Source organism: Citrus clementina, unplaced genomic scaffold (assembly GCF_000493195.1).
Source record: "Citrus clementina cultivar Clemenules unplaced genomic scaffold, Citrus_clementina_v1.0 scaffold_9, whole genome shotgun sequence".
In the NCBI taxonomy this organism is placed as follows: Eukaryota; Viridiplantae; Streptophyta; class Magnoliopsida; order Sapindales; family Rutaceae; genus Citrus; species Citrus x clementina.
Window position 1 is genome coordinate 27,980,152 of NW_006261964.1, and position 140,567 is coordinate 28,120,718.

At 34.2% G+C, this 140,567-nt stretch overlaps 21 protein-coding genes across 23 annotated transcripts; 13 read left to right on the plus strand and 8 right to left on the minus strand.

Moving 5' to 3' along the window:
- Positions 1–2,476: 2,476 nt before the first annotated feature.
- On the plus strand, positions 2,477–3,940 carry LOC18033394. Its single transcript, XM_006421698.2, has one exon. The coding sequence runs from the start codon at positions 2,546–2,548 to the stop codon at positions 3,938–3,940; it is 1,395 nt and encodes a 464-aa protein (XP_006421761.1). The 5' UTR covers positions 2,477–2,545.
- A 1,863-nt stretch (positions 3,941–5,803) lies between these two features.
- On the minus strand, positions 5,804–8,388 carry LOC18033395 (zinc finger A20 and AN1 domain-containing stress-associated protein 10). The gene is made up of 2 exons (XM_006421699.2): positions 8,318–8,388; positions 5,804–6,284 (listed from the first exon to the last, which is right to left on the minus strand). Exons 1-2 carry the CDS (start codon positions 8,386–8,388, stop codon positions 5,804–5,806), a joined length of 552 nt encoding a protein of 183 aa, XP_006421762.2.
- Positions 8,389–9,357: 969 nt separating this feature from the next.
- Positions 9,358–11,094, minus strand: LOC18033083 (probable rRNA-processing protein EBP2 homolog). The gene is made up of 2 exons (XM_024182562.1): positions 11,038–11,094; positions 9,358–10,522 (listed from the first exon to the last, which is right to left on the minus strand). The coding sequence occupies exon 2, from the start codon at positions 10,165–10,167 to the stop codon at positions 9,610–9,612; it is 558 nt and encodes a 185-aa protein (XP_024038330.1). The 5' UTR covers positions 10,168–10,522; positions 11,038–11,094; the 3' UTR covers positions 9,358–9,609.
- Positions 11,095–12,702: 1,608 nt separating this feature from the next.
- Positions 12,703–13,434, minus strand: LOC18031579 (zinc finger A20 and AN1 domain-containing stress-associated protein 1). Its single transcript, XM_006421701.2, has one exon. It carries the CDS (start codon positions 13,225–13,227, stop codon positions 12,718–12,720), a length of 510 nt encoding a protein of 169 aa, XP_006421764.1. The 5' UTR covers positions 13,228–13,434; the 3' UTR covers positions 12,703–12,717.
- Positions 13,435–13,573: 139 nt separating this feature from the next.
- Positions 13,574–14,737, plus strand: LOC18033077. Its single transcript, XM_006421702.2, has one exon. It carries the CDS (start codon positions 13,861–13,863, stop codon positions 14,713–14,715), a length of 855 nt encoding a protein of 284 aa, XP_006421765.2. The 5' UTR covers positions 13,574–13,860; the 3' UTR covers positions 14,716–14,737.
- A 48-nt stretch (positions 14,738–14,785) lies between these two features.
- On the minus strand, positions 14,786–17,873 carry LOC18032498 (probable aminotransferase ACS12). The gene is made up of 4 exons (XM_006421703.2): positions 17,212–17,873; positions 16,976–17,110; positions 16,219–16,379; positions 14,786–16,135 (listed from the first exon to the last, which is right to left on the minus strand). Exons 1-4 carry the CDS (start codon positions 17,632–17,634, stop codon positions 15,289–15,291), a joined length of 1,566 nt encoding a protein of 521 aa, XP_006421766.1. The 5' UTR covers positions 17,635–17,873; the 3' UTR covers positions 14,786–15,288.
- A 4,321-nt stretch (positions 17,874–22,194) lies between these two features.
- LOC18032576 (protein TPX2) lies at positions 22,195–27,606 on the plus strand. Of its 2 annotated transcripts, XM_024184222.1 has the most exons (17): positions 22,195–22,693; positions 22,795–22,947; positions 23,289–23,451; positions 23,762–23,864; positions 24,456–24,506; positions 24,613–24,710; positions 24,822–24,906; positions 25,037–25,099; positions 25,226–25,276; positions 25,436–25,494; positions 25,890–25,968; positions 26,057–26,122; positions 26,294–26,356; positions 26,487–26,552; positions 26,650–26,694; positions 26,864–26,976; positions 27,220–27,606. In XM_024184222.1, the coding sequence occupies exons 1-17, from the start codon at positions 22,510–22,512 to the stop codon at positions 27,236–27,238; spliced, it is 1,461 nt and encodes a 486-aa protein (XP_024039990.1). In that variant the 5' UTR covers positions 22,195–22,509; the 3' UTR covers positions 27,239–27,606. The 2 variants fall into 2 exon arrangements, with proteins under 2 accessions (XP_024039990.1, XP_024040014.1); XM_024184246.1 differs by lacking the exon at positions 27,220–27,606 and having other exon boundaries at positions 26,660–26,694; positions 26,864–26,953.
- A 2,831-nt stretch (positions 27,607–30,437) lies between these two features.
- LOC18033079 (LRR receptor-like serine/threonine-protein kinase ERL1) lies at positions 30,438–36,455 on the minus strand. Its single transcript, XM_006421705.2, has 27 exons — positions 36,333–36,455; positions 36,035–36,173; positions 35,875–35,946; positions 35,708–35,779; positions 35,539–35,610; positions 35,356–35,427; positions 35,153–35,224; positions 34,880–34,951; positions 34,703–34,774; positions 34,550–34,618; positions 34,369–34,440; positions 34,200–34,271; positions 34,033–34,104; positions 33,881–33,952; positions 33,732–33,803; positions 33,553–33,624; positions 33,386–33,457; positions 33,237–33,308; positions 33,075–33,146; positions 32,916–32,987; positions 32,745–32,816; positions 32,588–32,659; positions 32,444–32,517; positions 32,181–32,315; positions 31,767–32,105; positions 31,222–31,592; positions 30,438–31,021 (listed from the first exon to the last, which is right to left on the minus strand). The coding sequence occupies exons 1-27, from the start codon at positions 36,442–36,444 to the stop codon at positions 30,674–30,676; spliced, it is 2,955 nt and encodes a 984-aa protein (XP_006421768.2). The 5' UTR covers positions 36,445–36,455; the 3' UTR covers positions 30,438–30,673.
- A 6,403-nt stretch (positions 36,456–42,858) lies between these two features.
- On the minus strand, positions 42,859–46,240 carry LOC18033080 (cysteine and histidine-rich domain-containing protein RAR1). 2 transcript variants are annotated; one of them, XM_006421707.2, is made up of 6 exons: positions 45,852–46,240; positions 45,315–45,317; positions 45,135–45,217; positions 44,168–44,334; positions 43,449–43,672; positions 42,859–43,339 (listed from the first exon to the last, which is right to left on the minus strand). In XM_006421707.2, the coding sequence occupies exons 1-6, from the start codon at positions 45,963–45,965 to the stop codon at positions 43,244–43,246; spliced, it is 687 nt and encodes a 228-aa protein (XP_006421770.1). In that variant the 5' UTR covers positions 45,966–46,240; the 3' UTR covers positions 42,859–43,243. The 2 variants fall into 2 exon arrangements, with proteins under 2 accessions (XP_006421770.1, XP_006421769.1); XM_006421706.2 differs by lacking the exon at positions 45,315–45,317.
- Positions 46,241–46,583: 343 nt separating this feature from the next.
- Positions 46,584–54,091, minus strand: LOC18033072 (K(+) efflux antiporter 5). The gene is made up of 20 exons (XM_006421708.2): positions 53,555–54,091; positions 52,141–52,184; positions 51,634–51,701; positions 51,410–51,494; positions 51,254–51,315; positions 50,997–51,072; positions 50,766–50,840; positions 50,039–50,110; positions 49,853–49,936; positions 49,683–49,751; positions 49,501–49,578; positions 49,300–49,388; positions 49,047–49,143; positions 48,899–48,952; positions 48,627–48,722; positions 48,064–48,252; positions 47,886–47,963; positions 47,694–47,738; positions 47,505–47,600; positions 46,584–46,970 (listed from the first exon to the last, which is right to left on the minus strand). The coding sequence occupies exons 1-20, from the start codon at positions 53,793–53,795 to the stop codon at positions 46,947–46,949; spliced, it is 1,722 nt and encodes a 573-aa protein (XP_006421771.1). The 5' UTR covers positions 53,796–54,091; the 3' UTR covers positions 46,584–46,946.
- Positions 54,092–55,293: 1,202 nt separating this feature from the next.
- On the plus strand, positions 55,294–56,802 carry LOC18031773 (CDGSH iron-sulfur domain-containing protein NEET). Its single transcript, XM_006421709.2, has 2 exons — positions 55,294–55,697; positions 56,411–56,802. The coding sequence occupies exons 1-2, from the start codon at positions 55,408–55,410 to the stop codon at positions 56,511–56,513; spliced, it is 393 nt and encodes a 130-aa protein (XP_006421772.2). The 5' UTR covers positions 55,294–55,407; the 3' UTR covers positions 56,514–56,802.
- A 4,997-nt stretch (positions 56,803–61,799) lies between these two features.
- On the plus strand, positions 61,800–63,727 carry LOC18033075 (xyloglucan galactosyltransferase XLT2). The gene has a single exon (XM_006421710.2). It carries the CDS (start codon positions 62,133–62,135, stop codon positions 63,603–63,605), a length of 1,473 nt encoding a protein of 490 aa, XP_006421773.1. The 5' UTR covers positions 61,800–62,132; the 3' UTR covers positions 63,606–63,727.
- Positions 63,728–74,067: 10,340 nt separating this feature from the next.
- Positions 74,068–75,839, plus strand: LOC18032744 (embryo-specific protein ATS3B). The gene is made up of 3 exons (XM_006421711.2): positions 74,068–74,360; positions 74,485–74,592; positions 75,199–75,839. The coding sequence occupies exons 1-3, from the start codon at positions 74,238–74,240 to the stop codon at positions 75,586–75,588; spliced, it is 621 nt and encodes a 206-aa protein (XP_006421774.1). The 5' UTR covers positions 74,068–74,237; the 3' UTR covers positions 75,589–75,839.
- A 5,350-nt stretch (positions 75,840–81,189) lies between these two features.
- Positions 81,190–83,261, plus strand: LOC18032740 (embryo-specific protein ATS3B). Its single transcript, XM_006421712.2, has 3 exons — positions 81,190–81,458; positions 81,558–81,665; positions 82,652–83,261. The coding sequence occupies exons 1-3, from the start codon at positions 81,336–81,338 to the stop codon at positions 82,973–82,975; spliced, it is 555 nt and encodes a 184-aa protein (XP_006421775.1). The 5' UTR covers positions 81,190–81,335; the 3' UTR covers positions 82,976–83,261.
- A 2,072-nt stretch (positions 83,262–85,333) lies between these two features.
- Positions 85,334–90,209, plus strand: LOC18032920 (DEAD-box ATP-dependent RNA helicase 7). Its single transcript, XM_006421714.2, has 14 exons — positions 85,334–85,953; positions 86,175–86,309; positions 86,396–86,536; positions 86,686–86,797; positions 86,885–86,955; positions 87,100–87,254; positions 87,368–87,479; positions 87,910–88,011; positions 88,090–88,150; positions 88,248–88,416; positions 88,498–88,594; positions 88,716–88,810; positions 89,352–89,485; positions 89,676–90,209. The coding sequence occupies exons 1-14, from the start codon at positions 85,483–85,485 to the stop codon at positions 89,906–89,908; spliced, it is 2,088 nt and encodes a 695-aa protein (XP_006421777.1). The 5' UTR covers positions 85,334–85,482; the 3' UTR covers positions 89,909–90,209.
- A 938-nt stretch (positions 90,210–91,147) lies between these two features.
- LOC18033069 lies at positions 91,148–95,243 on the plus strand. Its single transcript, XM_006421718.2, has 3 exons — positions 91,148–92,340; positions 92,415–92,563; positions 94,844–95,243. Exons 1-3 carry the CDS (start codon positions 91,420–91,422, stop codon positions 95,091–95,093), a joined length of 1,320 nt encoding a protein of 439 aa, XP_006421781.1. The 5' UTR covers positions 91,148–91,419; the 3' UTR covers positions 95,094–95,243.
- Positions 95,244–95,785: 542 nt separating this feature from the next.
- On the plus strand, positions 95,786–97,881 carry LOC18032757 (pentatricopeptide repeat-containing protein At5g66520). The gene has a single exon (XM_006421719.2). It carries the CDS (start codon positions 95,912–95,914, stop codon positions 97,619–97,621), a length of 1,710 nt encoding a protein of 569 aa, XP_006421782.1. The 5' UTR covers positions 95,786–95,911; the 3' UTR covers positions 97,622–97,881.
- Positions 97,882–98,610: 729 nt separating this feature from the next.
- Positions 98,611–101,339, plus strand: LOC18033227 (cytochrome P450 704C1). Its single transcript, XM_006421720.2, has 6 exons — positions 98,611–98,986; positions 99,092–99,307; positions 99,663–99,947; positions 100,025–100,360; positions 100,803–101,003; positions 101,088–101,339. Exons 1-6 carry the CDS (start codon positions 98,621–98,623, stop codon positions 101,265–101,267), a joined length of 1,584 nt encoding a protein of 527 aa, XP_006421783.1. The 5' UTR covers positions 98,611–98,620; the 3' UTR covers positions 101,268–101,339.
- A 275-nt stretch (positions 101,340–101,614) lies between these two features.
- LOC18031352 (alpha-L-fucosidase 1) lies at positions 101,615–104,220 on the minus strand. The gene is made up of 3 exons (XM_006421721.2): positions 103,454–104,220; positions 103,108–103,347; positions 101,615–102,459 (listed from the first exon to the last, which is right to left on the minus strand). Exons 1-3 carry the CDS (start codon positions 103,996–103,998, stop codon positions 101,766–101,768), a joined length of 1,479 nt encoding a protein of 492 aa, XP_006421784.1. The 5' UTR covers positions 103,999–104,220; the 3' UTR covers positions 101,615–101,765.
- An 8,720-nt stretch (positions 104,221–112,940) lies between these two features.
- LOC18033226 (3-ketoacyl-CoA synthase 5) lies at positions 112,941–114,382 on the plus strand. The gene has a single exon (XM_024189840.1). The coding sequence runs from the start codon at positions 112,963–112,965 to the stop codon at positions 114,361–114,363; it is 1,401 nt and encodes a 466-aa protein (XP_024045608.1). The 5' UTR covers positions 112,941–112,962; the 3' UTR covers positions 114,364–114,382.
- Positions 114,383–130,455: 16,073 nt separating this feature from the next.
- LOC18032737 (coumaroyl-CoA:anthocyanidin 3-O-glucoside-6''-O-coumaroyltransferase 1) lies at positions 130,456–132,242 on the plus strand. Its single transcript, XM_006421723.2, has one exon. It carries the CDS (start codon positions 130,577–130,579, stop codon positions 132,017–132,019), a length of 1,443 nt encoding a protein of 480 aa, XP_006421786.1. The 5' UTR covers positions 130,456–130,576; the 3' UTR covers positions 132,020–132,242.
- Positions 132,243–140,567: the final 8,325 nt, after the last annotated feature.

Below are 140,567 nucleotides of genomic sequence, written 5' to 3' on the forward strand. Positions count from 1 at the left end.
CCCCAATGACCAAAAATAATTTCACCAAACCAACAACACCATCCCCACTAACCATGTGAATGTCAATGAGTAAAGTATTGTGTCATTTTCTTTATTCTCCCACCATCTAACCAAACACGCAAAACCAATATTATCTTTATCTTTATTTAGTTTTTGAGTCTTTTTTTTTTTTTCTTCCTAATTTTGTTCCCCTCATTCTAATTGCATGATTTTATAGGCTTTGCCCACAATCATCACTCACCTAGTGTCCCATTTAGTCAACCCAATTGCATGGTCAACTTAAACCGCATTGTTCGCTTTGAATGAAGGGCCAACCCATTGATGATGGTATTGTATTGTGCATGCAGCCATTTAATCTGATTACTTTTTTTTCCATACGATATGATTTCCTTAATTTCATTTTCTTTTAAATATATTCTTTTGGCACTGTTTTAATTAAATCAATGATTTTATATATTTTCATCCTTGTTTGTTTGTTTTCTTCGGCGCATTTTCAATTTAATGTGTTCTGAATGCTGTAATGCACCACTTGCCAAAGATTGACTAAGAGCAGAGAATGCCTTTAAGAATAGCCACTAGAAAAAGTTGTGGTCTGAGTGCATTCTCGGGTACACTGCAGCGTTTAGAGTTGACAAATTGCATGAATATTTTTACGAATAAACAAATTAATTCATTTTGGTCTTAAATTAATCTGAAAAAAAAAACTGTATGATTGAATGAATATGCCTTGAGTATAGATTCAACCAAGTTAATTCTTAAAATACAGTTTGCATTCATGTAGACTTAATTTGAATGTATTCATTTTGATACCATAAATAATTAAGCTCTCAAAATATGATATTTGGGGAATTGAAGGATCTTCTATTTTGAATTTTCAAGTCACGCAAATTATATATATATATATATATATGCATGCATGCCTTGATATTTTGGGGCTCATTTTCAGTCACTGAGAGCTTGCATTGCATGTGCCAATATAAATAAGACCAAGTCCCCTTTTGAGGTTCTAAAATTTTCATTATTAATCACCTTTCTTTATGATGATCAAAATCCTAATTATCTCTCACTTTTTCTTTTTCCTATTCCCATGCAAATGCTTAAATGAAATCCCCATCTTTTCACCTTGGATGCTCATACCAAACGCATCTTTAGAAAAAAAAAAAAAAAAAAAGATTTGTATTTTTTGAAATGACATGTGTTAATAATTAGTTACATCAAATAAAAAAATTAAGAAACAGCCAAATAAATTGTTCAGTAATAAAGGATACATATAAAAAGAATTTGTAAAAGTAAGATTATTTTTAATTGAATCATGTATAATACAACATAAGAAATTCCATTAAATTAGGATTAAAGATTTTTATTTAGAATTCTACTATTAAGCTCAATCATTAAGTTCATGAACTCAACCATATATTCATCAAAAATCTACAGTAAAATTAAAAAGATCTCCTTGTCTTTTTTTTACTACATCGATCCCATACTAAAGTTCTAAAGCCAACCAATAATATACATACTAATCACAAACATGATGCTAATTGTTGAACATCAAAATTCAAAAAGAACATGCCAATAATGACAAGGCCCCTTGCCGTCACAGTTGAAAGAAACCGCATCTAAGAAAAAGCGTTTCTCGGCATCCAAACAAACAACTAGAAAAGTTTTCTTTTACCGACTGAGATAATATTGATTTATAAAAAAAGAAACAAAAGATTTTCTCCACAAATCAATAATTCCAATCGCATTTTCGGCGTCTGCATCTCCAACCAGAGAAGACAAATCAAATTTCTGCTTAAATCATTCTCCACGCTCCACCACAGCATGTGTATGTATCAAATATCAACAGATCCTTATTTTTTCTAATTTTTTCCATTTAGGCTCTTAATGTTTTTATAATACTCCATTACATCCCTGTGTTAAAACATGGGAAAAGAAATACAGTGTTTAAATTCTCCTTTATTGTGGGGACTAATTATCCAGATGTAAAGTAGAGAATAATTAACTAAACTTTAATGAGAACAAATATATATATAACTGAAATATTTCTGATAATTTTATAAATATATATATAATAGCTAATTGGGTGATTACTTCAAAATTTAGAGGCTAAAGAAACATCATTTGTCTATCAAAAGATTGCTGCGATTTTGTTTGTTATATAAGTCACATGTAATCTTTAATGACAAAGTTTGAATATTAGAGTTGCATAAAACACCAAAAACCTAATTGGGGTTAGTTTAAAAATTAGACATTTTATAGTAAAAAATAAGAAACAATAAGGAGCTAAGTGTTATTCTCCGTTTTAATAATACAATTTTTCTCTCTCTGGGTTGGAGCTTTGGTTGTGTTTTTCTCAAATGTATAATATAATGCTGAGCTCTCAACATCCCACGAGCCTCCATTATCCTTATCTCTGCAATTTCCATTCTTCAATTATTCATTATAATTTCTCTTTAGATCTTGATTCCTAATACTACCCATTTCTTCATATTTTTGCACTTTACAGTCATCAATATCATTCATCACATACTGATCCGCACTCAATATGGCTCTCGAAACTTGGTTAATAAAAGTTAAATCCGCAATATCAAGCAGCTTCGATTCTGTACCAAAACCAAAACTCTCAGTAATATCAAATAACAAGAAATCAAACGTCGGCGTTTTAGCCTTTGAAGTCGCCGGCATCATGTCCAAGTTGCTTCACCAGTGGCAAGCACTCTCCGACAAAAACATCATCCGGTTGCGCAACGACTCCATATCTCTGGAAGGCGTCAGGAAAATCGTCTCAAACGACGAGTCGTTTCTTCTCGGCCTTGCATGTGCTGAGCTCGCAGAAAATATAAGGCTCGTCGCAAAGGCTGTCTCCAGTTTAAGCAAGCGATGTGAGGATTCGAATCTGAGGTCCTTTGATCGTTCGTTCGAAGAGTTTGCCAACTCGGGACACGATTCTTTCTCTTGGGTTTTGAGCTCCAAGGACATGGAAGCCAAGAACAAGAAGATGGACAGATACGTCACCGTCACGGCAACGTTGTATAAAGAGATGGAGGAGCTATCAGTCTTAGAGAATGCCTTGAAGAAAACTTTACAGTGCAATGAATACGAAGCGTCTGTTAAGGAACAGAAGATTCTTGATCTTCAGCAGAAGGTAATCTGGCAAAGACAGGAAGTGAAGTATCTTAAAGAAAGATCCCTATGGAATCGAAGCTTCGATACCGTTGTTTCCATTCTTACAAGGCACGTCTTCACTGTGTTAGCAAGAATCAAGCTTGTGTTTGGGATTGGTCATCATGGGTATCCGGCTTATTTGCCCCGGAGCCTCTCAGCCTCGGCCACGGTTCATCCTACTGAAAACCCTAATTCTTGCAATGGCTTTGTATCTGGCCCCATCATGATCAAGAGCTCTGATGGGTTTTTCGAGTCGAACTCAAAGATTCTAAAGCCCCCCGCGACTACTCTAGGTGCCGCGGCTTTGTCTTTGCATTATTCGAATTTGATTATCATAATTGAGAAGATGATCAAGTCACCTCAATTGGTTGGTGTTGATGCTAGGGATGATTTGTATGCAATGCTACCGCGTAGCATACGATCGTCGCTTAGGGCTAGACTGAAGGGAGTTGGGTTCTCGGCGAGTGATCCGGTGCTCGCCGGAGAGTGGAGGAATGCTTTGGGGAGGATCTTGAGTTGGTTGTCACCGTTGGCGCATAATATGATAAAATGGCAAAGTGAGAGGAGCTTTGAGCAGCAAAATTTGTTACCAAAAACTAACGTGCTCCTTTTGCAGACACTATATTTTGCAAATAAAGAGAAGACTGAAGCTGCCATTACTGAGTTGTTGGTGGGGCTGAACTACATTTGGAGATTTGAAAGAGAGATGACTGCTAAGGCCTTGTTTGAATGTGCCAACTTGAATGGGTTGTTGAATTTCCAAAATTCCAGCTAAGGATATATCAAGAGATATTATGGTGATCATCGATCTTTTTTGTTTCTGAAATTAAGGGTAATTATTATTATTATCATGGTTGAGTTTAGATTGAACTGAAGTTTCAGATCTTTGAGAGAGAGGGTTGTTTATTGGTTCATCACACACCCTAAGGTGTATATGATAATAATATAGAGATGTATGTATGTACGTACGTAAATGATATGATATGAATCGGGTAATTTAAGTTTTTCTTAATATTCCAACTAATGCATTGTCTTTCAATCATTATATTACTCATCATCGTCATGTGAAAATATTCCTCTTAACTTTGGCTATTAATTAATGCAATAAATTATATAGCGGCACCATTGTTTTCCAGATTCAGTTTGGTTAGTTTCAATTGCAGCAAATCAATTGATTATGCCATCTCAAAGCCATTTGATCTATAACAAATAGGATCGAGCAGCTGAAATGAGATTGGAAGTGGGTCCTAAGTCCTAATTCCACCACCTAAGATCGATATATTTGTAATCTATCTAGCTGAAGGAATTTTGTTTCGGTAAATAATCATTGATCGCAACTAATTAAAAAGACTACGACACCCAACTCCTTTGCTAAATAAGATGCTACAAAGCTAGGAGTTGAGCTGTTATTTTCATGATATATAAATAAGCCTAATCTGGCCTTTAATTAATCATATATACATATATTTGTGTTAAATAATTATTGAGTGCCTATATGCGTACACAAGTTAATTCGATGTCGCATTAACCATCTGTTGTCTCTTTATAAGGAGATTCTGTGAGCAGAACAACGCAAGGGCTAGTAGGTTTTTAACATATCTTCAAGGAATTATTGTTATAATTCAAGTTGCGTATGATTTTTTTCTTTGGTTGATATTTTTAAATTGGGTAGTACAGCTCATGGCTTGGGTGCCTGATTAGGACACAAATTTCTCGTAAATGTTCCCATATTTCTCACATCTGTCTCCTTTTAAGGGTCCTTACAATTAGGACCATATATCCTCTCTGTAAACAAGTTGATGTCTTATAATATCTGAATATTGTTAGTTAAAGAGAAGAGAAAGATGACACCCCATCTTAGACTTATAGTAGCTGAAAAAGGCAAAGCAAACACAAGCCCTGTCCTGTCCGTACCGTTTTCAGCACATGTAAAATTCGATACGAATTGATCAAATCTACCGAAATGCAATGGATGTATGAGTTGTGGGTGGAGCCAAAGTCCCCAAAACTTTTTAATTCTAAAAATAATGCTGCCTCAATAGACAAACTATATATCTTTTTTTTTTTGCATACCCTGATAAGATTGAGTGTCGACTTTGTAATTATATTTTGCTGCTAATCAACTAATAATTATAAGATTGCGGACTTTGTTTCGGAATTTCACTCTTAAATAAGTACAAAAATCAACAAACTTAGATTATCGGACTCATAAAATTAACATCCCTTAGAGGCAGGAACCTTCAAATAATTATCACTTAAATAATTAAGTTTCAAAAGCCAAGAATCAAAAGGCGAAATCATCCTTTAGAGTCTTTTAATGCTTCAAATAGTGCCATCCACATCCAGCAGCCCGGAGACACAATTAATAATCATACAAGTGGATCCAAAAAGAACATTAATAATACATAAACTCCCGTTCTAGGGAAAATAAAAAAGGAAGGAAAATATACATTTACAAATATTAAAATTGTCATGGTGTAGCTATTGTCCAATAGATACACACACACACACACAAGGGGAAAGACCAACACAAGACACACACATTCAAGTATATGACTAATACTTGACAATGGATGAAACTGCACGTTCAAGTGTAAAGCCATCCGCATGCAAATTAAATGACTCATAATTATTGAAATCAGATTCTGCCCTCCAATTTATCAGCCCTGATGAGAGGATCATCCTCGACCAAGGTTTCACGATCAAACTTCTTGAAATCGAACGTGCATGCGTGCTCTTTAGGGTACCTATGCGTCCCACAATACAAGTGCCCGCAGCGGCACTTCAACTCTATCGAACCAACTTTCTTGTCGCAGATTTCGCATCTTTTTTCCAATGCACTTGTTGTCTTCCCTGAAGAACATTCGACAGCAGCGCTATCAATTGTTGTTCTTTCGGAGGATGAACATGAAGGTGATTGCAGTGACCGAGGATCGAAGACAAGTATTGAAGGGTTCGGTTGCATGAGCTTCAGAGGTCTTTTCACGACACCGTCTGTAACTTGTTCTTCAAGAAAATCATTGTAGCACTTTGAGCACATACTTTTGTGCTCTTTAGTTCCATAAAAGCCACAGCCTTTTGCGCAGAGAGGTGGAGTCATGTTGTTGTTGGTGTAATCACTTAATTGTCACTTGCGTGTATGATTAAGATTATTAATTAATTGATAGATGGATACGTACGTGGTATATGAGGTTTGTTGCAATATATATATAAGAGTGATTTTTTTTTTTTTGCCTGGTCTTGATTAGGATTAAAAGTGCCAGTCGCACCAGGGACAACAAGTTCTAGAACCAAAGTAAAGGATTACATAAATTATCCCTAAATGAAGAGGGAGATTTTGAAGACTTCTTATCCGAATCAAACAATGGCTGGTTTTCTCATCGGAGAGGGAAATTTTGAAGAATATTATATACTCCGAATAAGAACAATGGGCAGGACTTTTGACTGAAGGAAAACACTTAAAATTTAAGCGATGAATTAATTACTTTAATGAAGAAATTTTTTGGAAATTAATCTATTCGTTAGCATTTACCAAAGTTCAAAAAACAAAAAGCAAAAAATTATTGATTTTAGTTGCATTGTGCCTCACTCATGATCTTGGACCTAAAAGTAAATGTATCCCCTGAATCAAAATTAATGACAGGATGAGATTATTTGAATCCATAAATTTATTCATCAAACCTATTTTTTTAATAAACCCACTATTGCAATTAAAGTATTAAATTTTTACTCTATATACCCTATAAAATTTCAAAAATAATCTCAATTAAAATATTTTTCTTTATTCTTTAAAAAAAAAAAAGTAATCCTTTCTCTCACTTCATACATATCCCAATTTGTTTTGAAAAGAATTAAAAGAGTAATATTAAAGCCTAATTGGGGGTCTGCCTCTTGCTGTTTTGCTTCAAACTTCTATAGCTTTATAGAAAGTTTTTAAATATAAAAATAATGTCGATAGTAATATTTCACCGGAATGTATTGTATTGGATTTTGTTTTGATTCCGAATAATAGTGTTCTAGTTAGTAATTAACCGGCATACGAGAACCCAACTGATGCAATATTTCTTCTTTGTCCTATTTTTTGATTACCGAGATTTGAAGTTTACGTAAAGAAGAAGAGAAGCAAAGGGAGCAACATCATTAAATCGAAAACTAATTACTTTTCTTTGTTTTGGGATCTGAAAAAATTCGTCTCTGTAAGCTTTGCCACATTTGTTTTTCCCATTTTTAGTCTTAGAGTTTTTGTGTTCGGACATTTAAATGTTGACAATTGGGAAATTGTAAGATCGTAAAAGAGAAGAGATTAAGTGATAAATATATGTATGTAGGAAACAAACAGTTTATATGTTTTATCATAAAAATGGGTGCAAAATTATAATTTTTATTTGTTTATATAAATTTTTTTGTCCTTGAATGCCATTTTATTTAAAGATAAATTAGTAATTAAAAAAATTATTCACTGGTAGGTTTAGAGAGTAAACTTATGACTTCAAATAATCTTACCCTTAATAACATCTTGCTTCCATTGCAAGAGTTAAACCGATTGAGTTATCCTTTAATGATAAAAAAATTTCAAAAATTTAGATTACTTTAGCCGAGCAAAATCGTCTGTATTTTGCACGGGCAAGCCAAACACTTGTGCTAATCAAAATGGGCAAAATTCGATTAATTTCATCGCATAAAAATAAAAAAGAAAACATTTTTGCCCCATCTTTCTTTTAACATACTTCCATAAACAACAAGAGGGGTGAAGGTTTGGAGGAGATTAATTTTTTTAATATTTTATTCAATCATTGAATTTTATTTTTTCTATGAAATTACATTAATTTTATCATATGTTTTTTTTTTTAATTCAATCATTAAATTCTGTTTTTCTATGAAATTAAATCAGTGTGATTAGATTTTGATACCAATATGGCATAGTTCTCCATGACAATTAAGAGTTTTGACTTTGCAATTACATATAACAAACAATCTACTTGTGCTCTTTTTTTGTTCCTGATGTTGTCACTAGATTAATTTGACAACATTGTCACTTGTGCTCTTCAATCTACTTGTGCAGAAGCAGCAGAAGCAGAGGACTGAGCTTGCACCAATTGTCACTCCCATATCTGTTAGCGTACTCTCTGCAGAAGAAATCAAGGGGGGATACCGTGGAATAAAGCCAATTGTCACATCTTCCGCGATTTTCCCTGGAGACAATTCAGCTTCCTTGAACCCCATGCAGGGCTCAAGGACCTTGTCTTTTGACAATAAAACATCTTCCCTTGATGATGATTCGAAAGGTCCTCCCGGCCAATCGAACTGCGAAGTCTCCTGTTGATCATATTGCAAATCCGTATGCTTGCTGTGACTTCAGTGTCTTTCTGCAGACACGACTTCGTTTAGGTTCTCTCGACCTTGTCAGAAACCAAATTAAACCCCAACGGCCATCTATTAGGGGCAAATAGGGTTTAGTGTTATGCTGGTTTTAACCTAGAATTGTACCCTTCTTAGGCTTAGGTAGGACTTCTAATTAGTAGGAACATTCCGAGTCTGGTTGTTGTCATCGTGTATTTCCTAATGTTGTCTTATTGGTGTAGCATTTCAAATGCATGTAATTGGTGTGTCATTCGGCCGATTTGATAGTTTGTATTCAAATATTCAGTTTTAAGTGGATGTTTTGGTACTCTTGTGTCTGAAAAATTGATTTCATCTGGATGTTTTATTCACGAATGATTTTGAGTCTTGAAGCATTGCACTGTTTTCAAGCATCATGATAAATTGCAGCACTCTTTCCCCACAATGACCAATCAATCCAGATCGTTTTCAGAATTAACCAATTTGAGAAATTTATAAGAACTGGATTACCATTTTTCACATTTTCACTTGCAACTATAATATTTTAGTATCAAAACCGGGGGTGATATAAACAATATTGACAATTGCAAGAGGATAGAGGGTGATAATAGATGGATCAATGCAACTTGCTTTACTTAAAAAGTGGATTGAAAAGCATCAGCACGCAGCCAAGTGCAAAAGGAAAACACAGAGCTTAAGAATTGAAAAGTATATCCATCAGCATGTAGAACAGAAGAACCATATCCATTGGTTGGAAATAAAGAAAACCAAAGCAGAGATTAAAAGCATATACTGCTACTTCCAAGCATAAAAGATACTGCTACTGTTAGAGCAGCATTGCACGGCTTAATATAACAGGGGATAATTGCTAGCTCCACCTAACAATAATTCTGAAATAAAATGCACGAATAACCAGCAAGAACAATCAAATGTCAAGTTTAGACTGGCAGAATTGTGACTGGCTAAGATTAATCAAACAGAATAACATTAAGCAACTAGCAATTTTCCTTTAAGGACAAACACTGCAAGTATCTAGTGCATAAAACATTACATAGACCAAAAGAACCAAAATTTCCCAACAGGCTACAACAAGCAGAACCTGTATTACCTCTTCCTTCTCTTATTTCCAACACCATCACCTTTACTGAAGCCTCTTAAATCATCAGTGGTATCAGCTGTGTTTTGTTTCTTCATACTTTTCTTCCCTCCAAAGCCAAACTTGGAATTTCTAAAGTCTCTATTCTTCTTCGTTTTTCCCTTTCCACCATCACCACCACCACTTTTTCTTGCCTTCCCACCAGACCGATCTCCTGGAGACACCCCTGGTCTCTTCTTATTTGACCTGTCAAATGACTTCCCACCTTCAAAGGCCAAATCCAATTCACCATTGTCGACTTCCCCAGCAAACCCACTTTGTTGCCTCTGCTTCCTCCACTTCTTAACAGATTCTATTTCCTCTTTTTTCTGCTTCACTCTCTCCTTTGTCTTTTGGACCTGAATCTCTTTAGCTAGTTTCTTAGCCTCTCTAGCCTTCTTTCTCTCCTCAGCCTCCTCAATCTCTTTCAGCTCAGACAAAAGTCGGCACTTCACCTTTTCCATGTGAGCATCTGACTTAACCATCTCTGCATAATAATCAGCCGGTCTAAGAAAAGGCAGCCCCATCGATTGAAGCTTCTCAAAGGCCTGCCTTGTCCCCTCTAATGCCTGTGTATAGAAAGAAGCCTCCCTTTTCAGATCATCATTCACATACACCTCTTGCTCTTGATCAATATCAATGGTAAGCTTATGTATCCACCCAGCATTTTCCGGCCAACCAATATCTTGAAGCTTCTCCTCAAGACCATCTCTGTTGTACACGGCCTGTTTTGAAGGCTCGGCCAATTTCACATCCTCCTATCCTTCTGAATCTGATTCAGATTCAGTAACTTCCTCATTGAGGTCACTCAAATCTTCATCTTCAAATCCATCCTCATCAGAAAAGGTTGATTCTTTATGAGGAAGCCCCATTACAACAAACCTGTCAAAAAGAAAAATTAAAAAGAAACAACATCAACATCCAGACTCTCACGAGCTCAAGATAATTCAACTCTAGCATTACTTCCTTTGGGAAATTTCCAAGAAAAAAATACATCCATTTATTAGTATACAATCGATTAAACTCCTAGGATCAACAACTAAGCTAAATAGATAGCATCATGCACTCACAAATGAGTTAAATTTGTAATCCCAGAGAGAGAACCGATTAAAGGGAAGCCTACGGAGCGGTTAAAATATAGGAGAGGGGTAGGGATCAGGGACGGGAAGACTTGCTTTTGTTGTTCCTATTCCTTATCATATTACCTATTATATTATCTTTTTTAGGAGTTTGTGGATTGAGAATACTCCTGCTCACCTTCCAGCTCCTTTAATATTGAAACATAACTATCAAGAAAATCTCAAGATATTCGTTAACTGTTCCTTAAGGTCTAGACTAAATAATGAATTGAAAATAATATAAAATAAATTAAGCAGAAATTGCGAGAAAAAAAAAACCTTTTTGATGCGGCTTCTGAAGACTGCAACCCTCTGTAAAACCCTAGCTAGCTTTGCAAGATGTATCAAGATGGTTCTTCGGTGAGTAAAAACTAGACAATCGGCGGCCCGGTGCGGGTAAGACCCGTTGAGTATAGGCGAATCAGGCTTAGTCCATGGTCCAAGTAGAGCACTAAGCCCAAACTACATGGAAGCCCAACTCAATTTCAAGTTTTTTAACATATTTTCAAGGAATTATTGATATAATTCAAGTTGCTTATGATTTTAGTTTAAAAAAAAAAAATTCAATCAAAATTAATGACAGGATGAGATTATTTAAACCCATATTTTTTTTACTTATCAAACCTATTTTTTTAATAAACCCACTATTGAAATTCAAGTACTAGATTTTTACTCTATACACCCTATAAAATCTCAAAAATAATCTCAACTAAAATATTTTTCTTTATTTGTAAAAAAAAAAAAATGGTGATACTTTCTCTCACTTTATACATATTTGAAAAGAATTAAAAGTGTAATATTAAAGCCTAAATTGGGATCTGTCTTGCTGTTTTGATTCAAAATTCTATAGCTTTATAGAAAGTTTTTAAATATAAAAATAATGTCCATAGCAATATTTCACCTGAATGTATTGTATTGGATTTTCAATTTTGTTTTGATTCCATTGAATAATAGTATTATAACCGGCATACGAGAACCCAACTGATGTAATATTTCTTTTTTGCCCTATTTTTTTATTACCGAGATTTGAAGTTTATGTAAAGAAGAAGAGAAGCAAAGAGAGCAACACCAGTAAATCAAAAAGGTCCAATTACTTTTCTTTGTTTTGGGATCTAAACAAACTCGTCTCTGTAAGCTTTGCTACATTTTTTCTTTTTCTTTTTTCCCATTTTCAGTCTTAGAGTTTTTTTGTTAGGACATTTAAATGTTGACAATTGGAAAATTGTAAGATCGTAAAAGAGAAGAGATCAAGTGATAAATATGTATGTAGGAAACAAGCAGTTTATATGTTTTATTATAAAAATGGGCGCAAAATTATAGTTTTTATTTGTTTATATAAATTCTCTTGTCCTTGGATGCAATTTTATTTAAGGAGAAATTAGTAAATTAAAAATTTTGTTCACCGATGGATTTAGAGAATAAATTTGTGGGTTCAAATAATCTTACCCCTAATAATTTTATCTTTAAAATAAAAAATAAAAAAACGACAACAACATTTTTGCCCCATCTTTCTTTTACCATACTTCCATAAACAACAAGAAGGGTGGAGGTTTGGAGGAGATTTAATTTTCTTATATTTTATTCAATCATTAAATTTTATTTTTTCTATGAAATTACAGGAATTTTCTCCTTTTTTTTCTAATTCAATCATTAAATTCTGTTTTTCTATGAAATTAAATGAGTGTGATTAGATTCTGATACCAATACGTCATATTTCTCCATGACAATTATAGGTTGACTTTGCAATATATACACAACAAACAATCTACTTGTGCTCTTGAAAAAAGTATTTAGCCAATCTTAAACTAGCATGATCTGCACTTTGAAAATACAAATTTCTTTGATTTATTAGTTCATTCATACAATTTAATTAACATGGTACGTACATTTGATGCCTGAAAACCATTTACTTTAAGTATTGATTTGATTGAAAATTCATTTTCGTACGAACTATTGAGATTAGATTCTGCCCTCCAGTTTATCTGCCCTGATGAGAGGATTATCCTTGACCAACATTTCACAATCGAACTTCTTGAAATCAAACGTGCATGCGTGCTCTTTAGGGTACCTGTGCGTCCCGCAATACAAGTGCCCGCAGCGGCATTTAAACTCTATCAATCCAACTTTCTTGTTGCAGATTTCACATCTTCTTTTGACACTCGAACCTGCACCAGACTCAATAGTACTCATTGTTTGATTAGTAGCACGAGAATCAACAGCATTGCTATTATTAGTTGTCTTGGCGGCTGAAATAATCCACTGCGGCGGCCAAGATTTGTCGAGAACTGAAGGGTTTGGTGCATTTGTTGGGCCGATAGGTTTTTTCGCCGCGTCCAATAACTTGGATGACTTCGCAATGAGTTCTGCTTTCAAATACTCATCGTAGCACTTGGAGCACATGTTTTTGTTTTCTTTAGAGCCATAAAACCCACAGCCCTTCATGCACATAGTTACGTTGTTACGATCCATCGATCTTTCTTCTTCTGCTTCGTGAATTAAGGAGAGCAAAACTTTTTCTCAGCAAAGGAGTTTTTTCTGTGTTTCTGTAGATGATTTTGATGGGCGATCATCGTATGTTTACAGGTAATATATAGAGAACCCTTTTTTACCTCATCTGCATTGGATTTCAAGTCCAAGTAGGATTAAGAAGTAACGTGTCCTAAATGAAGTGGGAAATATCAGATTTTAAAACTCTTAGTTAAGTTTAGGAAATGACCTTCTAAAACTAAAGACTCGACATCCTAAATCATTTAGGAAATTGAAATTTCATCAACATAAATGAGAGAAATCAATTATGACGTTTGAGAATTGGCCATGTTATATTTTGACACTTGTAAAGATGTGGGACAACCGACTTTTGCCTTATATCCGGCTAATGCACAAGAAAAGGCTTCACCAAACCCGCTCAACAATCGCGCCCTTAAAGTGTTAACCTCTCTGTTCCTATAATAGACATTGAGAGGAGAGCAGGTAGGCCTAATTTTCTCAGACACAAAAATGATAGTCGTTAACAAACTCCTCTAACCCACTTTCTTAACCTATTATATAAATGAATGAGCAGTAATAGAACAATGCACAAGGAATTATAGCTTTAGTTCCAGAATGGCTGAGATGGACACGGAACTTCCAAAAAGAAAGCATGTCAGGCAACCGCCTGCAGTCCCTTTTCTTTGGGAGCAGAAGCCAGGAATACCTAAAAAGGACTGGAAACCAGAGGATTCTTCAGTTAGTCCAATTGTAGTAACTCCTCCAGTCAAGCTCATTGCCTCCATACCTTTTGATTGGGAGGAAAAGCCTGGAACACCATTACCCAGTTTCTCACAGCCAGCAGTACTTCCAAACCCACCAGAAAAGCTCTTAGCTTCGCCACCGCCGCCTCCAATGTACTCCCAAGGCTATTATGGCATTTTCAACAATGATGAGGCCAGTGATGATGATCATGACAAGCGAAATGATTCGTTTGATTTCGATACAGATGATTCATTCAGCTCCGCTCCCTCTCTCCTTGCAAACTGCCTTGTACCATCGGTAGCTATTTCCTCTGCTGTTCCAGTGCAGAGATCTCTCTCGAGTGACACCACAACTGATGAACTGGAGATCCCTTCATCACCAGCTTCGGAAGCAGAAAGTAGTACAAGCAGCTATGAAACTGGCACTTCAAGCCTTGTGGGGGCTTCTTTCTTGGAATGCCTCTTTCCACTACTCCCACCCAAAACCAGTTTCCTTGAAAAGGCGAGGTACACTGAGAGGGACACTGTTATTGATACTCCAGAAGTTAAAAGCAAGGATTTTGACTGTGAAAGTAATAGTACTGTCGTTATTAGGAGGCCAACAACACTTGGAGAACTGATAATGATGAGTCGCAGGAGGAGTAACCAAAGAAACGCTGTTCAAATGAGAAAACAGAACCTGTCAATGGTAAATCCCCAACTCTTGCCTCTTTTTTACCATCACTAGGACTGCATTTCCTCTTAGGCTACAGGAGAACTGGGAAGTATGTAGAAGAAAAAGCTATTCAACAAAGAAATGAGAGCGAAAATAACATATTTATTTCCTTTTGACACTATCATGGAAACAAAATTCATATTTCTAACCATATTTTGCACAATAAAACTCACAAACAACTTTATTCTTGCCTGAATGCAACTATAACAGGAATTTGAGAAGAGGCCTTTTGGATGCTGTGCCTTTGGGAGTAGCATCAAAATGTTTGAAGGATTGCAAAGGAAGAAACAACAGCTGATACTGAAATTTTTACAGGAGTAAAAGCCCAATCGCCCATGTGGTTCAAAATCACCCAGCAATCCATGCCTGCCATTAAACTCTTCCAAATCATTCTAGTTTTCTATTTCCATCATTGATGTACATGATTTAACAAATCCCATAATGTAAGCTCAATGCTAAATCCTTCAAGAGTTCCAAGAGAACTGAACTAGACCTTTGTTCAATTAAGAAGCAGTCCATGTCCCCATAATTTTCCCAAAACATTAATGAGGGCAATAATCTTACATATGAAATTCCTCTCAGCATTTATTTACAAGTTTCAGCAACTTTTTGGATCCTTTCAATGACTAAAGGGATATCCTCATGGGTTAAAGAAGTAAAACAACACCGGAACCATCCCGGTTCTATACAGTGGCAGGCCGAGCCAGGAGTAACATTGATCTTAGCAATGTTCAAGAGCTTATCCCATAATTCAAGTTCCCCTTTCTCACTGTAAGAGGGGATTAGTCCACTCATATCAGCCCAGCAATATAAGCCAGCACTGCTCTCTGAGCACCTGATTCCTAATTGTTTCAAACCTGCCACAAATGAATCATACAGTTTCTTTATCCTTCTTTTATTGGTCTCTAAATATTCCTGGATGAACTTTGTATCTGAGAGCATGGAAATTAGGAGCCTCTGAGTGGGGGCTGAAATAGAACAAAATCTTGTTAATTTTTTGGCAGCGGCCAAAACACTCTCATTATAGGAATAGATAACCCCGGTCCTAAATCCCGGAAGAGAGAGGTCTTTCGACAACCCGTATATTATATGAACTCTATCCTTGTCAACTTCTTCTGCCTCCAGAATTTCTGCCACGCTCACAAACTCTTCATTTCCAAAGATGGACCCCCCATATATTTCATCAGAAATTACATGGATGTTCTTCTCTCTCGCAAAGTCCAAAAGCTCATAGAGTGTTTCCCGTGGAATTATATTGCCAACAGGATTCGCTGGGTTGCAGATGAGAATTCCACGAACTTTCACCCCACGTTTTCTTGCCTGATTGAACGCTTGATCAAGGGCAGTTATACTAAAAGCGAAGTTATCAGTGCTGCGACAGTGTACAGGAATTAGCTCCACTCCCGTTCGAAATCTGATATCCCTATCAAAACTGGAAATTGTTTGTTATTAACTTTTGATACCCAAACAAAATGAATTTCATCAGTTCAAAGGTTTGAAATGATTGATAATCACCCAGGATAATAAGGCGAGGGAACAAGCAATGCGTTCCCATGATCTGCCAAGCAGAAGCATAGTATCTCAACCGCAGGAGTTGCACCAGCAGTTAATACTATCTGAGAGGGGTCAAATGAGACAGCTTGCCCCAAGACCTGAGACATGAAACCCGCCATAGCCTGCAGCAGTGCAGCAGAAATATATATTTAAGAAAGCACAGACAAAATGTAATCATTTTAGACAATCAGCTGTTTTTGCACTTATAATTGAATGCAACAGTCATAATAGCACAGGACATATGACATCCTTCAGAATCAGAAGCAGTTAAAGCAATTTGATTTCAATGGACTCCAATGACACAAAAACCAAGATCAGTAATTCAAAATAGCAAAAAGTTACTATATTGATAAAACTTTTCGAAGTATAATCTCAACATTTTGCATTATTTGTATGCTAAAGGCTCAAAAATGAGTTCATTATCCCATTTACTATACAGTCTTGCATGCATGGTTGTTGTCTTCTACTCTACTTCCAACAATGTGGCAAGGCTAATGCGGAGGTTCATGGGGAAGCATTACACAGTTTAGTAAGCAAACTCTAAAATTTTAATGGCGTTATTCACGTAAACTAAGCTGCCTTTAACTCAATAAACTCAACACTTTGTAAAGGCAGTACACTAGATTCTCAATTTACAATCACAAGTGTATCACAAAGTAAACGGCACTTACTAGTTACTAATTATGTAAAATAAAATAGAGAGATATAATAAAATTACCACTTTAAGCTCCATCATTCCATCAAACGGCTGGTAGGTCGTAATCCCACTGATACTCAAATCATCACCGTCCCGTCCCATTATAGAATCACTCAAGTTCTCCGACACCCATTTCTCAATCAAATCCAAACACGACTAAAACCAATAAAACAAAATTAAATAAATAAACGATTTACACGAAAAATGCAAATAAATAAATACAAAAATGAAAAGGAATAGCTTAAGTTTAAATTAACTGTGTTCTCGGCCAATCCAAGCTGAATAATCCCATTCGGATTATTGATTTTATCATAGGGATCGTCCCGAAACTTGTTCAACCCGATATAATACGGAGAATCGTCCGGCTTCGCAATCGAGATCCCCCGGGCCGATATCCGAACCGGACCGAGCGATCCACGCGACGACAAAGTAGACCGCGAGGAAGTTCTAGGGAGTCCAGCGAGGTTGGAGGATGAGGTGGAGGGGGAGGGAGGGTTTGGAGAACGGTGGCGTTTCAAGTAAAACTGGAGGAAGTAGAAGAGCGCGCAGGGGATTAGAGAGCCCAAGATAAGGCCGCCCCTGCCTTGGACTACGCCTTGTAAGGGCACTATCAGTCTCATGGCTGTGGCAGTGGTCGGCTTGCGGTGCTCGGGTTCCGTGGTCCGATGGGATTGGGTCATGTGTTGGGTTGGTCCGGCCCGATTGAACTTGACGCACCTCGGGTGATCCGCCCTCCGTGTAGAGAGAAGAATGACATGAATGAGATAGGGTGGCTGTTGGCGATTCGGATTTTTTGGTCTGGTGGTTTGGTGAGAGACAGTGGTTTAAAAACCTAATAAGAAAATATTTTATTTGGAAGAGACTTAAGAGTGTGTTTAGTTAGAACCGTTCGCGTCGCTAGAAGAAATGGAAGATTAGATAGGAGTGGGGCTCTGCGGCCGAGTTTAATACATTTGTCCTCATTAGTGATTGGGTCCATGATATCAACGCCTGTGAAGCAAAGATACAAAAAGTTTCATAAAAGTCACGATGTGTTATAATTAATAATTATCATCTTTTTTTTTCCCAAATCGAAAACCAAAGTTCTTTTTAAATTTCAAACTGTCCTTATTAAAGTTTGTATAGTTTGTTGATAAGGGAATTGTTCAGTTGGTTTTACCCTGTACATTCACTATGTGGTATCAGAATAGGTTAGAATTCGAATGGACATGAATCAGAATAGGCTGTAATGGAGATGGAGGATGTGAATCAGAATCAAAACAGACATTATTCTCATTGATAAGTTTATTATGTTTTGAAATCGGAATCGGAATAATTTACATTGTTTTAAATTACTAAAAAGTTCTAATTTAACTATTATCATAATTATTATTTTGTATTTTAATAATTATAATATTATTATTAATTATTGCTAATAATCATATTATTATTAACACTAATATATTAATTAATTATAATACTTTTTTATCATTATCGTCATCATCAATCATAATAATAATCCATTTCAAACATTATAATAATAGTATTAAAAAAAATCATGATGGTCATCAATGAAATACTCTATTTCCAATAATAATAACAACAACAACAACAACAATAATAATAATTAAAATCGAAATCATCATCAACAACAACAACAAATCATTATTGTCTGCGTCGTCATCATCATTAGATCGGAATTATGTCTATTGGAGACGAAATTAGAGACTAAACCAAGACAAAATCAAGATGCCCCAAGGGAGGCAAAACTAGCAACCAACTGCCACTCCACGGCTGTAGACCTGCAATGACGAAGATGATGGTTGATTTGGTAGTGATGACGGTGATAAAGATAGTGAGGTTTGGCTGCGATGGTACAGCTAGCCAGCTAAATGGAGTTCAATGCGAGGAGTTTATCTTAGGGATTTGCTGCCTTTTCTTTTTTATTTTTGCTATTAATATTTTTCAATTCAAATGAGAGCATTTTTGAAATATTACAATTTTAAGGGGGGAAAATGGTTAGTATTAGGAATCAGTCTTACATTCGCAAATTAGGGTGGCTCCCACGATTTTGATTATGATTCTCGCCTTTATTTTGTGAAGAAAAAATTGTCAATAATTCCGATTTCCCAACCCAAAATGTAAATGCACCATATTGTTTTGGATATTTTCTTATATCAAAACAACTACGTCCTTAATATCATAGTTAGAAAAATTTGTGTAGAGATGAACAATAATTAAAAAAAAAGAGAGAGTATAAAGCCATTTGATATTTTCTATTAAGCTCTCAATTTATGTTTCCATAAAATATTAAGCTCACATTAGATGACTTAAATATTAAACGCATATTAGATGATATTATTGCCTGGCTGCCTATAGTAGACAGCCCATCCTCTAGCGCGTAAGATTATAAACTTTGGAGCAATGAAAGTTACCTAAAATTATAAATAGCTCCCAATTTAATCATTTCTGTAAGATTGTCAATAATATAATGCGCACATCTATCTTTCAATCACTTTTTTTTTGGGGGGGGGGGGGGGGGTGGGGATAAGATTTTTGGTTCAACGTGCTGAAACCGCCGTATGCACAAAAATTCTATAATAATTAATAAGCGCCCATCCAACTGCCCATCTAGAGAACATAGAATTCTGGGTTAGGCCCAACTAATGAATACACTGGCCCATTGTGATACGCGAATTCAATTGTCGTTCAGGACGACAAGCAGTGAGTCAAGTTGTGAAGTCGCTTTCATTCGCATCATCCGTTGACTGACTCGTCACTTTCTTTATCTGGAATAATTATGTTACAAAGTTCCAACCCTAGCCTCTTAATTTAACATTTTCTTTAGTAAAGGTAGACAAAGAAAGAAACTAGAAAGTGGAGTCATACTAAGTTTAATCATAGACATTAGTTATCGCTATTTTTTGCAAAAAAAGAACAATGATGATTCTATGATTGGTAAAATATTATGAGAAAGAAGTGGGTAATAATGGCACTTTTTTTTCTTTATGGTCCCAAAGAAAGAGATGATAAATTGGTGATTCACTATTGCTTTAATGTTATAAAGTTATAATTAGGGTTTCACATAAATCGAGATCCATTCCATTTTATAAAAAAAAATTTGAGATTTATTAAGTGTTTGCCATGCAATTGTCTAACAACGATCGTTTTCTTGAAGTTATTTATACATGTTGTACGTTAAAGTGACACTGGTTCAAATAATTGGAGTATTAAATCTTTTTGAGAATAGAAGTTGTTGAAGATACATGGATAAGGCTCGCTCACTAAAAGAATTTTTCCATCCGAGAAGTTAGGGGTGGACACGATTCGGTCTGATTTAGTTCAGATCGAAATTAAGCAGAATTGATTTAAATCAGTTATTTTATAAAAAAAGATCAAATAAGAACTGAACTCAATAAAAACCGAACATAAACGGATCTTTTCGGATCGGTTCGGTTCGGTTTTTTTGGTTTTGGGCCTATTAGACGTATTTTGAATTTTTAAATTTTTAGTCCATTAGGCCTTATGAATGTAATAATTTTTTTCAACAATTAATTTATTATAATTTCATTAAAAATATTAACAATAAATACAAAGTATTCAAAACACATTTTATCACTAATTTATGAAATTATAACATATATATACTCGTAATCGTGTGTGTGCATGTCTATTTTAGTTATCTTATGCAACCAATTAAAATTTAACACGTGTCTATTTAAATAAAATTATAAGAATAATATGATTTTTCGGTTCAACTGAGTGAATCGAATACCAAACCTGCATTTTAATTTTTTTTACAAATCATATATTTCGATTGTTTTTTAAAATTAAAATCGATTCGACGATTCGAATCAATTCGATTCGATTTTTTCTAGGGCACGATTTTTTTACCCACCCCCACGAGAAGTAGTGGTTTTCACGACACAAAATCACAAATTGCAGTGAGCAGTCAGCTGTCATCACTCCACCACCTTGGCGCTTGATTTTTGAATTCGCAACGCATGCACAAGACTACAAGAGGAGCGTGCTTGCAAAAGGACAATAATGTCCTTGGCCACCAAAGCATGCATGCATTCGCTGAGGATACCACCGTAAATTCCTGCCTGCCGATTCTCGGACTTCTTATGCAGGATTTTGTTTTCCCGCTGACAAAAGTAACCCTCTGCGTTTTTTTTCGCAGTGGCGGACCAGTTTCTAGAGAAAAAGACAAATCAATACTACCAAGTGTGTGAGCCCGTAATTGCAACTCAAAGTGACTCTTTTGTCTATTTTCTTATTAGGTTTAAATTTCGAAAATATGCGTCTTGTGTAGTTTTGGCATATAGCCTCTGCTGTCATCCATGACCGTGAGGAGCCTTTGGATCAAACTTGGCTGTAAATCGTACGGATTTTATTTGGATTAGACTTCAGGGGGCCTAGCCTAGCTTATATCTCATCGAAATAACCACAAAATATTGTTTTATTCTCAGCCTGTGATTCCAAAATTCAAACGTAACTTTTCTTCAAAAATTAAAAAAATCTGAAAAAATGTTACTTTCCATAATTTTATTATAATTTAAAAGAAGTTGTTAGAGTTATTATAGAAAATTTCCACTTGTTCTACACTTAAATATCTAGAAAAAAATCAATCCAAAAATAGATAAGGAGAGAAATAGTTTTTACGATAGAGACAGATTATTGATCAATGAACAAATTGTATTGTTGTGTTCTTAAAATAGCGTACTTTTTTTTTTGGAAATACTGATATATTACAATTATAATTTTATTAATAATCAGGTAATAATTAAGATTTTATTTCATGATTCCAGTATGGTATAACCCGATCAGTTAATATTAGGGGAAAAATTATTTTACTCCTAAAGTGGAGGGTTGAATAAATCTCTATCAGAGAAAAAATTATTATTGAAATTCGAATTCATGTGTTCAAAGTTATTGGACGCATGAGTCTATTGGGTAATAGCAGACTTATTTTAACGCTTTATTATAAATTCGACTTACAAATTCATTCAAACAAACTAGCGTAACAAACTAGCGTGGCACACTATGTGTTAGAAGGATTAAAATTTTTGTTCTACCAAATAGCAATAAAACAACATTTATTTTAAATTATTAAAAAAAAATTATCCGCCGGAAATTTAAAATAGTATCAGTTGTGGGACCCACCAGTTGAAACGAGAAAAAAAATTGAGTTGCTCTCCTCAGGACTATATAAAGGACATCTTCAACGCTCTGCCTGCGTTCGTTTTCATTCTCTCCTTTTTCATTTCTTGCCACGAAAATCTCGCCGTTCTCTTCGATAATTTAAAAACAACTCTTCTGTCTCTCCTTTTCTGACTCTTTTGTCTCCAGCAATTAGCGTTCTAAAATCCAAATAATTAATTAAACAAATCTGTTGCAACCTTCGAATAGAAAAGAGAGAGAAAAAAAAAAAAAACAAGTAATGGAATTTTGAAGCGCATGCTTGCAACTTTCTCTCTCATTTTTACGATAAAATCTTCGAGCGAGAGAAAGTGCACGATACAAGGAAAAAAAAAAATGTTTTTGTGTTATGTTAGACACGTGGCGGTTTAGTAATGGATGAAGAAATGGAGGAGCTCGTGTTGACGGCGGAGCCGATCGTGGCGGAAGAATTTGAAGTTGATTTTGATTACGAGTTTGACGCACCTCAATATCACGATTTTACCCTTACGGAAACGCCGGCTAAGGCTAGAGAAGTCGAGCTCTGGTTTGATTCCGCTGCAAGCTATCCACCTTCGCGTAAGCAAAACACAGCAAAAGCATTCAAAATTTATCGTTTCATTTTTGCTGATTCGTTTGTTATTTAGATTATTTCATTTTCTGAATGGCGTTTATTTCAGCCTTTATTTTGAAGTTCAACTGGAGATATGATTTCCCTGCGGATACTGCAAGCGTTTCTTGTGATTCCAGAGGAGGAAGCACGAGTTCTATTGGTAATGTCTCATATTTTGAGACCGATTCTGAAGCTTTCGACATTTATCAAATTAATAGAGGTATTTTTTATTTTATTTTTTTTAATCAATGAGATACATTTACAAAGATGACGCTTTTTTATTGCTTATTTTTATAATGTAAAAGGATATGGTTGTGCAATTATGATATTTAAATTTCTATGTGGCAGCATGTGACTGATAATAGTTTATTAAGGATTGTCCCATCGTTTTTTTTTTAAAGCAAATTATTTAACAGCCTTATTCACATGTATATATGCATCTTCTAAACCTGAGTCACAATAAACAAAATGATCTGATTTTTACCTAATATAAGCGATAGCCAGTGTTGTAGACTTCGTAGTGTTCCTCAATATCTGTTTTCTTTGTACATTTTATTCTAGGGCCAGAATTTTGTGGTGACATGGATCAAGATGTTTCAAAATCCAAAACCAAGTCTTTTGCGAAGTCATCTATACAGAGGAGTTCGACTCTGATGAAACCCACGGCAAGTTATTTGGCCAAATACAATCAACGTCAAGAATTTCATTTCAACCATTTTTTGAGGTAGTGTTGATTATTTTTTAAGTAGTACCTTTTGTTTGATGACACTAGCAGATTTCGCATGAAGATTAAAGAAATAAAAAAAATAAAAAGCAGTTATTATTATTATTATTATTATTTTGGTACTAGTACAGAGCTGTGAAGTATTGATTGTTTTAATCTTACAAAGAAAAGTTGCTAAGTTCTCTATATGTATATGCAGTATATTCACATTTGACAGGTTTTATAGTTTTGAAAGTTTTTTGGTAATTTGATTTCTTTATTTAGTTTGGCTTTGTTTCCTTATCTCTGAGGTTATGCTTAACATCTTTAGGTCTCAAAAGATAGTCAAATCTGAAAAGAGTTCACTGAATTCGTCTACAATTGAAAACATCGCTACCAAAAGACAGAAGCTGGAAGCTGGTTTCTTACCGAAGGTGCACTAATTTAGGTCTTCAATTTATTAGTATTCTTCGGTGGATTATTGACAAAAGTTTAATATCTTGAACAATGAGTTTGAGCTTATAAAATGGTGAATTAGACTTCCTTTGAAACTGACAGATAATATGCTGAGACATCAAGTTGACTGAAACTATGATTTAGGCCTGTAATTGGTATATATTGGTTCAAATGCCTGCTTAAGATTTCATGAAAGATTCAAAAGGAGAACACTATGCCTAGTAAGATTTTAAGAGTTGGGATTTCAAGAACTTTATTTACTCTGTTATATTTCAGCAAATTAGATGTATTTAAGAAAACTAAGACCACTTCTTGTTATGGTTTTGGTTTGGCTTTAGTATGATTACATACTTGTAATACGTTGCTATACTCGTACCATTCTCTAGAGATGCTGGCTTTGTTCACTTTCTTTGTAGACTCTTGCTTTTTAAGATCTATAGGTTCATGCAAGTTCTCATATAGATTTCTGGTTCTTTTACTGCTGTTTTACTTGAAAACAATAACTTTTATGTAGTTTGTTGTCAAGTCAGACAGGAGTTTTTAAAAGTGTTTCTGCATTTGCAAAGCAGGTTTCTCATCTAAAGCATCAAACTCATTTTCTACACAAAGTTCCAGTAAAGGTAATATGTACTATTTAGGAAGTGGATGTCACATAAATATCGTAGTTAGGTGCAGAATTTTTCTTTTTGTTAAAAGTATAAATTTTTAAACTACTTGATGTTGCAGGTTGGGTTCCTTGAAATAAACTCGGTGAATTGTAGATCTAAAGTTACTATTCCTAGAGAACCTAATCTGGAAACAGCACATAGGGCTCAAAGACATAGGTAATATTCACTTCCTCTCCTTTTTATGTTGACATTTGTTGTCATACATCTGTAAGGTTACCAGGCTTTGCCTCTTGTGCAATTGTTTATGTCGTATTTTCTGGATTTCAGGGCTAAGGCTAAGGTTGATGCAGAGTCAGATGAACATGCAAAATCAAATGCATGCAACTTTAAAGCACGCCCATTGAACAGAAAAGTACATACTTTCAATAAATAAGATCCAAGTTTTATTGAATTTCATAGGAACCATGAACTTCAAAAGAAATTGCCCTTATATTTAAGTTAGTATATGTTATCTTTTTCAATAACTTTTTTGGGCTTGGCAGATTCTTGAAGCTCCTTTACCACATCCCCCCAAAAAGAGCACGCCACAGCCTACTGAGTTTCAAGTAATTCTTAACATGTTTGAATCTTCTTGTTCATCTTGTGATATGAGCATTTTCTTGGACGGATTTAGTGAGATAAGCTTGCTGCATATCTTAGGTTTAACACAAATTGCCTTCACTGCTCTGCAGGAGTTTCAACTGCGAACATCCGAGAGGGCTAGACAACACGCATGTAATAATGTAGGTTATGAAAAGTTTACTTTACAGATTGTCATATTGTTAATATCATGCATAGTTTTAGTAATAAACATTGCAATTTCTTACTTGTGCCCATGCTAATATAATAGTAGGAATAGAACGTGCCTTGATGGTGGAAAGCTAATGCTCTCCTCATTGCAGATGGCAACCATGCATAACCACAATGCTATCTCCCAAAATGAAACTAAAGACTCCAGAAGGTAATGATGTCTTGAGTTTTTCTCATACGATCGAAGTTAAACATTGAAAGATTCCTTTTTACCAATTAATATTCTCATGTTTCTAGAGCATTCTGCATTGCTCATGGTTTTTAGCTTGATCTTACTTGGTGTATTGGTCTAGGAATTTTAACTTCCTTTTGCTCATGTGATATGCAATCGCACAATTGTTTTTTAACTTCTCCATCTTTATCAGGACATTAAATTTTCATTTTATCTTTTTTCACAAATGCAAGGGGGAGCCTCAACTTTCATATATTTTAAGTAGTTTTCATCTTTACCATTTCTTGTAATCTTTGATATACTGACCTATAATTAATGAATTTACATTCTGTTGAATATGATTACTTTCTAACGTGGTTATTCTCGTTGAACAGGCCAAACTCTGTTGATGCCCTAAAGGAGGAGAAATGTGAAGGAGTTAAAAAAATTAAAGCAAACCCTCTCAATAAGAAGGTGCTGTTAATATTATGTTTGGACATTATAATTGAGATCGTTTTTGCACAGATTCTCAGTGTGTGGCCACATTATTTCCTTGACACAGATTTCTTCTGGTAAAGGAGATCCCGGCGTCTTTCGAAATATCAGACAAGATACTGCTGCCTCAATGGTAGTTTACAATGGTTCCTTTATTCTCAGTTTGGATATGTTACTCATTGCCTTGCAGGAAAATTTTTCTCTGTTAACCCATGCTCGTATTTCCTGCCAGGATAGCAATATGTTACTCATTGCCTTGCAGGAAAATTTTTCTCTGTTAACCCATGCTCGTATTTCCTGCCAGGATAGCAATTTTCCAATGAATAAGGGATCTTTGAATGAGCCACCAATTGACCTATTTAGAAAGGTAAGATGCGATCTAGTTCTTCTGTACTTGTTGGTAATGAGTCTAAAATTGGAGCTCACCGGTGATTTCTCATTTTCTTACTTAAGTTTGGATATATTTTTCACAATCCTCTTCATGACTTGGTATGCAGCTCTCCTTGGCATCTGAAGTCCATAACAACTTAAAATCTCAGTCAAAAATGCCTTTGGTTTGTAAGGTTAGTGTAAACGATAATTTTAGCTTTGAATCTTTTAATGAAAGTTTGTATCTTTTTATTTTTATTAATATACTAGTGCTTTCATTGATTGAATAAGGAATCAAAAGAGAATGCACCACAATCATTCCTTCTTGAACATGAGGTATACTACTATGTTCCATATATCTATTGATATAATATGTAAAACAATTCCTAGTCAATTACTGCAAAAACTTGCATCCTAAATAAATCTAGTATTATGGTTCAGGTTTTGATTTGTTGTTAGTCCTCTTACCACGATAATCGCAGTCTCATAACATCCAATTTTGCAGATGAAGGTGTTCAAAGAGAAATCTCAGAAGTTTGGTAGGAATCAGTATCAGTGTGGGAGTGAATCAAGTGAAAGTAGGATTACCGAAGGTGGATCACGGTTCAACATCAACAGGTATCACTATTTCTGAATTTATTTGATGCGAAATGCCAGCCGATCCTTTTCTCCAAATTCTGACTTTTCTTTTAGCTTTAGAACTTGACTAAGAAAATTATCAGGTACAACAATTTTTATATTTATACTGCAATAAGCTGCTGATTCCATCTCCACAATTTCCTGTTAAAAGTTAAAACTTCGACACAATATATTTGTATACATTTCATTGAGACACAATATTTTTGATGATTCTTGTCACAGGAATTTGGATATACGCTGAGAACAGAGCCGAAAAGCTTTCATTTTTTGAAATGAGACAATTTTTTCGAATGAAGCTAGTCTTAAATCTACAATCTAATGCGAAAAGAAAATTTTGTTTTATATCGATAATGTAAAGGAAATAAAATGTCCTTTGGACAAAAATTTTGGAGAGCAGCAATGTACATAAGTATAAATTATAGTTGGCATGTTTCTTCTGTTTCTTGTATATACCAGGGAAATTGTAATGGTGGGTTCAGGTTAAGCGAAAAGTGTTGATTCAGTTTTTACCTTCTTGTTCTTTGTTGAAGGGTTTCATTTTGTCTGATGGTTCCTGTTTCAGCGAGTTGTTCGAATTTGTTTATACAATTCTCACACGTGTTACGTCTCCATGTGAGGTTACACAATGTTGTAGGCACAATATCATTTTGCATCAAAACGTCGTATAAGTTGGTGACCGTAATAATGGAGGAAAATATAAAGGAAAGTGAAAAGCGACTGGTAAGGTAGAGATTGAGTTTTTTTTTTTTTTTTTTTTAAATATATAAGGAGGTGGAGATAAATGAATCTCATCATTTTATGGTAAAAAAAATGTAACTTTTCTCCTTAAAATTGGAGTAGTTGGCATATGCTCCACATATACTAATTGCAAAAGCATTTTCAAATTATTATTTAATAAGTTCACACCAGACATAAAACAATCCAAGAAAGCTATTTTACAATTTTGAGGGGTTTTTAGTTCGGTTCCGTACGCAAAAATAAACCAAACCAAAATCGTTTTGGTTTGCTCTCGTTTTTCATTCAATTGATTAAATAGATCGATTTTTTTTTTCTTGATTTGAAAAGCAAACTGAGCTATTAGTTCGGCTTAATTTTTGGGGGGTTCGCCGTTTTTTGGCCCAGTCCTAGCCATGAGGGTAAACAATTTTTAGGTAAAGCTTATATAAAGATTAAAAATAGGTAAAAAAAATTTAGTTAGATTATGAGGGTCCACTTAATCTGATAGTCATTTATTTAAGAATTTGCTTTCTCAAATCTAGATTTTTAAATGAAATTTTCATGTGGATTTGTTGCTGCACTATATGATGTTATAGTATTTTGGCTCAATTAACTATTATATCATACGGTGTAATAACAAATTCATATCAAATATGTATTTAAGCATCGAGACTTAAGAAATTATACGTAAATAGAGAGAGAGTCTCTAATAAAGATAATAAGATATCCTTATTTTAATTAAAAAAAATGCTACTAAAATACAAAAAACATATATGGTAAAGTAAAAAGCTATCAATATGCTAACAAAAAAATATAGTAACTAATGTATTGAAATTTAGTTTTCTTGTATTTTTGTGGTATTCTCGTTTTAATAAAAGGAGGATGTTTTCATTAAATAATAATAATAATAATAATAATAATAATAAAATAGCCATTTTTTTAGCACGAGTGCTTGTATTATTTAAGATTTGGGATTTCACAATTGCATCAAATATTTTTATACCACTGTAAAATAAATTTTGATGCTATTGTGAAATCTCAAATCCCTATTTTAAATATATTGTTGATGCTGAAATCTGGTCGCCTTTTAACCGATCAGATTGGTTCACCAACGCTTGTATTGACAAAGGAATAGAGATTGCAATCCACCAGCTTCAGCAATTTCTCGAGCTCCTAGGACCCAAATCACCCTTCTTCTTCCTTCTAAGCCTGCGTTCACAGAAACAAATCAGAGACGCCGGTGGTTTTTCCGGCGTAAATCCTCCGATACTTAAGTCAGTACAAGGTGTTTACGAGAAAACTATATGATTTTTGTTGTACAGATTAGTTGCAATATTCTCAATACGAAATGTATCAAGGATTCAGATATAAGAATTTATGATATTAATTTAGCAAAGTTTCCCCTTTTTCTCTCAATTTTTGTGTCCCTTTTTTCATCGATTTCTTGGCCTTCAATAGGCAATCATTCTACGTTTTCTGAGTATTCTTTATGCCCCTCATTTTCGGGTGATGATGGATCTTCATGGGTCTCCAACCACCGAATCGTGGGTAAACGTGGGGCGTCATGTTCTCCCCAGCGGTTTGGAGCATGGCGGAATTGTCGTGAGTTCGTGAGATCGTGTCCTATAGACTGATGAATACCTGGTCGGTATGTACATTTGATCGATAATCGTTTCTAGTCGGCATATACTTCATACATGATGTATTACCAGGAATCTGCCCGTGCCATTCAGCTGGGGAGATTTGTCCCAGGGTGAGGAACGAGGAGATAGCTGAGCTAATACTTTTCATTACTCAACATATACTACAATGCGAGCGTGTGTATTTCTTGTGTTTTAATATATCTTCTTACTATAACAACTTAAGGAATTGTGTGTGTGTGTGTGTGTGTAATTTTCTTATTGGCAATTCGAATAGCAAAACCGATCAGTTTTTGAATTAAAAAAATATAAATGCCCAAATCTCCGCCACTGTCCAAAAAAAACCCAACCTCTGTGTCACAACCCTCCCAAGCTCCTAGCTAGCCTGCCACCAATCGTCATCAGTCATCGCTCAACTCCATCGCGCGCCATTAGCATCAATAACGCCGCCCCATTTTTGCATCTTAATAACACCTGTGGTTGAATAAATTTCGAAACCGTGCATTCGAACACAACAAGCATGACTTGGACGACCAAAATAGCAATGGAGTTGCTTTCTTTAAAGTTTTAACAGAAAAACAGACGACATGTCGTATATTACACAATAACCAGATGACATTTCGTAAAAAATGCATGCGAGGCGGCACTCTGTACGACGTCGTATCTGTCTTAAAAAATAATTTTTTTACTTCGTTGAAAATTAAATTTTCAATTGAATATGCTAGAAGACAATATAATATTGGGAAAATTTCAAATCATTTCATATAAGTCCAGAAATTAAATATATATTTACACACGTTGATCAGTAGCATATGTGGTGGAACCACAAATACTACACAGAGGTAGGCTGAATAAATTAATAGCAGTGAGTTTACATATGTTTATTTGTTGCGTTTGTTAAGATCTGAGTACTTAAAATATTACCACGAAGCAAACAATACTAATATTTGAAATTACCCCTTTCATCAGTGAGATAAATGAAGAGATGATGGAAAAAATGAAATTTGTAAAGCTAACATATTCTGTCCATAAATTCATGGTAACATAATTCACCTCACTAAAAACTTAAGCGTAATATCCGAATACGAGTTAGTAATGCTAGAGAACTTGGCCTGTAACCCACTAGCATTCATAAGCAACCATTCAACAAAAGATTTTTAGTACTTCAAAACTAAATTCCTAAGCTAGTCAGTCCAGAATGTACAAAAATTAGTGATAAGCACAATTATACATCTTCTCTCTTCAAGGAACAACATCAGAGACTAATTTTATCCTTCAACTTCCTGGCTGTTAATTCAAAACAAAAGGAGACTAGCAATTTAAAGGGTGTTCTTAGATATAACTTCTCCAAACCTAACAAACCACCGAGCATCAGACGAATTGTCATCATGCTCAACACGCTGCTGCCGTTCTCTGTCGACCACAAATTTGGTGTAATAGTCGATTGGTTTTGGAGCGGCCAGAGAAAGTTTTGTGGGTGGAGCTGGAAGAAGGGAAACCAGAACTCTAGCTACTTCCTGCATGGTTGGTCTTTCTGAAGGGTAGCGCTTTGTGCAGAGCAGAGCAAGCTGGAAGGTCTTTCTCACAACGCTTAAATCCATGCATGTCACTGAAACCTCTGGGTCAACAGCCTCCATCACTGTGTTGTCATCAGCCTTGGACATTATCTGAAAACACAAAATACACACGCAGACCGTTCAACTCAAGAGTTAAGTTGCTTAATAGCATACTTAATGTAAAATGCTTAAATTTAGTGACAGTTCAATGTCCCACACAGCAACCCAGGATTTTCCACTTTGACAACATATTTTAATTCACAGGATCAATGAAAATTAGACCTTTATAATTCAGGGCATTAGATGCATACCAGTTGATGCAAGTTAGACTCGTTATCCACAGCCTTCTTCCCAGTCAGAATTTCAAGAAGTACAATACCAAAGCTATAAACATCTGATTTTTCATTGAGACGAGAGGTATGGGCATACTCAGGATCAATGTAACCAATCGTTCCTAGAACAAAAGTTAAGGCATGAGGCATTGCAGTCGGTATGCATCTTGCAATCCCAAAGTCAGAGAGATGAGCGTCGAAATTCTCATCTATCAGGATATTTGATGATTTCACATCCCTGTGAATGATCCGGGGGTTGCAATCATGATGAAGATAAGCAAGTCCTTGTGCAGCTCCAACTGCAATCTTCAGGCGAGTTTCCCAGTCAAGTTTTACTTTCTTGGATGGTCCTGTAATACAACACTTGTCTTCTTCAGAAACAAAAATAAAAATAAAAATATATAAATACATATATATAGTAAGATAAATAATTCCCCAAGTAAATATTCAATATAGGAAAAATGAGCATATCATCAACTTTCATCTAGTAATAACAACTATATGGTACAGGCAAGATAACTGACCATGAAGGAGATCCCACAGAGAACCATTCACCATGTAGTCATAGAACAGGAGATTTCCATATGGAGACAAAGCATAACCATGCAAGCTCACAATATTTCTGTGTCTAATGCTGCCAATGGTTTCAAGTTCAGTCTCAAACTCTCTCAAGTTGTGAGGATACTGATTGTAAAGTTTCTTAACTGCTATTGGTCGGGAATTCTTCAGTGCACATTTGTAAACAGTACTAGATGCACCATAGCCAACAATATACTTCTCACTCAAATTCTCAGTGCTTCTCATTATATCATCAAAGGTGTGAATAGCCATATCCATGTGCAGAATCACAAGCTTGGGTGGTCCTGGGTAGAAAGGAAACCAACCTTGAGGATTTGAAGATACAAATGTTGCAAGTAAATACTAAAGCAAAGACATACCTAGCATAGATTTTCTGGAACCAGTAATTAATTGCTGCCTTTGTTGGTTGGATTTATACACAGCAATTGCAGCCATCACTAACAATGTGATGAAGCCTACCACCATACAAACGACAGCAGTTCGGGAGAACATAACTGGAAAACAAGATAGCTCATTGGGTAAGCAAAGAGTTCTAAATTTGATCCTGCCAATGATCATATACACAAAACATGGATCTATCATAAAATAACAAAAGATTACAGAAAGATTTAAGTTAAAATACCTCTGGCCTTTGTCACCGAAGGACCACATATTGATCCTACCCAATTTCCACACAGTAGTGGATTTCCAATGAAGCTGGTGCAAATATGAATAATCAATACAAAAATCAAAATTCCAAAAGCTATGAACTAATGTTTTTGCATACCTATTTGATGAAAATCGTGAGAAGTTTCTGATTGGGGGTATAATCCCTGATAAGTTGTTGTAGGACACATTCCTGAAATTCATTAAATTTAGTAGTTTGCAAGACTTCATAACAAACAAGAATTTCTTTTAAGATCATAGAAAGGGTAATGTCTTACAAATTAGATAGACTGAAACAATTGCTAAGCTGATCTGGGATCCCACCTTGCAAATTGTTGTTGTTCAAAATCCTGACATAAATTCTCATCTCACATTTTATATCTGCTTGATAAATAAACACACAACAAAAGTACTGCTTCAACCGCATGGGAAAAAGACCATGAACTTACAGAGAAATGACATTTTGCAGTTGACCCAGTTCTGCAGGAATGCTAGCAGACAGTTGGTTGAATGACATGTCACTAAAAAACAGAGGAGAAGAAAGATTAAAAAAACAGAGGTTACTCCATTCCATACAGCTGTAGATTTATCAAAGTAAATTAGCTCACATTGTTTGTATGCTTCTAAGGTTTCCGAATTCTGCAGGCAACAGCCCATTCAGATGATTCCTGCTCAAATTTCTGGGCAAGTGGAAACTATATTAACTGATGCACTAATGTAAATCAAACAGAATGAACCCACATTGAACCATGCTTGGGTTGAAGGATTACAAAGTGAGAAGGTGCTCCAGATCACCAATTGAAGCAGGAACAGATCCAGAAAAATTATTAACTGAGAGATCCCTGAATCATAGAACAAACATAAGCACCTAAAACTGGAAAATAATAATAGACAAAACACATCATGGCATGAAACTCACAGTGTGTCAAGATTAATAATTCGTCCAAGCTCAGTGGGTACCTTGCCTTTGAAGTTGTTCCTTGAAAGGTTTCTGAACATCAACTATATTAGTATAGGAAAACAGGTTTTCATGCAATAGATATTGTAACTAAAAAGAATTCTCTAAACTGAATGATCAAAACGCACAAGTAAGTCAGACTCCCCAGATTCCGAAAACTAGATGGGATAGCCCCGCTTAAGCGATTACCATGCACATTGCTGTGAAATAAAATCAAGAATCACAATCAAATTAACTGAAATGAGACGCAACATTATTAAAAACACACACAAGGGATTCAGTTGTATTCAGAATATTGGAATCTTACAACTGATTCAATGCTGTACAGGAACTGATATTATGTGGAACGGGCCCTTCCAGATTATTATCTGCAAGATTCCTGAATCATAAAGGACAAACTGATAAGAAACATGAAATGAAAAATAAAACTACACAGACAAAACAGCAGAGACTCACAATTCAAACAACTGCTCTAGCTTCCCAAGTTCTGCAGGAATTGTTCCAACAAGTTGATTATTTTGTAATTGCCTACGTGAAAGTAATTATCTTATCAACAGCATGAACTGTACATATATATACTAAGTTTTGGGAAATGGAAAATAGCTCACAAGTAGCTCAGTTTAGACATATTGCCAAGCTCTGGGGGAATTGGTCCAGTCAGCTTATTGCCATGGAGATATCTGGCACAGAAGAAAAATTTAAAAACAATAAAGAATCAAGACATAAAACATATTAAAGAACAATAATATTAACGTTTTATGTAATCAAAACTAACAGTTTTCCAGTGTATGACAAATTGCCAAGTATGGGAGGGATTGGTCCAACAAGCTCATTCTCACTTAAATCCCTGAAAAGTAAAAGAAACATAAACACAAAAGTCAAGACACATGCTATAAATGTATCTAAAGTCTAGAGTCTGGGCAACAAAGAACGCATGTACTTACAACACGGCTAGAGCCTGCATAAGGCCAATGACCTCTGGAATTTTACCCGTTAGTTTATTTCCTTGAAGTGATCTACAAAACATCAGGTGTCAATTACAAAAAATATATGATAATTGTAAAAGTTTCATATGTAAAGCTCTATGTTTAATAAGAAAAATAAATTGAAGTGGAAAAAGCTCACAGTGTTGCCACTTGAAGGAATCCAATATTGTATGGTATCTCTCCAGTGATCTGATTGTAAGATATGTCCCTGAAGTTCCCCACGATCAGAAAGTTGATTAACACAGAAAAATGTAAGCACAAAATTCAGTGCAGTGTACAGTAGTTGACATACAATATTTCAAAGCTTGTACAGTTGCCAATGCTGTCGGGGATTGTTCCAGTTAGATTATTGCCTCTTACATCACTGAAATCAATAAAAACAACTAATATCATTCATATGTAATTATATCTGTTGATTGGAAAACCCCAATTTTTATATACATTGACTGGAAAAAAACTGACTACTCACAAATACCACAAGCCAGTTAATTGACACATGTCAGGAGACAGCATTCCAGTCAATGCATTTCCCCTTAGCCCACTGTAAACACAACACCAATCACAAAATGTGAAATCCTATGCTTCAAGAAAATGTGTAAACGTAAATGTCAGTAGGCAAAAACTTAAAAATGTATGAACTCTCAATGGCTCCGTCGAAAGTTCCATAAAACTATAGTACATTGTAACAGGAGGGAACACAATGTTCAAATGCCTAACAGACTACTATATCTTTATAACTTACAGGTATTGCAGCACTTCATTCCAGTATATTAGCCTTGGAATCTCACCAGTGAGCTGGTTTCGAGCAAGATCACTACAAACACAAACATTCAAATGCAATTGAAATTATTAAAAACGATAAATATCTCAAAAGAAGTAACATCATATCTGATATCACGACTAAATTGGTAAATCAGGCATCTCATCAGTTAAGTGCAAACTCACAGTGTCTTCAGATTAGGAATCTGAGTTAAGGTGGATGGAATTGGTCCGGTAAGCTGATTGTTTTTCAAATTCCTGCATTGCGTTAATGGATATGCACACATTAATTTACCATGTAACTCCAATATGTACATATTGAAACAAGTCAAATGATCAGAGACATTATATAACAAAAATAGCGCTTACAAGAACTCAAGTTGCTTCAGCTTTGACATAGAAAAGGGAATGTCTCCATATAGACTATTGTCAGACAATTCTCTGCATTATGCAAAAGGAGATCCCATTATGAATCAAAGTTCTCATAAACACTAATATGCACGTTAACAAGAAGGAAAAATGGATTTAAAACTTTTACATATGGACAAGAGAGCCACAGTTTCCAATTTCATCTGGGATCTGGCCAGTTAACTTATTCCCCTGAAAATCTCTGCCAACATCGCAAAGATTAAAAAAAACAAATCAATTACAACTACATTGGGAACATAATAAAAGGGTTTGGTAAGAAAATAAAAGGGCGCATACATCGACTGCAAATTTCTTAAATCTCCAATGGATGGCGAAATCTCTCCACCCAGATTCAAGCTTGACAGGTTCCTACAAGCAACCAGTACCCATTCATTGCATTGCACTTCATTGCATTTTATAAAAAAAAAAAAGTAACTTAAAACAGAACAAAACATACAAAGAAACAACGGAGAGGCTGCTGTTATCGCAAAAGACACCACGCCATGAACAGAAATCAGAGTTGTGCACATCGTCCCAGTCCAGCAACACATTCGCCAGGTTACTGAATGAAGCTTTAATCGCCATCAACGCTTTCCCTACAACAACCCCAGCATTATTTTAATATTCTCCAAACACCTAAATATCTCCTTTTATCTTATTAACACAAGAAGCACTCAAAACAACAAAAACGAACTTCAGTTCCTTTTAACAAAAGAAGCTTCATGCATTTGAATAACGCTACAAACAAACAAAACCTTCATCATCATTGAGTGGAGCGGCGGATGAACAAAGAAGCAAAAACACCGCCATTATGAAACTAAAAGAAAGCTCTCTCTTCTCTCTTTGTAAGAGAACTCCCATTTTCATTTTTTTCCCCTAAAGAAAGCTCAAAGCATAGAGACCTTTTTTTTTTTTTTTTGCACGAGTTATGAGTTACGTTCAAGTAGAAAAATAACTCTTCTTCTTAAGTTTGGTTTGCTGAGAGGGGAAGAGAGAGAGAGAAAGAAGAGAGGAGGAGAGTAAAGGAACAGGCGTTTAGCGTGAGGTGCAAGGTAGACTGAGCAATAGCTGTTATGAAGAGAGAGGGAGTGACAGTAACTGGGAGAGAGAGAAGCAAGTAAGCAAGAGACAACTGACACGAGAGTAGATATTACTCTAAACGGCGGTGAAGCGACGTTAGTAGCTGACCTTATTTTCTTAGGCTTTTTGGGGGAGTCTTTTAGGCCTTTTGACTGATTGATTGAATCATTCATTTCCTCATTTTTTTAAAGGTTTTGGGCTCAGCGGCCGTCATTCCGATCATGCATATGTAGTACCGTGTCCCAATGTTGTTTCGTTTTCGGACAGCTCTCGTTAGGCGTCTTTGTGAACCGAAGAGTTCTCATTCTCTACGACGCGCGCCAATTCGCTGCGCGTGTCTCGTGGAAGGACCATAACGGTTCGCCACTGTCGCAAATGGACAATCCATTTTTTCTAATAAAATGAATTCCATTTTATTAATAATATTGTTATATTTACGTAATTGAGATATTTAATTTATATTTTAACAGGTGTAATAAATAATGTACAATTATTTGATTAGTTTGAATAATAGATAATTATTAAATTTTATTATTTTTAATTAAATAATAATATTTATTAATAACACAATTATTATAATACTAATTAGATATCTCAACTGAGAGTTGTGTTTAATTAACGTTGCAGATGAGACGTTAGTTTTTTATGAAGATTATGATATTTTATAACATTTATACTAAAAGAATTTTAAATTTCTATAATTTAAGACTTTTATTTAGTATTTTTATATACTAATAAATATTATTTTTTAAGTATATAATTTAAATTAATTACAAAAAATTAATGTAATATAGTGCAATATCAAACATAGTATAATTAAAAATTACTATCATATAATATAATATTAAACATTATATAACTTTATTATAATATAGTGTTAATACAATATAATATAACGTGTTAAAAGCATCTTAAGGCGTCAATATTTGAGTTAATTTTTATGTGTATTTGGAATGACACACAATGCTATGTTGAATCAAATACAAACCGAATTCAATTAATGACGGCACGACAATTCCCTCTTTATTTCATCGAGGGAGGGTGTGAGTTTGGTTGCACGCGATGGACGGGCGAGTGGAGTGAGAGAGTTGTCCTTCGATTGTGAATTTGTGATCTGGGAACAACTAACGGTCTGTTTGGTTAATCCGGTGGTTGTCAAAAGACCAAAAAGCTAATTCCACGCTACTTTTTTTGCTATGGGCAAATCTTTTCTGAGAACTTTTTTTTTTTTTTCTTTAATTTTTTGTCTCCAATAACTTATGGTTTTTGTGAAGCTCTTAATATCTGTTCTATTATTGACAAAGGAACAACTGAAAGTGCAAGGACCAAACTTTTCTCACACGAAAGACCAAAACTCGGCAACCATCCGGTTAGAGTTTTAATGGAGATGGACAGTGCATTAGGTTTCCGCAATAAATCGTTACATTAAAATTTTTCAAAAAGCAAAAAAGTAAAAAGTTTTATAGCATTTAATCAAAGGTTTTAGTCGAATAATTTGTAAGTAATATTTGTATAAATTCAAGTAATTTTCTTTAATTGATGATCGAAGTTTAAATATTCAGAAATATGGGACTACATCATTAACTTAGGAAATTAGCTCGTTTAAAAAAAATTTATTACCTTAGTATTTTTACTTCATGAAAACACTCTAGTTTCGATAATTTTTGGATATAAAGTAAAGGGGCCGAGATCAATCAAAAGATAAAATAAATAAATTGTCTTTAAAAAAAAATTTAAATTGAAGGGTCCCCTCAGCATTAAGTTTGGTCAATAATTTCTCACACTAATTTTCAATAATTAAATACACCACAACAATAATACAAACTCTAAGAAGCCTCTAAAATCAGCTAAGGCACGTCACGTGATACATGCTAGCACACGACAAACATCTTAAATAGCACTGCATTTCTAAATAATAAAATAATTATTACGATAATAATAATAATAATTAATAAATAGAAAGTGTTTGGAAGAGCAGACCAGAAATCAGAAGCAGCAATTCTGCTTCTGCTTCTGCTTCCGCTGCAACAATCGTATAAAGCTGTCCGTGCATGCTCTGCTTCTATTTTTGTTCCATTTACTTGTTTTTTTCTTTACCATTTTTAATAATTATAATTAATAAAACTTGAGCTTCCTTTAAATTTTTATATTGATAATTATTTACGGGTTTATTGAATGAATTACGATAGCGAGTGATCGGGATTGGGACCCACTGAACGCTTTTTTGGTTCAAATATCGAGATAAATCCCCAGCCGTCAGATTTCTGATCTTGGATTTTGTCGGTTCCCAAAGACAAAACAACAGGCAATTGTCCGTTGAGTTGGATAAGATAACTTCTGACGAACGTGTGTGTATTTACTCAAATACCCTCACCTTTTGTGGTGGGATAAATTGGGCCGGCGACCCTAAAAAATTATCAGAGAGATTTTTATTTTATTTTATTTTATTTTATTTTTTTGAAGTCTGATATACACAGATATTACTGATATTACATCAGACATTACAATTAATATTTACAATCATACTATATAACTGGGACCACCATCATACATTGACACACTAAAGTATATGCTCAGATATTTTAAACTCTCTCTAATACTCGAGGGGTGCTTGCTCCACTCACATTTCATAAAAGAAAGACTGTCTCCATTTAATTAATTAATAATTAAAGAAGAACTAAAACTAACCTCCATAATACTCTTATGGAAGCTCGAACCCTTTCACTCAACATTGATTCAAGAATCAATCTTTCCACGCAGTAAATGTAAAGGCGGCAAATCCTAAATGGATCCTTGGGCTGATACTAACCCGACCGGATCTTTTGATTCACATATGGATTCTTTAAACTGCTTCACGTTCATCTTAATTTTGTACCACGTCTTACATTTAATTGTTTATTGCTCTTTATGAGGAAGAGGTGATGGTAAATTCAGCTTTGTGGCACTAGACGTTTAATAGGTCAAGTTGCATTTTCTTTTTTTAAGTTTATTTAGATTTTATTTAAAAGAATTTCATTAATTATTTTATAAATATTAATTACTGTAATTAAATTAATTTTATTTTATCAACACATGAAAAAATTATTATATACTATTAATTTTTATTTATAATTATTTATTTTTTTTATAGTAATCATAACGCAAGAGTATCTCTAAAAAAATTTTTAAATAAAATTTTATTATTTATTTAAAAAATCACATCAGTATTTGAAACTTCAAAAGACGTTCCAATTGAAATTTGTTCAAATAAGAAATTATTCTTTCTCTTCAATTAATGCAGTTTTCATTCTTCTTAAAAATTATTTATTTGTATAAAATAATATTAACTTATTTTTATTTGAAGAATTTTTTAAAGAATAATATATTTTTTCACTCATCTTTTTATTAAATATATAAGTAAATAGATATTTATAGAGTAAAATTAGTAGAACATTTTGAATATATTTTAAGTTACAACATCTCATTAAATCTCAATAAAATTAAATCTATACGTAACATATATAAAAAAAAAAACTTCTTTATCATGAAATCCCTATGACAAAAAGGGGAAATTATTTCACCACTAGAATCTAGGGATCGTACAAAAATTTTGAGAATTTTTTTAGATAATGACTTCTTAATTAATAGAGATGAAGACATCTTTCAAATAAGAATAACAAAAAAAAAAATAAAAATTTCCATAACACAAGCAAAACAGTTGAGATGTTAAATAGAAGGGATCCCAGATCTAAAACGGTTCGTTGGAGAGAATAAACGAAAACGATTGTAAGTAGAAACCAAACCACCGTGAGTTTTGTTTTTCACTAATAATTTTTCTATGATGAACGAAAAATTAAATTTTGACTAAATCAAGCTCCTAAAACAAATCCCTTTAAAAAAACACATTACGAAAATTAATTAAATAAATAAATAAAACACTGATGATGATAGCATGTTCCCAAAACGAAACCCACAATAAAATCCTTTCGGTGATTTAGGCAGCCGAGGCAGGAACCAGACGACCATCGCATCAAGAACCCATAACCCACGTGGCAAGATCTGACGGGGCCTATTAGTACTGGTAGCTACTACTAGGCCTCAAGACAGTGACAGGCAGACTCGTTTAGGACAGCATTGTCCAACAATAAAGCAATAGGCAGCCGGCTGTTTATCCGCCGGTTGACGCCGTCAGCATTACTACGGCGTGATCCTATACGGGTCCCATGCCCCTCTAGGACCCTACGGTGGGTCCCACCTAAGAAGACAACGCATTTAGTGTTGGGTTTTTCAAAAAGTTGGGATTGATGCGATGAGATTTTGCTTTTTAGAGAGAGAGGGAGAGGGAGAGAGTACTGGAAATAGTATTAGTAGTGCTTTTTGATTTGAAATATTAAAAAAAAAAAAAAGGACAGATATAATTTTGTAATATTTTATAATTGTATTATAAATTAAATGGGTCTGGACGCTGGTTGGTTTGTAATGATTGAGTGGGTCATGGTCTCATTTTTTTTTTTAATTTCTAAAACGTTTGCCACGTGGTGTATACGGTTTCTGTTTGAGTGTCTTCAGTCTTCTTAGTTATTTTCAGCTCAATGCCACAAACTCCCCGGGGAGATGCCATGCTGGCAATTAGAGCCGGCAAAATAGATTATCGGGCCGTATTTGTATCGTATCAGTTTTATATCGTGTCAAATTTAGGTCGATTTAAATCCGACTCATTTAATAATTATGTCAGAATATTGAGACCTAAATTCGACACAAAAAAATAATCGAGTTACCCAATAACCCGCTTAATATCTATATATTGAACAAAAGTTACATCAAATATTTACACACTATCATACATACATATATATATACATACATACATAATTTATCGACATTACAAATATACATATCTACCAATATATTACACATTTACAATTTTGAAGTTTTAATTATATATATATATATGATATTATGTATCAATATTATAAAATATACATGTCTATCAATTTTTACACATTTACACTATTGAAGCTCTAAATATATTTAAAATTTTATAAATAAAACACCAGCTGTGTTTATATTCACCTTTTAAAGAATAAAAAAAAAAGAAAATCATTTCTAATATTTGAGTTTTAATGATTAAAATATGTAAATTATTTCAAAATAAAAAATATAATCGGATCATTGATCGGGTAAATAGGTCAAGAATTTTAACCTTAACCCGATACGAAAAAAAATCGTGTTGACCCGAATCTGATCCATTTAATAATCGTGTTAAATTTGACGACCCATACCCATTTATTTATGTCGTGTTCGTGTCGGGTAATCAGGTCGTGTCAAATTTTACCAGCTGGCAATAGTATTGCTTAATGGTGCCTAAATTATCAAAAATGGTACAAACTAAAATTGCGAAATATGGTATAGCTAGGAAATTTTAAAAAATAAAAGTGAAAATCTTAATGCCCCGTGAACGAGAATATAAAATATTAAATTGCCAACCGGCTTTATATTTTTGTGTCTGTACATTCGGGTACTAATTATGCGTACCCAAAATAATCTCGAAAAATATTTTAAAAAATGCTTATGAAGTAGAATTTGCGAGTACTTAGAACAATATTAAAATCAACAACCACTCCTTGTACTGTATAAAATATTAAGAAATTATATCAGGATTTTATAATGTAAGGGGTCAACTAAACTAGTCAAATACACATGGTCAAAGAGTCAACAGAAAGAACAGAGACTTGATACGCGAGCACTGTAGGCTGGACAGAGAACATGAATGGAAAAGGGAACAGAAATCGCGAGACCCAAGAGAATTAAAGAGCAATTGATTATACACATCATAGGACCCGTGATGGCTATCCTTTTATTTTTCTTTTCACTTACAAATAAATTGGTTGGGCTTTATGTGCGACAGACAAATACTATGCATGATACATTGATATCCACGTCCTTAGTATTACACGTATGATGAGTAAAGAAAATTCCGGCTTATATCCTCACAAGCCCAGGCATTGTATCCTTGAAAACACTGTTTATATTCCTCTTTACTGTTACTAAACCCAAATTGTAATTCTCAAAAATCTGGACTGGCGAGTCCCGACCTCAATGAATTTGATCCAAAGTTCATTACAAAAAGCAACTGCCAAATTTTCTTGCATAAGATACTCCAAAGGCAAGAAAAGAGCGGCAATTTGTTGAAGTAAAAAAAAAAAAAAAAAACCATCAATCTTGAAGTAATACTTTGGACAACTTACAATGGTTGAACCATTTCCGAAAGTTGATAGTGAGAAAGGGAACCTACACTCAAGGAGCTTGAGATGGAGAGTATTAATACAATTCTCTCAGATTCTATGAAGCTATAAAGCCTAATGGCGTGCCATGAGTAAGGGAGAATGGTCGCAGTTATATAAACACAATACAAAATCCAAACTGATTCATCATGGAAGATAATTCATCCAACGGTTTTATCCATTGTAAACTGCAGACGCTATCATCAGAAAAAAGAGTTACAAAAAGTGCTATTAAACAGTTATTCAAATAAGATGATAACATATCAAACAAAAATTTAGGGTTACAAGAAAACAAACTCCTCACTGCATCTACTACTCAGGAGTCAGGATGATAGATTAGCATCATGCCATCCCTTGGTGCATGGTGGAATGCCCATGAATTCATCAAATTCCTTCACATGAATGTCACAACACTTCCACTGCAAAAATCATATATCACACACAGAGGTTGGCATCAATTCCAAAAGCAATAAAGAAGAGATTAGATAAAATGAATGGCAAAACAACACATTTAGACAAGAATCGCACCCCTCTCATCCGATCATGAAAAACAGCAGGTCCAGGATGATAACTGCATGCAGTCTCATGATTATCCTTTTCTTTGAAAGTTTTGCCACATCCCTTATTTTTGCAGATTTGAGGCTCGTTAATACCAATTTTCTTCTTCACTGGAACAGGAGGCACCTCAGCAGCTACATTACTTCCAGCAGGTACAGCTGGGGCATAATTGGTCTGTTCTTTGGCTTGTGAACCTATGTAGAACATGCAAGAATTCAGTTCAAAGACCAATGAAGATGTTAAGGGGAAAAAGGACACACTTCAAACAACAAAGTGCTTCAGCAAGATAGGAACAAAAGATAGACACAGAGAAACAATCTAGCAAAGACAAACCTGCTGGCATCTCCTAGAACAATACAAAGAGAACTAGAACATTCCAAATGCACTGTTACAAAGATGAACCTCAGAAAAGTAAAAGCCCCATGACAAAGCAAAACCTAGTACACAATACAACTAACCTTTCCCATTTCTCAAGCACTAGTAATATAAAAGGCACATGATCCACTATGGTCTTTGTATTTACAAAAACCAGAAGAGACGTGGAGGTAGAGAAATAGCTCTATTTAGCTTTTTGCTTAACCGTATACTATGATAAACAAATTGGAATTATTCCACATTCATTGAATCCAAAAAGGAAGACATGAACAATGCAGAGTCTCTATATACATAAAGCATAAAAATTTGGGTACCGTGATCAGAGCAAAAGAAACCCTGTCGACATCTTGAGCAAAGTTCTTTCGATGGAGTGCTGGACCCAAGAGTTGTTGAAGGAGCAGGAGCTGGAGCTGGAGTTTTTGAAGTAGCGACCGGCTTAGTTAACACTGGTTTCTCAGTTGTGTGTTTACCTGTCTTACATCTTCATTTATGGAACAAAATTTTGAGCAACTAATGTAAACAGAAACTTTGCAAAAAATTACTGACTAGAAGTTACTGGTCGTAATCCAAGTAGACTTACATCCAGACCACATGGGAACAATCATGGAAGTGCAATAAAATTTACATCCATATTTTGCATAGTTGGCCAAGCTTACCAAGGCCAACATGTTTTAAACTGTTTTAAGAGCAATGTACTCAATTTAGAAAAATACTGACAGATCATTGCTTCTAAATTAACAGAAAAATGATTTGGAAGCAGCTTCAGCTGAAAGGATGCAAAATTAAGAGTTAAGAGAAAATATAAACACACAATCACATCCAACTTAGCAACTTCAGAAAAAATCCCAAATTGTATTTTCATTGTGAACAACAACATAAGCAAGAAGCAGATTGCCTAAAATCTGATACACCTGAAATATCAATCCAACAGTATTAAATTTTTTAGAAATGAAATTTAACCAGTAAGGCATTTATATTTCATTCAGAGATGAGCAAAATCTGAACAGGCAATGTGATAAGTGAACATGTTCAACAACAAAATTCTGGGTCATGTACTTCAGCAATCAATGCTTAGCTGAATATGTAAGTGATAAAATTCATAACTAACATGTAGTTTTCAAGTACACTGCTATCATAGGCACCATGCGAGGTGATCATCACCAGGAGTGGACTGCTCAAATGCCTGAATTCTATGGGTTATATAGTCCACTGCTAGCATAGCCAAGAAAAGTATCAATAATAAAGGAACAAGTTCCACAAGGAAACATGATAGGCAGTTACCCTGGAATTTCCAAAAATAAGCTGAAATCATGACTCCTCCTCTTGCAACAACTCCACTCCTTCATTCCATCATGAAATATGGGCTGAAATTACAATTGAAAATTAACATGCTCAGAAAGTTTATAAAGAAAAAAATGAAAATAGAATTATTCTTTTCAAAAGAAACAAAGTCTGACTTACTCCCTGATCATTTATAATCAAATCCGATAAGGTAAAACCGAAGCCCAACGATGCAAAACAAAAACACAATCAGTACAACAAACAAAAATATAATCATATTTCACAAATTATAAAAAGATTGAAGAAAGCAACACACCACACACCAAATTGATTTCACACGATCAGCAACTTAGTTGTGCTAAACGAATTTTCAGAATTCTACTAAATAATTAGTCTTCACTTGAAGAGTATTTTTGTAACTGAATCATTTCTCAACACTGAAAGCTTTGGCAAACACCTACTTTTATAGCTGAGAGTTAGTTGATGCAATTCAAATTAGCAACAGCTGTGGATTAAATCCAAAAAAAAAAAAACATAAATATATCTAAACTGGAGGTTTAAGTTCTGTACATACATTGTTTTTATTGATCACAGCATCAATGTATCAATCACATACAAATTTCATCAGTTAATACGTTGAAGTTTGAAACTACCCGTCCTCAGCAATCTCAATTCATTAACAAATGGAAGAAAGAGAAGGAAAAGAAATTAGCATACCGAATCATGGAAAGTGCAGGAACCTTCGGGATTGTCGTCCTCGGTGAAGGTGGCGTTGCAGCCAATTCGCTGGCATCGAAGACGCTTCAAAGCGTCGTCGTTCTGACTCGCCATTCTTTTGGATTTCGCGCGTTCAAGAGGTAAGTAAGGTAGGCGTTTCGTAGAGGAAGAGTGGAAGACTTTGCAAGGACTCGATTGGTCTGCAATGTAAAGACAACGAAGATTCGTCCTTTGTCCTTGCTCTCGAGTTTTTTTCTTATACTTCAGTGCTGCGTTTTGATTCACATTGTGATGGAATAATTTTGATTCGGTCGACGTGTCCCCATCTTTGACGGTCCATTATAATCTCGGTCGCTTAAACACGATCATACCGGCTTCTGCGTCGGGTCCTCTGCGAAAATAGCAGATAGGCCCCTAAAATTTTGCTCAATCTCAGTTATACCACAATGTTTTCAAAATGAACATTCAAACCCCTCTTCATAATTTTCTTTTTAAAAAAAGATCCTTTTCATTTTGGGCTAGTATTATTGGTATTTTTTTTTTCTAAATAAATAAAGCAATAGAAAATCGGATAAAATTTCATCGATACACTTCTCAAACTTTAATAGGTTTAAGGTTTGAAAGCGTACACATCCATTTTCTTCAATTTCATGATTTTATCGAGTAAGGTATAGGGTTTACAACCAAGACTCAGAGAATTCCACAATGAACTGCTTAAAAATGAGAAGGTTCTATGCATTGTAAAATGTTACTTCAGTTGAGAACATTTCTCATCATGTTTCATAAACAAGGCTATCTCACATCCATTATCATCTACAGCTTTCTTTCCGAGGAACAAATCAATAACATTTTTATGTGCGTTTCAAAACGAGTGGTATATCGTGAGTGGCTTACAACATGCCAACCGACTAGCATGAGCAGGGTTATGGGCCGATAATTTTGTATTTACAGTATCCAAAAACATTAGAGAACGTGTGTATGTACATCTAAACTATGTGCTGAGTTACAGTGGAACTGGAGTCTTGACCTGTAATCCAAATGCTCAAAAATGGAACTGGTAATGGCACCACACCCTGATTTTAGAAATTGCTGATATCAAAATCGTAGTCCCCGATGAGCCTGCAGTAATGAATTGTCACAATATTCTGTTATGCACTCCAACCAGGGCTGCTGGCCTTCCCAATAAATTTAAATAATACAACAGATTTAGCATGTTTTCAAGACAAGAAAGTTTTTTCATAAACAAAAAGTAAAGCATCAGAACTAAAATAGTCCTGGGAAGATATTCAATGTTCCTAAAGATTTCTAGCACTTCAAAGCCTGAGAAATGTTGATCGCAGATTTCATTCTAATAGCTGTCCATTTCAAGTGAATCTTCGACAATGGGCAAAGACCTTTCTGGTCTGTAGCAATAATGTAATAAAGAATGGATACACTGTTCTTTTGGATCTATATTTATAATAATGTATCCCTGTTGATGACAGAGCATCTTATATGCCCCGTAACTTCCTAATGCTTAGAATTTGCTAAATGCTTAAATGCTTAAAAGCATGTATTCTGCCCATGCACAAGCAATATCACCCCAGCTTCGTGCTTAAATGCCTACCTCTGTGTGTGTGTGTGTGTGAGAGAGAGAGAGAGAGAGAGAGAAACCTCAGATCTCGGTGTGCCTTCTGACGGGAACCAATGCAAAAGTATACCCAAGTTCATCACATTTGGTATCAATTTGAACAGAAGAGGAGTTGTAACCTGTAGATTATCTTTCGCTAGCATCAACGGCATTCGTTTTAATTATAAAAGAACTGTAAAGCTTCCAATGCAGTTTCTATATCATAAGCTTACCAGACTGAGAGCTGTAGTTCCAAGAAGAAGAAGATACATCTTTCCCTAAATTATCAATCAAGTTCAATTCAATAGCAAGAACAAAAACATTAGTTGTGATGATGATAATATTTTTAAAAAGACATGACTTAAACAACTATTAGACAAGGGCTAAGGTATAAATCAAGCATCAGAACGAGAGACTGATGTCACCTCAACAAGATGAAGATTTGAGGCTCGACTTAGAAGAACAAAAGCAAATTCTCCAATTTGAGCAAGTGACACTCCAACCTGCATCATATATATGCACATATATATAACAGATCCAGAAGATCAGAAAACTTTATCTAAAATAAGAATTCTATTCCATAAGCTTAGGAAGCCAACTTACAAGAAATGATGTCCTCATGCTATAACCAAACAGCTTAGTAACTATAGTACCAACAGCTGTCTTAACAATGATAACCAGAATAACAGATGCAAGCAAAATGTCCACATGATTCCATAGAAAATGTACATGTATGAGCATTCCAATACTGGAGAGGAAAAGAGCCGCAAACAGGTTACGAATTGGCTCCACCTACAGCATAGAATAACCTCAACTTCAGGAGATATTGATTAGGATATTCTACAACAGTGCAAATGACTAAAATTTTCAAGTGACAACCAGAGCAATGCAAAATCTTCAATTTTCTTCAGCCACTTAATAGGAAAAAGGGGCACAAATAAAAGGAATTGTTCATTAAGATCTGGAAAGATGAAACAAATTAAGATAAAATAAAAGGAATAAAAAATTTCCAACAGATGCATTGGAACTTAAAATAGCATAACAACCCTTTTCTGGAAAGTGGAAACAACTCTGTATAAGTCAGGATTTTTAATAAAATGCATTCTTCATCCACAAAATAAAAATAAAATCTAAGTGGAGGAATTATCACTAGCACAGAAAAGTACCTGATCTAAAGTATGTTTAGCAAAGTCAGTGGTAGATATCATCACTCCAGCCATGAATGAACCCAGCTCAAGACTGAGGCCCAGCTTATCACTGCACTGAAAAGAAACTCCAAAGGTATTACATTGTCCAAGCGGATGATCACTTAACAGCATAAAAGAATATCATGCAGTGCAGAAACAGTAAATTAACAAAGCAGAAAACAGAACCCATTATCAATTGCCAGCAAGGTGTATTAACCTTGACAAAACAGGTAATTATGTATTGCACTTACCCAAGCAGATAATAAGCAAAAAGCTACAGCAGCAAGCTGATAAAGCTCATTTGTCTGGACAGGCGAAAAGAAATCAAAATGAGCTAATAAAGGACAAGAAATTTATCAAAGTCAAGGCACAAAAACAAAATATATGTACAAAACTCACTTGAGATGACAGCTGTATCATGAGCTTTAGAAAGCGGGGAACAAAAGACCAGGATAAAATAGATGTAACAGTGAGATAAATGGACAAAACCAGCAGCCTGAAGTTAATAAAAGAAAAATGTCACTAATCAACAAATAATGTTTGCACAAGGGCACTGGTCAACAACAGCAAGGAAACATTGTTGAAAAAGAAAAGGAGAACAACAAGAGCAATCACATTAAAATCTAAATTTAAAGAGCTCAAATGAACTTACAACTTCCCCATTGAAACCATTCCTTGCAGAAGGCCACTGTTACCACCCAAGACTGGGAGCAGAGCAAATAGTAACCCAACAGCACAATCCTGAAATAACACAAGGTCAAGAAACGGCTAAATATGCTTCAAAAACTGAATCCTACTAGTCCATGTCATAAATTGTAAGCGGAATATCATTAATATAGTTTTTAAACAGCACCTGTAAAATAAGTGTTCCAATTGTAACTTGACCATGAAGAGCATTATTGCTGTTCTGTTCTACCAAAAATTTCACCACCTAGCACAGGTAACAGGAAAAGTATGAACCAGATAGAAATCCACTAGCGGAAGCCAAGATGAAAAGAGGAATTCTATTGCCAAAAAAATGGTGTAGAAGAATACCACTGCAGTTGATGACATTGATAAGAAGGAACCAACAAATACTCCCTCTGACAATTTGGCTCCACATAACTGCAGCATAAGCAAATAGTCCAAGTTTAACATCAATTTTGACAAGAAACACAACATACAGAAATTGTAACAAAAACCAAATCAGAGGCTAAGCAACATACTGCAGCCGTTATGCCACACAAGAACATAAATATTGCAATTTGTAGTAGCCCTCCAAGAACAGCGACATGTCCCACTGCTTTTAACTGCATTGATGATGAATTATTGAATTGGAACAGATTTTATGAACAAAGAAGGAAAATGTTGTCAATAGTTATCATACACTTTCCAAGCACAGAATGATGTACCTTTGTCAAAGAAAACTCTAGCCCCAAAGCAAAAAGAAGGAAGACAACACCAAATTGTGCAAAAGTTTCGACCTGTGATGAATGAAACAAAAAGGAACTTGTTACCTGGAATAATGATCGCAAAATAAACAGAAGAACAAATACACCAAAAGAATCTCTACCAGATAATAACTAATAGTAGTTTACTGAATATCTACCAATTCACCTAGGCTTAATGAGCTAAATGAAAAACTTTTCATCAGAAAGTTAATATCATAATGAGGGATTGATAGTTAAAAAACTGGAAAAGTTAAAGAGGAACATACTGTTTTTCGAGGCCAGGTTTTCTTCAAAATCTCTTGATGTGAAAGTTCTCAGCTTTCACAACAAAAAACTAAATTTTGCAGTGAAGTATTGTGGGACCGATTACCATAGGTTTTATCAAACCAGAACTAAAGCAGTACCGCAACCATTCTCGAATTAGTTTATTCATTCAGCATTATATCACCTTTATGCATCCTTTTATATTCATCCGGTCTACTTCCAAGAAAATCCTGTCAAAATAGCCTATGAACTAAGTGTCCCCGTACACATTACCAACTGGCCATTATTTATTTGTTTATTTTCTTTAGCAGTAACTAGAATAACTATAGCTAGAAGAAGAAATAATCAGAGTGCCAATGCATAAACTACAGAATATACATTCTACACCAAGAATTGATTAACTGAACTATTTACAATAGCATACCTGTACCAATTCGCTAATGAATTTCAGGCCCCCTGGTCCAATAATCGAACCAGCAAGAAGGTAGCCCACAATAACCTACCATGTGAATCCATAACTATATAAGAATCCCAAAGCGTCCATCATTCAAATCACTTAATATTGCTGAGTGCGAACCACCGTAAAAAGTAAATGATCATTCAGTGCAAACAAGTATATCATATATGCAGAAAACAAACATGTAATATTACAAACCGGTTGTCCCAAACATGAAAAGATGATTCCACCAATAGCAGCAGAAACTATGACAACTACCAAATCTGAAATTAATCTGCAGCAAGAGTGGAAAAACTATTAAGCATAAATCACAGGCGGCATGCGAGTCAGTACTCAAGGAGAACTTAGAAGTATGCAAAAACTTAATTGCTTTTAAATCATAATTACACCACTGTCAAGTAGCAAGACCCTAGAGATATTGTCTAATATTAATATGAAGATAAAGAGATTCGGACCTCAAATCTACTTGAAGAACTGGATACTTGGATTTCTTGTTTGACATCACAAACACATTATCCTACGTTAAGTAGGAAAAACAGGTCAACTCTGTCTAATTAAAGAATCTGTCCAAAGTTTCCGCACAAAAAATCAATTGCAAACATTCACCACACCTTCTTGTCAATCAAGGTCATTTCATCATCAGAATCCTCTTGATCTGAGAAAAAGACATCTTGAAACTGAAATGGCCGTGTACCACTGACCAAGATATATACAAGGTTTAAAAAAATGTCAGTTTGGTAACAGAAGAAACGTAATCTCTGATTTCAATATATTTAACATATATTGTCCCAAAGAATTCATTTTGAAACACAACAGATTTTATACATTCCCATACTTCGCTTCTTGAGTATCATTTCTCTTCATCTTCTCATGAGTGATTTTTGCTACAGTCTCCAGTACTGCCTGAAAATCATAATCATGACGCAACATTGACATACATAGAAGTGAACAGTGGAGGAACAGAGTTATATAACTAGGAAAATTACTTCTAAAACAAGAAATAACCAAATTTATCATATGACAATCACTGGTAAAAAACTGCCTGTTAAAGGTACATTTTTAGTTACCAAATGTGATTAGCCAAAAACATTTAAATGACATGTAAGTAATCCCAATTCTCTTTTACTGAAAATGTAAGGTGCATCACCAGCTGTATTGTATTTCTTTACATACCAGTAACCCAGATAGAAAACAAGATTTCAGTTTCTTTAATTAACTCCTAAAAGCTTAATAACAGAAGTTATGCCAGCTCAACAAAACTCTAATCACCAATTATTCATTTAAAAAAAAAAATGATTTCGGAGGTTCAATCCAATAGCCTTAAGTGAAGAAGCAAACTGACTTGTTGATCTGCTACGCTGCTGTTGAAGCTGCTCCCGTCAGATCCTAGTGAGAGCAGAAAGTATGACTAAATATTAAGCACAAAACATTGAAGTAGCTAATGAGGCACCAATGAATACATGCAAGCATGTGGAACAGTCACAGTTTCTTATGCAATCAATAACTGAAAACATTAAAAGAAAAAGCATAGGACATGGCAAGTATCACCAGTCCAGGATTCAAATCTGAAGCATATACTATCAACCTCAAAGAGCACTTGAAAAAGAATGTTAAGCACAAGATATTCTATTTTCAATCTAATACAAAATATACTGGCATCAATAGAAGTCAAAACTACAACCACCGTCCTGAAATTTATTATGCAACTTGATATGGACTCAACAGGAATTTAAAACTTCCAAAAATCTAAGTAACCCAAAAAATAGATACATGTTTTCTTTTCACATACAATTTAACTAGCATGGTGCAATTGAATGTGACTTTAACACATATTAGGGGCTACATCCAGTAGTCAGATTAAAATTTATCCATAGCATAATAGAGCCAGAATGAACAGAATACCATAGCAAATGCCAAAACAAGAACAATGAAACAAAAGACAACTTCAGAAAAGAAATGATAAAATGTGAGAAAGTGAAACTTTAAACAAGAGAATGAATTAGGTGACAGAATCATCCATTCACTAATACAAAGTGACTCTCAGCCACGTTAAAACAATAGATCCAATTACAACGGTTCTATTCTCTAAGTAATGCTGCTATTCCACTACTCTCTAAAGTTTAACTATCCACTTCATGCTAGGGTCGACCGTATAACTAGTGATGGAAATCATAAAACAAATTTAATCTTAAAATTTTAGTTCTTGATGAAGAGCATAACAACTTGCTTCCAACTCCTCCCTTGCCTATCCCCATCCCCACTATGTATAATACCTCCTAGTAAACTTGGATCCCAATACAGATTATCAGCAGTGTCACCCCCAATAACTTACCACCAAAAATATGCAATGTATGCTGTCTTCTTTTTACTCTTCTTCACTTCAACTTCTCACCTCGAACAACTCCAAATTTTCATATATTTAACGGTTTCATAATCAACTTCAGCCCTTCCAAATTTATAATGTAGCTAACCATCATTCCAATTGGTTAAACTTGAAAGAGTCATCAATTGGTGGAAGCTTTCCTAGAACTTGAAAGAGTATCAAGAAGGTCTAAAAATTGCATTACAGTGGAGCTAATTATATAATTAAGCCTGATACCCACATTTGTTGCCTCTGCTATTGAAAAATCATTACAAAACTAATCAAAATCAAATCTTTATAAAAAAATCTACTAATATTACAGCACAAATCATAAAATTCAGCATCAAAAAAAAGAAAAGAAAAGAGAAATTAAGAAACGCAAACGAAGCCGAACCTGAAGACTGTTCGTTATCGGGAAACTCTTTCTCGAGAACCCTGTCGAACATTTTGGCTATACTGCCGTCTCCGGAATCCTCCTCCGTCGTATTAACCAAATTACCGTAAAACCTCTGGCGGGTCTCCTTATCAGATCTCGCGGACATGCATATCCGCGAATAAACCAAAACCAGGACAAGGACAAGGCAATACCCGATCCCAAACACAGCGCCACCTCCGCTACCACCACGTCTCGCCATCGGTTGCAGAAACCTCTCTCTGTCTAGAGTGCGGGGTTTCTTTGGATCGAAGACGTGTGCGTGGTTTTTGCTATTTTAACTGTCAAAGGCAGGGCGGGATCGCGCGTGATATTAAAATGAAAAATATGTTTATGATGTGATGGTGATTAGTTACGAATGAAATTGATTTATTAGCATCATTTCTTTTTTTTCCTTTTTTTTAATTAAATAAACCTTTTTTTTTGGTGAATTAAGAAACGCGTTTATTTTTGTGCTGGAGTTGTTGTTAAGTGACATCATAATTGTTCATTAGTTAGGCTGCAATAATTGTCATTCCTTCGTTGGTTAATTTCAAAAAAAAATTTCATTTGTTGGTTGTCCTCCGAGCTCGTGATAGGAAGATGCTCCCAGTATTGTAGGAACGTAACGTCTAATTTAGTACGACCAACGCGAGGAGAATTAACGAACTAGTCCCTCTCGTTCCAAAAATGACAATTAAGTCTATAGGTTTACCGATTGTCTCAAATTCATCACTACGTTTGTTTTTTATAGTCAATCGATAATGAAACATAACCAAAAGAAGGAGGTCTCTACACAACACAAAGAAGTGGGTTTTTAAAAAGAAAATACACAAATTAATGGAAAATTGTTGGAAAATAGAATCAATTGCGATCAAATATATTCAGGGATGGAGTCGAAAAATTTGTTCAAATGGACATGTTCAACATATTATACAATTTCATCTCTTAATGTAGCTCAATCGACTATGAATATGTTTTACGTCCGCAGCCATTTGAGTTCAAATAACAATAAATAGTAAAGATTGGTATTTATTAAGTGAGATTTCACATTCTCAATCCAAAACCCTTCAAAAAAAGTAAAATACAATTTCAAAAAAAAAAATCAAATAGTCAACAAGATATGGCATTTTAACTATAATATTCATTGATTTATTTCTACATCGAGAATTCAAATATTGAACTATTAGTAAGCATAATCAACTTTTGAAATAGTCAACAAGATATGTTCATGATATTTAAAACGCAGATGAAACACTTTCACAAATTCAAATAAAGTAAGGTTTGATTACAAATTATTGTTGAAAAGTTTTCCAAAACCAGCTGGAATGGTGCCTCAATTGATCTTATACCAGCTCCGCTGTGAGTATATGTATATGGGTTGATAACATACATTAGATCCCAAGTAAACAATAATTCGAAACTACACAAAATTTGTAAAAAATATATCTCCAATAATATAACATTTCATAAAATTATGATAAAATGAAGTAATATATTATTTGTGTAAAAACATTACAAGACACTTCATGGACGAGAATTTATTTTAGAATAATAATATTTTGGACGGCATTTCGCATTTCTCCAAAGTCAAAAATAGTTATTAACCCAATAATTTATCACAATTCAGTGTTTTAAAACTTCCGAACGTAACCTTAATACTATTGGGCTTTGTGTCAAGCCCAAATTTTTCTGTTTTTTCACCCCCTTCCTCCAAATGTGTTCTAATAACACGGACGACGTGTCAGAGGCGGCGTCCACCCAAGTGTGGCTATAATAAGTTCACACTGCAAGCGAGCCAACAACCAAGCGTGTGCTGGCCACAGGTTGATTCTATGCACTCAGCTTTTTCTCTCTGCCCTTATCAATCACATATTTTTTCAGAGCGTATCAATCCGTGCGTTTCAATGGCGTCGATTGTGATGAGTTGTTCGGCGACTGTGCCTGGATTCCGTTTCAACAAATCGCCAATGGCGGCGGGTGTAGTTACGGCGAGGCCGAGGCGCGTGGTGGTGGTGAGAGCGGAAGGTCAGGGGATCAATTTGGATATCAGGAAGACGGAGGAGAAGGTTGTTGACTCTGTCGTGGTAACCGAGCTCTCCAAGCCCCTCACCGCGTATTGCAGGTACTTTAATTTGGTTCTGTTTCGTAATTTAAATACCAGATTAATTTAGAGACGCCTTTTTTTTTTTCAAATTATTGTTGTTATTTGTTATTATTTACAGGATGTGTTCGGAATAGGAAATTGATTTATGAGATAATTGTTAGAGAACCACAAATAGAAATAGAAATTACTTGAGAGCGTTTGGACTTGGGGAATTTGAATAGAAAATTACAAATAGAAATAGGAAGTACTCTTCTGAAAGAGAAAAAAAAAAAAAAGTTAAACGCTAGAGCTCTTTCTGCTCCGAAGTGCTTTCTATATAAAATATACATATATAGTAGAAAATTAAATGTTATCAACTTACCTACTAGGACTAACTTACGTACCCAGAGTTTTAATCCTCACTAATATTCGAGGGATGAAAATACGAGCTTATGGGGGTGCTTGTGATAACTTACCTACTAAGATCAACTTATATCAATACTTATGGAGTTCGACTCAGATTTTTAACCATCACTAATATTCGAGAGATGAAAATACTCCACATTGCGCTTGTGGGGTTACTTGTGGGGGTTCGCTGCCCTCTAAGTAATAATCTTATTTGTAAATATCAGTTCTAATCTCATACAATATGAGTTATAGTTTAAGTAATAGTCTCGTGTAATTAAAAAAAAAAATAACTTGTGATGTCGAGGTTTTGATCATTTGGGTTTGTTTGATTGTTTTGAGTGTAGATGCTGGAGGTCAGGGACGTTCCCCCTGTGCGATGGAAGCCACGTAAAGCACAACAAAGCTACTGGGGATAATGTTGGGCCTTTGCTGTTGAAAAAGCAGTGATTATGTTATGTATTTTCATTTTCCCTTGGTGCCATTTGTTCCTGAACTTGAGAACTGAAACACTTTTGAGAGTTGATTGCATGAATAATGAGTTTTCTGTCATTAGTTGACCAAAACTTTGGTCGCAATAGAATGCTAGGAATAATAGCCTAGGCGATGTTAGATTAAAGAGAGAAACAGTATTGGGCCTTGGGTATTGTTGGGCCTTTCAACAATTAACCAAGAATGCTGGTGCTTGTTGTAAATCGCGATGGATTTCATCAAAATAATGCTCTCCCATTGTCTTCTTTATTGTTCTTCCCATTATCTTTTTTTTATAATTAATAATTGTGAATAACTCCACCTTCTAATGCCTATATATACCCTTTCTTTGCTAATGAATTAATACAATTCAATTTGTCGTTCAAGGCATTTTGTTTGTTTTCTTCGATCTTCATTTGAGTATTCTTTACTTAGATATCATCATTAAATAATTGATTACATACAATCCCTTTAAATTATAACATTCATTATCTCCAAATTTATAACAGTGCTATTATTATTAGATGCACTATAATACAGCATATACTATATGACGAACTTCATTTTTAACAAGTTTAACCGCCCACCGACTCATTACAATTCCACACGCCCTCGTTTGCTCGAATGAAAAAAAAAACTTCTCTCTTTTATGAATGAAGGGGACGTTGAAAACTTGTGAGTTTGATAAAGAACAAAATTAAGTAATGAAAATTACAACCGTGGCTTATTGGGCGTTTGACATTAATGAAAATCAAAGCTGATGCTTGGTTGACATTTGATTCGTCAACTTTTGATCGCCCCACCGTGCGGCAAGGGAAAATGATTATGCAAATCGATATCTATATATATAAGCTAATGGTAGAGCTTGTGCTTGGCCGCCAAGTGAACTGAATGAATATGACGTTTCGCGTGGTGTTCTTTTTAAATTTTAATTTTGGCATGTGCAGATGTGAATCGATAGCATATGAGTTTATACGAGTGGCATATTGTAATGGACTTACTGCTATTTTTACTGCCAAGCGATCCCAGCTTAGTAGGTCATCATTTCTTGTGTGCTTGCTGATCCCACCCCCACAATTGTTGAAGTTTTCATTTATGTCCGCTCGTCGTGATAGAATGTGTACACTGTTGTAAACGTTGAGTATCGGCAACCAAAAATTAAATAAAAACCTTGTCAGCGCACTGGAAAAATTAGTGGTGCATTTGTTTCCTATAAATCTGAACATGTAAGAATCAAACGAGTTATAATCGAAATAAGTTAAAAGAGAACCTTGTACAAACAACACTTTGTAAATATACATTTGTCCTGATCATTCAGATTCTTTATCACCCTTGATTTATTGTAGCCTGCCCTATATTACAACTATACATATACCCTCTTAGAATCTGACATTGAAATTTTGACAAGAAACCATTTTGAAGCAAGAAAAACTTGATAAAAACTTGGCTTATTACCCCGTCAAGCATCTGATAATCTTCTTAAAGCAAAGCCCCACCACCCATTTATTCCAAAGATGCATTTGTAATGGGTTGAATCAAAATAAATTGGAATTAAAATAAAGAATAAGAATTAGAAGAAATTATTTTCTTGAACTATAGGAATCAAAATCTTGAGTCTATATAGGTGGAAGTCATTTTCCCCTATAAGTTTCTCTACATCAAGCTTAGGCGTTACCATTCTTAGACCAAGAATTCATGGAATGACTCTGATACCAATTAGTTGAACCAAAAACTTATTTAAAGGCTGTCAAGAGTGATAAGTCCATCTAATCAAGATGCATGTTATTCACAGCAATAAGTGCCAATAGAATTCTTAAAGAGGAGTGTTTAACCACTGGAGAAAATACCTTAGTGAAATCAATTCTCTTATTTTAAGTAAAACCTTTGGCTACAAGCCTTGCTTTGAATCTCTGTGTCTCAACACCCAATATTCCCTCTTTAATTCTATAAATCCACTTACAGCTTATTACTTTTTTGTTTGTTGGTTTCTTAATCAGATCTCATGTATGATTCTTTATTAAAGATTATGCTTGACTTAGAATTTCTAGGTATCCAACCCAAAAAACTAGTTTATTGAGTGGAGTGACTTATTCTCCTTATAAACCAAAGTATCTCCTCTTTACTAGCTAATGTAGGACACATCTCAACAGCTAGAATGTAAAGAAACTCGTGTGATTTGTGTTCTGGTGATTTGTGATTGATCTAACTTGATTAATGTTTTCCCAAAGGTTTAGGAGTCTCGTTTCGCTGCCATAACTTTAAACTGAGTGCTTTGTTTTTGCTATTAATAATGTCTGCATTATGTTTTACATACTGAGGTTACTTGCTGTGTTTATTTAAGTTCTGTTTTACATCAGTACATGTTCTTGTGAATCTCTCTTTCATCTAGAAATTTCTACTCAGGACAATTGATGTTTGGGCATTATTATTCCATTTATCTAACCAAACTTGTTGTGTTTATTTAAAATCTGAGCAGAGCTCCATAAGCATTACTATAAGTTGGTCCCAGTAATAGTTTGATTTGTAAATATTAGTTATAATCTTATGTAATATGAGTTGTAGTTTGAGTAATAATCTCATATAATCAACAAAAAAAAAGATAATAGTTCTAGAGAACGTGTATTTTTTAATATAAATTTTGTTAAGTAAATTATTAATGTATTTCAACTGTATGAATTTATAGACTTCTCAAAATCCCGGGTTGTATTAGACCATGATACATTTTAAAGAACACGCACATGAAAAATCATGTGCATAAAGAGAGACTGATGATGAATTAATTGAAGCATAATTATCAATTTGTCAAACCTCAACAATCAACAAATGAGCTTATAAGCCATCTTTTTTTCTAGGCTGTCATTTTTGTTTTTACATCGAAATCTAATTGCTTCTGTATCCACTTACCCATTAAACTCTAGAATGTTTGATACTAGAAATAATCCAACTGTACTCCAAAGTCCAAAAATAAATGTTGTCAATTAATCCCATACTAAAAAAATTTAATAAAATAAAGTTCTAATCAATGCCCTTCGCTGTTTTAGAGCATGCTTTTTTTTTTTTATTTCTTATTTCCGTCTCGGGCGCTTGTGCTGCTGGGAAATTAAGCTACCAAGCACATGTTAAGTGTGACAGATGCTTCTAGTAGTTGAGATATGCACATCACTACATGTGATGTGTTAGTGTTGGAACTCGCAAGCTCTTATTGTGGACGTTCTCATTTTTATCAACATGATGATCATATTATGCTCATGATTTGCTTGCTATTAAAGGAGTAAAATTTTACCGTACTATTTTTTAATTAATATGTTTAAGACAGGCGAAAAAAAAAAAAACCCATCTGTAGTTCTGTACGTATTTTATGATTTTATGTTAAATTAATATTTTATTCATTTCATCCCAAATGCCATTGGATTCTTTAGTGTCGGTGTTACAGCTTTAATGCATCAAATTTAGGAACTTTAACGTAAAACAATTATGATTGCTAACGTTGGCCCAGTCCACACGTTGCGAGTAACACAAGGTCAAATCCAACCTTGGGAGTTCTCAAATCGCAATTGCCCTTTCTTTTCTTTTAATTTGGTTTGTGGGAAATGACTGTTATAGGGTAAGGTTTAGGAAAATGAATAAAAAATATCTCAACGTTTTCGAAAAAATATTTACAATTCTATTTTTTTTTAGTAGATTCTATTTGTTTTATTAAAAATACATTTTTATTTTATAATTATTATTATATCCCTCTACCAAATAAGTCAATAGGTTATTAACCTTTGATGAAATTGATGAGATTGGTGGCTAGTTGACTTTTATCATAAACATCCTCTTCAGAGCCACTTCATCGAAGCTATTGTCGGTTCGTCGAACAAGAAACCGGTTCTACCAAAGCACGCATAATTAATTAATTAATTAATTAATTAATCTCTAATAAACACTTATTAAACACGTAATTTTTGTTAAAAGAAAAAAAGTGACATAAGAAATTATTCACATATAGTCAAGTTAGTATTAATTTTTTTTAAAAAAATCCTCTCATGATCTATGTCTTCTAAGTTTTTTAAGATTTTTTTTTATGTGTATTTTAGTGATAGTGTATGGATAAGATTCAACTCTTTTTATTTATTTTTATTTATTAACTATCAATCAATAAACGAATTATTTACTTAAGATATGATCAGATTATGAAAGAATCTTAATCTAATTTTTTTAAGATTAACATATTAAATTAAATTGGTATGAGCCAAAAGTTGACAATAAAGAGTAAACCAAATTGCCGCCACACTCAAATAAATCCTCCGATCCGTTATTTGTACATAAAATTACTCGTGGGGGCGGTATGTTTCAGCAATCGGGTTTTAACCACTTCTGATGTTTTGCAAATGTGGGTCCAATAGAATCATACTCCATATGATTCCGCCAAGTGTCTAATTGTATTCCAAAATTTCAAACGTGATAATTTTTCCTTTTTGCCCTTTTTTTTCTTAACTCAAGTTTGTCGGCGGCGGGTGCCCAAAGCTTTTGTTTCCTTGGGCCTCAACTGACCCTTACGACCGGACCACGTGAGCCCGAAAGTTTATCGCTTTACTTTCCTCTTTTCATTACAGCTATTAGCTAACCGTATCGGGCGCCACTTCTCCGTCTTCACCACATTTTAATAATGAGCATGACATTCTCAAAAAAAATAATAATAATAATGAGCATGACGTCCGCTGGCATTACACGACACCGTTTCGTACCAGCAGCGACAAAATTAACAGGTGTCAATCCCACTGTCATGGGCCCACGCGTCGCGCTACACGTGGCGGCGCTACGGCACGTGGTCAACTTTTTAAATTAGACCCTTGTTTAGAAATTTGAAAAATATTCCTGAACTCCGAATCTAGTAATTGAAAAATCGATTCGCCGAAAACTGTGGCTTATTGTGATTGGTTGGTATTAATAAATTAGTACAAGAGCGTCAAGGGGTACCACGACTAGCGGCAAACTATTATTCCATTTTCTTTCTTGAATAATCCCGCTTTTAGCATTATATTAAAAAATTTAAATATATAATTAGAAATATTATTAATTATTAATGGATTTAATCACCCAATTATGGAATTGAGAATTGGACAAATTTAGATCTAAATTTATAATTGTAACCCAAAAATGAAGAGTGTTAATTCTACTTCCATAATTAGCTGAAATAATTCTTTCCATTCTCTATCACTACAAATTTAGCCTGGCGAGTGGCGAACGATATACAAAATTATAAATAGGAACGCCCCGACCAATCAGGCAATTATGCAGGGAGTCGAACTTTCAGTGGGTACCCACATCGAAGCAAAAGCACCGTTGCATTTTGAGAGTGCAACACTTTGTCGGTCGCTCAGTCCGACGGCTAAAACTCACCCACGTGTCGATCCTTCACCCCCCCGTTCCTCCTTGCTTCGCCAACAATAAAGTACGCAATCCTTAATTTCTCAAAGCCAAGCGAAAAACACTAACCGAGAAATCACTCGTCTCTTTCTCTGCGCTTCTACTTTCCTTTCACTGGAGGGAAAAAATATATTCCCATTTGTTTCCGATAAACCGGCACCGGAGTTATCAGACGGCTATTTTCTGATGCTTCCATATTCCAAGCTTCCGTCGCCGGACCCGCCTCCGAAAAAATCAAAATTTCCCGAGTTAGATCCAAAGAGCTCGTTAAATGGACTGATTTATCCAACTCTCTCGCTTCAAAGCCCACGCTCATGGCTGCTCCTCGTCATCCTCTTGCTCCAGGTAATTTTCGTCCTCGTGCTCCGCTCCGTCTCCATGTCATTCTCCACTAGCCACGTGGCGCCCCAACAGTCCCACCCCGAAATATCGGCCTCCGTCCCTCGCGTATCGGACCAATGCGAGTTGGGTAAAATCTACGTCTACGATCTCCCTAAAGCTCTCAACGAAGATTTATTACAAAATTGCCACGAGCTGAACCCGTGGGGTTCTCGCTGCGACATGCTGTTAAACGACGGGTTCGGCAGACAGGCGAGTGCGTTAAACGGCGTCGTACCGGAGAATTTACTCCCGGCTTGGCACTGGACTGATCAGTTCGTTCTGGAAATCATTTTTCACAGAAGGATTTTGAACCACAGGTGTCGGACGTTGGAGCCAGAATCTGCTGCGGCGTTCTACATACCGTTTTACGTTGGACTCGCGGTGGGGAAATACCTGTGGTCTGATTCGAGCGCCAAGGCGCGTGATATGCACTGCGATATGATGTTAAAGTGGGTCCAGGATCAACCGTATTGGAACCGATCGGACGGGTGGGATCATTTCACGGCCATGGGGAGGATCACGTGGGATTTTCGGCGGTCGAAGGACGAAGACTGGGGGTCCAGCTGCATCTACAAGAAAGCTATGAGGAACATCACCCGCCTCCTCATCGAACGAAACCCGTGGGACTACTTCGACGTCGGTGTGCCTTACCCCACTGGATTCCACCCCCGATCCGCGTCCGACGTCACCCAGTGGCAGGACTACGTCCGCAGCCGCAATCGCTCGTCCCTCTACTGCTTCGCTGGGGCCACGCGGATGGTCAAGAACGACTTCCGGTCGATGCTGCTGAGTCACTGCAAGAACGAGTCGGGCTCGTGCCGGGTCGTGGACTGCGAGGGGACCCGGTGCATGAACGGCACGTCGGCGATCCTCGAAACGTTCTTGGACTCGGTGTTTTGCTTGCAGCCGAGGGGGGACAGCTTCACGCGGAGGTCGATATTTGACTGCATGGTGGCCGGTTCGATCCCGGTTTTTTTCTGGAAGCGGTCGGCCTATTTCCAGTACGCTTGGTTTTTGCCCGATGAGCCCGGGAGTTACTCGGTTTTTATAGACCGGAACGAGGTGAGGAATGGGACCAAGTCGATAAAAGCAGTGCTGGAGAGTTACTCACAAGAGGAAGTGAAGAGAATGAGGGATAAAGTAATTGATTATATACCAAAGTTTATTTACGCCAAATCCAGAGAAGGTTTAGGGACAATCAAAGATGCATTTGATGTTGCAATTGATGGGGTGTTACGGAGAATCAAGGAGCAACAAGAGTTGGGATTTAAGTGGTAGATCATGGACCGTCGGCTTATGTGTATTCTGTACATATTTTTCACTACAGATAATTAATTTTACCAATATAGATGTAATTTTTTTGTTTTATTTTGCTTTTTGGATCGATGAGAGTTCTGCGATATACGTTTGCCTGGCAACTGGCCGGGTGGGTGGGTGGCCGGCCTTATCAGAGTGAAGGACCACTGCTCCATTATTCTTTTGGATGTCGTGTATATTATCATTTTTGTGGCGCCTTACATTACAATTTACATGGATGCGCCATGAACTGGGTTCCCTTTTGTTTCCTTGAAATTGATTTTTGTTATCAATACAATGTTCATTGCCGAATAAATTATTGATGAAGTTTTAATTTATTTCTTTTTGTTTGATGACTCGCGGACATCTTGGAAACTAAGCTTGTATGCGTTTTCTTTCATGATGATTAAGAGAGCAGATGGTGAATAGATATATATATATATGTATATTTTTTTTTTATATCACGAAGTATTATGGAAAGGGCCTCAACGGTGGTAAGGACTTTTAAGCCCGTACCATAATTCAGATTAGAAGTCTCCGCTCGAACAGAGAGCCACATATTCTCCCAACAAAGGTGAATAGATAGTTAAATGCAGAAGAAGGAAGCACACCAGAATTTGAAAGCCGTGGTCTTTTAGTTTTACCAACGTAAACCTGATTATAATACATTTAACAACGTACAGTTATATTATATTCAACAACATTCGACTAACGCATGTTGTTAAAGTTATATTGTCTTAACCTGATTGTTGTTGTTATTATTATTGTTTTTGCACAATATGACAAATATTGTAATAAATAACAGTAATTAAAATAACAAATTAAGGGTATTTTAGTAACTTAAAATAATTTATTTTAATTTCAAAATAAAATAAATACATCAACGCTAATACGACTCATTCTGATTTTGGTAAGTATTTCCTAATTCAATAAATAAATACTCCATAAAAAAGAAAAGAAAGGGGGGGTTTGTATCCTCTTTCATTTTACATTTCTAATCATTCCACCTTGTTGTTTTCCCATTGGACGATCAAGTTTGACATCATGTTTTAGTTGTTTTATACTGCAAATTGCCAGTAAATATCAAACACCAACAACCGCATCATTGTCCTCGCAACTAGGTTTAAACTGTTATCTAAACCATTTTTAAATCAAAGTTTTGTCTTAGGGGAAGAAAAAAATAGTGAAATGGGTTTGCTGGTTTGATGATCTCATTGATTAATATAGAGGAACATGGCAAAGTGACGATGGTGGGCCTTAAAAGCCGAAAGAAATCTCCATATTTTGCTACTTTCCTCTTGCAGATGGAGGCAAGAGCATGCCCAATTACAAATATACAGAGTTAATTAGGAAAGCAACAAAAACTAATCACTTCCTTGTCAATGGCACCTTATTTCTCAATTTCTTTTATGTCAGTGTCTGTAGTTTTTAGGAGAGTGACTGGGTGAGGGTGAGAGTGGTGAAGTGCAACAACATATGTAAGTAAGAGTAGGCCTTCCTCATTTGTCATTTCAAACCATGTCAAGAGTTGAATCATTCCCACCCCTTCACAAAGGGTGAGGCTATTTGAACCCACTAATTTACTTAATAAATCCACTTTTAAAAAATAATTTTTTATTATTAAAATACCCCTAAATTAAATTACAGTTATGGACACTAGAATATAATTTAAAAAAAAAACACAATTTTTACTCTTTAAACCCATTTTTATATTCAACATAGTTTTATAGAACCCTAATTAAATTTTCATTAAACCCTAATCAATCAAGCGGTGAGATTCTTCTCTCAAGCCATATATATTGTTAAATAGGCACATGTGAGTTGATTCAGAGTAACAAAATTAATTGTTATTGATTTGATGGATATTGATTTTATGGAGGATTAATTGTTTAATTGTTATGATTCGTTTGGGAATGACCCCTCACTCAAAATTGTTTAATTACTATAGATGATTAAATTTTCAGTTAATAATCAATTATTGTTTTTTCCCAAATTCTGAAAAAATTATTTTTTCTCAAATTCCTCATATTAGATTTTCATACCATCATACAAGATTTTTCTCACTACTATAATATAACTCAGAAAAATAATTTCATGATGACAACTATTTTCTCAATTTAGAATGTTTTGATTCATTTGTCCTTGAACGAGGGCCATTCACTCAAAATTGATTATTAAATTTCCAATCTAATGAGTTTATAAATGAATATTATGGGTTTAATGAGTAAAATCACTATTATTATAAAAATTGGGTTTAGAAAGGGCATATTAGGTATTTTAGTGGGTTTACTGAGTAAAATTTAAAATTTTAAAATTTAAAGATGAGTTTATTTAGTAAATAGGTTTATTGAGTAAATTGGTGAGTTCAAATAGCCTCACCCCTTCACAATCCTCTTAAAATTCTTTTAATTATTTTACGATTTTAACGTTTATTAAATTTGCATAACCGCAGACAATTGTCTTGCTCTGAAAGCTCTCCACTTCACCATCTTGATTTCTGTTAGACAAACCGCATCGTGTGATCAAGACGATGAATGCGACAATTGAAGAATGAGATGTCGATATCGAATTCGGCATGACGACATCCCATCTCCATATTAAGATGACAGTGTGCAGATAATCTTTGAGAGGGGCCACTGGCTGCGTCTTTTAGTGAAATCCCAATTGATTGTCATTAGTTTTTACTGATGAGATGTAAATCATGTCTTCACATTCATTTTCAATTGTACTGATGAGGTTGAACAATTTAATTGTGATAAATAAATAAAAAAATGAATACATATATAACATGTGTAATTGAATTTAATACTCTTCATCATTTGCATGATAATTTATAAAATAAATATATATATTTTATAATATTATTTACTTATTATATGGGTGATATGGTAAAACAAATATATTCTAAAATTTTTATAAAAAAAAAAAAAAAATTTTAAGACGCATTTAAAAGAGTGCCAATAGGTCAAGTCATTATGTCATTGACAAACAATCTAATCACTATGGGCGTGTTCGCAACCCGCGCATAACATCAGACTCATGTTTGGGCAATTGGGCTGCAGTAGCTGCCACATTGTGGTGTATATTCAAACCCGAGTAATTTTTAAAAACCTCCCCTGAGGTTTGGGCTTGTTGCAAGTAGATGGCGAGAATTGATTTATTTGTAAAAAATCCCCTACCGTCAGTTAAGTTTAACATTGACCGTTAGTTGACCATGCAAAGATAATATTACCCTTAACAATAGTTTGTAAACGAAAATAACTAAAAAAAAACCAAAATTATTGGTGCAAAAAGCACAAACCCTATTTTTTGACAATTTTATCCTTGTCAATTCTAAAAATTTACAATATCATAGGTAAAGATTATGACTATTTCATTTTTAAATTTTTAATTTTATCTTTCTTGTAGGAATTTTAAGGAAATATCAATAATTTAAAGAGGATTTTTTAATTTTTTAATTTTAACTTTTTATAGGAACTTTAAGAAAATATCAATAATTTAAAAAGTGTAAAATAGCTAATAATTTTGGTTTTTTTTTTAGTTATTTTCGTTTATAAACTATTGTTAAGGGTAATATTGTCTTTGCACGGTCAACTAACGGTCAATGTTAAACTTAACTGACGGTAGGAGGTTTTTTACAAATAAATCAATTCTCGCCATCTATTTGCAACAAGCCCAAACCTCAGGGGAGGTTTTTAAAAATTACCCTATTCAAACCCGAGTGTGGCTGTTAAATTAACTTTCTTTCTATTTTTATTTTTTATGTATTATAACAAATAAAAATAAATTTATGATTAATTTTAAATTATTCAATTATTTTATATAATTTTTTATTTTATATTATTATATAAATATATAATTAAATATTACATTATTTAATTATATTATAATAATTAATATAAAGATTAAATATTTTAGTGTAACTAATAATAAATAGTTAAATATTAATAAATTTAAATAATATAAATTTAAAATTAATACTAATATAAATAATGATATAATTACATATACTACAATACATATTGTACTAAACATGATATTGCATTATAGCTCAATACATCTAATGGTGCATTTACGAATTAGTAATTAAAATGGGCTGAAATCGAAATGGAGGAGTGAAAATCAAAATAAAATTATTTATTTTAGCTGTAGAAATTGGGATAGGAATGGGCTATATTGTGTTTGTTTTGTCTTGAAATTAGAATAAATTGTTTTAGATTACTAAAATGGTTTTAGTTTATTATTATCATTATTTTTATTATTTATTATAATGATTATCATTATTATTATTATTATTCAAGAAAATTTTTTAATACTAATAAGAATAGTTACAGTTGTTGTTGTTATTATTATTATTATGTTTATGTTCTCTCTTTTGTCCTTTTTTCCCTCTTTTTCTCCTTCTCTTTTTTCTTTCATTTTTATTTTTTATTTTTCTTTTCTTTATTATTTCTTTTCTTCTTCGTCTATTCTTCATTTTCAAACTCATTTCTCCTTTTCTCTTATTTTTTGTTACTTCTTCTTCTTCTTCTTCTTTTTTGTTTCGTTTTTATTTTTTCCTCTTCTTTATCATTTTTATTGTTCTCCATTTGGTCTTCAAATCAACAAGTGAAAGACACCGACAATGCTACATGATGATCGATGACGCAATTCCTACTTGCTGCGTGATGAGATGTTAGTTTTGGTTAATGTGATTTTCAATTTTTTTTTTGTATTTTTTTTATTATCTAAAAAGAGAATAAATTTGTAACAATGTAATTTGGGATATTTTTTAGAGTTTTGGGAATGAGAGTACTTTAAACTCTCTCTAATATTCGAGGAGTGCCTATTTCACTCACATTTCGTAAGGAAAAAGACTGTCTCCAATCAATTAGTTGATAATTGAGGGAGTACTGAAACTAACCTCCATAGTACTCTTACGGAGGCTCGAACCCTTACACTTAATATTATAAGTGAAAAATTTTTTCCATTGGACCAAAAGTCCATTGGTTAATGTAATATACCTTAATACAATACAATAGTATGTCAAACGCATTCTATAAGACAAAAATCTGACGTAAAAGGCTGATGTGGCCCAGATAAGTCTTGACTCTCGGGCAGCACAAAGGGCCCAAATAGACCCATAAAACCATAACCTCAAATAAATCAAGTTGATAATAACTCTTTACACTCACATCCCCTGAAGACAGTTTCATCTTTGTCGTCTCCTTAACGGCATCTTGGCTTCACTTCTGTAAATACAACTCGTTTGCCAACTGAATGTTGTTTCCCTTACTTCTTACCTACAGTGAAAGGGTTATTTCGATTTCAATAAATTGTTTTTGTTGCACATAATTCCTTGGTTTAAAATTTGAATGTATGTCAAGATTGGCTTCTTTCACCATAAATATATTTTCTGACAACTGCAGAGCTTGTTTAATTCAGGGCCGGATTCCCAGTCCCACTGAAAAAAAAATCTTTTAATAATTAATTTAATTATCTTATAATTTCTAATAAATTTTTCTTAAATCCCCAATAATTTATATTCACGCCCCTAATACATATCTACACTTAAATTCTCACACTCCAAAATTTTAAAACAAATCAAAAGAAATGGACTTTACAAACTAAAATCAAGCCCAAAAACATCAATATTAATTAAATTTTTAAACATAAATATTAGTATTAGTGTAGAGAGAGCATTTTCAGCCATGAACATTTTGAAGAATCGGTTACGAAACCAAATAAGAGAGCAATGGATGAATGATAGTTTGGTTGTTATATAAAAAAAAAACCTATTTAATAATATTGATAATGAAGTTGTAATGCAACATTATCAATGTATGAAAACTCGTAAAGGACAATTGTAAACATATTTTGAAGTATGAAAAATCTTTCAAATTTATATATTTATTACTTTTTAAATTTTTTAATATTATTATTGAATAAACCCCCAGTCAATCAATATACTGACTCCACCCCTGTTGTTTATTGTCTTATAATTTAGAACAAAGAAAGCATACAAGATGACATGATTTCGATGTCATTTCAGTCTTAATACCCTCTCTAAATAAAAAAGATAAAATAAAAAATCTTTCTCAGTCTCTCTACCATACCACGCCGGGTTCATTGAGAAAAAAATGGTACGGGGATATTTGTGGCATTAAAGTTGGTGTAACTGGTATGTGAGTGGCCATTCCTTCTTTTTTTTTTTTTTGGGGGATAGTAAAGCATAAATAGTACGTGAGTGGCTTTGATTTTTATTCTTTAATGCTTGTAATTAAAAAGTGGGGTTATAAGAACAGTAGTGGGGTGGTGGTAGCACACTCTATTAAATATCCACTCAGTCCTCAGCGGCGTCAGCACTACTACTTTGCCCGTGCAATATTTGCCCGAATCCTCTCCTCGGCAGGCAAACGCAAAACTCTAAACTAGCCCTTCTGAAACGAGGCGTTTTAGTGTTTTACTTGCGAAATTTGACTGGACAAAGTAGCAACCTTGAATGATCCACATATTATTTGAAGAGGTTCTGATCTAATCATCTAATGCGCGCTGTCACGCATTGTGTGCAACGATGCGTATGATGAATTTTCATTAACTAAATTATGTGTCCTCAGTACAACTCTACCGGTACAAATTTGTCACATATATCAGTTGTTCACCATAACGTGCACATATAATCAAAATTCTTTTAAGTTATATATACTGATTTCATTCCGCATTTGCTCTTATTGCATACAAATTATCATAGTTTGGGCTTTTATGAAGGATGCTGATAGGCGTGGCCAAAACTAAATTGGACCTGAAAAATTACCGGTTCGATTTGGTTTTTTAGGGTTTTCGATCGTTATTTTTTCTTAGAAAAAAGTGAATATTTTGGTTTGTTATAAAATCAAATACTTTAGTTCGGTTTGCATGTTAAAGTTTCAAATCTGAAAATCAAACCAAAAAATTGAAAAAATAATTTTTAAATAAAAAAATATCATATCATTTAGGGGTGGCCCAAACTAAATTGGACTTGAAAAACTTCGATTTAGTTCGGTTTTCAAAGCTTCAATTCATTATTTTATAACTAAAAACACTGAATGAATTAACGTCAAAATCGAACCGAATGAAAATTTCCAAATTGATTTTTTGAAATTCCCAAATTACAAGCAAATTTTGCAAAAAAACATATTTGGCATCGGTGTGAGCGAATTTAAATCTCTAAAACAAAGCAAAACAAAATCCGTATGAATCTTTTGACTAATTGAACGACCGATCAATAGTCCTACTTAACCACCGTTCTTCACTTTTTTTATTTTTAAAAAGAAGAAAAGGAAATATAGTATTTTCATTTTTTTTTTAATGTAAGGATAAATAATGGAATCCTTACTATGGCTCAATCCACTTCCCTGCACGCGGAGGGAAGTGGTGTGTAACACCTGATGAAAGATTTTCTGGTAAGAGAGAGAAGAAGACGATAAGAAAAAAAAATATTTTATTTAATTTTATAGTTTGTTTTGTAGTTTAGAGAAAAATGTGTATAAATTTTAACTTCTATTAGTGCAAAGTAGATTTTGTTTTGTGTATTTTTTAATTTGATTTTAGGTTTAGGCTTAACAAACATGTATTACACATTTAGTATTAAAATGAAAATGAAAACATGGGCTAAAAAATGACCTTAGGGCATGTTTGGCGCGCGGGTTTCAGGGGGTATGGATTGTACAAAATTTTCAGCACCGTGTTTGGTGCAGATAATGAAGGTGAGGGTATGTAAAAATAAATCAAGTTTGGGTGGCTCATAAAGACCCGCCCATTCCCCGAGTTTACGCGGGTCTTGCCACATTTACCTTTTTTTTTTTAATTTTTAACTCAATTCTTTAATTTATTTTAATTATGTATTAAATATAAATATAAAAATTTGCCGACGACTTGACCACCGTCGGGCGCCAGCTGTTGTTATTTTCCGGCATCTTTTGACATTATTATTAGTATCAATACAATTATTGTCCTGAGCTCTACACGACTGTATCAAGATCTTCGACAATGGAGCTACCGTTTGATGTAGATCTACAATTAAAGTTTTGAAATTCAAAATTTTAATTGTCGATCTACGGCGAAGGGGAGCTTCATTTTCGGTGATTTTAGTACCATTGTGTAGAGCTCGATAAGAGAATTACAATGATATTAATCATAACCTAAACAAACAATGTTAAAAATTTTCCAGTGGTGGTCAATGGTGGCTGCCGGTGATTAATTTATTTTCTATTAATAAAATTATAGTTTAATATAATATAATCATATTAAAAATTAAAATACACAATACATTCCATACTTACACAAGGTTAATGTATTATTTAATACCTTCAAATACAATATAATCCATTACAAACCAATACAGACTACTACAATCCCATCTACCACACACCACCTTAGTGTTTTACTTGCCAAATTTTGCTGGATAACGCGTATAGTCATGCACTATGTGCGATGATACATATGATGAATATTTACTAATACAATTATGTGTTCACGATTCAACTCTACCAATAAAAATTTATCACATGCATTGTCGTTCACCATAACGTGCGCGCTTAGTTAAAATTCTTTAGTTATATATACTGATTTCATTCCACATTTACTCTTATTACATACAAATTATTTACTCTTATTACATACAAATTATCATATATTACACTTTTGTGAAGGATGGTAATGAATCGATCAATGCTAGTCTATTGATGAATAGTAATCATGAGATAAGAGTATTCAATTGATTCTACTAAAGCAAGGGTACTTGCACTTGGATTATGAAATTAGATCCTTAAGAGTCTTTCCAGTCATACTAATGTACCGACATTCTGAAAATCTTTTTGCTTTTTGTAAAAAAGAAAACAGATGCTCATATGGCAGTGGCTAGAGCTGAAGCAACAGTGGCGTCGTCCCCCTGAAAATTAAGATAATCCAAAGTAAGTGTCTTCTTCTCAGCCACGTTGGAAACCCCCTCCTGAAGGTTGGTTTAAAATGAATGTGGATGCAGCAATCAAGTCAAAAAAGATCAATATGGTTGGTTGGAATCGCCATCACGAACCACAATGGAGAGTTCGTAGCTGCTGCTGTAGCATCTGCGGAAGCTAGAGCAGCAAATTGGCGACTAGAAATTGCAGGAGATGCTGCATGTATTCCACTGATTGGTGAATCAGATTGCCAAGAAGTGATGAACCTAATCACGGGAAAGAAGAGCAGCAAGATGGAGATTGTTTGGACCATTTCTGAGGCCTTCAAATTAAGAATATATAATGCTATATATATTTCGACATAAGCCTAGAAGTTGTAGCTCATGCTTCAGTTCAGTTAGTCTAGCTTCAAAGGTTGTTGAACCCGTTGTTTGGCTGGGGACTTGCTCGCCCTATCTTTTGTACTCAACCACCAGTCTTCACATTTTTATTACTAAAAAAGAAGGAAAATAAATATAGTATTATTTATTTATTTATTTTTAATGCAAGGATAGAAAATGGAATCATAACTAGGGCTCAAACCACTTCCTTCCACGTGGAGGGACGTGGTGTGTGACACGTGACGGAATTGCCGCGGCTCAAATATTTGGATTTCGAAAAGATGGCGCAGAGATCCCCGCTCCCCACCCACCTCAAATCAATCGTCTCTTTATTTCATAAGCTTTTATTTATGTTGAAAGACGTGAAATGCATTTACTCTTTCTCTGTTGATTTCCTGACTAGAAATAAACAAAATATGTATTTAATAAAGGGAGCCCTTAAAGTTATATGTAATGTAATTTACACCCATAAATAATAGGTGACGTGAGGTTCATCTATTATTTGTGAGTGGTACATGTAACTTAGTATTTATTTTTGATAATAAAATATTACATGAAAAAATCGCTTTAGTTATTTTATACATGATTCTTTCATTAAAAAAAAATTAATGGTTATGAAAATAATATAATTTTATTATTTTATATATTCACAATCATTGAATTTTCATCAAATCAACTGTGAAAGAATTATATATCTTGCGTAATTACGTAAGATAACAACCTCGAAAAATCTATTATCATATGTTCATGTCCATTTCTCGATGACTCAACATGGGCGTTCGTAGGAGCAACGTAAAAGATTAGTTGATAGGGAATCAAGAGAAAATTTGGAAGGATAAGATTAAGAACATAGAAGCGGTTGTCATGGCTGAAAAGGCAGAAAATTAGAGATTTTTCATGTCCTTTTTTGCAATTAAAGTTAATTAAATCTGATGCGTTTGGGTTTGGAGTTCTCGCCAAATGGGCTCAACTCGTTGGCGCCTTTTCTTTTCACTTTCGGCAAAGGTTTCGTGAGAGAGCTCCACGTGTGTGGAAATTGGAATGCAAACATTGAAAGCTCTCAAACTTATAAAGAAGAAGACCGTCGAAGAGTTGAAAACCTTAGAAGACGGATCTGCCCCTAGACCGACCTCAGAGTTAACTACCATTTTCCTTTTGTTGTTTTTATTCAACACAGTATTTTTTACACCGCACGATTCACCTACTCGGCATATCACAGTCCTTCACTCCCATTGAGGAGCCTATATTTAACAAGCCTCCTGGAGGAGGAAAAAAGAAAAATCCATCGAACGAAGTAACCAAAACAGGAACTGAAAATGAAAATAAAATTGGCAGCTCACTTTCTGCTGCTGTTGGCCTTCAGTGCGTTCATGCTCTCGGAGGCCGAAACGCAGCTGAAACCTCACGCTATTGAATCGTTTACCGTCAATTATATTCAGGTACGAGTATGGTTCTTTTTATTATTATTATTATTATTATTATTAGTATTTGTGAACTTGGTATATTCCGTTGTATGGATTATGTTTGATAATTGTTTTATTTTTATTTTTGAACCAAAAATAGAAGTTCGGGAACTGCACGTACCTGGTGGTTATAAAAACTAGCTGCGACTCAAAAAACTTTACTCGTGATAGGATCAGCATCGCTTTTGGTGATGCTTATGGCAATCAGGTTTGCTTCTTCTTTTTTTTTTAGAACATATATATTTTATTTGATTTCAGGTTTAGGCCAGAAAAGTAGTTTTTATGTTTTTCTATTTTTTCTTTTGAGAAATTTTTTTTTATGTTTTTAACCAGTTCGTTACTGTTATGATGCATATATAATTTTTTGAGAACGAAGTCAAAATAATTCATCCATGGGTTTCGTATAAAAAGTTGGCTTTCAAATTAAAGCACAAGGGCTTTTTAATATTAAAAGAACAAAAATTAAGCACAACCCTAAAACGGGCTCGCAGAGTTTGTGTGTGGGCTGTCGCAGACTCCCAGATGATATGTTACAAAATTTATGGGGGTTGTATTCGAGCGCTGTCTTATGTATCGATCATAGGTGTTTTTCAAAGCAATTGCTTCTTGATGAAGGGCTTGTGCTTTAATTTGAGTTTATAGAAGTAATTGTGCTGCTAATTAGGTCAGTTACTCTGCTAGTACGCTCATGCTTCTTGAATATTTTCGAGAGCTTTATCCAGAAATATATTTAAAGCTAACATCTTAGTGGAGTTTGATGTTGATTTTTTTCTTCTATGGTAATAATTAATATTGTTGAAACAATGATAATCAGATTTATGCACCGAGACTGGACGATCCGTTCACCAAGACATTCCAAAGTTGTTCGTCCGATGGGTTCCAGATTGACGGACCATGTGCAACCGATATCTGTTATGTGTATTTGCACCGATCAGGACTTGATGGTTGGGAACCAGAGAGTGTGAAGATTATCAGTCCAAATTCGAGCCCTGTCACATATGACTTCAACACCTCCGCTCCCAATGAGGATTGGTACGGAGTCAATTTGTGCCAGATACATCCTCCTCCTTCTCCATTTGAACCTTCGCCTCCTTTTCCATTTAAACCTCCGCCTTCTCCTCCATCTTCTTCGCATCAGCATCGCGTTCCCGGATTGTTCGGGCTCGTAATGATTCTGGGATCCATCCTGAGTGCTCTGTTGTAAGCGCCCTTGATGGTTTGTTTGGTTTTATGTATGTGATTCTGGGATAGTCCTAAGTGTTTATGTTATGTGCTTGCAACTACTATCTGCCGTTATTTTGTCTGCGGCAGGCACGATTGGTGCAATAATATGTCATGTTGTTATTAGTTGTAATAGGATATTTATCCATGTCTGCCGGATATTTTGTAAGCTTTATAATAGTTGTGAACCGTGCTTTTGCAGCTATTAATTAACTAATGTTGTTTTGTTATTAACTACTCTTTGCATAGCCCCTTCAAGATGGGGGTTTTATTTCATGATCAAGATTTTCCCTTGATTTGATTATATTTTGGGATAAAATTATGTTGCAACTATGGTATGCTACTGCAGTTGTTTTCAGTCGTTAGATGTACAGTTATATAGTTATATTAGTTGGATCTAATGATTGAAAACAATTGTAGTATCATATTATAGTTGTAACATAGTTGGACTCCAATTTCATGATTGATAGTTTATAAAAAAAAAAATTGAATCTTCTTCATTCACTATCACTAAAAGACACATTAAAAGAAAATTTTAAAAAAATTCACTATCACTAAAAGACACATTGAAAGAAGATTTTAAAAAATTCATAAGAAATCAGATCAAGAAATGATCATTTTCTTTCGTTTCATGGCTTTGCCTTAAACGCAATTGAGAGTGGCCTTGGGCTCTTGGACATTTTATTTAAGAAAGGTGCTGGAATTAATGGTGTCCCCGGAGGCGTCGCTAAAAGCAATCGGCTATAATTTACTTGGTTGTTGTTTCGCAGCAAAGCTCGTGTTTCTTGATGTGTCGTCTGTGTGGCCGTTGATTTCAATTCTCGATTACGTGTCATCTCTGTTCAGTTGAGTGAGCTTTTTCTTTTTTGGTCCCCATTGCCTACAGCCACGAATTTGAAAAACGTAAGACATGTCGTCATGTAGACAAATTTGAACGGTGACGGTGTAGTAGTGGAGCCGATTGAGACACGATATCGACTGATTAAACTTACTTTATATGGGAATCTTGTGAAATTTTTAATTATGATTTTTTAGGGTGACGACAACTTAATTCATTTTTCTATAGATGCATGAGTTGGTTTTGAATCTTAGTGCTTTTGATTTTTACATAAAATTATATTATCTCAACTAAATAGTATATACAGATTACAAATGTTATAAGAATATACTTTTAAGTGTTGTGAGATGTTTTCATTACTAATTTACTAGTACTAACTTTTTTTTTTCTAAAAGATAAATTAATTAGCGTCCAAAATATTATTGTAAGAATATTATTATAAAAATTAAGGAAAAGTAATTTTTTAAAAGATAAATTAATTAATTTTAAGAATATTATTATAAAGATATTAATATGAAAAAAATAACATAATTAATTGTAAAGACATTTTAAAGTGTTGTTAAAAATATAAGTGTTTTGGGGTATAAAAAATAGTTACTTGAGTTCGAGGAGAAAGTTATTTGGTCACATGTGCAAGCGCGACCAACGTTTTGTTAGGAGAATAGAATCAGGTCGCATGGCTTTGGTTAATATCTCATATTGTTGAGCTTCATTTGGAAGCTCATCCGTAACGTATGTGCACGCTCTGCTTTAATGTTTAAAGCACAATCAGACGTTATAATGGTTGCTCAACAACTAGATAAACTGATATATTAACTCTTAGATTCAAGTGGCATACTCAATTTGGTAACGACCACGCAGTAAAGAACGAACAATAACGCGCGACATGCATAGTTCTCTATAAGAACTGGGGGAGATCCAGAAAATGGATTTTGTTGGGGGTTTTGATTAAAAAAAGAGAATTCTGGAAAAAATACAAAATACTTAAAATCACGAGTGTGACATTATTATTTTCCTTACAAAGAAAAACCTGATTGCTGACTTGAGCGTTGGAAGGTTTTTACTAGAAAAAATACAGCGTCCCTGACAGTTTTCTGTTGTTACAGATCAAAGGAAATGTCATTACAATTCAAATTCCACTACAGTATCAAGCGACAAATGCCCCATCAAAATAAATTAAAGTGCTGGCGAGACAATTGGGTCGCCGACCGAATTACGGCATCAACAATAAAAATTAAATAAGAACTTAAGTTAAAATATAGAAATTAAATAAAGATTTATCCTAAGTTTAGATATCAAATTTACTACGGATCTTTGATGGAGAAAGTTACCAAAAGAAACAAAAAGTCCAAATTTTTGTCTTCAAAAGATAGTGCACCTAGATTGACCCTTATATACTAGAAGAAAGAGATGGGATTGATTATCCTTCACACAAGCTTCAAGATAATTCTTTTTAACCAAAAAAAAAAAATTGTAAAAGGGATTAAGATGCGTACAATACATTTTTTTCCCCCAAAATTGCGTAAAATACTTGATGAAAACATGCAAGGCAGTGGAGTCAAACTCAATCGAGACACTGAGTCAGTTAATTTGATAGTATGGTTCACCATTGTCGACGTCTGCATGTTTTGTCAAAGAATGACTCCCAACCGTTTTCCAACAGAAAAACGGGTGTAGTTGGCACTATTGGTTATTAATTATTTATTATTTTACATTTTCTAATTGATTATTTTATCAGCTTCCACGTGTGGGTAAGTATAGTAGAATATCATTGAGGCTCTTTGAAAAAAAAAAAGAAAGTATGTGCACCTAATTTCGCTTGAGTATCTAATTTAACCAACCAATTGTGGACCATGATAGCCTAGTCTTCTTGATGTTACAGCCATTAAATTGCCAATCGGTGCAAGCGGTTTTTTTTTTTTTTTAAATAGTAAATGATTTCATTTCCAGTAAAACACTATAATTATAATAAAATTTCGATCTTTATTGGGACCTCTTCGATCCACACTCGAGGTGTTGAAATGAAAAAAATCATTTTTTTTCTAAAGCATGGGCCACTAAGTTATAAGACCTAAAAGTATAAGCCATTTGATATTGATTATTTTGTTCTATCATAACTCTAATATCATAAAGTATCCAATCTAACTCTTCTCTACTAGAAGTACCATTGAGAATAAAGTTGACAACATTCTTGGAATCATACCCTATAAGAAGAGGAGAAAGAGCAACATCCACTGCCAACTTTATTCCTTCTAAAATCACTGAAGCTTCCGTAATTTCTACATCTCATAAGCAAGGTTTCTTTGATGTTGCAGCAGCCATTACGGCTCCTTGATAATCTCTGAGAATCGGTGCAAGCGGTTTTGGCTCTAAATGCTTGCTGGTCTTCTAGAATCTCATACTTAATTAACTAGAGAAGTGGATAGACCTTCACTACCAAAGGGTCACACTACCTCCTCCTTCGAAGTTCATTTCTCTAGGATAATTATACTTGATTTTTTTTTCTAGGGAAAGATTCATTGGGATAAAAACCCAAGCAGAAGAAATAGAATTTAATAACTCATAATGTAGTGCCTAACGTGCTTCGATTGTGATGTGATTATGTAAAGCACAGAGTTATAATCATGGACCAACTTGAAATATTACACTAGAAACTACTTCCACTTGGGTGAGATATTATGCTCTTTAAGCAATAATTTCGTATCAGTTCAAACAATAACCTTGATTGTGTTACTGAGTCTCATGGCTTTTAGATAAGTTATTGAGGTATATGGCTTGTAGATAAATCACCGATGAAGAATAATTTTCACCGAAAAATACTATAGGCTTCAAATTCAGACTTTGATGGATTTGCTATCTTCAATTGATCTTTTAGGGGTTTTGGAATCTTCAAATGCATGGCTTTATATGTGTGTAAGAATATTCAAATTCTGTCTTCATTCTGTTGGGTTTTCCTTGCAATATTAGTAACAAATAAATTTAAATAAAAAAAACACACAATAGCTAGCCTCATTTTTTTTAATGTAGAAGATCCAAATTAATATGACAATGATAGAGAATACGTATAATTAAATAAACTAGTAAAATAAAGAGTAGGGGATAAGATACTTTCTATACCCGAGCAATAATCATATTGATAACATGTTATAATGTTGATGAGTTTGGGTAGGAAGTATTTAACAATTTTAATAGATAATATAGATGATATAGAGATAAGGGGGCTGTGTCATATAAATACAAAGTATTTTTCTCGCACGCTTAATTACGGTTGCGTTTGGAATTGAGATTGTTTAGTAGTAACTTAAAAGTGACAACACTAAAGTGTTTGGTAAATATTAGCTGCTATAGTTTGTAAGCTATATTGATATGATTTTTCTCTTGTATAATGAAAATTTTATTATATATTTAATAATTTTATCAAAATAATTATTTAAAATTTATATTTACTACATATTATTAACTTTTATTTAATAGTTATAAAATTTTTTTTACAGAAACTGTAACTTAAAAACTACAACACCTCAATCCCAAACGGATCCGTTGTCCAATTTCAATTCCTGTCTCACTGGAATAATAAGCTTAATTAAGTGCTCAGCTCCTTAGCTTTATATCATATAGCCCCCTTATCTCTGTATCATATATATTATGCATTAAAATTATTAATATATTCCCTACCCAGATTTCTCTCAGATTTGATCGTGCGATCTTCAAAGTCAAAAACTTTTAAAAAAAGAAAATAGTCCGCGTACCTAAACTCAATTTTTCTATGGGTGAATCTGACCCGTAGGAAAAATAGTACAAACATCTATTATGATAACGATACATTTGAGGACGATGGCCAAATATTTTATTTTGGTGAAGATAAGGTTATATATATTTTAGTGGACTATTGTCACGAATTTTTAATCTATTTAAGATCTTGTAAATTAAAATATCAAATAAAAAATAAACAAACAATAAAATCAATCATATAATATAAGAATTTGCATGAAAAATTCATATATTAAAAAAAACTATAGCTACAAAGAACAATAAGAGAAAAATCTATTATGTGAAAAATTATTATAATTAATTTAATATTTTTCTCACATACAAAATACTAATAATATCCTATCTTTCAATAGATCTACCATTTTTCTTATACTAAAAACTGTTTATTTACAGAGAAATTGAGTGATTTACAAGTGAACCCAACTTTTATATTTATAGTGATTATTTATTGTACAAGTAATATTCATTTTCTTAGAAGAATTATATTCAGTCATTGAATAAGTTAAGTACTAAAACGAAAAGACTCATTAAATAATATTTTATTTCTCATCTGAAGTAGTCACATTATTAATAAATGTTCAAAAAATTATACAAAAGAGATTTTTCAAGTTAGATTGTCATTCTCTCTTCTCAATATTAAAGAGTGACTTTTATTTTCAATTAATATTATATTATTTTTTATCTCATTATTATTAAAAAAATAAGTACTATAATTACTATTATTATTATTTTGGTTGAGAAAATAATTTAATTAAAATAATATTAATTTATTTTTATTTAAAGAGTTTTTTAAAGGATGTCATATTTTGTTAGGTAAATAAATAAGTATTTAAAAAATAAAATTGAAATAGTTTTGGCTAACGCTCAGTTGCTTATAGAACATGGCCGGCCGGCCACTACTCACACAGTGAAAATAGTTAAAAGACAGATTTGCCCTTAAGAGCGATGGAACGTCGGGGATTTGTAAATTTCCCAAAAAACACAGGCTTGCTAACTTTTTATTCACCCCACACGATTCAACTACCCGCAGGCTGCGGCAACATTAGCATATTTAAACAAGGTTTCTGGGGAATTGAATAAAAAATTAACAGGAAAAAAGAAAAAAAAATCGAAAATCGAAAATGAAAATCGCAGCTCCCATTCTGCTTCTGTTGGCCTTTGCGTTCACGCTATCTGAAGCCGAAACGACGAGCTTGCAGCTGAAGCCTCGAGCTTTCGAGTCCTTTAACGTTAGTTATATTCAGGTACCGTAGTTATTATTTTATCTCTCTCTCTTTTTTTAATAAATTTATTATTTTTTGAGTAGTTGTTGATAATCGTTTAATGTTTTAACCAAAAAATAGAACCTAGGGAGCTGTTCTTACACGGTGGTCATAACTACCAGCTGTTCCTCAAGCAAGTACACTCGCGATCAGATCAGTATTGCTTTTGGAGATGCTTACGGCAATCAGGTTTTCAATTTTATTTTTTAAAATTTAAAAGTATCTTTTAATTTCTTCAGTTTTTAAATCAGTGTTTTTGTCCTTTTTTTTTTTAATGGTGATTCTGGATTTCATTTTTAGGAAGGAAATTGATAATTAGATTTTTGTTTGCTTAAATGGAAAGTGATGACCAGTGATGTAGAAATTTTTATGTATTTAACTGTAGGCTTTTTAATTTCATTTTATTTTTGAGAGCAGAGCAGAGAAAGTATATTAGGGTAAAGTTCAGTTGGCTGGAGTTAATAAATGCATGGATGTAAGATCAGTTTGGGTTTGAATTGCAGTGGTTTTAGTCAACAATTGCTGTGAAATTGAATCACTTGTCGTTAAGTTATAAAGTTGGCGATTAGCAGTTGAGTAAACTTCAGTTGTGCCTTTTAAATTAAGTTCAAGCACAACAACCAGAAATGGGCTCGTAGTCTTAGTCTTTGCATTGGGTTCTTTTCATTTGAGATCCTGTTCCTGGGCGAAATGCTTTTGTGCTCTTGAAGGAGATATTTGTTTATTTCAGCTTAACACTATAATACAAGTAGGCCACAATGCCTAATTGAAAATGTTTTGTTCGGACCCAGAATAGTCTCAAACTTGTAAACCATCGTTGCGGTGGGGGGCACCTCCTTAGCTCCTTGCCTTCTTCTCATGATTGATGGTTTGAGTGTCCCAGTTTGTTGTGCTAGTGTTTTCTTTGAATTTCCTGAGTTCACTTTGAAGTATGCTTGGCCAGAGCACATATCAAACTTCTTATGAAAGTTGAACTAATTTAAGGGATTTTGAGTGGAATTCTCGTAACCTATTAGTAGATGTGTTGTTGCTCCATATTAAATACAACTGAAAGCAATTCTTTATGTAATGCATTCATTTTGTTTCTAAAGGTCAGGTTTATCTAGAAATATAAAACTACACTATTCTTGTAGTCAAATGTGGATTACTAATATATTTGAAACATTTGTAATCAGATTTATGCACCAAGACTTGATGATCCGTCTACCGATGCATTTGAAAGTTGCTCCTCTGATACATTTGAGATAAGAGGACCATGTGCGTATCAAATCTGTTATGTGTATTTGTATCGAACTGGACCGGATGGTTGGAAACCAGAGAGTGTGAAGATTTATGGTGCTAATTCGAGAGCTGTCTCATTTTACTACAACACCTTTATTCCCAGTGATATCTGGTATGGATTCAATCTGTGCCGAAGTGCTTCTTCTGCACATCAACAACATGTACCCAGATGGTCTGTGTATGTGATTCTGGGACTCCTCTTATGTGCTCTGTTGTAAGCTCCCAGATGTTTAGCGTTCGTGATTATAGGACTTGTCCAAAGTGCTCCACTGTGATCTCTCAATCATCATTTGCTGTTGTTTGTGTATCATACAATTACATATAATCTGCATTTTGTTAGTTATAGTCAGATGTAATCCAGGTCTATTATGAATTATCACTTGGATTATTTTGTGAGAGAACAGAGCACTCATTAAATACTACTCTAGAAGGTGTTACCAGATGCTTTTGTGAGAACCGTTTCTCAGAGCACTCTATAAAAATTTGGGATCATTGAACAGTATATTTTACTGACTTGACTGTTGCTCTGCAGTAAATTAAAAGCTCGTAAATCGCTGACCCTTCTTATTCCTTAAAGTCTCGTGTGATAGTTGATTTTAATTCTTGATGTATCATCTCTAATCAGTTGGGCGAGCTTGCAAATTTGGGAAGGTTCTCCTTTGTTGCCCATTGGCGCAAGCCACTGGACATTTGACTTTGCTGTGAATGTTGACAAATCGAGCGGGCAGGGAATTAGTCAATTGAGACAAGAAATAAAACTAAACTTATTTGGTTCGGAGAATATGTTCACTGTCATGAGAGCATCTCTAAAAGATTTTTTAAATAAAATTTTATTAAATACTTCAAAAGACACGTTAATTTACATTTTTCAGATACGATTTGTTTATCACTTTTCAATATTACTTAGTGATTTTCTCCCTCTTTTATTAATATTTTATTATTATTTATTGAAAAGATAAGAGTGCAATAATTATTATTTATGTTTCCTTTCAAAAATATAACAGCAATTCAATTTAATAGTGGAAAGATTTGATTAAAATAATGTTAATTTATTCTTATTTGATGAGTCTTTTGGAGGAAATTGTATTTTTCCACCCACTTATTTGCCACATTAGTAAGCAAATTGATATTTGAAGAGTAAAATCTAAAAAGTCTTTTGGAGATGCTCTGAGCATCATTAATTTGGGGGTTTTTAATTAAATACCCTTTAATAGTTGTAAAATTATTTAAATATCCCTTTTTTTTCACAAAAACCCTAACAAATATGTATGAAATCTAAAATGTGAATGCATGAAATCTACTGCTTTTCACTGTCTTCTTAGTTCTTAAATTCAAATCTCTTCTTACTGAAATTCTCTCAAAATCTCTTATAACCTCTTACACAAATACAACTATGTATTCACTTCTTTTTTTTTTTTTGAATAATTTTCATTGACATTTTCTACATAGCAACAAATATAAATTCTTATAACAAATTAAGTCTTTAAAGAACTAAATTATTCTAATGAATAATGAACAAAGTCGTGTAATACATGGAGGTTGTGTAATCGCGTAATATATGAAGTCGTGTAATACATGAAGGTCTTGCAAAACATGAAGTTGTGTAATATATGAAGGCGTGAAAGTCCTGTAATACATGATTCAAGATCACGTAATAATACAAAAAGTCATGCCATATACGACTGAGGATTGTGTATTACATGAGTGTATTACACGACCTTGAATCCTGTGTTACATGATCTTACACAATCAAATCATATGTTACATGACCTTACACAACCGAATTATCATCGGTACAATCCATCAATTTTTCACCATTTACATGGAACAAAAAACTAGAAATTTGTATGTTATGAGAGACTTACAACTAATTTAATTTATTTTTACAATATAAGATCCTAAATTTTTTATTTTTCTTTAAATATAAAAAAAAATTTAATTACAAGGAATTACTTTCCTAAAGTAGTTAGGTTCCAACAATTTTGCAGCAAAAAATCAATTTTCGTCGCCAATTGTGCAGTAACAAACCAAGCTTCTCTTTCTCAGTTGCAGCAGCTTCCCCTTTTGATGTCTAGTTCAACATGTATGAGTGTTTGTTTGAGTCATGTTATGTTTGATTTGTGTAAGTGTTTTAAGATGATGATAGTTTAGTAATTTCATGTGAGTTTTTAGAGGATATTCATGAAAATTTTGGTAAATTCTATTTTTAGGGTATAGAAATAATTTTGAAAGTATGAAGGTGTATCTGCTGCAATTACCTCCATAATTTTCTCTATGTTATCGTTACTTTTGTATGTTTTGACGATTTTTCTTTTTCTGTAAATATGAAAGTTACTTGATTGTTGGTTTACTTAATGGCTGTTAAAGACCAATTCCAAATCTTATGTGGTATTATTGACAATAGTTAAAAGTTGGGGCATCGGAATAATTGTTTCACCACGAATAACAAGTGCTTTTATGCTGTGACATCAGCTCCGAGTACAACCGCTTTTGGAAGCAAAAAGTGTTAAAATCTAACGGTAGATATCAAAACAAAATAGGGTTTCATATCTGACGGTTGAGAATCTCTCCTCTGCTAAACCATAAAAGCAGAAACCCTAAACTCTTTGCCTCCTCGTTCTCTCCTGCTCCCGCAACTCATTGCCACATCAAATTTGTAGCAGGAGACGCCCTCTGCTGTTTCTTTGTATCTCATTTTAATTTTTGTAACTTAACATAACCATTCATGCCTTCGATCGCTTTGTTTGACGGAAAAGAAGTGAAAGACGAGAAGAAGATGAATAAGAAAATGGCTCTCAAGGACTTCGAAGAAACGGAGGCGGCGTTAACTGAGAAGAGTTCGGATAAGAAGAAGAGCAAGAAGAAGGAGAGTAGTAAGAAGCGGAAGGAATCGGAGATTGAGGAGGAGGAAGAGAGAAGCGAAACGAGCTCGGAGTTAGGCGAGCCGGTGAATTTGAAATCGGAGAAGGAGAAAAAGAAGAAGAAGAAAGCGAAAGTTGAGCCTGAGGCTGGAGTGGAAGAGCAGGAGAGGGGTGAAAGCGAACATCCGAATGCGGTTTCGAGGTTTAGAATATCGGTGCCATTAAGGGAAAAGCTCAAGTCCAAGGGGATTGAGTCTTTGTTTCCTATTCAAGCTATGACTTTTGATATGGTTCTTGATGGCTCTGATTTAGTCGGACGTGCACGGACCGGTCAGGTATAATAACTAAATTTTGTGTAATTTGTTAATTTTGATTAGCTAGTGTAAGCAAGTAATTGTTTAGTTGTGTTATTAATCGTAAAATTAGAAGAATTATTGAGTTTTTAGGTAAAAATTAAATCATATTTCAATTTTTTCTGTAGTAGCAAATATCTGTTCGATCAAATACTTTTTACCTGAATATGATTGTATATTTAGCCGTGTTTTGAACCGTGCAGGGTAAAACTTTAGCCTTTGTGTTGCCAATTTTAGAGTCTCTAACGAATGGGCCAACAAAAGCGTCCAAGAAGACTGGATATGGCAGGGCTCCAAGTGTTTTGGTACTTTTGCCTACTAGGGAATTGGCCAAACAGGTATGAAATAGGAGTTATAAAAAAGTTTATTCATTTTTTTTTTGGTTGGTTTGTCTGGTGACATTTTGTTTTTGGGTTTGTTTTAGGTTCATGAGGACTTTGATGTCTATGGCGGGGCAGTGGGACTGACCTCATGTTGCTTATATGGAGGAGCTCCTTATCATGCTCAGGAGTTTAAATTAAAGAAAGGGATTGATGTAGTCATTGGAACCCCTGGACGTATTAAGGTTAGCCATTTACAAAAAATTTCCGTGCTAGAAAATAGAATTTTGACATGACCTGTTGTATTAGTTATGGATTTCCTGAATAAGTATGTCAAAGTTGGGGTATTTTGATTGATCATGTGGTTGTCAACTGAAATTTACATATGGTACAGGATCACATTGAGAGGGGCAATATTGACTTGAGTTCATTGAAGTTTCGGGTCCTTGATGAGGCTGATGAGATGCTTAGGATGGGTTTCGTTGAAGATGTTGAACTTATTCTGGGTTTGTATTCTTGATATAGAGTACGCGGAGTTCCCATATACTGGTTTTCATAAGGCAATTTTCATGGTCTTTAATTGAAATATGCAGGTAAAGTCGAGGATGCTAATAAAGTTCAGACACTTCTCTTCAGTGCCACCTTGCCAAGCTGGGTGAAGCATGTGTGTTTCCCAATTTTGATTCTGGATTATTCCTTTCCTGATTATATGTTAGATCTTCTCAAATTCTAAAAGTAGTTCTGTAATTTACATGTCATGACTATCTCCTTTCTCTGTATAACTGAACCCTTCGTCTTCCATTTTCAGATTTCCACCAAGTTTCTTAAATCAGACAAGAAAACCATAGATCTTGTTGGCAATGAGAAAATGAAGGCTAGTACCAATGTCCGGCATATTGTTCTTCCTTGTTCTAGTTCAGCGAGATCTCAAGTCATTCCTGATATCATTCGTTGTTATAGCAGGTCAGTTGTTTCTAGTTCTCAGTTACTGTTTAATAATAAGCATGATTGATTGTTGCTCTTCACAGTTTATTATTTCATTTTGCCTTAGCAATTGTGTGATTCTTCTGATTCAGTGGAGGCCGAACTATTATTTTCACCGAGACAAAGGAAAGTGCTTCTCAGCTTGCTGACTTGCTGCCTGGTGCACGGGCTTTACATGGGGACATACAGCAGTCTCAACGTGAGGTAAGTTGTTCAGCAGGATTCTTCTTTTTTTGACATGTTATGATGAAAGCAAAGGGTCAATCAGTTTTTGAGCTTATATACCGTCTCTGCTCTGGCAACATATATTTTCAGCACATTCAAAGAAAACAATGCTTGATGAGCCATCCAATGCTCAGTCTTTCAAAATTTTGCAGTAATCTCTCATTTGAAAAACTGTAGTTTTTGACAAGTTGCTTTAATCATGACTCATGAATGGAAGCATGGTGGCTGCTGAATTGTTTATTTTAGCTAGTTTGCTATCAAGTTGAAATGATTGAAAGAAACTATCATTTTCTGTTTATGAGAATCTTGTACACTAAAAATATTTGCTAAAGAACAAAATCACTTGATGTTTTTGTTTTGATTTTTAATAATCAATCGTGACAACTTTATTGAATTTGTGATCTTGCAGGTGACACTTGCTGGGTTCAGGTCAGGAAAGTTCATGACATTAGTTGCCACAAATGTGGCGGCACGGGGTTTGGACATTAATGATGTGCAGTTAATTATTCAGGTTTGTTTGCATGTATTTTTGGGAGGCTTTATGTAATGTCTTTTTCCGGTATATACTTAAACAGACCTTTGTTTTTAGTGTGAGCCTCCTCGTGATGTAGAAGCCTATATACATCGATCTGGACGTACTGGAAGAGCAGGTATGAAAATGTGCATTTATTTCCTGTTTTAAATGCACACTGTTTCACGGAATGCTGAGGTGCTTTTTTTTTTCAATTTCCCACCCCCAACCCCCAGGCAATACTGGAGTTGCTGTAATGCTTTATGATCCTAGAAAGTCAAGTGTATCTAAGATAGAAAGAGAATCTGGTGTGAAATTTGAGCACATATCTGCTCCACAGCCAGCTGATATTGCCAAGGCTGCAGGTGTGGAAGCTGCTGAAACAATAACCCAAGTTTCTGATAGGTATACTTGCTATGTCAGTTCTTTAATATGCTTAAGTGCTGTAGGTTCCATGGGTCATTAATACATATGAATTGATTGCAGTGTAATTCCCGCTTTCAAGTCCGCTGCTGAGGAGCTGTTGAATAATTCTGGTCTATCAGCAGCAGAGCTGCTTGCAAAAGCACTAGCCAAGGCTGTAGTAAGTGCTTTTCTTTTTTCTTCTTCCTCGAATTCATTATCACTAACGTCAGGCACAATGTGCTTTTTTCGGCTGACATCTGAATTTTGTATATTCTGAGCACTTCTTTCCTTATTCACAGGGTTATACTGAGATAAAGAGTAGATCACTTCTTAGTTCTTTGGAGGATCATGTTACAGTGGTTCTTGAAGCAGGAAAGCCCATCTACACACCATCGTGAGTTCCTAAATTGTTTCTCAGTTTTTTATTATATTTGATGTCAACATATTTAAAACATTATGAACCCTACCACTTGATTCATATGGATCTTTTATGGTGAAGCATATAAATTGATCTAGTTAGAGGATTATACATTTCTCTGGTTTAACCTTCCAAAACTGGATGTTGCTTTGTGATGTCTGGAATTGGTGATTGGCTGATTATGGGCTGGTGTTCATAGATTGATATTTTTCCCTTATGACCATCGTGTTCTTAGACATTTTGTGCTTCTATCATGAACATTTGGGAAACATGGCCTTGCTTCTCCAGAGATATTGGATTCCTCCTCTTGCTAATCTTTGATTGCTGATTGATTTGAAGGAATTGTATATGCATACTTGTGAAATAATTTGTTCTGCGCTTTGTTAGTGGAAATATAATTTTTCTCAGTTTGGGTGCCTATGGCTTTTTTGTACACTGTTTTACTTTGTGAGTTGAGCCATAACATTTATTTTTTAATGGCATCTGACATTTTATAATATCATGAATTATATTGCAGCTTTGCTTTTGGTGTCTTGAGAAGATTCTTGCCTGAGGAAAAAGTAGAGTTAGTGAAGGGTATGGCTCTGACCGCTGATGGAAATGGTGCGGTTTTTGATGTACCAGTGGCAGATTTGGACTTGTTTCGATCTGGTACCTGACTGTTTTATAATTTGTTCACGAGTTATTAAACATATTCATGTAATTCTTTGTGGTGTTTCCTCAACCTGGTTCCTCGTTTACTCTCAAAGAGAGTATTTTCTTGATCATGGTTTTGATTGTGCTATTCTCGTGAAATTGCTTAAGTTTTCTTCTTTTATTTCAATTTTTCCTTTTGTCGCAGGTGCGGACAATGCTGCTAACGTCAGCTTGGAAGTGTTGAAACAATTGCCACCCTTGCAAGAAAGGGAACAGTCAAGAGGAAGATTTGGTGGTGGTGGTCGTGGTGGCTTTGGTGGAAGAGGTGGTAACAGGTTTTCAGGTGGCAGAGGTGGTGGATTTTCTGATAGGAGAAATGATAGGTTCTCCGGTGGGTTTAGAGGTAGTAAGGGTCGTGGTGGTGGCAACAGATGGTGAAGGACTTCAGCTGCCACGAATCTTATTCTGTTCAGTGACAGAAGTATTTATGGTATAGGCAAATTAATTTTCTGATAATGAAGAAAATATATGGGGCTGTATCCATGGATTTCATCCCTAGATTGGCTCGATATAGTATTTTTGCCCCCCTTTTTTTCCCCCATTTATTTTTAGGGTTAGGCCAATATTTGTTCAGGTTCTCGGGGTTTATAACTACTCCCCATGATCCTTAAATTTTGATGATATTGTAAGAAGACGATTACTGATTTCTTCTAATTTAAGCAGAAAAAATTAGTGCATTCTTGTTTTTGTTGTAATCAGAAGGAGCCGAGTGGTTGTGAAAGTTTGGTCCAAAATTTCTGCCATTCGAAAAATCAAAATTTGCTCAAATTGTATTGTTTTTGAGTGATGTAAACAGACCTCCTTGGATATCTCCGATAACGTTTTTGGCTGCTTACCATTTACCATTATTTATTTATTTATTTGTATATTGCTATTTTCAAATAAGCAAGAACCCGAGGGAAACAAAACAGCAGTTGTGGAAGTAAAATGATGTAGTTCCAGCGGCCATTCATGTTATGTTGCTGAGGGGACGCCACTATGTGCTGTACAATTTAGTTAATCTAATCATAGCGAGTGATACCACACGTAGTAGTGTTCATTTGCCTGGTGGTCGTATAATCATCACATATGCAAGACCAATTCTATTCCAATATTAATATTATATTCAGGTCAGCAATGCTACATATATTATTGTATTGTGCAATTTTGTAAATAAGAGGAAAATTGATTTTGTTATTATAAGGTCTAATTCGGCGCCCATACAATCACCAATGTGCACCATTTTGCTTTATAAAATGACAAGATTTTACCTGCATATTTTTATCATTTATAATTTAATTAATGAGTAATGATACAGTCACAAATTCTTGTACAAATTTATTTTGTACAAACTGATGTGGCATGATAAGATTGGTTGAATTAAATATCACTTAGCCCACATGATTTATTTTTATTAATTTATATTTTCATTCAACCAATGAATTAAATGCCACGTCAGTTTATACAAAATAAATTTGTACAAGAGTTTGTGGCTGTATCATTACTCTTAATTAATAAGGTTTTATCTTTCTATCACCCAATAATGGTTTAGTTATACATACACCATTCTCTCTCTCTCTCTCCCATTTTTTTTTTTTTTAAGCAAATAGTTTAAGTTTAAATTGATGCCTCACTTTTGACTCTTGTGACACATTCACCCTTAACTGCCTAAGCATTTCTTGCGCACCAATTCAATGACATGCATGCCCCCATTTCACATGAAGAGATCCGATTCAATAGCCGACCCGGAAAAGACCCGACCGAACCCACCTGTCGACACAAAAACAGTCCCATCGTTTCCCTCATCTAGACACGTCTACTCTATTCTACACTAAACTCTCCTACATCTCTTCCCTCAAGCATTACTTGATTCTTAATTGCATCGTGCATGTTTATTAGTAATCACACGCATGGCTTATTACAGAAGAGCAAAAGCCGCTCTCGATGCCTTTCGCAATCTTTCTTCGAAGGCTGTTCCTAAATCTCCGGTCCAAGAATCTTGCTCAAGAGTTTACTCAAATGGGTCCGCAAATTCAGCTAAGTTTTCTTCTGGGTTTTATTCATATTCTTGTATTTCTCAAAGACTAAGAAATAGTTATTGTAATCCAAATTTTAACACTGCTAAGAGATATTACTATGTAGATCGTTACCATGTACAACATTTTAGGCCACGCGGACCAAGAAAATGGTTACAGAATCCAAGAACTGTGTTTATTGTTGTGGTTATAGGTTCCGGGGCTTTTATCACTTTGTATTTGGGGAATCTAGAGACCGTACCGTACACTAAACGAACCCATTTTGTGCTTTTGTCCAAAGCTGTGGAGAGACAGCTTGGTGAGTCTCAGTTTCAGCAAATGAAAGCTGCTTTTAAGGGCAAAATATTGCCTGCGATACACCCGGATAGTGTGAGGGTTAGATTGATAGCGAAGGACATAATTGAGGCTTTGCAAAGGGGGTTGAAGCATGAGACTGTTTGGAGTGATATGGGGTATGCATCTACTGAGACTGATTTTGTAAATGAGGGGAGAGCAGCTCGTGATACATTAAGGGCGTTGAGTGAGAATAGTGAAAGGGGAAAGACTGAGGGGAAATGGCATCAGGAAGATGAGATTCTTGATGATAAGTGGGTTCAGCAGAGTAGGAAGAAGGGACAAGAGAAGGGGTTACAGTCGGCAACTTCTCATTTGGATGGATTGAATTGGGAGGTTTTGGTCGTGAATGAGCCTGTTATTAATGCTTTTTGCCTACCTGGTGGAAAGATTGTGGTCTTCACAGGGTTGCTAGAGCATTTTAGAACTGATGCGGAGATAGCAACCATTATTGGTCATGAGGTATAGATATATTACTGGATTTATACTAGATTGATAAGGATGCGTTCATGGTTTATGCCTGATTTTCTAATTAGGTTGCGCATGCTGTGGCCCGACATGCAGCCGAGGGGATTACAAAGAATCTGTGGTTTGCCATTTTACAGCTGATTCTGTATCAATTCGTTATGCCTGATGTTGTCAACACAATGTCAACTCTTTTCTTGAGGCTTCCTTTCTCTCGCAAGTGTGTTTCTTTGTTTATTCTCTCGAACAGTTTTTGGAATTTGTGGGCATGTTTGCTTGTTTTTGTGATATGATGATGTTTAAAAATTACAATTAGGCTTGCACTGTCTATTGATTAACGCTGTCAATCTTGTTGAGAAAATGGCTGTATAGGAACCTAGTGGATTAGCATGACACATTCTTTTTACCAGTATTTTTTATTCTTTTTGTTTCACTTATGTCTGGCGGCAATGAATATGCGTCAGCATTCATCCAGTGCTCTTATTACCACTTACCCAAAAACCCAAAAAAGATAAAAAAGATTACCCAAAAAAAAAAGGTTTTAGAACTTCTGATGCGATAACATTATGATAGGAATTTCTCACATCTCAACTGTCATTTGGCATATTATCTTACCTGATCTGGGGAAAACCTTCTGTCTTAATTAGCTTATGGATGATTTGCATCAGAAGAAGGGTTCTTCCAGGGAGTATCCCTTTTTTTTCATGGGGATTTTTATGGTTCTGTCTATAGAAAGGAGTAAAATGTTTTTAAGGAGTAGAAGTGCATCCTTAGACTGCTGCGGGAAGAATTAGTTCTCTTGTAGCTTTTTGATGCTTGGGATTCTACAGTTTATAGAACAAGGATCTAACAATGATTTACAGTAATAGTATGCAAATATGTTTAGATAACTGTTAACCTTGGCTGTGTCAAATTCTTCCTCTAGTCTATTTCTAATATCTCACACAAATATTAAGTAGAACTGGACTGTAAGACTTCTGTGAGTCTCATACTGGAATTTACTGCTTCTTTTGTCATTTTCCTGAAGCTTGTTGTGAACATTTATCACGGTGTTCTGCTCTGTAACAGTCATCTGTTTATGTTCCATTTGTAGGTTTGGATTGTGATTCTTATATTTATTTAAGTACCATTTGGAGCTGAAAGCTTGCCAGGTCATAAACACTAAAAACTGGAAGAGTTTTTGATAATTTACCCTCGGCCATGATTATAAAAAGAAGAAGCTATTAAACTGTTGTGAGTGGTCAACATAGGACCCTTCTGAAATGTCCTTGAAACTATTCAAGAAACATATTGCTGAAACAAAGTTTTCATAGCTTGAGTAAAACTTGACTTCAACCAAGCTGATCCTTGGTAAGATTATCAAGTTGCATAGAGTTCAAAAAACTTGCTCTTGAACTCAAGACTAGGATGTAACCTTTTTCTCTAATTTTTCTAGAAAAAGTTATTGTGATATATATATATATATACATATATATATATATATAAAGGCATACGACCACTACACTACACTAAAGCTCCTGGGTGAATACTCTGGAGGTCTGAGTTTGTTCCCAAAAAGTAAATGAGTTTAACATTGAGTTCAAGCTAGGTTCCTCTGTTAGGTGAATTGATCAGAATCAAAATCTTGTCGAGCTTGAACACAAATAGTTGAGAGCTTGGTTTATTTATATCCCAATTTTGTTTGTAGTTGATCAATCCCATTAATAGTAAATCCATAGCCCTAAGAGACTTCCTCTAGTATACCAACATTTAGTTGAGAGTAAAACAGGCAATCTTCCAGTTCTTAAGCACTCTGCCTTCAATAAAAAAAAAAGTACTCTGCCTAGTCTTGCTTTTTTATTCTCTGGGTGAAATATAATTTGCTTCAACTCATTATCTTGCTGGGAGTCATTGATTCACTCGATCTGCTTTGAGCACTCATTCAGTCCGCTGAACCTTATGTACTTGTTTGCCTGTAAAACCTTAGAGTAGTCGTCTGACATTGTGCTCTATGCTGTCCAGTAGGTCTAATTTAGTTGCACTCATTTTGTAAGATCTATTTCTGGATGGAGCACTGATATTTGAACCCCATCAAGACAAAAAAGGGGATACTGTTCATACTATAGTATCACTATAGCACATAGAATGGTAGCACTGTTCAAACAACAGTTCCATCATTTCTGTCATGATAGTGTTTTGTTGGTGGCCAATATCATTTTTCATTCTGGATGAGGAACATCCCTCTGTTCAAACAAATTCTGCAAATGTTAATTTTTTAATTCCCTTTTTTTATGAAGATGCTTTTGAGATGGTTTCTTTTCATTCTATTGAACATTTATCTCTATTACTCTACATCCTCTTACTTTAGTTTTGTGACTTTACTCAACTTTGTGATGTACTTACTTACATTGTTGAAACTGACTAGTTTGTGTTCAACACACAGACCAAGATGGCAAGATGCATTTGAAGATCTTTGTCTTGCAAGTGCTGACTCAGTATTATCTACTGTCTTATCTGATAGGATGGAAATGGAAGCAGATTATATAGGGCTGCTTTTGATCGCGTCCTCTGGCTATGATCCTCGTGTGGCGCCTAAAGTTTACGAGAAGTTGGGTCAAATTGCAGGCGATTCAAAGCTAAGAGATTATCTTTCTACCCATCCATCTGGAAAGAAGAGAGCTCAGTTACTGGCCCAAGCTAAAGTCATGGAAGAAGCACTCGCCATCTACAGGGAAGTGAAAGCAGGATATGGGATTGAAGGTTTTCTTTAGGGCACCACAAACCACACGTGCTCTGAAGCCGTGTTCTCCCCCAATCACCGTTTTCACAGAATTTTCTTTTTCGTTGAACCTTTTGATTTGCTAGTTTTTGGGTTGTGCCCATCACATGGTCAAGAAATTTACGATGATGTTTTCTAGCCATGGATAATGATGCATGCCATTGACCATGGACCTTCGACATGTCACACATATATATAATTACGAGAAATATTCGATCAAAGGGGTTATTCATATAATCTAAGAACATATAATGTAATTATGTCTCAAGTCTGACTACGTCTTAAACAAAATGCTTGCAATATGCTGCAAATCCAGGGAGCAATCACTGAATCATCATTCTACATCCATGAGCAGAATTTACGATAAACAGTCACTCGTCAACATCTCTTGCATTTTGAACTAACAATAACTGAAATGAAACCAATATAATTGGACTAAGTGCTTGATTTGCAGCATTCTTAAGTTACATGACAAGAACAATAAATTGATCAACTTTTGAAAATTTGATGAAAAATAAACAAATCAAGTATATTATTAAGAGGAAAAAAATACTGTCTCTAATATATTGAAATTATAAATTTGTCATGTAGTTAGGCGTTCACGCTAGCAATCTCTAAATTTTTGAATTTTTTTTTTAAAATAAGGTAAAAATTAAAAACTTTTCCGGATGTGACTAAATTTATTTTTCAAGGCAAGCCCCCAATTTTATTGACATCTATATGGTAATTTGCAACAGAGCTATATTCTTTTTGTGAAATAACAAAAAGAAGTCGGCTTCTCATGGTTCACTTAATCCGTCGCCAGTGTCAATGTCCAAGAAACTTCAAATGGTCAGTTATTCATTGTTGAATTCTCCCGCCAAAGTTTCACCTCCTAACAAAGAATCCACTAAGCTTATTCTCAGAAATGCAATCGATGAATGCAAGAACATGAGAGAGCTAAAAGAGATACATACCCAAATCATAAAATCTCCATGTCTACAAACAAACGATCACCATTCCCTCATTACCCGCCTCCTCTTCTTTTGCGCCTTATCTGTTTCTGGCTCTCTAAGCTACGCCACCAATGTTTTTAGTCACATAAAAAGGTCTGATCTTTATACATATAACATCATGATCAGAGCCAATGCGTGTAAATCCAGTGAAACAAATGATACCCATTCGGGTAAATGTCTGAAACTGTACAAGCAAATGCTTTGCACTGGCATTTCACCTGATTGCCTCACGTTTCCATTTCTTTTAAAAGAATGTACTAAGAGGCTTGATGGTCTTGTAGGAGCTAGTGTTTACGGCCAAGTTGTTAAATTTGGAGTGTGTGATGATGTTTTTGTGCAAAATTCTGTAATAAGTTTGTTCATGGCTTGTGGGTTTGTGACTAGTGCAAGGATGTTGTTTGATGAAATGTCGAATAGAGATGTGGTTTCTTGGAATGCCATGATTATTGGCTATTTGAGAAGTGGGGATCTCGATGTCGCATTGGATTTGTTCAGGAGGATGAAGAAGAGAAATATTTTTTCTTGGAATTCGATTATTACGGGGTTTGTTCAAGGCGGCAGGGCAAGGGAGGCATTGGAACTTTTTCAAGAAATGCAAAGTTCAAGTGTTGAGGAAATGGTTAAACCAGATAAGATTACTATTGCTAGTGTACTTTCGGCTTGTGCTTATCTTGGTGCTATTGATCATGGAAAATGGGTACATGGTTACTTGAGGAGAAGTGGACTTGATTGTGACGTGGTTATTGGCACAGCGTTGGTTGATATGTATGGTAAATGTGGTTGTGTGGAAAGAGCTTATGGAGTCTTTAAGGAAATGCCTAAGAAGGATACCTTGGCATGGACAGCAATGATTTCTGTGTTTGCGCTTAATGGGTATGGCAAGGAGGCTTTTGATACTTTTAGGGAGATGGAAGCAGAAGGGGTGAGGCCGAACCACGTGACATTTGTTGGGCTCTTGTCGGCTTGTGCTCATTCTGGTTTAGTAGAGAAAGGTCGCTGGTGTTTTGTCATGATGAGGCATGTTTACTTGGTGGAACCACATGTCTACCACTATGCTTGCATGATCGACATTCTTAGCCGAGCTGGTCTCTTTAGTGAGGCAGAGCGGCTTATAAGAAGCATGCCAATGGAGCCAGATGTGTTTGTTTGGGGTGCATTGCTTGGGGGCTGTCAAATGCACGGAAATGTGGAGTTAGGCGAAAAGGTAGCTCAATATTTAATTGATTTGGATCCTCTAAACCATGCTTTCTATGTGAACTTGTGTGATATGTATGCCAAAGCTGGTAGATTTGATGATGTAAAGAAAACTAGAAACTTAATGAAAGAAAGAGGAATTAGAAAGGAAGTCCCTGGCTGTAGCTCGGTCGAAGTAGATGGGGTTGTTCATGAATTTTCGATGAAAGGGTCGCCTAAGGTTGTGAAAGAGGAGCTTGTGTTGATCTTGAATGGATTAAGTAAAATTATGAAGAATGGAGGTTTTGGGCAGTATATCAGAGGGTTATCGATGGAGGCACAGGTTTCATGATGAGGTTGCTGATCTTCCAGCAAATTGTTAACTTATTTTTGAACTGGGAACCATCAATTATCTATGAATGTTCTCAATCTTTCTACGTAAACCTTTGAGCATATACCTGAGAGGAATTTCTTTTTTGGAAGAAATCTCAAAAGGATTTGTGGAGTTTTTTCTTATTCTCTTTGACGACATCAGGTAAACGTAAGACTCAAAATTCAGAGATCATATACAAACAACCATTCTTGTTACAAGTTTACATTAGAAGCACTCAATCTAGCTGGGAAATTCTGTAAATCAAGATTTTGTAGAAGTTATTACATTTTTTAAAATTATCTTAATTTTCTAGTCCCAAAGATTCTATCCTATATTTGTCAAATATTAAGTGTGAAATATGTATCTATTAAATGCATGGACTAAAATTTAATTGTTCACTCTAAATACATGTACTGATATAAGATCCATATGTGCTGCCTAATCAACAGATTTCGTGTTCATGCCCTTGATAGTCCAAATATATCATTAATCACTCTGACCTGTGCTATCTTCCAAATGGTAATTATAATATATCATTAATCACTCTGACCTGTGCTATCTTCCAAATGGTAATTATAATATATCTGATTGTTTACAGTTTGATCCCTTAATGGGTGCAAATCAACTGTTTATATTAATGAATTCCTTCGTCAATATCAATCACTTTCATTTGTTTGAATACTATTTACATCTCAAAACATAACTAATAGAATAAAATCAAATAATCAAACATCAGCTGAGGATGCACGCTATGCTGAAAACCAACTTCTATAGGTAATGCCAAGCGGAAGAAAAGCTTTTATAGAATATTATGCTGAAACTGCAATTCATCGACGGTCCCAATGAGCAAATTTTGAGTATATGGCATTTTCGAGTATATCCCATATGTCCACTTATATCTTTATGCTAACGATGCTTTCTATAAGAAATTAAAACCTACAACTCTTACTAAAAATCAGTTTCTAGATCATAAGTAGAATGTTTTCTACTATGGGTGCTCTCCTTTTTGCTTCTCCCATGATTTTCTTGCTTTGGGGATTATTTGTTTCAGCCTCTATTGTTTCAATCATGTTTGGGGTTCTAATCTTCTTGGTGGCACTACTCACTTTTAAATATCTATTATTTTACATAAAAGAATTGATCTCTGAGGATCAACGGCCTCCAGTTGCAGGTCTAATGTTAAATCTGCTCATACACTTTTCTAGACTTTTTGATTACCAAACGTCACTTGCTAAGAAGTATCGTACTTTTCGTTTACTTCAACCATCCTGTAGTGAAATTTTCACTACCGATCCAGTTAATATTGAACATATTCTAAAAACTAACTTCTCCAATTATGGAAAGGTAATAAAATTCCATGAGCTCACTAAAATTTCTTTGCTGTTTCAAAAATGAAAAATGGCTTTACTAGTCAGTTGATTTTGAAATTTGGATGTCATGATATTTCAGGGCGACTATAACTGGAATTTGATGAGAGATCTCTTCGGTGATGGGATATTTGCGGTGGATGGAGATAAATGGCGCCACCAAAGGAAGCTTGCAAGTTATGAATTCTCAACAAAAATCCTGAGAGATTTCAGTTCTGCTGTTTTTCGAGCTAATGCTGAAAAGTTAACTTCAAAATTTTCTGTTGCAGCAGCAGCAAAACAGGCTATAGATATGCAGGTTTCTATTTTACTAGAATTGATATCTTTGTGCTTGTTATATAGTTGATTGGGTGGTTTCAAAGATGTACTTCTAAATAGAAATATATTGACAACTTTCTGAAGTTTAATGACTGCAGTTCATGAAAATTAAGGAAACCATTTTTAAAGAAGTTCTAGAATGAAGAGCTAACTGCTCCTTATTAGAAGTTATGAGGTGTTGTCATCATACTCTGACGAAGATGAAATATGCTGAAATGAAATACATCACTACTTGGATCTTCAAACTCAGTATTCCTTGAATTTGATTTCGAGCCCACCTGAAGTTTATACAACTCACACTCGCTAGTGGATTTACTTTTCCTTGAATTTTGCAGGATGTGCTGTTGAAGTCCAGTCTAGATTCAATATTTAAGGTCGGGTTTGGAGTCGAGTTAAATTCTCTATCTGGTTCGGATGATTTTGGAAATCAGTTCACGAAGGCCTTTGATGACTCCAACTTTATTGTGTACTGCCGATATGTTGATGTATTCTGGGAACTCAAACGGTATCTCAACATTGGCATGGAAGCCTCCCTCAAGCGAAACATCAAACTCATTGACAGCTTCATTTTTGAACTGATTCGTTGCAAGAGGGAGCAGATGAAAAATGTAGAGCTTGATGTGAGTAATTTTTTCTTGAATACTGATGCATTTTTCTATATTTAGTACATATTTTCTGAAAATTTTCTGCAGAGCAGAGGGGAAAAGAAGATATACTATCAAGGTTTTTGCTGGAGAGTGAGAAGGACCCAGAAAGCATGACTGATAAATATTTGAGAGACATCACTCTCAATTTCATCATAGCAGGTAAAGATACGACTGCGAACACACTGACTTGGTTCTTTTACATGCTCTGTAAACATCCTTTGATTCAAGAGAAGGCTGCACTGGATGTGAGAGAAGCAACTGAAGCTCAGGGCAACTTATGTGCTGATGAATTTGCAAAGTTGGTGACTGAAGCTGCCTTGGAGAAGATGCACTATCTTCATGCCGCTCTGAGTGAAACACTCAGATTGTATCCAGCTGTTCCTGTGGTATTTTCTCGTGTCACTAACAACTATTTTATTTTCACCGAGCCTAATCTCCTTTGGTCACCAGCAGCTACTATATGTAGGCACAAAGGACTTATGGTCCTTCCATGACCTTTAACTTTTTCCTCCTAAACACAAAAGATATAACTGCTAAGCTTCATGTATGAATCCCAGCTTTTACTATGATTATACATCATGTACAAATCTCAAATGCCTCCCTCAATGTAATAACTTTCTCATTGATCAACCAACGAAAAAAAAAAAAGGGAACACAAAGTAGCAAACCCCTCGACCCAAGAAATGTGAGAGTGAAACGGGAGTGGGTGCGGGGTAGTGCTAGGCATTAGCTCTTGAAACTGTTTGCCAATGTTATTCTAATGACTTGTAAAAAGCAGAAGTGTTTACCCTTTCCTCTTATAAGAACCCCAATTAAAACTCATTGCAGGATGGAAAAAATGCAGCAGAAGATGATATTCTCCCCGATGGTTTCAAAGTTAAGAAAGGGGACGGCGTGAACTACATGACCTACGCCATGGGTAGGATGACCTACATTTGGGGTGAGGACGCAGAGGAATTCCGCCCAGAAAGATGGCTTGTTAATGGCGTTTTCCGATCAGAAAGTCCTTATAAGTTTGCCGCATTTCAGGTCTATATATATATGACATTTTTTCCATCTAAATTTACAATCGCCTGATTCATCTTACTCAATGGCTCTTTTGTTCTATTATAGGCCGGCCCTCGAATTTGCCCTGGAAAGGAATTTGCTTACAGGCAAATGAAAATCTTGGCAGCTGTTCTCCTCCAATTCTTCAGATTCAAACTTGTGGATGAGACTAAGGAAGCTACTTACAGAACCATGTTCACACTTCACGTGGATAAAGGGCTCCATCTATATGCTTATCCAAGATAGTAACTTTGGATTATTTATTAAAAAATGTGAAAGGAATATTTAAGATAGTAGTCTTTTAAAATTATATATATTTTTCTGGCTTGAGTTGTGTTACTCGTGATAGAAATTTTAATAGAATCAAATCCAAATTTAAACTGGAATAAAGAATTCAAAAACTGCATGGTTTATTTTGGATATAAGTTTTGGAATATAAATTTAACTTTTACAATTTGTCAGTTTTGCATGTGTCAATTTTTTTTGGCTTGGCCACTTCATTATCATATTATTATTACGAAAAAAAAAAAAATTACTCCCAAGGCATTTCGGGAGAGAAACGAGTACTACTAATGTAATTGCAACATCGGAAATTTCAATTGCAGTTATGCTTTATCACTTTATGCTTTTTGTGAACTTTTTATTACATAAGACAAACAGATCATATAACATCAGAACATGGGCGTGGCCCTCCAGCACATGCAAACAGAAGAGAAAAAGGTTCATGTAGAAGCCACACGTGATTCAAGTTAATGACTGCCGATTTGGGTGCCAATAAGGGTCAAAATGCAAGCCAATTGAAGAAATTAAAGGCACTGCCCTCGATTCCTTTATTTTGATCCTCACAACGTGCCCATCTATCACTCCATTTTCAAGCCTGTGAAGTTTCTTGTGCCCCACTGTGGTTCCTTCTGCCACTAACTTACCATCCACAAAAATTTCATGCCGTTTGATTCTTTGACCAAGCCCAATTGCCTCTTGAATCCTGATCACATTGAATCTCAGCCCTTCATCCGCTGCCCTAATTTCAATCCAGTGGTCATCACTTATTCCATCACCATCTCTTGGAGCCCAATATGTCCGCAGATGATCATCATCTAGCACATTTTCGGGTCCAAAGCCACCACCTTTGCCTGCTCTTTGGCTACTAGCTTTCACAAAGCAATTTTCAGCTAAATTTTTAGAAAATATTGTGTCGATTGCTGTTCCAAATTCTCTCAGTCTCTGAACATCAGTTTCGGATATCAGCCCGGTTGTATTGGGCGGCACATTGAGCAGCATCACACAATTTCTTCCCACCGAGTTATAGTAAATCTCAAGAAGCTCACTCAATTTCTTGGGTGTTTCGGATTTATGCCAAAACCACCCCTTTCTAATTGAAACGTCACATTCTGCTGGCAACCAATCTGTCCCTTTCGCATCGCCAGTGCTTAGATAGCTGCAAAATTATTAATAAAGCTGTTTAATTAGTTCCCAATCAGCTCAGCCGACCCGAAAAAGTGCTCATTTTTTTAACTTTTGTTTCACGTGCACACTCAACCAATTGAGATAACAACAAAAAATAAAGCCACTTTACGAATTTTCGCTTCTAGTGTTGACAATTGTAGTACATAGCCAATGAGGTATAGAAATTGTGATCCACTAATCAACCCGATGGTGGGTTCAAATAGAATTCATTAGTGGGATGTATATTTTTGTTCAAAGTATAGAATATGAGCATAATGTAATATTGTTTAGTATAGGACTCCAAATCTTACAATAGAAAATCTTATCCCTTTAAGTTTTTGTTTTTAATTCTCAACTAATAATAATATTACATTAAAACCAAGAGTGCCAGGAGCGAAAAATTTAAGAATATAACGTAACAAGAGAGAAGATTGTTAACTTATTTTTTGAGGAGTTTCGGATGATAATATTTGTTGAAAATTACTGTCAATATTTTACTATAAACCTTTTGAAACGCACCGATTTTGCTACTAATAATTCACAACCAAAAGCGATATGTAAACCACTATGTAAATTTCAATAGACACCGACACCACGCAAAAGTTCATGTGAAGACAATGGCTTTAATAGAAGCACTCACTCAACAATGCTTCCATTTCCGATTGACAGTGAAGTTCGATTTATCGTGGACCAGCAAGTGCTTCCGGCGAAGCCCTTTTCATTACCAACCCATCTAACGTCGGGACCGGCGTCGGAGAAAATGTTAATTGAGCTCTGCAGCTCCTTCACCATCGCAAACCAATCTGTAAAATAATATGACATGTTTGGCGCATTTGAACCTTTTGCTCCATCAAACCAAATCTCCCTCACATCCCCATATCTTTACAACAAAAAAAAAATAAAAAAAAATAATCATGTGTCAATTAAATTACATAACAACAAGTGAATTAATTAATTAACCATCTTTTTTTTTTAATGATACATACCTTGTGAGCAATTCTTGCAACTGAGCTAAATAATATTCATTGTATTGCAAGTCATGACCATATCTTGGATCATGGCGATCCCAGGGTGATAAATACAACCCCACATCGACTCCACGGGCTTTAGCCGCATTGACAAGCTCTTGCACGACGTCGCCGCGTCCATGTTTCCAGGGACTATGAGTCACAGAATGCTCAGTAAATTTCGAAGGCCAAAGGCAAAAACCATCGTGGTGTTTTGCTGTCAGAATCATCAGCGAAACCCCAGCTTCAGCCGCTGTGTTAACCCACTGGTTTGCATCTAGCCCCAAGGGATTGAATATCTCAGGATTTTCATTGCCGGTTCCCCATTCTGAGTCAGTGAATGTGTTCACTCCGAAATGAAGAAACATTATCAGCTCCCTTTGCTGCCATTTGAGTTGTGAAAATGAAGGAAGTGGTGACAGAGGCAATGGTGGTGTTGGTACTTGTTGGCGTTTTGAACTTGCTAAATTTGTGAGTTGAAACAATATTGTTATTAAGCACACAAAACAACATAGCTTCGGCATATTAATCCCCTGGGGTTATTGTTTTAAGCTGAATCTTCTTCTGGTTTGTCTATCTTATATGTTAATGAATGATTGAGAGAAACAAAAGAGATGGGTTTGAATGATAAGATAGGGGACCAAACAAAGAAGGGTGGTAGATTCTTTGAACGTAACCAAGCCAAAAGAGAAACAAAAGCTGACAATGCGTTATCTTTTGATTCGAATTTTGTTTGATTCTTTTCTTTTTTTGGTTTTTCAATTGTTTTGCTGTGGCGATGATTCACGAGTTGGCAATTAATTGTGTATTACCTCTAATAATCCCCTCAGGTTTTCGTGTGAAGTGCATAATATATATATTGTAAGTCAAGCGTTAGAAATGAAAATTTTAAGGGACGAGTAAAAAAAGTACCGTAGGAGTAAAACAAAACATTTGAAAATTTTTTCACGGAAGAATTAAAAAGCCAGCATTTTAGTTGCAATCAGTATCAATTTGGGCCGTCTATGGCATGGAGGAGCTGTAATAATTTTAACAAAAATAGTAAAAATATTTTAAAATAAAAATTAATTAATTTATAATAAATATAATTTTTAAACAACAGTTTTGATAAAAATAATACAGATATTTTATATTTTTAATTATATAAATGGTAAATCAAATCAACTTAAATTTATAATTAATAATTACTAAACACTTTAATATTATAACTTTTTAATTACAATTGTTCAATTTTAATATCAAACAGACCCTTCATATATATGGTTTCTAATTTCTATTAGAAGTTGAGTAATGCACACGCACACATCTGTCTGGGATTATCTTTCAAGAAATCAATATTTTAATAGATATCATATCTGTGGAATCTGTCTGAAGTAATAATATATTAAAGAAGAATAAGCCTTGCCTGTTCATTCCGTTAACAATATTCACCTTAATAGAAAGTCTACTTATTCAATCTGATCCCTTCTTTAGCTTATTTATTCAAATTATATATATTCTCAAACAGTTGCGTCATGCTTGAGGTTCTCGTTCCCAAGTTACTAATTTTACAATAATATCAGGGATTTGAATAGTTGAGTCTTAATTTGAATTAGAATTATTATGCATTATTTATTTATTAGATAGTGAATTTTATATGGTAAAATTAATATTCTACCATTCAATAACTGAATGGTACATCAGTTAAGACTTGATCATTGGAATTCTTAACATTATTCTTATTTTATATGTAAATAAATTATTGGAACAACAATATATGATTGAAGATTCTTTGTTAACTCACTCTAGTTTCAAATCTTAGACAACTGTCAAGATGAATTATATTTTACAAGTCCTATTGGGTTTTTTAAAATAATATTTTCAAACTAAATAAAAAAAATCCCAACAAAAACAAACAAAAAATTTGAACCAAATTCATATTTCACTGATGTAGCCAAGTTATATAGAAATGGAAGAGTGATGTTATACTTGCTTAGTTTATATTATAATTGATGCGTCACTTATAAAAATTTCATCATTTGTATTAAAAATGATAAATGCATTATCACTTGAGCCAATCATGTAGTGACATATCATTTGTCACATCAGTTGGGATACAATCTAAGTATCTTAAATAGGTAAGCATAGCATTTATAAAAAAGAAATTACAATAGTTAATTGTGCAATAAAGTACAATTTCTGAAGCAATTTTATTTTATTTTTGAAAGATAAAGCAATTTTATTTAGTTGCTTATCTAAATTCAAATTCTAAAAAGATACAAAGGTAAAAAACTAATCTAAGCTATTCATCCCTCTATCTTTTTTAGAAATAAACATAAAAGAAATTGATAAGAGGTTAACTAAGAAAACAAAGTCTGTTCAATTAGAATTTTTAAAAGATACTATCTTTGCTTTCACACTAGGACACTTGCTTATTTACAATAACTGTGTGTATACTTAAACAAAGAGTAATTCAGAGACATTGTTTTATTGTTCGTTGGTTCGTTGCTTTGCAAGGTAAAGAAGAAGGGGAAATTAGGTTTTGGTTTGGGTTGTTCGAGTTTAGATGGTTGGGTTGGAGAATTGAACCCAATTAAGTTCAAAACGTGATCTCAAACTAAATCAAACCAAAATTAATTTGGTTCGATTTGGTTTGAGTTCGCTTTTCAAATTTATTCATTTTGAAAATTTAGGTCTAAATTTTGTATTAGGTTCAATTCGGGTTACAATAGTTTATTTTTCCCACATCCGCTAGCAAACATCTAAAATTCCGAAAGTCTCAAATCCCAGCCCAAATCAATATAAAATAAAAGCAAATATCAACTACTAATCATCCTCAACATTTCAACAAGCCTTTTTAAAAAGTTTAAGCTTAATAAAACATAAAATAAATAAATAATGATTACAATAAAGCCACTAAGGTTACATCTCCAAATGACAAACATGATTAATAATCCATCTCCACCAACATATATCTAGATGACAAATATGTAAGTTTAATAATCTATCTTCACTAGCATAACACTCAAGACAACAGTTCTAGATCACTAATAATTAACCACCACCAATCGAGCATCAATGGATAAGTAATAATTGACATTGAGTTGAATCACTTAATATGCCTTAACAAGGTGTAATATTCTCAATATGACTATACGAGTACTACCATTCTGCACTCAATACGCCTAATAATGTGTAATCCCAATACTAGTATACTAGTACTACCTGATAACTCTATGAAATGAGAGTTATCATGATACTTTTATACTTGAATCATTATTACTTAGAGAGTAAATAATATGTTTTTATTGCATTTTAGTTTTATTTTGCATGAATAATCATTTTAGTTTATTTTTAACAAATTGCATTGTTTTAGAATAATTTTGTGTGCTTAGATTGTGTGCATAATTGTAGGTGATTGGAAGCTCAAATTTCAACGAAGGAATGCTATTGCAATAGGCTTGCAAAAGATGAAAAAGAACTTAGTTACAGAAGAATTGAAACAAATTTGGAACTATGCAATTGTTTTAGCCGTTGCTGTAGTAATGTTGCTGTAACAACCAATGCTGTAGCAATCCTAGAACAACGATAGAGAAAATTTTGCTTGAGATACTCAGAATATTGTGAGCCTTAGGCTTCAGTTTACCCTAATTTTCATTTATAAAAAGAGCACACATCATAAAGAAAATGAGGAGCCGTCACCCAAATGGAAAAACCAGAAAGAAACAAAAGAAAAACAGAATTTAAGAGAGAGATTGAGAGCTGCAGAAGAGGAGAATTTGCATAAATCAATCGGGAACTCAATCCTTCTTATTATTCTCTTATTTTATTGTTTATCTTTTAGTTATGAGGATGTGTTTGATGGCTGAAACTTTGTTCTTTATTTTTCTTTTCAAACCATGAACTAAATTTATTTGTGATTGAGTGATAAACAATCTTGATGGTTTATTGATTGAATATATGTGTTGTTGCATGTTTGCTATAACATTTTGTTTTGATAGTATTTATTTCTATTTATTATTTCGGTTGATCACCCATTTAATGATATTAGTTAAGAAAGAGTCACAAAAGTGCCTATCTTAGTGGAACATATCAGAGTAATACTTGGTTTTAGATTGAGTTTCCTAGGTTGAGTTTAACTCGAGTCCAAAAGGGTTATGCTTAATTTAAAATTAGTGATGAACTAGACATAGAGATTCACTTTGTAGGGTAATTAGAACTTAAGCGTGTAATGCTATATCTTATGTTGGCATAACAATTGATTACTATTAGGCTGCATATGGATATAAGATATCCAACATGCGACAACTGAGGATACATAAAGATTCTGCCCAATGCTGTAGCAGATACTGTAGCAACCGAGTCAAACATTAGAAAAATTGTCAAAATCATTAAGTGAGTTTAATCACTCAACTACTCATTTATTATTGATTGCATCTTTGTGTTTGATTTAAGATTTCATTTGTTGTATTTTTAATTAAGTTAGTTTATTAGTTTCTTTAATTATTTTATTTTAATTTAATTTAATCTAAACTACATTGTTAGAATTGTTGTAGCAAATCCAATAACATCAATCCCTGTGGAGACGATTTTGAATACTCATCATTATATTACTTGTTATGTACACTTACACATTGACACCAATAACATTAGAATTTATACCAACACTATCATTATGCACTATGATTTTGCCTAAATGTTTTAAGTAGCGTTTACATTTTAGATTGGAGTGGAAATCTTAAAATTGGGAGTGTGGAATAAGAGTGAGAGTAAGTTATTTACTTACACTGGAATAGAAGTATAGAATGGAGATTAGAATCCAATTTATTTGTTTATTTTGTCTTAAATTGTGAGTAAATAGTTTCAAATTATAATTTTACCCTTATTTAAAGAATTGTAGTTTTTAATTATAAAGTTAATAAACATATATTTGAAGAATAAATATTTACTTTATTATATTTGTAAATTTATAATAATTATTAATATTCTAAATTATATATATCATAATTTTTTATTAATTTTAATTTTAAATATGTAAATTAAAAATTATTGATAAGGGCAACATAAATGAAACATTTCTACTATTAACATAGTACAAAATTAATATTTTCTTAGAATAAACTATTTAATAATATTATTAATTATTAATATTAAATTAATATAATAATATTATATTTTCAAATAAAGATAGTATATAGTAATATTATTAATTCTCTATTAATATGATAATATTATTTTTAAGTAATTTTAACTTAGAATCGAACCAAATTTTTATTTAGTTAAATATAATAATATTATCTAAATAAATATAATATTATTTATTTTATTTTATTAAATATAATTATATTAAAAAATATAATATTATTTATTTTATTTAATATAATATAATTATATTAAATTTATTATTATATAAAATAATAAAATAATAATATTATTTAGTACAAAATTAATATTTTCTTAGAATAAAATATTTATTATAATTATTAATATTAAATAAATATAATACTATTATTTTTAAATAAATATTATAATATTATATTTTCAAATAAAATAGTATATAGTAATATTATTAATTTTTTATTAATATAATAATATTATTTTTAAGTAATTTTAACTTAGAATCAATGCAAATTATTATTTAGTTAAATATAATAATATTACATTTAATAAAAGGAGGGTAAAAATCCACTCCCACCTCCCCCCATGGGAGTCCCACTTTCACTCCCCACTCTAAAAGTAGGTGGAGTCCACGTAGTGAGATTCCTAATCCTCCCTTAAAATGTGCAAGTAAACACTAAAGTGGAAGAAATCTACACTTCTCACTTCCACTCTAGAAAGTAAACACAACATTAATTGATTCTTATTATTGATCCAATCAATTCTTATTCTTGCAACACAAAATCTTCATATTGGAGCACTTGGATGGTCGAGTTGTGTCGACTTACAAAGCTCTACATGAAACAAAAAAACCTTAAAGTAAAAAACTCTTAGAGTAAATAACAAAGTCCTAAAAATAAATAACTAAGTAATCATAAATATTCGTACCTTCTACAAGAGAATCCATAAACTCATTTTTCTCAACTAACGCCTAAAGGTTAGTTGTTGCATACATGAAAAGTGAAGATCGCAACCAATTTTGTGTTAATGTTAATGCTTCCACCATGTCAAGAGTCATAGAACTCTTATATTCATATACAACACAACCTCTCATACTAAAGATGAACTCAGATACAATAGTAGATATTGGAGTTGCAAGCACATCTCTTGCTATTTGCGATAAAATTAGGCGTTTTGAACTATTAACCTTCTACCAAAGCAAAATATCAAATGGAGCACCCAATCAACAGTGAATTAAGTGCTTGATACTCAACCGACTCCATCAAATAAAAGTTTAACTCATTTGACGATTCTATATGATCTCTAGTGACAACAACCATTTCCATATATTTTTTGAAGACTGAGTCCTCATATACCTCATATTCTTCATCCACAAAAGTTAGCCCACTACTAGCACTACCACCAATAGTTACACTTGAAAATGCACTTGGTTTTAAGTGCCGAGCACTGTAAGCTTCAAAAGGCCTAACCCAATCCGAATGCCACCCCTAATTGCAAGAATTAATTATGCCTTGCTTAATTAAGAAGAGTTGAGTGAGAATCCCCACAAAATGTCTAAGATGGCCACCAATGTTAAAAAATGGGCTTTCTGAAAATTGAGCCCATTAGCCTACTAATGGCTTAAGGCCTCAATTTGTTTGCCTCAACAGAGAACACCTTTCATATGCCTTAAGCAAAATTTCCTAGTATCCTTGCTTTCACTCTTAGTCTTGGGTCACCTAATTGTGATTCACAAGAGGTAATCTCTATCCTTTCTTTCACTCTTGGTCTTGGATCACCTAATTATGATTCACAAGAGCTAATCTCTATGTAGTGGAAAAAGATTTATACAGTTGAAGTTGAATTTAAAAGACATTGTTAATTTTCTCTTTTGTAGTGCAAGAATTGATAGTGCTTTGCTTGGGAACCGCCAACGTATGTCCAAGTTGAGCAATCTATGAAATATATTAAAAATGGGTACAATTTGATTTGTCTTTCTAAAGATGCAGCATCACTAATGTTGCCCAAAGGCTTGGCTAATACAAAGTCTCGTTGATACCCCAAATAGAGAACTGAAAGTTAACTTGCTAAACCAGGCTGCTGGAAAATGTGATGTGCAATTGCACCCTAATATATGGATCCTTCTATGTAACATGCCACACTTTTTTTTTTTAATTTTTGGGTTAATTACACTGCAATCCCTGTTTTATTCTAAAATTAAAAAAAAATCAGATAATCCTAAATTTTGACTCATTAGTCCTACTTATTTTGATTTTTTAAAACTTAAATCAAAAGGTGAGGATATTTTTTAATTATTAATTCACACACCCACCATCAAGTTTTAAAAAGAAAATTTACTCCATATACTTGCGTAAATGTCAAATACATTCTTGATAAGACTAATTTTTTATTTGTACTAAATAAATTAATTAAAATGATATAAAAAATGATTGAATTCTTTACATGCCCACTAGTTTCAACTCCATATCTCTAGCAAATAGCAACTAAATTCTATCATTAACTCAAAATTATTGAACATGAGATGTGAAAAAGGTTCTCAAATAAATGTGGAGTATGAAAAAGGTTCTCAAATAAGTGTGGAGTATAAAATGGCTTGACCTCCAAGTTCTTATTAAAAGCTTCTAAACTTATTCCTCAAGCTCATAGATATAAGAACAAACTACGAGCAAGTTGCCACCACCCCCCTCTCACTTTTAGATACGTTCTTATTAAACAATAAAAAAATTATTAATTGGTAAATAAATATAGTTTTATTGCATATTGAAATTATTTACTGTATATTGAATAAATATTATTAAAAAATATCAACAACAAATTAAGAACTAGAGATCAAATTCATACTCATATTTATTATAAAATATGGTTGTAATTAATACGTGGTTTTACTATATATTAAATTAATTAATTAATAAGAAAGAATATTAATTTAAATATAAGAATAAATCAATTTATCGGTGAAATTATCCAGGTCATTTGGCACGATATATTGTATTGCATTAGTTACATTGTATTACAGTGTGTGTCATTAAGGTGTATTAAACTATAATACAATATCATATTTGATGCAACATGAACTGTAGTATATGTAATAAAATTTTATATAATTGTTTAGATTACTATTAATTTTAAATTAATATTATTCAAATTTATTGATATTTAAGTATTTATTATTTGTTATAGTAAATATTTAAAAATAATTAATTTTTATATACCAATTATTATAATATAATTAAATAACATAATATTTTTATTTATATATATTATTTAAGTATTTATTATTAGTTATATTAAATTGTTAACTAATAATCAATTTTATATATAAATTACTATAATAGATTTAAACAATGTAATATTATGTTGTAATATTTTATTTTTATATAATATTTAAGTATTTATTATTAGTTATATTAGCTTATTAAATAATTATCAATTTTTACTTATTAAATGTTATAATATAATTAAGTAATACATTATTTAATTATATTTTTAATATAATTAAATTTTTAAATATTATTGAATACTAAATTGTAAATTGATGGACTTATGTGTCAATGTTTTAAACTTTGTTAGTTTTGTAATTTTGCAGCAAACAATAGGGAGTATAATATTAATAACCCAACACAAGCATCTTAACCATTACACTTGTTTTAAATTAAATCTAACGGTGGATTAGGAAAAGACAAAAGAGTGTGGTATGTTACTACAGTAGTAACATAGCTGCACCCCTCATATATATATATATATATATAGAACTGCAGCACCAAGAATTATCCTTAAATTTTTTCATTTTACGAGGAAAAACCGTCAAAGCAGGCAGGGTTGAAACTCTCTACACACCGTTCCATAACTTGGTCTCAACTAACTCTATTTATGTCAGTCAATAGTATTGGTAACTTACGCTCTCAAAATAGGCTTGAGCTTATGTCATAAAATTTATGATCTGTATTGCGAAGTCCAAATTTTATAGCAACTTATTAATTTCTCAGAGTCATCGTTGAAAATTTCCTTCCTCTGACAAATATAAAGAGTATGACTGACCATGCCTTGCTTTTAATGAGTATTTATTATCACCGGCATAGTTACCGAGTACCATCTGCCAAACACTGTTTACTGCGTTAATAACATGTGGTTCTCTGAATTAATCTTTATGTTTTATCAAATAACTGCATACTTTATCCATTTGCGTCAACTAAGTCCCTCATTCGTTTATTAGGGTTAATTGACATATTTGATACAAATAGATAAACTATTTCTTTGTTTACAAAAATATAAAAAGTTAGGGATTCCAATGTTATTGTCCGTACCCTTCACTTTCAACTCCATTTAAACCTTCTCAGAGACACTCCCTGACCCACTGCATGTCAGCATCTCTTCTCTCTAGCTTTGGCAATATGCTATCTGATCACTTGCATTCAACTCTTTATGAAACCCTAAAATTTCTATTTCTTATTCTTGTAACTGCCATTGAAGCATTCTTGATCCATCAACGCTTCAAACCCATTTGCCATTTCTTCTATTTCACTTGTCTTGCAATTATTTTGCTTCTCCAATTCTACCTTTCAAAGCCTTCAGTAACATACCTGGTGGACTTCTCATGTTACAAGCCACCATGCTTCTGCAGAGTCCCTTTCTCCTCATTTCTTGAAAACTCCTCATTGGTAGAAACTTTCGACAGCGAAAGCATGGCTTTCATGTCCAAAGTTCTCACTTGCTCAGGACAAAGTGAAGAGACTTATCTCCCTCCAGCATTACAATACATTCCTCCAAAAACCAATCAGCAAGAATCCATCAAAGAAGCTCAAATGGTCCTCTTCCCAGTCATCGAAAATCTCCTCTCCAAGGTTCAGATCTCACCTCAAGATATTGACATCCTCATAATAAACTGTAGTGGCTTTTGCCCTTCGCCCTCACTTTCATCCATTATCATCAATAAATACTCCATGAAGAGTGACATCAAGAACTTTAACCTCTCCGGCATGGGCTGCAGTGCAAGTGCACTTGCCATCGACATGGCTCAAGCCCTTCTCAAAACCCAAAAAGACTCCGATGCCCTTGTCCTCAGCACTGAAATATTATCCACCGGTTGGTACTCGGGTAACGAGAAGCCTAAGTTGCTCCTCAACTGCCTCTTCAGAATGGGCAGTGTAGCAGTTTTGTTAACAAACAAAAAACAAGCAAAAAGATCATCAAAATACAAAGTTGTTCGCACTGTGAGAACCAATAAAGCCTTTGATGACAAGGCTTATAATTCCGGAATGCGCGAAGAGGACTCTAATGGGAAACTTGGGGTAACACTCAACAGGGATTTGCTGCAAATCGCCGGAGAAACTCTTAGAGCAAATATAACAAGTTTGGGTTTTAAAATTTTGCCCTTTAGAGAGTTATTTTGGCTTGGTGTTTCAGTTATAAAGAAGGGGTTTATTAAAAATTCTTGTGATGTTTATGTGCCAAATTTTAAGGCCGCGGTGCAACATTTTTGCCTGCCGGTTTCGGGAAGGCCGGTGATTAGAGAGATAGCGAAGAATCTGAAGCTCGGGGAGAGGGACATTGAAGCTGCTCTGATGACATTGCACAGATTTGGAAACCAGTCATCTTCTTCATTGTGGTATGAGTTAGCTTACATGGAGGCTAAAGAGAGAGTGAAGAAAGGTGACAGAGTTTGGCTAATTGGAGCCGGGACTGGGAGCAAGTGCGGTAGCGTCGTTTTGCAGTGTTTGAGACCCATTGTTGGGGAATCTAACAAGGGCCCATGGGCTGGTTGTGTCGAAGAGTATCCAGTCATGAATTCATGATGCATCATCAAAGAAAGTTTCCATCTTGCTGTGGATTCATTGCTGCTGATTGCTTGTTTTCTTATAATTATTGTAGAGAAATACAATAAAATATTATTCATTTCATGAAAAGCTGGTATTATTTTTCAATAAATGGATATCTATTGTGTCTCTTTTGAATTGTTTAGAGTCCAGCTACGTTGCGGATCACTTACACAATTATTTGGTGGACACGTTAGATGATTAAAAAATGAACGAAATTTAAGAAAATTTAATCATCCAATAATATCCACGCTATAGAATTTAATACTCCTCAAATATTATAGTCACAATCAATTATTTATTTAAAGGGGTTATAAGAGAATAAGAACATGATAATCATATATCATATATTAATCCATGTAAGCTGTAGCTATTTTTCTTATTTTAGTAAAGAAAAAACACATTTTGTTTTTATCTATTTGTTGGATGGACAGGTCGCCCATGATAGGCTGACCCGATCCTACCCAAGTTTGGTAACTGCCAAGCAGTTACCCTACACGTTGATTTATGGGAGTTTAGAAGGAATTTTGATTTTTGTATCAGCTTCCCTAACCGTTGTTTAAATTAAAACAAAGTATAATATAGCATTTTAATCTATCGAAGGAAGAGACTTCTCCTATTTCTTCATTAATTTCTTTCAGATTCATATACAAAAGAACATAGAACAACCCATTAAAAAAAGGGCATTTACACTGTGGTATAGAGGAGAATTTCCATTTGTGATTTCTTTCCGACCATTGGCGTAATCCAACACTTGAATATTTTGCTGCTTAATTTCTTGGAAAAAGGTATAGCTTCTTGAATTCCTTTTATTTTTCCTTCATTGGTATCAAAGCTTTCTATTGTGTTGGATTCGTGCATATGGTTGAATTTATTTCATGAAAAAGCATGAATATCACATGTTAATTGAAATTTATGGAATGTGTGATCTGGTGGCTGTTGATTTTATGTTCTTAGTGCTTAAATTAATGCATAAATTGTAGAATTGATAGACATAAAAAAGGGCCTAGGGTTTAGGTTGCGTGAACCTTAAGAAATCATGAAACCCGAAATTTCATTTGCTCGTATCTTTTGGTCTAGGTAACCTGACATTGTGTGTAATATATCATTGGAAAGATCTTTTTGAGAGCTTTCCAATGATATGTGGTTAAAAACGAAAATAAAATGAGAAAGTTATAACCAAAACAAGAATCTGGTCGGATTAGGGTTACAGAAGTCAGAAACCCTAATTTTTGGAGAAGATGATGAATAGTGCCAGAATTAGTTTCTCAGTGATTTCGGCTTATTCTGACATCTGATTGAAAATATAAGGCCACCATTGGACTAGGACGAAAAATTGAGTCGGATGGTGCTCGACCTGACATCATTAGAGCTGCTCAAGGCGGCGCATGAGGATGCACACGGCATTGTAGCACACTGTAGTGAAACTGTAGCGGATTGTAGCGCATTGTAGCACACACTGTAGCATGCATGAAGAGCATGCAACTACCTTTGTGCGTGGCAGCGTTGGAATAATAAGAATCTTTGGAGATAACTGTTGTGAAAATTTTAATATACTCGCAAGCGCACGAATTTAGAAATAGAATAGTGGTAACGAAGTCGATCCCATAGAGATTGTTATAAATTGGAAAGTCTAATTTAAATCTAAAATTAATATTAATCCTAACCTAGTTGAGCAATTTGAATTTTTAAAAGAAATTAAACTTATTAAATTAAGAAAACAATTAAAGTAAATGAGAAATCAATAAGACAAAAATTACCAAGGTTTCGGAATCCACCACTATTCAATTAGTAATTATCTAAATATTAATTAATCCCCAATTTTAGAGTGACAACTCGAAATCAATTTATGTCATCTCATGGATATAACAATTGAGCCCAAGTAATTAAATCTAATGGAGGTTCTTTTTCTGCTTAATAATATGACTTCTAAGCATCCCATGTAAATATATTGAACAACAAAGAGTCAAAGTTTTCCTAAGCACTCTATGTAAATAATTTAATGAAAAACATAGAATCAAAGATAATTATGTATAAACTTTATAAATCCAAGTATAGATTTAATCGAATATTAATCCTAACAATCAATAATGAATGACAGAATTGATGAAAAGATTTTAATAACATTTAATTAATCATGTGAAATAAAAACCATAATCATTCAAGAACATATATAGGGAATTAAATAAATAAAAAGATAATTATTTCATTGAATAAGGTTTCATCCTTAACCTCAGTGTAAGAAAATTAGCTAGACATACTTGAATAGAGAGCAACACAAGAAATAAAATTAGCCATGAAAGTCGAACTGTTGCTGCTGCTGAATACTCTCTCCCAGCCTTGTGTCTGCACCTCTTTTCTTTTTCCTGGAAGCTACTCTCTTGCCTTTATATAATGTTACTGGCTTGCTTAATCCTTATTGGATTCTAATCGCATTAATTCTTCACAACTTATTATAAGTCAAAGGCATCCACCAACTTTCAAATCCCACTCACCGAGCCCTTTTAAAATTATTTCCTTATTAAACTTTGAAAGCTAGCCACACGTTAGACCACAAAAGCAAAAGGCCAATTAATGACTTCTTCTTTTAATGCCCAACATATGCACTCCAAATTGCCAAATCTTTGCTTTCCAAATGCATGCCCATCGTTCATCTTTTGAAGGGATTGACTTCCAATTTTAGTCTTTTTGACTTCCAAATTTGAACTTCCTCATGCCCTTTTTATCCTTAATCTTCAATTAATTCCATATTCAACAAAGTAATTCAATTAATTAAAAATAACAAATAAAAATAACTAGCAATTAAATAATTAAGGGTAAAATATGTATATAAATTATGCTCATCAATAACTAAGACTCGTCACTTTTTTCTGTATCACCAACTATCTGATCTTCAAGGAACACAACATCTCTATTTCTGATTAATTTTCTTGCCACTGGATCCTATAATTTGTACTCAAATTCTTCATGCACATAGCCTAAGAAAATGCATTTCTTGGCTTTATCATCAAGCTTCGATCTCTCAACCTTAGGAATGTGAACATATGCTCTGCCACTAAACACTTTCAAGTGTTTATAAGAAACATCTTTCTCGGTCCAAATTCTTTCAGGTACATCGCCATCTAATGGAGCTGAAGGAGAAATGTTAATCAAGTCAACTGCAGTACGCATAGCCTCTGCCATAAAGACTTAGAAAGCTTAGCATTAGAAAGCATACACCTAACCCTCTCTTTAATAGTTCTATTCATCCTTTCTGCAACACCATTCTGCTGCAGGGTACTTGGTACAGTCTTCTCAAGTCTGATTCCATGGGATTTGGAATACTGCTTTAATGGTCCCTTGTGCTCACCATTATTATCTGCCCTAACACATTTTAATTTTCTTATTGTACCATTTTCAACATAAACATGGAAGAATTTTAAATATATCAAGCACTTGGTCTTTAGATTTTAAAGCCCACACTTTTCTAAAACAATCATAAATAAAAGTCACAAAGTAAAATACACTTCTTATTAATCTACTTTGCATCATACAAACATTAGTGTGAATCAAATCAAATATTTGTAATTTTCTAGATGAAAAAAATCTTTTAAAAGCTACTCTGTGTGTCTTTCCAGCTAAACAATGAACACAAGTCTTCCTTTGAGGTTATCATTGTTCTGTTGGTGGGAATTTCTGCTTTGGCTTCTACCCCGCCTTTCTTGCTTTTCTGAAACAAGTGCATCTAACTTAGAGGGAACTACTTTAACACTCTTTCTTCTGGATTCTTCATTTTGCAGTCTATCTATAATCATATCTAGGTTAATTTCTCGTTCGACGCTGAATTATTCACTAACACCACTAATATCTCCCAACTGTCAGGTAAAGAATTAAGCTGCAATAAGAATGTTGTAACTCATCATCTCAAATAATTTTCATATTAGTCAACTGATCAACTAAGCCCTAAAACTCACCAGTGTGCTCAGTTATATTGGGCCCCCCTTATATTTTAAGTTAACAAGCCTTTTTATCAGATTGGCTTTATTTTGTGCTGTTGGCTGCTCACAAATCGTCTTTAATTTCCTCCAAAAAATATCATCTCTAGATTTCTTTGCTACATGGTGGTACACACTCTGATCAATCCATGATCTAATAGTACCATTGCCTTCTGGTTTAATTGAGTCCGTTTCTTATCATCTAAATCGGCGGGTTTAGCTTCTTCGCCCTCAATGGGCTTATGTAAGTTTTTCATGTGTAACAAATCTTCCATCATAGACTTCCAAATACCATAATTTCGTGACTTTAATTTAATCATGCATGCCAAAGATTCCTCCATCTCAACCACACAAGTAATTAAACACACAACTTGGAAGCTCTGATACTATTATGTTGGGAAAAGAATTACCACAAGTAGCTATAAATTAAGTAGAAACAAAATTCTTTCCTTCTTTGTGTGATTAAAATAAGATGTGTGCCACAAATAAATAGGCAGAAAAATAAACTAACAAAATCCAAAGCAAAAATCGATTACAAAAGACACATATTTTTACGTGAAAAACCCAAAGCGGGAAAAATTACGGGACCATAGTCCAATACAATCTTCCTCTATTTTAATGCGATTATAGCATAAATTCTTATTTAGATAATACTAGAAGCTAACAACATCAAGAATCTCAGTATTCTTAGCTTACGGTAGCAACTTAATAACTGTCTTTTTAATAAGTGAGTATTTTAAATAATAGCCAAAAAGAGGATAAAATAAAAGATTGTAGAGGGTGGTGCCGTGAACTTACCCTCAAAATTTGAGGAAAAATAGAGTTAATTTTATCTTCTAATTATCCAATCAAAGATTAAAATCACTATTCCCAAATTAGAACCTCCATTGTCTTTTCTCTCTCTCTCTCGCCATTTCTTTTGCCCCGCCTTTTTTTTCCAATTCATAATTAGGGCTGCAATTTGCTTTTATAGGTAAATTTCATGGTAATTTTCATCCAAGTCCGAAACTTAATATTAATTACACATCAATCAACTTTTTTTGAACTTTGGGCTTTTGGACCCTAAAATGAGATGGACCCAACAATATGAGAGTATGTTGTCAGGTCATGATCGACTTTCTTACACGAGTGGTCACCTCAATTATTCTGGGAGCAAGCTCAGATGAGACAAGTAGAATAATGAAACAATATATTTGTTTAAGAGCCAAATAAGAGAGGCTATTCTATAAATTTTGTTGCCTTGATTAGAGTCAAGATGTGGTTGTAAACAATATTTCTCATAGATTGACTATAATGTACCCTACCATCATAGAGACCTAATTAAAGGCAGATGTGAGATCTTATTTTGACGCTGAAAGAAAGTGTTCATTTTAAGAACTCAGGTTATACGCTGTAGAAGAACAACTAGACTAAAATCTGTACAATGAATTAAAATAATGAGATATACGCCCTAAAATAGAAGATTTATTATAACGCATGTATCATACCACGCGTACTTGGTGACCAAAAGAGAAAATGAGAGAATCTTCCTTCTTCATCATTGTGTAAGTTCTATATGACTTTTTATAAGTCAATTTTCGTATCCCTATGACTATCAACTATGTTTCTGAGATCTCAGGCTGGTGTCTGTTACTTTAGCATGTTATCTATGACCTTAACATGATTTGGTCTATGAAACATGACTAGGAAAATGACTATTCTGGATTGATGGATATGAGTGTGATGAGAAGATTTAATTTTTTCCTTTTATGTGATTTGGTCGACCAATTGTGTAATATATTTGAGATATTAGAATTGTGAATACATATAGAGATTGTGCAATTTTGGCATACCAAGGGGATTTAGTCTGTTTGAGTATTAAAGCAAATTAAAAATGGGATACAATGAACGTATGTTGAAATTCTCTTGCATAAGATTGCAATTGAGACATCTCTTGCATGGGTAAGCAATTGAGATATGGGTTTTGGCTACCCGAATGGGTCTTTGGATATGTTCATGGTTACACGGTATATTTGTATGTATGATCAAATATATGTGGTTGTTCATTATTTTTTCGTTCTATACTCTACTGTATCAATGTTATCATATCATGCGTGAGTGGGAGATATTAGATAGACGGGTCGCCCATGATGGGTTGACCCGATCCGACCTAAGGATGGTAACTGGCAAATAGTTACCATATACGTTGGTTTATGGGAGTTTAGAGGGAATTTGATTTTGAATTAACTTCCTCAACGTTGTTTAAATAAAAAAATGTAATATAACATTTTAATCTATCAAAAGGAGAGACTTCTCTTACTTCTTCCTCAATTTCTTCTCTGATTCAATATATAAAAGAACATAAAACAACCCATTAAAAAGAGGGCATTTATAATGTGGTATAGAGGAGGATTTCTATATGTGATTTCTTTCCAACCATTGGCGGGATCCAACACTCGAATATTCCATTGCTTAATTTCATGGAAAAAAGTATGGCTTCTTAAATTCCTTTTATTTTTCCTTCACTATTTGTGTAGGTAACTTTTAGTACAATTTTTTGTATCTTGATTTCTTTTTTTTCTTATTTATTTTTTTAATCATCAAATTTTGTTAATGAGAGCACTTTTTTAACATCTTATAATTTTTAAAAGGTAAAGCCTCGCATTACAACGAAAAATAAAAATAGCAAATGCAAGATGTAATTAGGGATGGCAAATTGGTCCATCTAAATTGGATGTCCATATATCCAGTCCAATTGGATTGGTTAATATTCATCCAAAATATTTTTGATATGGATACGGATATGGATAGATTTTAAAATATCCAATTAGATATTAGATGGATATGGATATTTGATGGATATTCAAAATCCAATCATTACTCCATTTACCCCATTTTAAGTTAAAAATATATTTTATAAAATTAAAATAAAAAAATAAAAAAAATGTCATGACGCATGAGAGATTATCGATTTAGCAAACCCTAAGATTATCGCTAGCCGTGATCGCTACCCAGCTGCTCATTACTCGCCGGCTGCTCATTGCTCACAGGCTGCTAATTGCTCACCGCTCATTGCTTTTCTTCTCTGTTCTCTTTATTACTAAGGAAAGGGAACAAGTAGAGACAAACCTGCAACTCAAATCTCTCTCTTTTGACATCTTTGTATGTAACTCAAATCTCTCTCTTTTTCTTCACCGACACTCTCCGAATTTTGTTTGATTCATCGCCTCTGATCTTGTTTTAATTTGTCCTAATTTTATAAAATAAACCCATATCTATATAAAATAAATTTATCCTAATTTTATAATAAAATTTAGTTGCCACTTGTAATTGAATGGGTCTAGAAATGCATTAATGTAAATGTCAATGTTCGCATACAATTTGAGGCTATTTGCAAAACTGATTTTTTTTTTGTATAAGCATTTTCTTTTCTTATTTTGTTATTATCATTTCTTGTCTATGTATTTTTGGATTTTATGAATTCTATTGAAATTTTAAAATTTTGAAATTAAAATTGCAATTTGGGTGATGTGAAAGCTTATACATGTCATGCCAATTGGCTGCTTTGGTACATAATTTCTTTCATTCCTGACCAGTCAACCAACACTGCAACTGGGCAAGGGAAAAAAAAGAAAAACATTATTGTAATTTTTTTTAATTTTATGTTTCAGTAGTGTTTTAATTTCCATATCTCTTTTCAGTGCAATTATAACATTTGTGAATATGTGTTTGATCATGACTGATGTATATCTCAACGACTGATTATTCATACCATCATTGATAAGTCTGTTGAAATAAAATTGCGAGTTAAAATGATTCAAGCATGTTTAGGATTTAAGAATTGCTTGGTTCTAATTTCTAAATAAGATAATCTTTATGAATTTATTTTAGACACACACACATACACACACACATACAAAATATGGGTTTTGCTCATTTTATGGACTACGATAAATTAGCTTATGTTAAGTGAATTTATCTGTTTTTTATGATTGTAAGCTTGATTTCAATCTCATTGCAATGTTTGCTTATGTTTAATATACGATTGTAATCCGTCTGTCATGATTGCAAGAAATAGAGAGAATCCTACAAAATATAATATTCTGTAAACTAATATGTTAATTTTTTTAAGGTTAATTATGTTTGATCTTGATCTGGATCATGTTGTTTAATTAAACCCTCAAACCACAAGTAATGCTAATGCTGAAAATCCACAAACTCATTCAACTAGTAGGGGTACAAAACGAAACTCAGAAGGACAGCCTGGAAGCCCATTGAGACAAACTTTGAGAGCTTGGGACCATTTCACAAGGAGAATAATTAATGGAGAAATGAAAGCAGTATGTAATCATTGTGGCAAAGGTTTTGTTGGATAGCAATCAAGTGGAACTTCTCATTTACTAAACCATATTGACAGGTGTCCTAAACAGATACAAGAATCAGCTCTAGCTCCAGCTTCTAGACCTAGCCAAGCATCTAAGGTCTACAAGAAAAAAGATGTTGAAACTTCAACAATTTCAGCATTTGATCCCACTACATTTGATAAAGCACTTGCTAGACAGAAAATAGCAAGAATGATAATTATGCATGAGCTTCCTTTTAGGTTTGTTGAGTATGAAGGGTTTAGGGATTTGATGAGTTTTGTTCAGCCTTTGCTCTGTAAAATTTGTAGGAACGCTGTTAAAAAAGAAGTTTTTAAGCTGTTTGATTTCGAAAAGGCTAAGACAATGACCTTGTTGGAGGATATTACTACGAAAGTTTCCATTACTACGAATATGTGGACATCTAGCAATTAAAAAAAGAGGTATATGGTCGTGACAACGCATTTTATTGGCAATTCATAGACTTTACAAAATCAGATCTTAAGGTACCGATTTAAAATTTTAATAAATTTTTTATATTTTATTATATGTACTTTATTTTTTATTTTCATTTGTAATTTTGTTTTATTCTTTTTGAATTATTTAGATTTATATATGTGCCTTCTCCACACACTGCTGAAGCACTTTCTAATGAATTGGCTAAGTGTCTGTTGGATTGGAATGTATATCGAAGGTTATCTACAATAATTGTTGATAATTGTTCCACTAATGATGCTACGATTCCACTTTTGTTGGCTAAGTTTCCTTCTGGTTCATTATTATTAAATGGAAAATTGATGCATATGAGATGTTGTGCTCTCATTTTAAATTTAATTGTTAAGGATGGGTTAGATGCGATAGGTGATGGGATTGAAAAAGTTAGAAATAGTGTTAATTATTTGACATCACCACCTAAAAGGATAGAGTTGTTTGAAGATACGGCTAACCGCCAATTGAAGTTGAATTGTTCTAAGAGTTTAGTGTTTGATTGTAAAACTAGGTGGAATTCAACATATTTGATGTTTGAAATTGCTTTGATTTATAAAGATGTTTTTACTTGTCTAAAGCATTGTGATAACCAATATAAGCACTTGCCTATTGAAGTGGAGTGGGAGTTGGCAAGAGTAGTATGTGAGCATTTGAAGCCCTTCTATACCATGACAAAGATGTTTTCTCGCACTAAATACCCAACAACTAACTTATTTTTTCCAATAATTTGTGAAATTAGATTATCATTGAATGCTTGGCTTAATTCTTCATGTGATGTGATAAAAAAGTATGGCGAAAAGTATGTTAGAAAGGTTTGGAAAATATTATGATGAAATCTATAGTGTGATGGTTGATGTTGTTGTATTGGATCCTAGATAAAAAATGATTCTAATGGATTATTTCTTTCCTCAGATTAGTGGTAGTGATGCATCAACTCATATTGATAGAATCCATACTCTTTGTTCTGGCTTATACACAAAATATGAAAAAAAAAAAGAGTATGGTTGGATCGACTTTGGCTGAAGGATTTGGTGAGTCTAGTGTTGTTTGTAATTCTAGTTCTAGTTCAATTGTGATGGGCATGTGGGATGTGAAAAAATTTAATGCATTCAAAAGCCAACATATTTGTAAACAAGTTAAGTTACAGTTAGATACTTGGAAGAGGAGGATAAGACTACTCTAGATTTCGATCTTGGAAGATAGATATCTTATATTGTCTGAGATTGCTAGAGATTTGCTGGCTGTTTCGGTCTTTATAGTTGCTTTTGAGTCTGCTTTTAGTGCGGGTGGTTGATTTTTAAGCCCATATCGTATTAGACTTCATCTGAGTACATTAGAGACCTTAATGCGTAGTTATAATTGGATATGGGCTCAATTGAAAAGTATCAAATTCAGCTCACTTTTGCACTTTATTTTGTTTTGATCTTTATATTTTACAAGTTTTTTTTTTAAATGGGTGGAATTCCTAGAGATAAGATAAGGTGATGAATGGAGAAGTGACTGATAATGATGATGAAGAGGAGATTAATGATGCGTTAGAAGAATGAACTTTTTGTATTTAGTTTGAAATTAATTTGTAATTTCATATTATAATTTCTTTTGGTGAATTCATAGTTTTGATACTTGTCATTAAAGATGTTTATTATTTCTGATTTGATTTTGGAATCTAATATTGCTTTTAACTATTCTATATTATTATTTTTTATTTCATATTTTTTGTATTATTTTTTATATAATAAAAATTAAATATCTATGGATATTCATATCTATATAGATAAAATTCATATGTATATCCAATATTAATGTCCATCATGAATAAATATAGATTTGTACTTAGAAAGATATTATCCATTTATAATAGGATATTTGTCATCCCTAAATATAATAATATGATGAGGTTGCTATGTTACAGAATCTGTAAGATACACACCCAATGAGAAGAGCACACATATCTTGAGCGGAGAGAAAAGCCAGCAAATGGGTGTGTATGGGGGATGGCTAAAGCTGAATCTGTAAGTTATAGAATCCGTAACTTAGCCAGCTCCATATGATCAATAGCATTAATGTTAATGCCAGTTTGACAAGAACAGAATTTTGATATAATGTGTTAAAAACTTAAAAGACTAAATATGCCACTTTGTCGCAATTTGTTAACTTTATTGGCATTTTTTAGTTTTCATTGAAATAAAATGTTACTTTTTTACCCTGCTTGGTTGCATTTTGCATGTAAACAGGGAAAAATTTGGCGTTTTCATACATGTGTCAGAATTCTGCGAGCTTCTTTCTCTCAAAGTATCAAACTCATGTATCGACTATCGCGTGTATACGTTGAATTTGGTTGGACATGATGGCAGATAATTTCTTCTTTTTTCTTTTGTTATAATATTAGTAACACAACACAAGGGTCCTGCTTATTACCCACGGGTTTTGGCATCATTTTTTTTTTATCTTTTTCAAATCCACCATTAAATTTAACCTAAAAGTTGTGTAACAGTTTAAATGACTTATTAGGTTATTAACATTAAATGTCTCTGTTGTTTATGCAAAATAAAAAAATAAAAGTTTCAAAATTTTGACATATAAGTCTATAATATTTTAAATTTTTTCACACTATTGAATTGGGTTTCCAATTAAATGACTTATTCTTACATTTATTAATATATATTTACATTAATACATTCTCTTATTAATTAATAAATTAATTAATTTAATATATAGTTGAACGTTGTATATTATTTACTAACCATAATTGACGATAAATATGTGTATGATTTTTTTAATTTAACATAATGGCAACTAATTTCCTCTCACCCACGTGAGTAGGGTTCAAACATTATGCTTTCTTTTTTTTTTTTTTCTCTAAAACAAGAGATTTTACTATTTCAAATAGATGGAATGTACAAAATATGAAAATAAATTTAATTTCATAGTCTATATAATTAATGTTTTATTATTTTCTTGTAACATAATATTTATTTAACACACTATCAATTATTCGATTATGTAGAAAAAATATATTCATTTACTACTAATAATAAAGTGTTAGTTTATCAATTCGTAAAATCATTTTTGTTCATTTGAACAAGGATTTTGTATTTTTGGTTGAGTTTTTTCCTTAAATAAAAAGAATAAATTTAATTGCACACTTAAATAAATTAACTTTTGTTATTCCACCCCAGCATTTTAAATAGTCATTAGGACACATTCATACAATTAAGATATTTTATTAACTTAATTAAAGAAGGGTAAAAAAAATAAATCTAAACAGTTACTCTATTTGAAAGTAATTGAAATATTTCTTTATTAATTTTTTGAATTAAAAATAAGACTAATAATTTTGTTTTATTATTCTAATTCTATATTGAAAATAATTTTAATTACCTTTTATTATTAATCATTTTAGGAAATTAAATAAAAAAAAGAATTTTTATGTAAATACATTAATTAGTTTTTCATATTATAAAATGCATAGTGATTTATAATAAAAATTAAATACCCATACTTACTCTTGGATATCCATATTCATATTGAATAATTATGTATTTACACATGAATGGTTAATAACTATAATCATCTGGATTTTGCCATCTCTAATTGACAAGGATATATGATCAATTAAATAATTGTGTCAAGCTTGCCACTCAAATATATATTTTTTTGTGTTATATTCTTGTCAGATTAATGGCTAAGTGTTGGAAAAAAGCACCATGGCCATGACCAATTTTTTTATTTTTTATTTTTTAATTTGGTGGTGAAATGGATTTTTTTTCCCTTCAATTCTAGCAAATTATGCATTCACTTCTCTACATATATTGCAATACAAAAAAAAAAAAAAATTATATTGTCCCAATTGACAAGTCTACGATGTCGGAGTATTGTGTTCATGTCTACATTTTCGAAAGGTGCTTCTAAAATAGATTGTGGCTTCCAGAAGCATCACTGCAATTGAAAATTTTTAGGTGTAGGACTAATGTGTAAAAATATAAAACTTTTTACCTTTTTTATTTTTTAATAAATAAATGGCCTCCACTATAATTGACCTAGAAAAAGACAAAAAAGGAATAGGAAACCATATCGCAACATAGTTTTGGCCCACAAGTATACAATTGAAATTTTGTTGAAGTTTATTTTGATATGAGTGACGATAGAATTATAAAATTTTATGTAAATTTATTAGGTTCGACTATATTTGAACTGCTACAGTACTATTTCATAATCATACGATTAAAATTATAACATACTTTTTATTATTTATTACTTTACGTGTGTGGTTATGATTCATACTTTATCTTGGAGCAGCTCTAAGATAGTCATGGCCAAATTAAGTTTATATAAATTGACGTGACATAAATTTATTGATTCGATAAAGATATAAAATAATAAAAATAAATCAATTAGATTAATAAATATGTAATCCAATCAATTTAATTATCATATCAACTTATATAAAATAAGTATGTATAAGAGTAATTCAGTCTGAAAATTGGTTCTCTGAAAAAAGAGTGTAGAAATATACTCCTAAATTAAGAGAAATTCTATTTTCATAATTACATGAAAAGACATAAATGCCTGATCTCAAGAATGAATCAAGCAGATATTAAAGAATTGTTATGAGAGACTAATTTAGACTACGCGTGAAAAATTTGTGGACCTAAATGTCACTTTCTCAAACTAGAAGTAGTAAATTGACAATGAACGCCAAAGGCGTCGTGGTTGAGTTGTTCGACATGCTCATTTCTCATCTTAAATGTGGCTGGGTAAGAATTGATGGGCCGGAATCCAGATGGTATTATTTCTCAACTTTCATTTTAATTTTGCAAAAATTAAAAAAACTGAAAAAAAACGTGTTTGATAGGCCATTGGTATGGTAACAGTAATATTTTTGTCTCCCATGAAAACAAATAATATTCATTTTTTAATCTAGCAAAAAAAATTGTAAACCATTATAAATAAAATCATCGCCCTTCACTTTATCAATTTCGATTGTTCACTACTACTATTTATTCACAACATAATTGCCTTTGCAGTCAGTGGGGTCGTACGAATATCAATGCGCTCTTGCTTTCTCTGCCATTTTTTTCTCTATTTTATGCGTAAATAATAATAAATAGAATAACTATTGTTACCAAAACAAGCTTTGGAACAAGAGAATACTGTTTCATGGTTGGATAATATTTCAGACAATCTGTTGTACCTATTCTCTGATTTTGATAAATGAAAAATTCAGTTTCATTTAAAAAAAAAAAATAATAGAACAACTATTAGTGGGATCGACAACAATTACATATAACATAAACTTTTTCATTCCTCTTTTAATGTCTTATATTTTAGACAAATAATCAAATATTTTGTAAATATATTTTATTTTTAAATTTCAAATGCGTTTTTAGTTTACCATTACTCTTATGTCATAAAATAAATAAAAAAACATTATTTACAAAATAATATCAAAGGTACCCTTATTTCCTTTAATTTTTTATATTGGGTTCTTGCACTAGGTTTTAATTATGTATTTCTTTGGGCTTATTATTATTGGGTTTTAATTGTGATTTTATTTGGACTTATATTCTCATTTGTACATATTTGCATGTTATATTCTCATTTTGTACATATTTGCATATAATATTAACAGAAAGGATAAGGTTATTTTAACTTAAAGGTGATATGCAAAATCTTTTACAATGCTGTAAAATATACATTTATGCCTTAGCATGACTCAAATTTTAAGTATACATAATTAATTAATAATGTAAAAATTCTATCTCAGATTAATTAAACTCTTATAAACAGAGGATTTTCATTTTATATAGAAGAAAATGAGCATAGGACTTTAATTTGGTTATCAAGTGAGTTTTAAAGTCATTACAAGCAGCTAGAACAAAAATAATAAATAAAAACAAAACGTACTAAATATATACTTATTGAGTTAGGTTATTTCAACTTAAATTTTTACACAAATTTCAAGTAATTAATTGAATGAAATTTAATAGTGGCTGAATTGAAATCATTATATGCTATACTTTGACTTCTAATATCTATCTGATATCAATAGCTCAAAATAAATTTGTGCTGTAAATTTAATTAAAAAAAATTCAAGTTGAAATAACCACTCCCCCTTATAAATATAATGATTGCAAAATAGTGATCTTAGTGACTGCGGGGATCATGAAATTGATTCCATTATGATTTTTTTTTTCTTTATTTTAGTTAAGGGTGGGCACGGTTCGGTTCGGATCAGTTCGGATCGACATTAAGCAGAATCAATTTAAATCAATTATTTTATAAAAGGAATCCAATAAGAACCAAACTCAATAAAAGCCAAACATAAATGGATCTTTTCGGATCCGATTGGTTCGGTTCGATTTTTTCGGTTCTTGACTATTTTGAATTTCCAAATTTTTAGTTCATTAGGCCTTATGAATGTAATAATTTTTTTCAACAATTAGTTTATCCTAATTTCATTACAAATATTTACAATAAATACAAAGTATTCAAAACACATTTTATCACTAATACCTTACTAACTACTAATAAGGTACTTACAAAATATGAAATATTAAGATTTCAAAATATATAACCAAACTCCAATACTCCATTTAAATAAACATAATGTTGTAAAGACTATTAAAAATAACAACAATTACAACTTAATAACGGTGGAAGAAGGTGTTGCACGGTGAGCACAAGCTGTTCTTGGGTGGGTGATTTGATTTCGATTTTGATTTTAGCGTTTAGGGTTTGTTTTGGGTGCAGAAATTGTAACATATATATATAGTCGTAATTGTGTGTGTGCATGCCTATTTTAGTTATTTTATGTAATCAATTAAAATTTAACACGTGTCGATTTAAATAAATCCCAAAAATTATTCGGTTTTTCAGTTCAACTGAGTGAACCAAAAACCGAGCCTGCATTTCGATTTTTTTACAAATCATATATTTTGGTTATTTTTTAAAACTAAAATCGATCCGAACGGAACGGTTCGGTTCGGTTCAATTTTTTCTAGAATTAGGTTTTTTCTCAATCCTAATTTTAGCAAATAATTTTATTTTCAATCTTTGCTAGTACGTGGACGTATCTCGAACACACCAGTAGCTTTCCACTGTACTTTATTGAAATTGAAATCAACGACGGGTGAAATAAATATTATTTAAAGCTGTTCGCCTGGGGATAGTATAAATCCCATGCTTGTTATCGGCACATTCACTGATTCACGTGCAGTGTCGACGGTGCCGTTGTCTATATGTAAAATTAATTAATTGCAGATTTGTTTTCCCAGATGCAATCTTTTTTTTTTCTAAATTGATTTATAAGTACGCAACACAAACAGGGAGCAACAAATAAAAACTAGATCTTGCAATCTTCAAGTCAATTACTTAGTTTCCTCTGAGATGGCGACGGCAGCTGAATCATCATACAGGGTAAGGGTTGTTGATGAAAGCCATGTTGGTCCCCCGCGGGGCTCAGTGTCCCCAACAACTATTCCTCTCACTTTTCTGGACATGGTATGGATTTCTATAGGTCCCATGCAGCGTATCTTCTTCTATGAATTCCCCGACATCAGCACTCCTCATTTCACGCAAAATATATACCCCAATCTCAAGCACTCACTTTCCCTCACTCTCCGGCATTTCTTCCCCTTTGCTGCCAATCTTACTTGTCCTCCGCCGCCGAATCACCCTTACATCTCGTACAAGGAAGGCGACTCCGTTCTGGTCTCCGTTGCTGAATCCGACTACGATTTTGACCATCTGACAGCTAACCAAGCCCGAGATAATAATGCGTTTCATCAGTCACTTGTTCCGAAACTGCCTACCCCAAGTTTGCTGTCCGAGGAAACGCACGCGGTGCCTACTATGGCCGTACAATTCACCGTCTTTCCAAATTCAGGCTTTTCAATCGGGATCGCCTTCAACCACGTGGCAGCCGATGGAAGAAGTTTGAATCATTTTGTGAAATCTTGGGCGTCCATGTCCGTTACCCATCGGTTAGGAGACTTGCCTTGCCACGACAAGGATTTGGTCGAGGACCCAGATGGAATCGCTTCCATCTACTTGAATGATTGGCGTAATTTTTTGAAGAATTGTTCGGCTCCTTCCTCTGCCGATAGTGGTAATGGTGTTACTCCTCCTGCAGTTGTTCCTCAAGAAAAGGTCCGTCTCACGTTGGTTCTCGGACGTGCGGAGATTGAGAAACTGAAACAATTGGTGGTCGCTGCCACTCAAACTCAGAGCGAGCCAGCAGCAGCACGCATATCTACATATGTGGTAACTTGCGCTTTCGTTTGGGTTCTTTGGATGAAGATACAAGAGAGCAAGGAAGGTACTACTGGTGGCCACTTGGACGATGACACGCTTTCCCACTTCATAGCACCAGCAGACTGCAGAGGACGACTTGGGCTTCCATTTCCACCAACATATTTTGGCAACTGCCTAGCACAAATATCTGGGTCAGCTAAGCGAAGTGAGCTAATGGGGAGTAATGGGATTGTTGTTGCAGCCAAAGCAATTGGAAGAGCTATTTGTGAACTGAAGAAATGTCCGCTAACAGGGGCTGAAAATTCGTTGTCCCATTTTATAGAAAAACTTAAAACGCCGAGTCTGTTAGTTACGGTTGCTGGCTCGCCAAAATTTCGCGTGTATGATACAGATTTCGGGTGGGGCAAACCGAAGAAAAGTGAGGTGGGTCACATTGGGCATGGATCTTTCTCTCTTAACGAATGCAGGGATGAAGAAGGTGGGGTTGAAATTGGCTTAGTAATTGGTCGACAACAATTGGACTTCTTCAATGCCATTATTGAGCATGCAAGGGCTGAATATTCAATGATCGGTTAGCAGTACTGAGCTGATGATCGGATTCCTATCCGATCCGACTCTCGTAGACTACCGCAAATCGGGATTAAATTGTTAGATTGCATTTTTAATGATCCAGTATGTTAAGTGGGTAGTGATTACATTTAACGTTCTAAGTTGTAACGTGCACTACTCACTCGCGTTAATTTTGTGATAATTTCCTCCAGAAATATATAATAACTTGCATAATTGCAGGCAATAATAGGCCCACTACAGAATACAAATCAAATATAGATTAGTTACAAGGTTGATGAGTAATACTAAAGAGAGAGAAAGTTGAGAGAAAGATAAGAGAATTTTGCTCTCTCTACTTAACTCACTCTTTTTCTTCATTTTCAATACACTTTTCCTCAAATTCATCAAGAGTCCACGGGTCCCAGAACTCGCGGGAATGTCGCCATCCCTTCATCTGATGGAAAGTTCTCATAAACAAATGTTTCTTTCTTTATTTATTTTTATAAAAGAAATTTCAGTGTGAATGTCTTTTGAACGTTTCCAATTGTCATGATTAGTCAAGTTCTACTGGAGTCCTCTCCTGAGGTTTTCTCTAAAAACTAAAAGGATGAAGGGGTGAAGAGAGTTGTCATAACTCTGGATTTAGTCACTCTTTCATGAGTTTTTCTTCTGAGTCCAATAACATTAATGCTGTTGAATTAAAACTTAGTTAATGTAGCCCAGTCGCAGGAGCTAACAGTTCGTAAGCTTTTACTGAGGTTGGTGAGCACTTATTGGGGTTGAGCTCCTTGAAGATCAATGGATACTGAAGAATTAATAAAGCGATGCAGATCTATTCGATTAAGTGAAGAAGAGGAAGGAAAAGTAACCTTTAAGAGGGGAATGAAGACAAAAGGGGAAAAAATATTGAATGGTTGTCTGGTGGGAAAAATACTTCTCTCCAGAGAAGTAAGGATAGAAAGACTGCGGTCAGCAATGCAGCAGGTGTGGAAGACAAGCCGGGAAATAAAAATTGAAAACCTTGGTGATAATGTCTTTATGTTTAAATTCGGATCGAATGAAGACAAACGGAGAATTCTAGCAGGGGGACCATGGCATTTTGATAGGGCGCTTATCGTTCTCACAAAGCCGTCTGGGATTGGAGATGTTAAGAAGCAGGATTTTAGCCATGCATCCTTTTGGGTACAATTACACGATGTGCCAATCATGTGTATGGAAAAAGAAACAGCTGCAGAATTAGGAGGAGCTATTGGAAAGGTAGAAGAAGTTGAAACCGATTCTTCCGGGGAGTGTATAGGCAAGTTTTTTAGAATGAGGATTTCAATAGATATCACCAAGCCTTTAAAAAAGTTAGTAGTTCTGGAAAATATGGAGAATGAAAGGGAAGATGCAGAAAGAAATAAAGAAGAAGACATCCCAATGTTGGTATACTACGAAAGGCTCCCTGACTTTTGTTTTTGTTGCGGCCGCATTGGGCACCAGTACAGGGAATGTGCTTATTATAAGTCTCAATCAAAGGATGAACTCGCCTATGGCCCATGGCTTAAAGCAACTACATCAGCTAAAATGCTGAAACAAAGTAGAGGCAATGAGATATGGGAAGCAGAACCTGGTCAACCAATTACAAAAGTTCAAGATCAAGTAAGCACAGATTTGATGCATATATCAATAAGGGAGAAACAACAAGATCCAATGGAGAAAGAGGTAACAGAGAGCTTGCAACAAACCCGAATGGATCCGGAAAAAGACAAGGGTCAAGGGGTAGTTGTAGATCATTTAATGCATAGAGCTACTGAACCTAAAGGGTCAAAGGCTAGCTATTCAGCCGCAGAAAGGCCAGTGGTCAACATCACAAGTCATGAGGAAGAGGCAAAAAGGGCGGAAAAGAAGTCTGAAGAAGGAAAAAAGTGGGAATCAAAACTTCAAGGTGACGATTTAAAGGAAAAAAATGATTTTTGAAAACAAAAAAAGAGTTGAATGAGGGGCCGGAAATGAATTAGAGCAATAACAAGCAAAAAGAAATTATGGGCTCTCAACACAAAGAAGCATACATGGGCCAAGTGGAATTAGAAGCTGAGGATGGAGTTAATGAGCCATATGCAAATAAGTGTAAGCCCATAAGGAGAAAATGGAAGTCTCAAGCCCGCAATTTAGAAGAAAAAGAGAAAAACAAAGAGGGACAAGTTGTAATGAAAAGGCCAGCAAGTTCTCAAAATTGGTACAACCCAAATTCCAAAAGATTGAAAGAAAGTAGCCCAAAAAATATTGCCCTTTTCCAACGATTTCCAAACCAACTCCTAATAGCAACTCAGCTACAGCTTGAGAATGAGGAAGGTGAAGCTATAGAGGAATCACCATTTATTGTTGATGAACTATCGACGGTGACTGGAAATCAGCCCCGTCGACAGCCATGAGGATTATAAACTGGAACGTTCGGGGTTTGGGGAAAAACCGAACATTCCGAGAAGCTCAGGAGGTAATTCGTGAGCATAAACCCCAAATTTTATTTCTCTGTGAAACAAAAATGACAGTGCAACAAATGAAGAAAAAGAGTGAGCAGTTTTGTTTCCCAAGCTGCTTTGCTGTCGGTAGAGAAGGAATGGGTGGTGGCCTAGCTATGCTTTGGTGATATAAAGTCATACAGCTTCCATCATGTTGACGCGGTTGTGCACAGTGAGAATGGGAGCTTGTGGAGATGTATGGGCATTTATGGGCATCCAGAAGCAGTTCAGAAACGGAACACGTGGAAGTTATTGAAAAGGTTAGCAGATCTTTCCTCCTTACCATGGCTCTGTTTTGGGGACTTCAATGAAGTCCTAAACACAAATGAAAAAATAGGAGGTAAATAGAGGAATGTAAGCATGATAACTGATTTTAGAGAAGCTCTCAGGGAGTGTAATTTGAGGGACGTGGGGTGCACTGGGTATCCGTTTACTTGGTCAAATATGAGGTTTGGGGTAGATTTTATTGAAGAATGATTGAATAGATTTTTATGCAACAGGGGTTGGGGTAACTATTTTCAGGAAAAAGCAGCTCTGAATTTAGTTTTCTGGTGCTCTGATCACCACCCAATTTTAATGGAAGTAGTCGAAAAAGGAAAAGAGGGGAGATTTTTCAAGAGAACTTTTCACAGAGCTCATTATGAAGACTTTTGGAGTTCCTACGAGAAATGTAAGGAGATCGTTAAGCATGAATGGAAGGACACTAGCTGTTGGAGTAAGGGAAACCCTGTGGATTTGTTTAAAAAGAAATCGAATGAAGCTTTGGCCGATCTGAAGTTGTGGAGCAATAATGAATTCAAGGGCAGACAAAAGAAGTTAAAGCGGCTGAAAGATAAGCTGAAGATGATCAGAGAAGATTCCAGTCATCATGAGAGTGGTGATGAAATCAGAAAAATGGAAAGGCAGATTGATAACATCTTGTTGGATGAAGAAATTTATTGGAAGCAAATATCGAGAGCGGATTGGCTGCGAGAGGGGGACAAGAACACAAAATTCTTTCATTCTAAAGCCTCAGCGAGAAAAAGGAAGAACATAATAGTGGGGCTCGAGGATGAGCAAGGAATCTGGAATGAAAAACCTGAGGATGTCCAAAGTATGTTTTGTGAATACTTCACCAGCATCTTTACCACAACCGATCCTTCTCTAGCCCATCTGAATACAACCTTAACAGACTTGCCTCAATGAGTAACAGATGAGATGAATATGTCCCTAGAGCAGAAGTTTACTAAGGAGGAGATCTCAACCGCCCTTGCTCAGATTTGCCCTACCAAAGCACCAGGTCCCGATGGTCTTCCAGTAGCCTTTTTGCCAAAAGCACTGGAGTTTAGTCAAGGAAGGAGTGATAACAACCTGCTTGCACATTCTCAATGAGGGAGGTAGTGTTGCCCCTTTAAATCATACTTATATTGCTTTAATTCCAAAAGTGTGTAATCCTAGAAAGGTGACTGAATTTAGACCCATTAGCCTATACAATGTTATATATAGAATTGTGGCAAAAGTCTTGGCTAATAAACTGAAACAAGTTCTGGATGAGATCATTTCACCCAACCAAAGTGCTTTCTTCCCAAATCGATTGATCACTGATAATGTAATCATAGGCTATGAATGTCTTAATAAAATTAGGCAAAGTAGGGGAAAAAGAAATGGAGTAGTTGCCTTAAAGTTAGACATTAACAAAGCTTATGGTAGAATGGAGTGGTGTTTTGTGGAAAAGGCAATGCAGCAGCTAGGCTTCTTTGCAAAGTGGGTGAATCTTATTATGAATTGCATTTCTACAGCGAGTTTTTCTGTGCTTATCAATGGCATGCCTACCGGACTAATATATCCTCAAAGGGGGTTAAGACAAGGCTGCCCTTTATCACCTTATCTTTTTATCATTTGTACAGAGGCCTTTTCGAATTTGATAATTCAAGCAGAGAGATGCAAGTAAATCCAGGGCCTGAGTTTCAGCAAGAACTTGTCTATTTCCCATATTTTATTTGCCGATGACAGCCTGATCTTCGTAAGGGAGTCTCTTGAAGATTGCAGAAATTTAAAAAAGATATTTGATGTGTATGCAGTGGCTTCGGGTCAGATCTTCAATTATCAAAAGTCCTCAATATTTTTCAGCAGCTCAACAAATCAGAGGCGGATGAAGGAGATCAAAAACATCTTTAACCTAAGTATTGTCTCCAGGCATGAGAAGTATCTTGGTTTGCCCTCTATAGTGGGGAGAAAGAAGATCGGTTTCTTTAACGATATCAAATTGAGAGTCCTAAGCAAGCTGTCCAGCTGGCAAAGTAAATTATTTTCTTGCGGGGGAAAGGAAGTGCTGATCAAAGCAATAGCTCAAGTTGTACCTGCTTATGCAATGAGTGTCTTCAAAGTGTCTTTGAGTATTTGCAAAGACATCCAAAAAGCCATAGCTAGATTTTGGTGGGGAGGTTCAGAAAAGCACAAAAGCATCCATTAGGCAAGATGGGAAAGATTGTGTTGTGCCAAGAAGAGAGGAGGGTTGGGCTTTAGAGAATTTTTCAGCTTTAATCAAGCTTTAATCGTGAAGCAAGGTTGGAGGGTCCTGCAAAATCCAGAGATTTTGCTGTCAAAGATTCTAAAAGTAAGGTACTTCAAGCATTCTAATTTTATGGAAGCAAAGCTCGGTTCAAAGCCTTCATTCGTGTGGAGAAGCATATTGTGGGGTAGACAAGTTCTTTGCAAAGGCTCAAAATGGAGAATTGGAGATGGAGAAAAAGTGTACATTTTCTAAAAGCAATTAGATTCCAAAGCCGAAAACTTTAAAACCAAGCTCCCTTCAGACTCTTCCTCTCCGTGTTGCAGTAGCTGAGTTGATCAGAAACTAATAGTGGAATGAAGAGGTTATTGCTCAGCATTTCATGAAGGATGAGGCTGCAACAATTCTAAGCATTCCGCTGCTAAAGTCCCCTCAGTCGGACCAACTTATTTGGCATTATGACAAGCATGGTAATTACTCAGTCAAAAGTGGGTACCAAATTGCTTTGAAGCTGAAATTATCTGAGACAGCAAGTAGCTCAAACAATTTCAAAACTCATTGGGATGTCATTTGGGCTAAGGAAATTCCTGAAAAGATTAAGGTGTTCATGTGGAGAGCTGCTCAAAATTTGTTGCCCACTGCCCATAACCTTTGGCAGAGAAAGACCATTAAAGAGCCTGTGTGCTGGAGATGTCAGAAGGAAAATAAAGACATATTTCATGCATTGATGAGGTGTAAACATGCTAATAAGGTGTGGAAGCTAACTAATTATTATCAGCATATCAAATGTCTAGCTCGGCAGAATATATTAAGTGTTCTCTAGGAGCTAGCAACAAACAGAAGAAAGGAAGATGTAGAGATGATAATTGTGTTATGCTGGTCTATTTGGTATTCTAGGAATATTCTTATTTTCAAAGGAAAGCGTGAAGATCCTCATTTATCAGTGGCAAGAGCTATAGGGATTCTGGATTCATATAGGAGAGTTAAAACTCCAGCTGATCAGGCAATTCCCAGAGATCAGAGCTATAACCAGCAAGCATGGACACCCCCCCCCAAATAGGTGGTTTAAAGTGAAAGTTGATGCTGCCATCAAGCTTTCAGACCAAACAGCAGGCCTAGGTGTGATTATCAGAGACTATGGGGGCAAAGCAGTAGCAGCTGCAGTTCAGAAGGTAAGTTTCAGAGGAGATGTGGCATTCATGGAAGCTGCTGCAGTTAATCTAGGCATTCAAGTAGCTCAAAATGCAAAGCTCCTACCAATAATTGTTGAATCAGACTCCAAAGAAGTTGTTGATCTTGCGCGCAATAGGAAGGGCTGTTTGTCAGAAATTTTCTGGCAAATATTTGCAATTCAAGCCAGCTTAAAGAGTCTAAACCAGTCCCAAATTCAACATGTATCTCGAGCTTGTAATATAATTGCTCATGTTTTAGCTCATTTAGCTCTGAACTATGATAATCTGGTTGTATGGGTGGAAACCTTTCCAGCAGAGATTCTGCTGTTGATTTCTGATTCCTTTTAATTGAAAGCTTTACTTTCGCATAAAAAAAAACACTTTTCCTTATCTTTCTCTCTCTTTAGTATTTTTTTAAATAAATTGTTTGTCATTAATTGTTCTCACTTGTCATCTAGTTGTAAATTTATGTACATACCGCATTTCATAAAAACAAAACCCCCTTGGCCCAAACCATCGACGCTTGAAACAATAATTGATTTAATTGTATATAATAGATGAGAAAATTCTAGCTTGTCAATTTTATTGTAAAGGCAAACATACTTCAATTTTTGAAACTATTGATGCAAATATTTACTCAATGTACAATGATTAATTTGTGTGTCGGACATTCTTCTAAATCGAGTTCTGTGGCTTATTTTTTCCTTGATGCGAGTGTCTCAAATCACATGTCTCCTTATGGTTAATTGTTATGCAAAAAGAAACAATATCAAAGGGTGCCAACATACCGACGATAACCCTACAACGCTCAAGTCAATTCTTTTTACTTAATTTTTAGAGAGATAAAATCTAGAGTAAGATGGACAAAGTTTTTTTTTACTCATTTTATGCTCATTTTTCTCTTACCTTTAAATGGGGGGTCTTGGCCTTTATATAGGCAACTTAGAGTCAATTGGAGAGGTTATGTGGCATTTTTCTTGTGACAAGTGTCAACCAAAGTCCATGCATGGAGACACATATTCATATGTGTCAATACTTGCTCATGACAAGTAATCTTTGGACATTTGTCATGTTTTTGGGTCATTAACCTTTAATGGACTTTAGCTTAAATTCGGCACTTATATTGGTTCCTTACAAAGAGGATTGATTTTGTAACATTTTGCTCGTAAGCGCGTTCCACAGAATGTTTATTAGCTAGTAGGCTCGTTTCGTGGAATGTTTATTGGCTTGTTGGTGTATTCCGTAAAATGCATATATTTGCCCGTAGATGCATTTTGTAAAATGTATATTTGTTCATAGGCGCATTCTGTAGAATGTATATTTGTCTGGAGGCACATACCATAGAATATATATTTGCCCGTAAGCCTATTCCGTAGAATGTGTATTTGCCCGCATGCTCATTCCATAGAGCGTATATGGCGTAAGCACATTCTGTAGAATGTATATTTGCCCGTAGGCGCATTTCGAGTAGCTCGTGTACTCTTACTTATAAATATTTTCAAAGTGTCTAGGTCGTTCTTTGTGAGGGATGGACCTAGGTCGTTCTTTGTGAACTTTTTTTTTTCTGGTATTTGAAAGTAAATCCAGAATACTAAATGTTCGGATTGCACTATCATAGAACTTAATCAAGATATTTAAACTACCAACTACTCATTTTATCTTGATCAATTTCTAGATTGCTTGAATCTTTGCTAGGAAAAAAGCTATGATTTTCTATAGTTTTTTAATCATTTTGTAGTTTATGGTGTAAAGGGTTACTAATAAAATTCAAAATCTCATCTCAATATTATTCCCGGGACTAGTTAGATTTTTCTCTATTATTACAATTATATTATAAAGCACCGCTAAGATTTTTATCCTTATTAATATTTGAGAAACATCTACCACCTCTACTCAATTATTTATTTATTATAATTAAGAAAGGACTTTATCCCCCACAATTTGTTATAATTAAGGAAACACTTTAGCATTGTGGGGGCTTGAATTGCCACCCTCACAAGGCCGAGTGGCTCCATTAGTCATGGATTCACTGATATTATTACCCTTTGATAACTTTATGGAATGAGAGTTATCATGACATTTCATTCCCTTATCACCAATATATGTCTTGTGTCAAGAGTGAGCATAACTGTTGAGGATGAACACGTTAAGAATGAAGGAGCTCTCACTACTCGAACCATATATAAATTTGCTGGAGAATCTGCTGCAGCCACACTAGAGCATGCCGTTGTAACATGAGCAATGAAGGTCATTGGGGTCAAAAGGAGGTTGCAAGAGTTGAGTGACAGTATCACTTAATGTGTAGAGGCACAACAAAGAGAAAATAATAAATTCTGGAACTACTTGATGCATCTTGAAGACCACTTGCATCAATTTTCTATTTACATGAAAAGCAAAAAACAGAGACTTTC

Coding starts and splice junctions, on each gene's coding strand:
- LOC18033080 (XM_006421707.2), bottom strand. CDS start 45,965: ATGGCGAGTCAGAACGACGACGCTTTGAAGCGTCTTCGATGCCAGCGA. Junction 44,335..45,134: donor TTATTTTTGGAAATTCCAGG/GTAACTGCCTAT, acceptor CCATAAATGAAG/ATGTAAGACAGGTAAACACA. Junction 43,340..43,448: donor TTCATGATCGGATGAGAGGG/GTGCGATTCTTG, acceptor TGATTTTTGCAG/TGGAAGTGTTGTGACATTCA.
- LOC18033069 (XM_006421718.2), top strand. CDS start 91,420: ATGGCTTATTACAGAAGAGCAAAAGCCGCTCTCGATGCCTTTCGCAAT. Junction 92,341..92,414: donor CAACCATTATTGGTCATGAG/GTATAGATATAT, acceptor TTTTCTAATTAG/GTTGCGCATGCTGTGGCCCG. Junction 92,564..94,843: donor AGGCTTCCTTTCTCTCGCAA/GTGTGTTTCTTT, acceptor CTTATCTGATAG/GATGGAAATGGAAGCAGATT.
- LOC18033395 (XM_006421699.2), bottom strand. CDS start 8,388: ATGGGGTTCAAGGAAGCTGAATTGTCTCCAGGGAAAATCGCGGAAGAT. Junction 6,285..8,317: donor ACAATTGGCTTTATTCCACG/GTATCCCCCCTT, acceptor GTGACAATTAAG/TGATTACACCAACAACAACA.
- LOC18033394 (XM_006421698.2), top strand. CDS start 2,546: ATGGCTCTCGAAACTTGGTTAATAAAAGTTAAATCCGCAATATCAAGC.
- LOC18033072 (XM_006421708.2), bottom strand. CDS start 53,795: ATGGCGAGACGTGGTGGTAGCGGAGGTGGCGCTGTGTTTGGGATCGGG. Junction 49,579..49,682: donor CAATGTCATCAACTGCAGTG/GTATTCTTCTAC, acceptor TACCTGTGCTAG/GTGGTGAAATTTTTGGTAGA. Junction 47,739..47,885: donor CAAATCTTCATCTTGTTGAG/GTGACATCAGTC, acceptor TTGATAATTTAG/GGAAAGATGTATCTTCTTCT.
- LOC18032576 (XM_024184222.1), top strand. CDS start 22,510: ATGGATGAAGAAATGGAGGAGCTCGTGTTGACGGCGGAGCCGATCGTG. Junction 24,907..25,036: donor CACGCCCATTGAACAGAAAA/GTACATACTTTC, acceptor TGGGCTTGGCAG/ATTCTTGAAGCTCCTTTACC. Junction 25,100..25,225: donor CACAGCCTACTGAGTTTCAA/GTAATTCTTAAC, acceptor ACTGCTCTGCAG/GAGTTTCAACTGCGAACATC.
- LOC18032737 (XM_006421723.2), top strand. CDS start 130,577: ATGGCGACGGCAGCTGAATCATCATACAGGGTAAGGGTTGTTGATGAA.
- LOC18033075 (XM_006421710.2), top strand. CDS start 62,133: ATGCTTCCATATTCCAAGCTTCCGTCGCCGGACCCGCCTCCGAAAAAA.
- LOC18032920 (XM_006421714.2), top strand. CDS start 85,483: ATGCCTTCGATCGCTTTGTTTGACGGAAAAGAAGTGAAAGACGAGAAG. Junction 85,954..86,174: donor GACGTGCACGGACCGGTCAG/GTATAATAACTA, acceptor TGAACCGTGCAG/GGTAAAACTTTAGCCTTTGT. Junction 87,480..87,909: donor TACAGCAGTCTCAACGTGAG/GTAAGTTGTTCA, acceptor GTGATCTTGCAG/GTGACACTTGCTGGGTTCAG.
- LOC18033083 (XM_024182562.1), bottom strand. CDS start 10,167: ATGGGGCTGCCTTTTCTTAGACCGGCTGATTATTATGCAGAGATGGTT.
- LOC18033077 (XM_006421702.2), top strand. CDS start 13,861: ATGGCTGAGATGGACACGGAACTTCCAAAAAGAAAGCATGTCAGGCAA.
- LOC18032757 (XM_006421719.2), top strand. CDS start 95,912: ATGTCCAAGAAACTTCAAATGGTCAGTTATTCATTGTTGAATTCTCCC.
- LOC18033226 (XM_024189840.1), top strand. CDS start 112,963: ATGCTATCTGATCACTTGCATTCAACTCTTTATGAAACCCTAAAATTT.
- LOC18032744 (XM_006421711.2), top strand. CDS start 74,238: ATGAAAATAAAATTGGCAGCTCACTTTCTGCTGCTGTTGGCCTTCAGT. Junction 74,361..74,484: donor TTACCGTCAATTATATTCAG/GTACGAGTATGG, acceptor AACCAAAAATAG/AAGTTCGGGAACTGCACGTA. Junction 74,593..75,198: donor GTGATGCTTATGGCAATCAG/GTTTGCTTCTTC, acceptor AATGATAATCAG/ATTTATGCACCGAGACTGGA.
- LOC18033227 (XM_006421720.2), top strand. CDS start 98,621: ATGTTTTCTACTATGGGTGCTCTCCTTTTTGCTTCTCCCATGATTTTC. Junction 99,948..100,024: donor TGAAAAATGTAGAGCTTGAT/GTGAGTAATTTT, acceptor TCTGCAGAGCAG/AGGGGAAAAGAAGATATACT. Junction 101,004..101,087: donor ATAAGTTTGCCGCATTTCAG/GTCTATATATAT, acceptor GTTCTATTATAG/GCCGGCCCTCGAATTTGCCC.
- LOC18032740 (XM_006421712.2), top strand. CDS start 81,336: ATGAAAATCGCAGCTCCCATTCTGCTTCTGTTGGCCTTTGCGTTCACG. Junction 81,459..81,557: donor TTAACGTTAGTTATATTCAG/GTACCGTAGTTA, acceptor ACCAAAAAATAG/AACCTAGGGAGCTGTTCTTA. Junction 81,666..82,651: donor GAGATGCTTACGGCAATCAG/GTTTTCAATTTT, acceptor ATTTGTAATCAG/ATTTATGCACCAAGACTTGA.
- LOC18031352 (XM_006421721.2), bottom strand. CDS start 103,998: ATGCCGAAGCTATGTTGTTTTGTGTGCTTAATAACAATATTGTTTCAA. Junction 103,348..103,453: donor TTGCAAGAATTGCTCACAAG/GTATGTATCATT, acceptor TTTGTTGTAAAG/ATATGGGGATGTGAGGGAGA. Junction 102,460..103,107: donor GGAAATGGAAGCATTGTTGA/GTGAGTGCTTCT, acceptor ATAATTTTGCAG/CTATCTAAGCACTGGCGATG.
- LOC18033079 (XM_006421705.2), bottom strand. CDS start 36,444: ATGAAAATGGGAGTTCTCTTACAAAGAGAGAAGAGAGAGCTTTCTTTT. Junction 35,611..35,707: donor TGTGGCTCTCTTGTCCATAT/GTAAAAGTTTTA, acceptor TGCATAATGCAG/AGAATTGTCTGACAATAGTC. Junction 32,817..32,915: donor CTGCAAAATGTCATTTCTCT/GTAAGTTCATGG, acceptor AATTTATGTCAG/GATTTTGAACAACAACAATT.
- LOC18031773 (XM_006421709.2), top strand. CDS start 55,408: ATGCACTCAGCTTTTTCTCTCTGCCCTTATCAATCACATATTTTTTCA. Junction 55,698..56,410: donor CCCCTCACCGCGTATTGCAG/GTACTTTAATTT, acceptor TTTTGAGTGTAG/ATGCTGGAGGTCAGGGACGT.
- LOC18031579 (XM_006421701.2), bottom strand. CDS start 13,227: ATGGATCGTAACAACGTAACTATGTGCATGAAGGGCTGTGGGTTTTAT.
- LOC18032498 (XM_006421703.2), bottom strand. CDS start 17,634: ATGACCCAATCCCATCGGACCACGGAACCCGAGCACCGCAAGCCGACC. Junction 16,380..16,975: donor GAATGATGGAGCTTAAAGTG/GTAATTTTATTA, acceptor GCACTGCTGCAG/GCTATGGCGGGTTTCATGTC. Junction 16,136..16,218: donor CCCTCGCCTTATTATCCTGG/GTGATTATCAAT, acceptor AACAATTTCCAG/TTTTGATAGGGATATCAGAT.